The following is a 144179-nucleotide window of genomic DNA, read 5'->3' as shown; positions in this document are numbered from 1 at the left end:
GATTCAATATAGTAGAGAAGGTGGAAGGGAGATGTTGGGATACACAGATAGCGACTATGCAGGCGATGTAGATGATAGGAAAAGCACATTTGGTTATGTGTTTGTGATGAGTAGAGGAGCAGTGTCTTGGACTTCAAAGAAGCAACCCATAGTGACTCTATCTACACCTGAGGCTGATTTTGTTGCAGCGGCGTATGTTGCTTGTCAGGCTGTGTGGTTAAGAAACATTCTTGAGGAGATTGGCGTTGATCAGAAGGAGGGAACTGTGTTGTACTGTGACAACAGCTCGACAATCAAACTCTCTAAGAACCCGGTTCAACATGGAAGAAGCAAGCACATTCCCGTAAGATTTCATTTCTTGAGAGAATTGGTTAATGATAGTGTGATTAAGATTGAGTACTGTCCAACACAAGAGCAAGTATTTGATATCATGACAAAGGCGGTGAAACTGGAGACGTTGAGGATGAGCTTGGGAGTGTGCTTGAAGGAAGAGCAAACTTGAAAGAGCCATTCAAGTTTAAGGAAGGATATGTTGAATAAACGTCATCAGTTGACGTGTGCTGGAAGAAACAATTAAGTGTTATTTGAATAAGTCTAGCTGAATTATAGGCCATTGAGATTGTTGAGTTATTTTCAGAGTCAGTTTCGTTTACTCGTTGTAAGACCTTTGATCTATTTAAATGTTCTCTTTTACGATGAATAAAATACACTTTCAGATCATACTTGTTCTTGAGGTCTTTTGATCATTCTAAAGTTAACAAAACTATGATTCTTATTGCTAATCAGAACCTATACAATCTCAAGTCACCAAATTATGCCTTGAGTCATCAAATCCAGAGAACAAGCTCTCTGAATCAGATGCCTTCTTGAAGAAATGAACTCAACAAGCTTATTGATCAAGTCTAACAAAACCGATTAACAACAAAAAAGGTAAAGTTTCTACTTATACTCTTTCACTAATCTTCTGTTCTCTAACTGCTATCTCCTTTCTTCTCGCCAGCTCAACAAACCTCAGCCACATCAGCATAGCATTCAGTATCTATTAGTTTGTGTTTATGAACACGGAGGTTTACTTGGATAAGAGTGATGGGTTTGATGAGACGATGGACAGTCTTGGTGATTCAGAAGAGGATGATGAGAAGGAGGAGGAGCGTGAGGTTGAGTATGAAAGGAGGAAGAAGTCTAACAATGTGGTTATAAGCTGTTGACGGATTTAGTTAAGAGGTTTGGGAAGATATATGAGAAGATGGAGAAGAGTAAGAAAGAGCAGATGTAGGAATTAGAGAAGATGAAAGGTGATTTTCAAAGAGATTTGGAGCTACATAAGCTCATAGTGAGATCACTAGGCTACGTGAAGAGGAGGAAGAGCATCATCATGGTGATGGTGATGGTGAAAGTGAAGATGAGGAAATGGAGAATGATTGTCATGTGAATCTTAGTGATTGAATCTTTAATAACAAATGACTAGGCTTGTTTGTTTGTTTTAGATTCTAAAATCATGGTTGAGAATTCAGAACTGGTGAGTTTTGCAACTCATGTTTGATTGATGGTTGCAAGTTCTATTTGTATGGGTTAGTAGATTAGTATGAGCCAAGATAATTTTCCTAAACTTATTGCATTATTATATATTTCCTTATTAAGATAATGGAGTTTATGATGATTATTTCTGTTGAGCTTAAACCATAAATCTCTGTGTTTGTATACATTTGCAAAAGAATAGATATCTTAATTGATGCAATGTATGAGATTGCTTTATAAGCTATATAGGGTGTGAGTTCAATATCCCTAGGGTATGCATAACCACAATTAAAGAATAAATGATCGTAGATCAAGGCTACCTATTGTGCATGGGAACAAGATACATACATACATTTTGTTGCCAAATACGAATTTGCAATAGATTCAAGGATAGCTATTGATGGTCTGCTTCGAATTGAGAAAGGAATAACTCAGGCTCGTAAATTCAACTAATAAAGGAAGTTAACATAGCTTATAAAGCAATCTCATCATATTTTATTCATTCGTCCTCTATAAGCAGACTTGATTTTTGTTTCATGGATACTTTGAATAACGAGTATGTGATAATGAATTGGTCACAAATGTAGTTGAACCACATATCCTACAAAACTTTGACATAGAATCTCGTGTAAGCTCGTAACAAAATCTAGAAGATCAATATACTTACACCGCTTTTCATCGTGCTTTAGTAAAAAATTAAAAATATGTCGATACAAGCAGACCCGGCTTTGAGGGTGTGCCGAGAGTGCAAAAGCACAGGACCCAACTTTGGATTCAACATATTTATTTAGAATTTAGAGTCTTTATTTTTGAAAAACATTACAAATTAGGGTCCAATTATTTTCATGGTTAATATATATTAAAGAACACTTTAGAAAATATTTGGACCATCATTGGGCCCTAAATTTTAATGAAACGGGCCTGGATACAAGTACCTTATACATCTGGAAGAACTTTACAATAATTTATCATTTACTTCAAATTTACGAAAGTTTGAATCTGTTAAGTTTTAGAAATATTTCAAAAGAAAATTGCAATATGTTCTAAGTTATTTTTAAGTATTCACACTTTTTGTAGTATGTGCGTTATTAGTAACTCAAGTTATGGGCTTAGTGGAATTAAACATGATCAATTCCCAAAAGAAAAGAAACTTTGTTAACACAAAAAGTAGGAATGGAATTATTATTTGGCTTCAACGTTGAAAATTCGGAGGATATATTTTTTTTTTTTACGTCGAACGGCTATTCTATTACTCAAGCTTGAGGTGGTCTGGGTAACCAGACCGGAATAGAACAACCAATGAAAAATAACTCCCTATGAAAGGTTCTAACAGTCTTAGCTAAAAAATCATCAAACTGGTTGCGCACTCGTGGCACATGGGTGATTTTGAAATCCGGGAAACAAATTTGCAGCGTCCTATCTTCTCCAATTCTGTCGCGAAGCTTGGCCACTCCTGGGATTCCTTTATCATTGCAATCAGCTCCTTGCAGTCTGTTCCAAAACTCTGGCATGGCGAGTGTTGAAGCATATTCTCCATCGTCCATCACAGTGCTTCTACCACTAAATGCAATGCTGATTCACATCTAATGAAATTCCGTGTTCCCATAAGTTGTATGTTCTCCCCACTATCCATCCAGACTCATCCACTAATTCGATCAGAAGCTGTCCAAGATCCATCTAACAGGCAAATATTACCCAAGCTTAAGGCTTGGTTTTTTTTATTATTGCTGGCCTGTACTGCTGGTGGTATCATCTCATTTGCATTAAACCATGCTTGACACTCACTTTCTGCGTATCGAACTAGTTCCAAAGGGTCTCTCTCTATTCCCCTGAAAAGTTTATCATTACGAGCCTTCCATATATACCATATTATCCAGGGATAAGGATCTTTGTCTTGGTCTGGTTCTATGATATCATTCTTCCTTCAGAATAGATAGTCCATGTTTGTGTAGACGCTTGACACTGGAAATGTACCTGGACTTGTAGGAGTTGCTGATAATGACCATACTTGGAGAGCTGGAGGGCAATCAAATATTGCATGAGTTACATATTCTTCTATTTCTCCACACCTTGGACAATAATTATCGCACCTCATATTCCGGCTTACTAGATTCCTCGTTACTGCCACCTGACCCGTTATCAATTGCCATATAAGATGGCACATCTTCCTTGGCGCTTTCAACTTTCAAGCAAAGGCTTGAAGTTTAGTGATACTTGGTTCCCGTATTTCTTTTTCCTCTTCTAGCTTCAACAGATTTTGAGCAACCCAGTATCCAGATTTAACTGTGTATTGACCATTCCTCGTGTAGTTCCAGTAGAAAGTATCACAGCGATGAGTAGAGCTTATGGCCATACTACGTATGAGTGGTATGTCATTAGGATGGACATAATCCTCTAGTAGCCCTACGTCTCATTCCTTCGATTCCTGATTAACGAGGTCACTAACTCTCATATTCGGATGCATCACAGGCGCTACAGGTGTAGTTGGTCTAGCAGGTGTCGTTGGAATCCACGGATCCTCCCACACCTTAACTTCATAACCAGAATGAATCTTCTATCTGATCCCCAGAAGCAAAAGCTTCCTTGCGGCGGAAATGCTTGTCCACACATATGATTGACTACTTGGAGAGATTGCTCTTAATGGCGAGGTCATTCTATAATATCTGCCCCTCAAGACTCGAGCAACCAGTGAATCAGGGTACTGAACCAATCTCCATAATTTCTTTGCCAATAGTGCTAGATTAAACTCATGAATTAAACGGAATCCAATCCCGCCCTCTTCTTTTGGTAGACAAACCTTTTCCCATTTCGCCCAGTGTATTCCTCTTTTTGGTGGATTCGAACTCCACCAAAATTGTGCAATGGCACTAGCGAAGTTTTCACAAATCTCCAATGGGAGCAGAAACGTCGTCATAACGTATGTCGGAAGAGCGAGTAAAATGGATTTGATCATTACCTCCTTTCCCCCCCCCCCCCCCCCTTTTGAGAGCCATCTACCTGTCCATCCATTTACTCTATTCATCAGATTTTCCTTTAAAAATGCAAAGCGTTTGCATTTGGAACCACTAATATCCATTCGGAGGATATTAGATCAGAGAATCAATACTATTAAAACAGAAGACCCTTTTTTGAAGTGCCCTCCTGTTTCAACAATATTTACAAGACACTGTCACTAGAATATTTTTAAGCTATGATTTTAATTAAAATTCTGTATTTTTTGAATTCCTTTTTATTTTAACAGCAAAAATCCTTTTATTTAAAAAACAACACCTACGTTTAATTAACTATGTCTTCCTATCAAAACATAATGTATCATTACGTATCAACAGCTACGTTTAAAACAAACTTCAATTGCTACAACACACTGATTTTTATTTCTTAGACAGTCTATGTACCAAATCTTTGTATATTGATAATAATGTTCTATCGACACCGAAGTGAATTCTGCAAGTTTCCAAATAAAAACAATACATTCTGTTAATATCAGTGTATCATCGAAGACCATTTATCACTTCCAATCAATGTTTTGGTTACAAACAATTGCACCAAAAAAACATACATGTTGCATTATTCAAAATCTATAAAAATCTATCATTTTGATTTCCAGATTCGTTTTTATATATTTGTAAGCTAGCATTTTTATATGTATAGTAAGAGATACAAATGAACGCATAAACCCCAAATCCTTTTTTATATTTTAATTTATTAAAATAAGCAATGTCATGATATCAATCTTTTTTCAAATCAACCACCATAAATATCTATACCATTAAATAAAAACGTAAGCAAATAAACTAATCAAAACAATAAACTTTTACATAATAAATACACATAATTAGAATCCTAAACCCTAAACCACCGTGCAATATAGTCGACCAAATTATTGGATTTATAAAGCTTTTTAAAATAAATAACTAAAAATATAAACCACTAAATCAAAAGCTAAAAATTTGGCAAATAAACTAGATTTTCGAAAGTTCCATACATAACCATTAACCATATCCAATATAGATTATAAATACCAACCTTTTCAAATCAATAACCATAAATATCTATACCATTAAACAAAAAAGCTAAAATTTAAGCAAATAAACTAAATTTTCGGAAGTTGCTTCATGTTTTCTTACTTGCAAAAAATAAATCGTTATCTAATTATATGTGATTTCTTACTTGCAAAAAAAAACTCACACGCAAAATATTCCAATTTCAAACTTAAAATATAAAACCACCAAATCTGATTTTTTTTTAAACTCTAATAAAATATATTCTGTTTCAAAAATATTTTGTTAATCAATAACGAAGTATATGCCAAGTAATATTCTTTATTCACCAATATATACTATTATTTATGAAGTGATTTACCTCATTTGTCATGATTTCCATGATTTTAGCTAATTTTTCTTATTTGTCATATTTTAATTAGGTTTAAGCTGAGTCATTAATTTATTAATAGTTTTTAGTTGAGTTCATAATTTATTAATTTAAATAATATAACTATAAAATATGTAATTAGATATATAATTATTTTGATTTTGCTTATTTGTCATGTTTTCCATGATTTTAGTCATTTTTGCTTATTTGTCATGTTTTTTTTAGGTTTTAGCTTAGTCATTGATTTATTAATAATTTTTAGCTGAATCAATAATTTATTAATTTAAAAAAGTATCCTTAATGAATTTTATATATAATTAAAAACTAACTTTGATTTAATAATATTTAGATCTATATGTTATATTAAAATTCTTATTTTCTTATTTGTCATATTTTATTAGGTTTTAAACTTTTATATAGGTCATTGATTTATTATAATTTTTTAACTGAGTATTTATTAATTTTCACAAAACCCCGTAATGAATTTTATATATAATAAAACACACATTTTATTTTAATAATATTAAATTTATATGTTATATTAAATAATTAATTATAAATTAATATAATAAAATTGTGAAAATATATTTAAAAATTAAAAGAATTCTTATATATATTGTGTTGCTATCTGAAACAATATTTTTTTATTATAAAGTTATAAAACTAAGATATAAAATAGTTTATAATTAAATATTAGTCGAACAAAAATATTTATATAAATATATTTTCTAAACTATTTCTAATATATGAGTGTTTTAAAACTTTTAACACAATAATAAGTACATAGTTTGATGAACGTTTTTTTGACATATAAAAATAATTGGATGTTATATTTAACTATTTAAAATCATAAATAATAACTTAACTTGTGATTGAGTTCAAAACAAATTTTCTTGCTTTTACTTCAAACCAGTTTAAGTTTAATCCGTGAAACACTATAGCTTCAGTTGGTGACCACTAGAAGAATGAAAAAAACGAACAAAATAAAAAATAAAATTTCTTTTGAGGAATTGAAAAAATAATAAAAAATATGAATTTTGTTCAGTTTGTTCCTTATCAAAATCGCATAGAGAAATTTTTTCTTATAAATTCATTCCTCCACGGGGAATTTAGAAGAAAAAGTGGGATCTACCTTTCAATAATTTGACCAAAATTTCAACATATCTGATATAAATTTTGAGGAACAAGGAATTCACCATAATTTTTTGGGATAATTTGAAAAATACTCTATTAATAGTTTGTATTTTGAAAAGTACACTTTCTTTTTTACTTTTTGAAAAATACACTTTATTAAATATGAAATGACATTTTTATCCAGATTAAATATTTTATATATTAAAATAGAAGTCACAACCTTGATTCATGTGTGATTTTTTAAAAAATGGACCTAATGGACCTATTCCTAGAAAATCATGTTACATTTAATCTCTAATCTTATCATTTAAATTTTGGGCCTATTAGAAATTTTTATTGGGCTATCAATAATTGGATTTAAACAATAGATGATCCATTGGATTTATAGATAGTATAAATTTAATAGATATAATTTATAGATATTGTAATACTATACCTCCATATGTTAAATATTTGTCGATGTTAACTTTTAAAATGATTAAAAAAAAATTAAATAACAAAAATTATATTATCTAACAATGATTAATCTTTACTACCTTAAATCAATGAAAACAAATTTTAAACTATATAGTTTATTTTAAAAATTAAACAAAAACTAAATGTTTAATTATTTACTCGATAATATAAATCTATGAAGCGAAAAGTTTATTTTTTTAAAAACTTTCTAAATTTGTGAAATGTTACAATATTTTTGAATATGACAATAAAACAATATTTTACTAATCTTTATATATATAGTTACGATTTTAATAATAAAATAATAATTCGAAAATGTATATATAGAAGAAGATACAAATACATGTGAAAATTTGAAACAATCTATTCAATGAAAAAAATACACCGTAAGCTTATTATGTTTTAAAAATTGATAGACACATATATTATAATTAGAATTGAAAATAAAATGTTTATATAAAAATAAATTAAAACAAAAACCTACGCGGTTGCGCGGTTCGAGATCTAGTTTCTATAATTACAATATATATTCAAAATTATTAATAATAATGATGCTAATAATTCTCTATTTCTATAACGTTTCTCTTTCGTTCCATAATTCTATTTCAAAAGCATTGTTGCACCTTAGATCTTTGCCTCTTTTCGTTTGTCATTAGACATTAGAGTGTGTGCATTAAAAAAAAACATGATTCTTGATCCTTTGCGTGTTGAATGATATTTTACTGGTTTGTGATAATGAGTTTTGAAATTTATCAATATCAAAACAAAAGATGCTAGAAAATGTTGATCTGCAAAGGTACAATAAACTCCACTATCGACTTCTTGCAAGTCTTTTAGAGTGTTCTTATTTAGATCCCTACGTTGTTTTCTTGATCAAACAGATCTCTGCAAGTTTGGTCTCTGCTTTTTATCAGTGTATTTTATACAATGGTGAAAGAAAGAGATAGTTTGGTAACTGACGTAAATGAAAGCCATAAAAGTGATTCACATTTTTTTCCTGTAATCCATTTTAATACCTGTAGACTGTATGTAAGTGTATCCGCAAGTTATATATATTCTATTTTGTATCTTCTCTATATAGAAAGGACCATTTAATAAAGCTTCTCATATTGTTGGGAAAAAATATCATGAAGAAGACTACAGATGACATTCGCTTGTTCTCTTCTTTTTTTATCAAAAAAATAAATATGCAGATATATTTAAGAAGATATTGTGTAGATATTAAGAAAAAAAAATTTAGATCTTTTTCTTGTTTTTAAATAAATTATAATGATATAAATTGATGATAAAATAAAGTATTCAGATTGGATAATTTAGTAAATTCATAAGTACAGAAGTGCATTTTTCAAAAAACTTAAACCATGGTGTAATTTTCAAATTAAGATCTCATATAAATGTATTTTTCCAAATTTTCCCTAATTTTTTTCCTTCAACATGTTCACCAATTAAAGTTTTATAATGCTGATTTTTGAATTAATAAAGCATAAAATAATAAGTATTCGTAAGATGATTATGTCCGCATGTGCGGACAAAACACCTAGTTACCAATTATTAACAAACCTTTAAACCTCCTACAAATATCCGCGATCCTAACAAATTTACTGCCAAATAATGATATTCACTTAGTTTATTAACATAATACACCTTATTATCATTCAACCGAAATATCATCCCTCATAACTAAAATATTCTAAAGCGATTTACATTGTTATTATTGTAGAAAACTAAACTATGTTATAAATCATATTGTGAATGTCCATAACCGGTCCGGTTCATAACCGGCCCAATGCTAGAGAGAGAGAGTCGACCGTGAGGAGAGAGAGAGAGAATCAGCATCTTGTCTTTTCCTTATAGACTTATGATTTGTACTCTTTTCATTATTCTATGACGGTGTAATTCCCTATATATAAAGGGCTCCTTATGTTTATGAATAATACAGAAACATAGATTCTGTTCTCTAGTTTCACAACACGTTATCAGCACGATAGAATATAAAACCCTAAGCTAAAATCCAAATCGATAAACCCTAAAACCCTTGCCGGCTTGAACCCTGATCTTCTCGGCGAACACTCTTACCGACCGCGAACCTTCCCGATCCAAGCTTCAACCTTTTCGCGTCCTGGCCTAAGACGATCTCATCCTGCTCGCGTTCCAGAAGGCACTACAAGAAAACATGACATTACTGACTGCATGTTGCTACTAATTTTGCAGTCGCAAAATATTCCGACTGAGTAGCGACTGTTTTGTAACTATTTTGTTACTAACTCTTTTTAGTCGCAAAACAGTCGCTAATCTGCGATTTAAAAAATACGTTGCAAAACAGTCGCTAATTACCAACGGATTTGCGACTATATGATGTAGTCGGGACATTAGTCGCAAAATAGTCGTTAATTAGCGATTGTTTTGCGACTACTTACTCTATACACTAATTTTAAGAACATATTTGAGGTATAGAGCATGTAGTCGCAAAACAGTCCCTAATTAACGACTATTTTACTACTACATGTCCCGACCATATCATATAGTCGCAAATCAGTCGTTATTAAATACCTAAACTCAAATTTTAACTTCTATACCCTAAACCCCAAACTAAACCTATATAAACCCATAAAATCTAACCTTTCTATCTTATAATCTAAACTAAACTAAACTTAAACATAAATTATTGTTTTGAAAATGATATGATCATAATATAATCATTAAATATAAACATCATATGTATTATATATCTTATGTCATAAACTAGAAAACTATTAATAAAAAAACATTCAAACTATAATCTTTTTATACTTTAACTTCCAATCTTAAAATTATAACAAATTTAGTTTTTTGAAAACTTAATCTCAAACCTTAACTCTAACCCACAAATCCTTAAATCTTCAATTAAACTATATACCCTAAACCCTTACTTCAAACATAAATCATACATCCACTAAATATAAACTTCAAATCTAAACTTCCAAAACACAAATCTTAAACTTAAACTCTAAATCTATTTTTCTTTAAACTTCATTTTAAATTTTAACTTCTATACCCTAAACTATATTCCTTAGACCTTATAACATAAATACATATTCCAATTATAATATTTTAAAACTCAAACTCTAAATTTGAATTATAAAGCTATAATCTTTCAAAATCTGGTCTCAAATCATATATTTATTTTCAAAATTTAGTCTAAACCCTGAACCATAACCTTATATATATCTTTTAACATTTCATATTTACATTAAAAGAAATCTCCTCAGATAATATTAAAACAAGAACAAAATAAACTCTGCTAGTCGACAAAAATAGAACTCTGATAGCAATCCCTCTCCTCTTTTCTTATTGGTTGAAACCAAGATGGGGTGGATAGCAATTATACACCACTGATTACAAAAACTCAATGGTTCAGATTTATTCAGATTATGTTTCTATAACTCACATCTCTCCCCTGTCCCACTACGATCTTTCTGTATCTCACTATCTCTCTCGCACAATCTTCATTCTGTACAAGAATGAACAGCAAATTAATCAATACAGACTGAGAGAATAAGAAGAAGCAATCTCACTATCTCTCGCACAATTCTTCGTTCAATATGTGTTGATGAAGATGGTGAAGCGTGACGGCAGAGAAAGGTTAGAAGATAGACGGAGAGAAGAAGAATCTCAGACGACGATGTTCACACCGGAAGAGGCTCAGACGACGGCGGATCTGAGTGAAACAGCATGAAGAAGAAGGAGGAGCTTCCGGGTGGAGACGGCAGAGGAAGAAGATGTCACGAAGAAGCAGAGATGGAGAGTGAGCTTTAGTGTGGCACTGTGGCTCCTCAACTCGCGGCGTGGAATGTGGAGGAGAGGGAGCACCGGTTTGGAAGGAGGACTGGAAGATCCGGTGTATGGCTCCTCAACTCCGCCTTTGTCTTAGGAGGCAAGCCGTCGTCTCCGTCTCCGGCAAATAGATATATGTATAATATTTATATGTATTTATGTAAATAAGATTTTATATTATTTGTATTTGTATTTTATAAATAATTAATGCAATTTTTATTTATATTTAATAAATAATTATTGCAATTTTTTTTTGTTTTTGCTTTTATTTTTTACGACTAATTAGCGACTGTAATTTTACTACCAAAATCCGACTATGAACATGAGTTGCAAAGTAATCATGTATTAGTCGCAAGTTAGCCGACAATTGTTGCGACTATTTTGTGTCTAAATAGCCACTACTAACCGTAATCGTAAAGCAGTCGCAATTCAGTAGTAAAATAACGACTGATTTACGACTCTTTGAATTAGCGACACAACAATTAGTGACTACGTTGATCAGTCGCAAAACAGTCGTAATAGTGCTTTTTGCGACTGATTTACTACTGATGTTGTAGTCGGTAATTACATGTTTTCTTGTAGTGAGGACAGCTTGCATCCAACGATCCAGCTCGCGACAACATCAGCTCGCGATCCGATCAACTCAACGTCCAGCTCGCGTTCCCAATACCAGCAAGGACAGCAAGAAATCCATTCGTGTTCAGCTCGCGGTTCTTCTCTCCTCGGTGGTCCATTCAACCCTACTTGAGGTTAAAGTAATTCGAAACCTTAAAGAGAACCCAAAATCGAATTTGGTTGCTTGATATGAATTGAAACCATAAAACCCTAATGATATATTACATGTTATGAATCGAAATCTTTAATCAAACCCTAATGATCCAATGATCAAATCAAAACCATAAGGTAATAGATCCAAACCCTAATCGAGATTGATTGTTTGATCAATTAAAATCGAAACCTTAATGGTTTTGAATCTCAAAACCGTAATGAGTAAATCGAAGCTCATAATCATAAGTTTGATTCCCTAAACCCCATTGATCTAATGATCTAAATCGAAACCCTAATATATATTACCCTAGCCGCATACATGCTTATTGCATGAATGCATGAAATCGATTAAAACCCTAAAGCTAATGCATAATCGATTTTATCCAAACCATAATTAATCTTTGAAATCGAAATTGATGGTTTGAATGATTGTATGTTTGGATATAGTATGCTAACCTTGACTAATCAAAATCGTATTGCTAGTTTTGATAGATTGAAATTTGAAACCCTAATGTCTTGGAATAAAATCGAACTTGATTGAATTTGAATATGATCACAACCCTAATTTGAATATGATCACATAGAAATCCATATGCTAGGATTTCTAAATTCATAATTGAAATTGATTGTATGAATTGAATTTGAAATCGTATTGATTGTTTGATCAAAACCCTAAATACTTTAAAATAGAAATCGATTGCTAGCCTTGATAGTTTCAATTAAAATCGAATACTAGTTTGATTGCTTGATCCGTTTTGAAATTGAAACCGCGTTGCTAGTTATTCACATGTTTTCAACATTGTTTAAAACCCTAAATCGAATTTGATTGATTGAATATATTGCTTGATTGATTGAATTGAAATTACGCTTAGAAATCAAACGCTAGGATTGATCATATCTTGTAGCCGTGTGGTTTTGGTTGCATCATGCATACATATTGAATGAATATTGCTTGATTGCTTGATCACTTTGAAACCGATGACTAAGATTGCATTAAGATCATATAGAAACTGCCTATGCTAGGATTGCAATTACGAATGAACTGAATGCATAATACGAATTGATTGCATCCAGTAGTCGTGCGGCTTGTTCCTTGTCATAGCCGTGAGGCTTGTTTGTACATTGCATATCCGTTAGAACTGATTGCATCATATCAACCTGATCGAATGTACATATAGAAACTGAATGCTAAGCTTGAATATATTGATTGCATGAACACACTTTTAAAACCTAAATTATATAACATATAATTTCAAATGTCGAAAATGAACAACTTGGATTTTGCTGCCCTAAATCTCTCTGGAGATAATTACTTGCAAAGGGCACTTGATACTAAGATCATCTTCAAATCCAAGGGACTCGGTGAATGTATCACCGAGGATAATAATGCAAGTGAGAAAGATAGATACAATGCGATATTAATTATACACCATCATCTTATTGAGAGTCTCAAAGATCAGTATTTGACTATTGAGAATCTTCTAGACCTTTGGACAGAGTTGAAATCGAGATATGATCACCAGAGAATGGTGTTATTACCAAAGGCTACATATGATTGGAGGAATCTCAGAATCCAAGACTTTAAGTCCGTAGACGAATATAACTCGGCCCAGTTTAAAATAGTTTCAAAGTTGAAACTGTGTGGTGATGATATAACGGATAAGGATATGCTTGAGAAAACCTTTTCCACCTTCCACACAAGCAATGTGTTGTTACAACAACAGTACCGTGAGAAGGGCTTCTCTACATATGCTAATCTGATCTTTTGTCTTTTGCTTGCTGAACAAAACAATGAGCTGTTGATGAGGAACAGTGAATTGAGACCTACTGGAACAAACCCATTACCTGAGGCACATGCGACTGTAGAGGATAAGAAAGAGTTGAACCATGTCCAGAGTGATAGCTAACACGGCCGTGGTCGTGGAAAATGGCATGGACATGGTGGTCGAGGCCGGAACTCGTTTGGTCGAGGCCGGGGCAACTCATATGGCCGTGGCTCCTATAGAGGCCGTGGACATGGCCGAGGCCGTGGTACATCATTCAAGCCACAAAACTCGACCAAATCTGTGTGCCATAGATGTGGTATGGAAAATCATTGGGCTAAGACATGTAGGACTCCCAAACATCTCGTTGACCTCTACCAAGAGAGTTTGAAAGGGAAGAATCCTGAAGCTCATATGACTTATCAAGATGGTGAAGATTATTTCAATCATGAACGAGACGATCTTATGGATTATGAAACTTCAGATTGTTTAAAAGAATGAAGTTAAATTCGACATCTATATTTTCGTGTTCTTTTCTTTATGTTTTCTATGTTTTGATTGCTTTGAACTTATTTTATTAATGAATGAAAGTTTTTATATGAAGTCTCTAAAGTATCATTCCGGGTATAACCAATCTCATAGAGGGCTACGACCAGGCTAACATCATGTTGCCTAAGGGTACGCATCTAGAGTTATCTGATGCGTTGTATTCACCCAGCTCTAAGAGAAGCCTATTGAGCTTTAAAGACATTCGAATGAATGGCTTTCATATTGAGACTAAGGGCGAAGGAAACAAAGAGTTCCTTCAGATCATAGAGATCGGCCAAGGCTATAAGAAAGTCCTAGAGTCTATACATGCGCTCTCTATTGGCCATTTACTATGCTAAGGTCGGAATGATAGAGACCAATGCTGGTGAGTTCACGTCCCAAGTGTTTAATGATTACTGTATGTCCATGAGGGTAAGTGTGGAACACTCCGTGGCACATGTACATACACAGAACGGCTTGGCCGAATCATTCATAAAACGAATTCAGCTAATAGCTAGACCATTGCTTATGAGGTCTAAGCTTCCGGCCACAGCTTGGGGACACGCGGTCTTGCACGCGGCCGAACTGATTCGTATCAGACCGTCTAGTGAACATAAATATTCTCCATCACAATTGCTACGGGTCATGAGCCAGACATATCCCATCTTAAGAAATTTGGCTGTGCCGTCTATGTACCAATAGCTCCTCCACAGAGAACAAAGATGGGATCTCAAAGGAGGATGGGGATATATGTTGGATATGATTCTCCCACGATTATAAAATACCTTGAGCCAACTACGGGTGATTTATTTAAGGCCAGGTATGCGGATTGTCACTTTGATGAATCCGAACATCCAGCATTAGGGGGAGATAGCAATAAGCTGGTAAAAAAAGATTACATGGAATCAAACATCCTTATCTTGGCAAGATCCTCGGACTCAGGAATGTGACTTAGAAGTCCAAAAGATTATACATTTACAAAAGCTAGCTAATCAATTGCCAGATTCCTTTGCTGACCCGAAAAGAGTGACTAAGTCATATATATCAGCTGCTAATGCACCAATCAGAATTGATGTTCAAGAGGGACACAATCAAGTTGCTACAGAGTCTAGAAAACCTTTGAAACGTGGTAGACCAATATGTTCCAAAGATAAGAACCCTCGGAAAACTAAGAAAGGTACAGATAATGAAACCGAGGTTGTTGAAACCCTAGACACGACCGCGGCCGTTCCTAAATCCCAGAACTTAACCGCGGCCGATCCCAAAACCCTAATAGCGATCGCGGCCGATCATGAATGCTTAGATGCGGCCGGCCCTGATATATCTAATACTGATTCTTGGGACGCCAAGATTCAAGGTACTGAAGGTCCTGATAATAATGAGATCTCAATAAATTATGTCTTGTCTGGGATACAATGGAACAAAAAGAATGTCGACATTGATGATATATTTGCATACACGGTAGCACTTGAACTTATGGATTTAAATGAGGATCATGAACCCACGTCTATTTATGAGTGCACTCAATGATTAGATTGGATCAAATGGAAAGAAGCTATAAACGTGGAGTTAAACTCTTTAAAGAAGAGAGGTGTTTTCGGCCCTATAATCCGAACACCATATGATGTAAAACTAGTTGGATACAAATGGGTCTTTGTGAGGAAAAGAAATGAACATGGTGAAGTCGTGCGATATAAAGCACGGCTTGTTGCACAAGGATTCTCACAGAGATCAGGAATCGATTATGAGGAAACATATTCCCCTGTGGTGGATGCTACTACTTTTAGATTCCTGATAAGTCTGGCTATAAGAGAAAACTTAGACTTGCGGTTAATGGATGTAGTAACTGCATACTTATATGATACACTGGATAATGATATATACATGAAAGTCCCAAAGGGTATTGAATTGAAAAACAAAGAGAGTTCTCGAGAACAACATTGTATAAAGTTGAATAAATCTCTTTATGGACTGAAACAATCAGGTCGAATGTGGTACAATAGACTAAGTGAGTACCTAGTGAAAGAAGGCTATAAAAATGACCCGATCAGTCCATGTATCTTTATAAAGAAATTCGGCCAGGGCTTTGTGATTATAGCAATGTATGTTGATGATTTAAATATCCTAGGAACCTCTGGAGAGATTTCCCAAACAGTTTAATATCTTAAGAAAGAATTCGAGATGAAAGATCTTGAAAAAAAACAAAGTTTTGTTTGAGATTACAACTTGAGTACATAAGAGATGAAATCCTTGTGCATCAAATGACATATACAGAAAAGTACTCAAGAGATTCAACATGGCCGAGTCTCACCCATTATCTAGCCCCATGGTCGTGAGGTCCCTCGGCCTGGACACTGATCCGTTTCGTCCTAACATGGACGATAAAGATGTCCTTGATCCCGAAATGCCATATCTCAGTGCAATAGGAGCTTTGATGTATCAAGCTAGTCACACGACCAGATATATGTTTTGCCGTGAATCTCTTGTCTAGATTAAGTTTTTGTCCAACCCAAAGGCACTGGAACAGGATTAAACATGTTCTTCGTTACCTGCAAGGAACGAAAGACTTGAATTTATTTTATAATAACCAAAACAAAGAAGGTTTAGTTGATTTTGCTGATGCAGGTTATCTTTCGGATCCACAAAATGCTCGATCACAGACAGACTATGTTTTCACACATGGTGGAACGACCATATCATGGCGTTCCATGAAGCAGACGATCGCGCCACATCTTCAAACCATTCGGAGATATTGGTTGTTCATGAGGCCAGCCGCGAGTTGTTCAGAACAGGGGGAGTAATACGTGTTGTACTCTTTTTCCTTCACCATGGTTTTGTCCCACTTGGTTTTCCTGGTAAGGTTTTAATGAGGCAACATCTAAAGCGTATTACAATCCCTGTATGGTTATGCCTTCGCATCCAAGGGGAAGTGTTATAAATCATATTGTGGATGTCCATAACCGGCCCGGTTCATAACCGGCTCAATGCTAGAGAGAGAGAGAATCGGCATCTTGTCTTTTCCTTATTAGACTTATGATTTGTACTCCTTCCATTATTCTATGATGGTGTTATTCTATATATATATAAAGGGTTCCTTATGTTTATGAATAATACAGAAACATAGATTCTATTCTCTAGTTTCACAGCAAACTAAAAATAATCCGAACATTCTTTCAAAACCTATCTATTGTAAGCTATATATAACTACCGTAGTCAAACAATCATCCCTACACACAAAATTTCTTTTTGCTCTTCGAAAACGTAAAGAAACCCAAAGAATGAAGAAAGTTTCTTACCTTTCAAAACTGAAACCTAACAGAACTGATTGGTACATCCAATTGAAAGTAATCCACATCTGGGAGCAAATAAACTTGAAATTTGGTGAAACGTTTTCGTTGACAAGAAGGTAAACTGAAAAATGCATAGTCTACTCAGTTATATTGTTTCAGGTACATCTTGATTTTTTTTCTCTGTGTATAGGTATGGATTTGGTTGGACTTGGTTGGACTTAGCCTCATAACTTTCATCATCATACGTGTAGACTTTGACTGTAAAATTACGAAAAAACATTAGTTAAATTTAGATTTTACAAATATTAAATATATTATAGTTATTGTAAGCGTTGAAATTTTTATGCCATTGTATGAAAACTTATCTTTTTCTCAGGTTTGTTGTTTTGTGATATTGGTTAGAGTCACATGAATAAAGCTCTGCCTATACAAATGTCACTGCACGGCCTGCACATGAGTAAATATATTAATTTTTCAAACAAAAATGAGTAAGATCAATCAAAGATCATATACCACCATTTCAATATGAACGGAAATATATTATAACAATTTGTTTGGAAAGATGTGAGAAAAGTGGAAGACTCATCGCTCGACATGAAACAAATTCCAAAAATAGTTAAAAAAACTTTAGATATTTAATTTTAAGTGTTTAACTACACTCGATCAACCAACTATATAACAAGTAAGAGAAATATTCGAAAGTCTGTTGACCTGAAGTGATTGATGTTTCTTGATCCTTTAACTCCAGTTCTTCGTTTTGTCTTGAGGGATACTTTTTCAGATCTTCTTCAGACATATACGAGACAAACAGAACTAACCGATTAATCAGATCATTCATTGGATTCGACATGCAAACCTTATCTGAAAAAGAATGATTTTTAGATCGTAAGTAATGGTTTCGATGAGTCTATGATATATTAATCAAAGAAAAATAAGTTATTGGAGATATACCTTCAACCATCTGTGTTGATGGATCATGTTTCATCATGTTATCAAACATTTTGAGAGAGAGACGAACGTTTTTTTCTGAGGAAGCTTATTCTGGAAAGGCAAAAAGACAGGTTGTTCTTCTGTCAGTTGGTAGTGATGAACCATGGGCCTGAGTGATATTGAAAAATATCAACATAAATTATAAACCCAACTTACCCTAACATTTTATTATCCTCATTTTGAGTTTCAGTTTTTAAAACCCAGTTGTATTCTATTAGTTTTTAAACATAAAAATGGAAATTCTTTGTTTTGTATTAATCAGGCCCAAGGAGTTTTTAAACAATTTTAAAATAATTATCAGAATGGTCAATATATCTAGAATGTTTTTCCCTTATATTAATTTTAATTAAGAGAATTTTCAAATTGCAAAAGTATTGTTTTAAAATAAATAAAATCATCTTTTGTTTATTAAAATTATATGTAATAAAGTATAAATTTTGTATAATTATCAACAATTATTTTAAATTGCATTTCATTTTCTTCCAACAGAAAAATACAAGTAGCAAAATTTTAACTTAGTTAGATTTTATTATAGAAAAATTAATATTTCATTTATACATTTATCCTTAAAAATTATTAAAAATCAGTTATTTATCAAATGCAAGACATATTTTAGAAACAAATTTAAACCTCGACATAATAAATAGAGAACTTAGCGGTGCTCTTTTCTCCCATATAGATCAGACCCAGCCGGACAGAGCGTCTCTTCGGAATGACTCAGGCCCGCCTACCACTTGATCTTAGAAGATGGCCATCGTAAAAAAAAAATAGAGAACTGAATGGGTATACAAATAACCAAAACTAACCAAACCGAATTCGAGCCCAAATTCATAAATAATCAAACGATTTTTATCATTCAAACCGAACAACCATAAACCACAACCGAACCGAAATCAAACTGAAAATTCAAAAAATAAAAATGTAAACGAACCTAAATCAATACACCAAGTCTAAATATATAACTCAAAACAAACAAGCGGGTAAATAAATGTATAAACAAAAAATAATTCACAAAAATAAGCGCGGGTAAAAATCTAGTTTCATCTTAAATGACTAATATTTTCTTCATTTTGGGTATATAATCTTCTTATTTGGCCTATATATTGCCACAACATTGAAATACAAGCAAGTTTTCAATTTCGATCATTATAAATCGATTAAGCATATAGATATGATAAAAAGAGTGATCTCTCTTTTTTTCATAGAATCATTAAAAATAAACTTACTAAATTTGTCCCAAAAAAAAACATTCAAATACAAGCGGTAAATTAATGTCTAAAAAAAATTCTAAGCTGATTAATGAAATTTATTGGTCGTTAGTTAATGATGGGCTTGACGTGAGAGCAATAGAAGAAGACTCAATGCCCTAGGCCTAAACGAAAAAGGAAAGAAAGCCCATTATTTAGATTTAAGAAGTAAGAAACCAACGGCCAGGATTACTCCAACGCAAGACCCCGATCTGATTGGCTGATGCTGTAGATCGTCGCAAGATCATTGGTCCACATCATCGCAATGACATAAGTTTACATTCCTTCTTGTAGATCGCCGCAAGATCATTGGTAAAGTTTACATTTCCTAGCCTACGGGGATTAAAACCAAGCTCTGTTTTAAATAAGAAACAAGCAAAGAAAGAAGAAGAGAAAAAGAGAGAGATCTAAAGAGAAAAGCAGAGAGTATTCGATATGGCTCGCTCATTTGGAGCAAACGGCACGGTTGTGCTCGCGATCATCTTCTTCGGTGAGTATCTTCTTCTCTTTTGTTTTGTTCAAATCGATAGCCTATCTGCATTCATGTTTGATCTTAAGAGATTCATTTACTGATTATTGAGAGGTTGGAATGTTTCTCAGGAAGTTTATTTGCGTTTTCAACGGCTAAAGAAGAGGCCACGAAGTTGGGAACAGTGATAGGGATAGATCTTGGTACCACCTACTCTTGCGTTGGTGTTTACAAGAACGGTCATGTTGAAATCATTGCCAATGACCAAGGCAACCGTATTACTCCTTCCTGGGTTGCTTTCACCGACTCCGAGAGGCTCATTGGTGAGGCTGCTAAGAACCAAGCTCCTCTTAATCCTGAGAGAACCGTATTTGACGTCAAGAGATTGATCGGCAGAAAGTAAGTAAAATGCGTTCCCTTTTTTTTTGCTTTGGTTCATTGCAAGTTTTCTTCTGTTTGCTTAAATTTTTGCTTTTTTTTTTGTGGCAGATTCGAGGACAAAGAGGTTCAGAAGGACAGGAAGCTTGTGCCGTACCAGATTGTGAACAAGGATGGGAAGCCGTACATTCAAGTGAAGATCAAGGATGGTGAGACCAAGGTTTTCTCTCCTGAGGAGGTGAGCGCCATGATCTTGACTAAGATGAAGGAGACTGCTGAAGCTTACCTTGGCAAGAAAATCAAGGATGCTGTTGTCACTGTTCCTGGTTTGTTTTTTTTTTTGTTTCTCATTCCTCCTCGTTTCTTGTTAATATATAAATATATACACACTGTTTATTGATTCTTTTATTTTTATGTGCAGCTTACTTCAACGATGCCCAGAGGCAGGCTACCAAGGACGCTGGTGTTATTGCTGGTCTCAATGTTGCCAGAATCATCAACGAGCCCACTGCTGCTGCTATTGCCTATGGTCTTGACAAGAAGGGTGGTGAGAAGAACATCCTTGTCTTTGACCTTGGTGGTGGTACCTTTGATGTTAGTGTTTTGACCATTGATAACGGAGTGTTTGAGGTTCTCTCCACAAATGGTGACACTCACTTGGGAGGTGAGGACTTTGACCACAGGATCATGGACTACTTCATCAAGTTGATCAAGAAGAAGCACCAGAAGGACATCAGCAAGGACAACAAGGCTCTTGGTAAGCTCCGCAGGGAATGTGAGAGGGCCAAGAGAGCTCTTAGTAGCCAGCACCAAGTCCGTGTGGAGATTGAGTCTCTCTTTGATGGTCTTGATTTCTCGGAGCCTCTCACCAGAGCTCGTTTCGAGGAGCTTAACAACGACTTGTTCAGGAAGACAATGGGACCAGTGAAGAAGGCCATGGATGATGCTGGTCTACAGAAGAGTCAGATCGATGAGATTGTCCTTGTTGGTGGAAGCACCAGGATCCCAAAGGTTCAGCAGCTGTTGAAGGACTTCTTCGAAGGGAAAGAGCCGAACAAGGGTGTGAACCCTGACGAAGCTGTTGCTTATGGTGCGGCTGTCCAGGGTGGTATTTTGAGCGGAGAAGGCGGTGACGAGACCAAAGATATCCTTCTTCTTGACGTTGCGCCACTCACTTTGGGTATTGAGACAGTGGGAGGAGTGATGACGAAACTGATCCCGAGAAACACAGTCATTCCAACAAAGAAGTCTCAGGTTTTCACGACGTACCAAGACCAGCAGACCACCGTCTCCATTCAGGTCTTTGAAGGTGAGCGAAGTCTTACCAAGGACTGCAGGCTGCTCGGGAAGTTCGACCTCACCGGAATCCCACCGGCCCCAAGGTTTGTAATCATCTTTCTTTGTTTATGCTTTTGCTTGATCAATCATAACACACTTTGTTTTGTTTTGTTTTGGCAGAGGAACACCTCAAATCGAGGTCACGTTTGAAGTGGACGCCAACGGTATCCTGAACGTGAAAGCAGAAGACAAGGCGAGTGGTAAATCAGAGAAGATCACAATCACAAACGAGAAGGGTCGACTGAGCCAAGAAGAGATTGACCGGATGGTTAAGGAGGCAGAGGAGTTTGCAGAGGAAGACAAGAAGGTGAAGGAGAGAATCGACGCAAGGAACAGCCTGGAGACATACGTGTACAACATGAAGAACCAAGTAAGCGACAAGGACAAGCTTGCAGACAAACTTGAGGCGGATGAGAAGGAGAAGATAGAAGCAGCGACCAAAGAAGCCTTGGAGTGGCTTGACGAGAACCAAAACTCAGAGAAGGAAGAGTATGACGAGAAGTTGAAGGAAGTAGAGGCTGTGTGTAACCCAATCATCACAGCCGTGTATCAGAGGACAGGTGGTGCACCAGGTGCGGGAGGAGAATCAGCGACCGAGGAGGAGGATGAGTCTCACGATGAGCTCTAAGTTGTGCCTTTTCTTATTCTTAATTTGTTAGAGAGACCTCTTGGTGAAGATTTTGAGGGATAAAGAAGAATGTAACGCTTTTGTTTTCTTTTTTTTTTGGTTTTTTTTTTTTTTTTTTTTTTATGGATAGGAATGGGGGCGCTCTCTTTATTATGTTCATCTGAACCCTTGTCATGTACTTCTTTCTCAGAGCTTGAAAAGCCGACATTAGACACTGTTTGGTAGAAACCACCTTCAAAATAAAATAGTACTAAGACCATGTTTATTGGTAAAACCCATTTAAGAGTTCTTAGTGAATTTTCAACTCTTAAAAGTGAGATAAGAAACTTGGTTAAGAGACACTTAATTATAGTGGTTTAATGGTAGTTTCTTAACAAAGGTTTTTACCAATAAAAAATATTAAATTTATTTTTAACCATAAAATTTTAAACAAAGATTAAATTTATTTATTAAATAAAACAAAGTCAAACATAACATTTAAACATAGATTTTTTAAAAAAACATAAACATTATTTAATTAAAGATAAAATTTATTTCTTAAAAAAAAATTGTAAACAATAACATTTTAAATATATATTTTATCATCAATTGATCCTTCGAAATTGTTGTGAGAAAAAGATGAGATGAAAATTGTTTATAAAAGTTGTTTACAAGATAGAAATTGTTTTAGATTTAGAAAAATATTTCGAACATGAGAAGGAAAAACATGAGAGAGAGAAAAAAAGGGAGAATATGAGAAGAAAAAACAAAGGCTTGTGAATACACTTTCATTACAAGATATTATTTATACAAGTTTGTGAATACACGATCATACAATCATTATAAAGGTCTTTCATTTCTTGATCATGAAACATTTTCAACGTGACCACAACAATACAATATACATGTGCTAACCAATGTCTGTGATAGAAGAAAACAAGACAACAAGAAGAGAGGCTCCAGTTCGAGGAGGCAGAGAGGCTCCAGTTCGAGGATGCAAGTGTGGCACGTTACGCCTTCCAGAAGCGTTCTTTAGCTCAGCTAAGCTAGTATGAGAATACACTTCTTCAAAAGAATTAGCTTGTCCAGTGGCTCCAGGAGGCAAGGAGGCTCCCGTTCCATGAGGCAGAGAGTTCGAGGAGGCAGAGAGGCTCCAGTTCGAGGAGGAAGAGATGTTCCATTTTCAGGAGGTGAGGAAGTTCCTGCTCCAGATGTCCGACCAGCTCCTTGGAAAGAATAAGCACCACGACGAGGAGCACCCATAACCTGCAAATATTTTACCAATCTAATTAAATTTTAGATGTTTACCAAAAGAGACACCACATAAACTACTAAGAAAATATATATTTATCAACGTAGCCACAAGAAAGAGATGATAAAGTTCTGTGTTCTTCAGGTAACCAGTTTGAAAACAAGTTACAGTCTTTAAGATACTTCTAAAAAGAAATAATCCAACACGAGAAAATCAGCTTTTGAAAGCAAAAGAAAAAGACACTAATGCTTGACTTAATAATTGAAACATGGATGATAAGAATTACATGAGGACAATTGAAGTAAAAAACAAAATTCTGTAAACTACAGATGTTCTGACCAGACACAATAGCATCAAAATAATGAGAAAACAGAAAAGAGATGTGTACGCTGGAGAAGCGTGGTCAACTCTTCTTGCTGAAACTTACAATCAGTCCTCATCAGAATAGGATTGCAATGCAGATATGGCATCATCTTCAAGACAATTGTACAGCGTAATCTACATCATAAGAGAGACACACCAATGGCAATATATGCGATCCATGACTTAACCAAGATAGAGCAATCAAGTTTATTAGATAATGAAACCATAAACTCAAGCTAGTCTTAACACAGATAAAGCCATAAACTTTCACACAATCTCCAACACTAAAAAGCTTATCACAATCAGCAATGTGTATAGAAGGAACCCATCAAGCAAAGTTTCAATTTTTCGGACAAGTGAATCGACAACATCCCAAAACAGCAATCACAAACCCCAAAATCAGACAACCCCCAAAATCAGACAAAACAGCAATCACAAACCCCACCAAAACCTAAACAGACCCAGAACAATAAAATGAGAAGACTTTAACCTTATTTCTACCAGCAGTGACGAAGACATTGAAGAAACGAGAATCAAAGAAGTTGAAAACAACATCATGGACTCAAAACTCCGATCCTTGGTCGCCGACCTCATCTCCCTCCCTATGCCGACGATCGCCGCCGTAACCGGCCACGCCTCCGCCGCGGGGTTCATTTTCTCGAGCGGAAACAGAGAGAGAGATAGAGAGAGACGGAAGCAACGACACGTGCATAGTAAGAGCTGTCCCTTGGTTCTCTTAATTAAGGGACGCCTCTTGTGTTTATTTCTTTTTTTCTTTTCTTTTATATTGTAATTACCCCAAGAGTCACCAATAAACATGCTCTAAAAGCTTTCTGCAACATTCCTCTTATATCCGGCAAAAAACTGCAAAAGAAAAAAAAAGTGATTTAAAAATGCATCCCTCCGAATTAAGAAAAAAAAAGTTTACAAAAATTTTGCAGCATGATGCAAGGAGTACCGTCAAGCATATATCTTATAGGGCGGCCCGAAAAATGGTCATAGCCCAGCCCAACATCGATATAAATCAAGGCTGTGTGGAGCAGAGGCTTGAATATACGAAGCATCGCTTGCTGGAATAATGATGGTGCGGTCTTGAGGCCGAAAGGCAAGACGTTCCACTGAGGATGTCGATTAGGAAGGCATAATGCAGTTTTGTATCTTTCTTCAGGATAAACACCAAGTTGCCAAAATCCTGACTTAAGATCAAATTTGGAGAATATAGTCGCCCCTTGAAGATGTTGAAGAAGCGCTTTTTTGTTTGGCAGCGGAAATTTGATGTCCTGTAGATACTGATTCAGTGGCTTATAGTCGATGACTAGTCTGAGCTTCCTTCTTGCTTGTTCCGCACGATTATTAACGTAGAAAGCTTTGCATGCCCAGGGAGAGTTGGTTGTAGAGACTACTCCTTGTTTTACTAGCTCGTCGCATTCTTCATTCGCTTGTTGCAGCAGGGTTGGCGGCATTCCTGCATGACTCGCTTTTGTCGGGGTGGTTTGTATGTTTTCCTTGAAAGGCAAGGAAACAAAGAACTCCGAGTTTAACCATAGTGGGTTGTTGCATTTTGGAGGAATTCTGTATGAGGGTCTGCACATGATGTTTCCATCAATTCTTCTTTGATCTTTGTAAACTATTGAGAGACTAATCCTTCAATTGCGAAAAGTCGTGGAATTGTCGTGAAGGCTTTGAAGAGATTTTTCCATCTTAATCTGCGTGGTTCGATCGAGATATCGAATGTTTTCTTGAAGACATACCAAGAATCCCATCCTAGTATTAGATCTTTTCCAGGTGCGGTAGAGCCAAGTACTTCCGTAGTGATGTGACATCCGGGGAAAAGTTTGATTTTGATTGGTTTTGATTTGAGCTTTATAGTCAGCGAACCCGAGTTTGCGACACGAAATTCTTGCTGATGAGGTAGCCACATTGACGGAGAAAGAATCTTGGGATTTATAATCGTTGTATGGGCTCTGGTATCAATGAATGCAATGGCGTGAACTGGGTCTTCTTGACAAGATGGGTCGAAGATCGTCACTGGTAAATGCGGAGTCTGTATTTCGTCATGACGTGGCATTTTTATTATTTTGAAGCAACAATCATCATCTTCGTCGGGAGATGACTCAGAAGAGTTGTCGTAATCTGAGTAACCACAAATAGCGTCGTTGTCGTCACTATCATAAGATAGAACCGATTCTAAATCGTGGCCTTCGAAATCAATATCTGGTGCGATTTCAGATATTGAGTTGATCAAGTATTGCTTCTTCTTGGCTGATTTGTTTGGACAGTTTTTCGCGAAGTGTCCCTCTTTTCGGCATAGAAAGTATTTCGTCGATTTCTTGAAGCTCCGTTTCTTTCGGAAGAACCTCTTGCGTCTGAATTTGTCGGGGCACTTAGAGAATCATTTTTTGAATTTTCGACGTCTCTCTTGCGGGCTACACGAACAAGATTTCTTGGACTTTGAACACTTGATTGATAGATCCGGTCTGGAACATATCTTTGATAGCTGCTTCGATCTATCCATGAACTCCGTCCAGAATTCCTTCTGTTTGCAGAGTTTGTCCAGCGTTCTAAAAACATATTGCTGTATTTGTCCGATAGAAACTTCTTCGATTGTTTGTCCTTGATCTCTGATGTATAGCTTAGTCTGCTGACTAAGATAGTCATCGATGGAGGAGAGGTATACGTGCTTCAGGCTTGGATTGTTAAGGCCATTTAGTGCGTAGTATCTCCGTGTTTGTCTTTCAAAGTGTTTTGCAAGATCTTTCTTTCTCAACGAACATCACTTTGCTGAGAAGAATTCCTCTTGTAGCTGTTCTTTTTGGTGTGTGGGCGTACCAATGAATTCTCAATGAATTTCTCCAAGAAGCAATGGTATTGTTGTTTGATATACTTGCTGTTGTCTATACTCGCCGAGTGAATTCCACCATTCTTTAAGTGCTCCAGATAGTCTCGCAGTGAATTGCTGAATCACCATTTGTAAAGGGGATGTGATAGCTTCAGAATTCATCCATGCATGAAACTCGTCGAGACGATCATTCCATTTTTCAAATGGGATATCATCGAATGTGAACACCATAATCTTTGAAGAAAATTGCTTAGTTGGAATCTCATGTCTAGGAGGCACATAGTTCATTTCTTCATCACTGGAATATACTTCATTGATATCTGGTTCCTTTTTTGGAGTGCTTGATCCTTCTCCGATCGCGAATTGTCTTGGTAGGGATCCTTCGTTTGATTCGGTTTCGTAGTCACTGGAACTTATATCTGAGTAGTGACTGATTTTTGTGATCTGTCGAGAAGATGAGGGTTGTTGAGAAGATGAGAGTTGTTGATCCTTTTGATCAGGCGACGCTGGAAGCTTGCTGAGGTTATCGAGTAGGCTGGACATCGAAAATTCAATTATTCCAATGTATTTTCCTTTCCTTTTGCTGTCTTCAACTGATTCGTGACTAGAGGAAGATGTAAGAGTCGGTTTCTTACTGGGGTTGACTTGAAATTCAGATTCCTTTTGACGCCGGGGCTTTGAACGAGTTGTCTTGGGATGATAGTTGGTTGAAGTCGATCCATAACGAGATGTACAGACTTCATCGGAGGATAGAAAGTTTGGAAATGGAGATGTTGTCTTTTGAGCCTGATGACCAAAGAGGAAGCCGGGAGAGTAGGATCCTTGATACATTGGCATGCCTGAAGATGTGCCTCCGAGGGGATCAAAGTATGTATTAGTTTGCTGCTGATTATGAATCATACTTTCTAGGCACTTTTTGAGATCTCGTAATTGGCTTTTAAGACTAGTCATCTCTGCTTTTTTGTTGTGAAATTGAGTCGTGTTTGCCATCATATGTTTTGCCATAGTCATCATTTCTTGATGGAGACTGCTCAGTCGTCCATGTATCTCAGTGATTGAATTTTGGAGGCTGAGTAATCTGCTATTATATCCTTCTGCCAATTGATCAACTTTATGATTTATTATTGATAAAAGTTGATTTTGCGCAAGTGAATTCTCTGTTTGCCAGTTGAGGACTTTTTCCGCTTGACTTAACTGGTTGGGACCAGAAGAGTCTACAGCTTGAGAAAGAATCTTCGGGCAATGTGAGATGTTGTTCTTTAAAAAATCTTCTTGCGGTGGGAACTCGTCGGGATTGATCATCATGATCTGCTGTCTTGGTTCTTCCTTTTTGTCAGAGTATTGGACTATAAAGTTGTATTTTCCTTCGCCGAGCGGACCGACAGAAGTGTCTCCCTCGAGATATCTTTTGTAGAGCGGGTCTTTCTCTTTTCTTCGACGTATGCGAATATCTTCATCAGATTCGTAGCTTGCTTCATTACAAGCAGCACATGAACAAACATCAAAGTAGCAATGTTCGTCTTTGTCTTTGAAAGGATAGATTACAGTTCCATCTTTTTCAAAAGAACTTGGTTAGGATTTTGTTCTTTCGCTGGGCCGTAGAAGCTTCGTTCATCGATTTGTATCGCGAATTGAGTGAACAGCTGCCTTCGAAAAGACGATGATCGGGGTTCTCGAATTTGATCTCGGTTGCTCCATCATTCCGAGAGTGAAAGCTGACTTCGGATGATTGTATAGGCGACTGGGTAGCTTGATGAAGCTTCTCGTAACTCGTTATCCATGACTCTGGTAGCCGGCGCAACAGTTCTTCACAAGAAATTTGTCGAGGGATTTGTATCGAGTTTGGTGCCTGGGACGCAGATGTGACTTCGAGATATAGCGCTTCGTCTGATGAGGGTAGTACAAGATCAAGTGCGTGGTCTTGAATTCGGTAGATGATTTGGTGTTGCAAGGTAGCCGCCACACTTTTTTCTTGCATAGGTGCTCCGATTAGTTGAAGCTGAACCTTGATTGTCTTTAAGAGATTTGGGTCTTGCAATGAAACATTAAAGTTTGGAAACAGTGTTATGAATACTGTTCCTGCATTTAATGTTGTTTGAACCGTTCTAATGCACGCTTGCTGGTAAGATTTCAATCGAGAGTCGATCAAAGCTATTCGAGCAATAACTGGTAGACCTTTTCTCGCATGTAAGGTTAAACCAATTCTTACTACGCCAAAGTGAAGGTGAGTATAGCCTTGTTGCTGCCATAATCTAGGTAGGTTCTCCGGGATGTTCAGAGAAATAAATTGCTCTTCTTCTGTAGCTGGGACTTGGCAAGATGAGAACTTGCTGGACTGGACATATTCCATGACCTTACGACTTGATGAAGGTTTTATGAGATCGCGAATGCCTTTAACGGAAAAGGCGCTAGGCGTTTTTGTAGAATATTCATATGGGTTTACTAGGGAAAGGGTTGTTTCGGGAAGTTGATCGCCCGGAACATACTCGATTTCGTATAGGGAATCTATTTTTGAAGAGGAAGAACGAGTTTTACTTCTAGAGAAAGTGGAAATTGCGAACTGAGAATCAATAGATGTAGGGTTTGAGGTAGACATTATGAAAGTTTGTTTTCCAGAATTCTTAAAACAATCAGTGATAAACGAGGATTCTATCGATCATAACGCAAGTCTGGGAATTAGGCTTTAAAAAAAAAATGCATAGTATAATTATCCAGCCTTTAAAAAAAAAGGAATGCATCGCCCAAAACCTCAAGGCAAAACCATACACATTTGAACATTTTGACATATAGTAAAAATTCAAAAGCAAAATTCACATTAATGCATAATTAATTAATTATATCAAAACTAATATAGCGCATAAATGAGGGGAAAATGAGCATTTAATTCCCGAAGTATTTGAAATCGGCAGTTTTAATACTCAAGTATTGCTTGCGCATACTTATTCCCCAACTAATAGTTGACTGCGCAAAATTGAGAACAAAATAGTCAACTGTTAACTGATGAACGAAAAAATAACGGTTTCCGTCAACTTTTTAACGGTAGAATATTTTAATCATGATTTTGCGCAGTCAATGATTAGTTGGAGAACAAATATGCGCATATAATACTTGAGTATTTAATTTGCCGATTAAAAATACTTAAGGAATTAAAAACCACACTCTTTTTTTTTTAGAAAATCATAATTTGAAATATTCTCAAGTTAGATATAACCAATATACGAGAGTTTTATCTATTAGACAATTATATGTTGTACATTGGATCTCTACTTTAGATGATCATATATAATTATATGTACTTTACGCATTCATATATTGTATATCACCAATACAATGCAAATGTAATTATCTTATGTTTTTTTTTATGCTTTTATAAACTAAATAAATCTTTTTCCGGGATTAAATATCTTGTATATTATTTCAAATTATGAACCTTTCTAACTATGAATTATTTTAAAAATCATCTAAAGTGATTTAAACATGAAGTACATCAACAATACGATGTAACTGTAATTATTTTGTATTATTTTATATGTCATTGTAAAAAATCAACAATCTATTTCTAAAGGTAAATATCTCGTATAATGATTTTATTTAACTTGAAAATATTTTTACTTATGTGTTTTTTTAAAGGGATTGATGTTAGTGACTTTCAATCTTATACGAAATATAAAGAAAAAAATGAGTTTTTAATTCCTCAAGTATTTTCAATCGGAAAATTAAATATTCAAGTATTATATGCGCATATTTATTCCCCAATTAATCATTGACTGCGCAAAATCATGATTAGAATATTCTACCGTTAAAAAGTTGACGGAAACCGTTATTTTCCGTTCATCAGTTAACCGTTGACTATTTTGTTCCCAATTTTGCGCAGTCAACTATTAGTTGAGGAATAAATATGCGCAAGCAATACTTGAGTATTAAAACTGCCTATTTCAAATACTTTGGGAATTAAATGCCCATTTTCCCCATAAATGAGCTATCATTTTCTCCGGCATACTTAACAAACATAACACAATCCATTGTCAATTAAAAAAAAAACAAAAAAAGGGGTATGCAGCAACAATGACTGCGGCTCCTCGGATGGACACTATAATCATTGTAAAAAAGGGAACCAGGATTGATACTCTTAAGAATTCAGAGGATATCAAATATATTGCAAGGGAATCTCTTGCAAATAAAACAAAACATCTAATGTTAATATTCTTATCCCAAAATCCTCACTGCTGGAAGGAAGATTGCTAAGGAAAGTGTAAGCTTCAAGGAAAAATAACAAACCTCTTTTAAGATAACCGGCATCAGGCCCTTTGCTGTTGATGGAGTTAATACTTGAGCTAGCTTCAATATGAAACAAGTGTATCAGAAAAAGAAATGATCAAGAATCCTTGATATGTTCCCAAGACAACTTAAACTATTTGTAGCTCTTGGTTTTCGCTTGGTCAGGTGATTCGCCCAACCTTATTTCTGTGAAAAGAAAGAACGAATGAGTCAATAACTGGGTATAACTCAACCACCAATGAGAGAACACAAATATTGTTTCAAGTATTGTTTTTTTAACTAAAAATGAGAACCAAGAAGGAAAGATATCCTAGTATCAAAAACCTAGCTTATAACGGCTGAAAAGATGCCTCCATATCTTTAAATCCCCACCAAAGTGGTAGCAAAGAAAAGCAAGAAAGTATGAAAGTTCCATTTGAAGATGCAAGATGTCTGCCCTGAAGTAGTCGCTGACGCAGATGATATGTTGAGTGGTGAAGACTATGTGGAGTCAAGATGCTGAACTGGAGTCGTGGAGACTTGGAGAGCAATGGAGTATCTTGGAAAAAAATGCATTGAAGAACGTGGAGTTAATGATAAAATAGCTTTGAGGGTTGTCGGCATAGTCACAGACACAGAGGCTAATTTTATTGAGAGGAAAAAGCTCTTGAGTGTGGTCTTGGTCGTGCCGAAGCAGTTGATGAAGTACTTGACGGAAGAGAGACATAAGCGGTGTAGCTTAGGAATCTTTCAGTAGCGTGTGTTTGGATGTTAACACTAGATGTGTAAAAGCTGAATTAAGCGGATCTTGTGATAGATTGTTTAAAAGTGATTCTAATAAAGCATAAGTGTTTACTTGTAGTGTTTGTCTCTCGGTTTACTTTATGCAGTACTATTGTGGTGTCTCATTTGCATTAACAATTGGTATCAGAGCGGATCACCTAAGTCACTGGTGAAGATCCCGAAGGCAAGAGGAAAGAAGGGAAAACAGAGTACAGCAGGAAGCATGGTGGCTAAATTTATGCTTGATCCTGAACAATATGGGCATTGGAAAGTGAAGATGAAGGCAAGCTTACAAAGTGTTGATATGGATGTTTGGGCATCAGTGGAAGATGGCTATGAAGTTCCCAAGACAATAGATAAAGATGGTGTTGTGGTCAACAAACCATTGGCTAAATGGACAAAGCGTGAGAAGGAGATGTCAAGGTATAATGCAAAAGCTTTATGTGGTATTTTTACATCAGTCAAAAAGAAGCAAGTCGATCTGATTCAAGGATGCAAGAATGCAAAAGAGGCGTGGGATATTGTGCAATTACACTTTGAAGGAACTGAGAAGGTTAAGAGTTCAAGGATGAATTTTTTCAAATCAAAATTTGAGAACTTGAAGATGGAAGAACATGAATCTTTATCAGATTTTAGTTCTCAACTCAGTGCGTTAGCACAAGAGGCTCGTGTTCTGGGCGTGGACTACAAGGATAAGAAATTGGTGAAGAAGTTTTAAGGTGTCTGCCAGAAAGATTTACAGCTTATAAGGCATAAATGTTTGTGTCTCTTGACATAGATAAATTCAGCTTTCACGAAGTTGTGGGTATGTTAAAAGCTCATGAGATGGAGCTTGATGGCGTGGTTAATCATACTGAAGTCAACCTGACAATTTCTGAAAAGACAAGTCAAAAATCAGAGAATGAAGATGAGATGGTTAAGATGATTTGTGTGCTTCACCAAGTACTACGGGAAGTGATACAGTGGCAAGGTCATGAGAAAGTTGATGTGAGCAAACAAAGGCAAGAAGCTGGCGAGCCATGTGGTAATAAAGATGTGCAATGTTAAAAATGCAGAGGATATGGAAATTTCAAAAGGGAGTGTCCTATGGCTAAGAGAAGAAGATTCAAAGGCTTTTAGGTGGAGAGAAATTGGACACGATGAGATGCAGAAGAAAGAGAAATCCTTAATAAGGACAGATGGTAATAAATCAGAAAAAGACGAAGTGTTCAACCTAGTTGCTTTTGGTGCACACAAAGATGAAGCAAGTACATCATCTGAATCAGAATCTGAATCAAAGGAGGGAAAATATGATGAAGGACTAGATGATGGTCTCGAGGAGTGCTACAAACAAGTGTGTGGAACGTTAGTAAAGCATGGAAAGGAGAATATGGTGCTAGTAAAAGAGCATAGACGTCTTGAAGCACTTATTGAAGTTCTACATAAGGACTTGCAAGTAGAGAAAGAAGAAACAAGGCACAAGAAAAGCTCGTGTTAAACCTGGTGAAACACAAAAAGGAAAAACAGAGAGTGTATCCATGTCTGCAATGAAGCCAGTAGTTAAGATGTATGCAAGGACTACTTCATATGGAAAGAGTGCAGTGAAGACTGCAACTGCAACGAGAACTGCTTCATCGTCTGCTACAAGGAAAATTCCAGAGGTAAATAGTGTATCTAAGCGATCCTTCATACCAGTGTGTCATCATTGTGGAGTTGTTGGGCATATTAAGCCAAAGTGTTTCAGGCTATTGAGGGAAAAGCATCAGATTGAGAGAATATATGATATGAGGACTCATGGTCAAACATGTTACTCTTGTGGAGTTCAAGGACATGTTCGACGTAATTGTTTCAAGTTGGTTGATCAAAGGGGAACATAAAAAAGTGGGGCCAAAGAAGCTTGTCAGGAAGTATGTCGGGACGTGTGACAAAGAGTACGGCAAGAAGTTTTACAGCGCGTAGCTATGACAAGCCGAAGGTTGTACATTAGTGCACCAACATGAAGGTCAGACAGGAGGTTCTGAAGCATGGTTGTGCATCTGGTACAAGGTAGGAGACCGGTCGGTGCATCAACAACTGTGTCAGGCAAACAAGAAGCAACATCGGATGTGCTGTTGGTTCTTTGGGAAGGTTGGACACAAGAAGATGGAGTGTTTTGCTCGTGAGAAGAGCAGAAATATGGCCAAGAAGGTGAACAAGACGGTCATTAAACCCAAGAGGGTTGAAGAGGTGTTCTTAGCCAAGAGTGGCTTACTTGATGAGATCAAGGATGAGACATCAGAAGAAGGATGCATCTCTGGTAGGCGTGATCTTAAGGTTCATGAAGCATCAAGTCTGGAGCTAGGACACAGAGTTGTTTGTGGTACAGAGGGGAAAGAGATCAAAGTGCGTCATGAAGTGATGCGAGGTGATCATCAGGAGGGTGATAGTGAATTCACTCAAAGACAATAGCAACGAGTGCATAGTGCACTCGGTGTAGATGAGGAGAGGCTCATGGTCAAGAAGACGACACATGAAGGAAGCCAGGTCCTCAACAAAAGCTGGTCGAAGGGTAGTTCAACAGGTGCGTCAGATCATGATGCATGACTTGTCATCTATTCCGCTGCAGCAGGGGCTGTATCATGATTACGCATGATGAAGCAGATGGGTGTTTCTGTAAGTCTTGACATCTAAGCATATATTTTAGCTTAGTATGCAATCAAGCAGGGGGAGAATGGTGACGTTCCTCCAAAGAATGCATATCTCATGGGGGAGAAAAGCATGGTGAAGTGCACATATCGTGGGGGAGAAAGTACATTTGGTGTGGAACTTTCCAGGTGAGGAATGTGGTTATTGAACCAGAAACATGTTGTGCTTGATCGGCACACAAAGCTAAAAGGGGGGAGATTGAAGATGCAAGATGTCTGCCCTGAAGTAGTTGCTGACGCAGACGATATGTTGAGTGGTGAAGACCATGTGGAGTCAAGATGCTGAGCAGGAGTCGTGGATACTTGAAGAGCAATGGAGTATCTTGGAAAATAGGCATTGAAGAACGTGGAGTTAATGATAAAATAGCTCTGAGGGTCGTCGGCATAGACACATACACAGAGGCTGATTTTATTGAGAGAGAAAAGCTCTTTAGTGTGGTCTTGGTCGTGCCAAAGTAGTTGCTGAAGTACTTGACGGAAGAGAGACATAAGTCGTGTAGCTTAAGAATTTTTCGGTAGCGTGTGTTAGGGTGTTAACACTAGACGTGTAAAAGTTGAATTAAGCAGATCTTGTAATAGATTGTTTAAAAGAGTTTCTAATAGAGCATAAGTGTTTGCTTGTAGTGTTTTGTCTCTCGGTTTACTTTCTTCAGTACTATTGTGGTGTCTCCTTCGCATTAGCACCATTACCCACGTACTAATGGCTTTTGCACTGCATCAGCTATCTCACTTTCAGAGATACCAGGCTGATAAAAAGAGGACCTCAAATCTATAGACTTAGTAATAGCACTGAATCAAGCAGGCCAGTTGTTTCAACTATTACCTTTCTGCATTTTTCCACACAGCTAATGGCCATCCTCCAGTCAAAACTCCTTGTGATCAGTTCCTGCATCTAAGTATCTAACTCATAAATTTTCCCTGAGAAAAACATAACGGACGCAGATGTAAATGTACCAAGGAAAAGGATCATATCCATATATTCTTTCTTGACTCTCCATGATTGCTTCTACGACACAAACATTTTCTTGAAAACACATGCGGGTATGCATAGAGTATTTGTGTCGTTTATTTTTGTGATATCTTTTCTTTCTTGATGGTGTATTCCTTTTTGGTGTATTTTCCTTAGGCTAAAGGGGATCATCGGGCCGTATTCTATTGGCGTCTACGTTGCACCTAGGGATACATGGACATAATCCAGGACAAGAAACTGCAAAACTAAAAGTTTACAGATACAACATATATATATAATTCTATAAATTTAAATATATATATATATATATATAATTCACACTTTAAATCTCAAAATAGAAGTAGAGCAAAGAATATTTAACCACAATCATAAAATAAATAAATAGAGCAAAAAAATATGGATACAATTATAAAATAAATAAAAAACAGAGCAAAAAACATATAGCCACAATTTTGGCGGGTCTGCTGTGGTTGTAGCTTCGTATTTTTCCAGCGGGGCTTCAGTGACTTTTATTTTGGCAGGTCTGATGTGGTTGAGACTTCGTATTTTCCAGCAAAATTGTGAAGTGTCTTTTTATGACAGGACTGATGCACTACAAAAAAACACATGCTTAAAGAGGAAAGTTAACGAGAAAAAAAAATCTTCGTAAATTTACGTCGATTTTACGAGAAACTTACGTGGAAAACTAATTTCATCGTTATTTCCTCGTAAAGTAACGACAAAAGCGTTTCGTCGTAAAGTCGATGTAATTTGACGTGTCTTTTACGAGGAAATACTATTTCCTCGTAAATACGACGTAAACTTCGCGTGCTATTTACGAAGATATAATTTACGTGTATTTAGCGAAGAAATTTTGAATCCACCAACTTTGTAGGTGTTACACGTTTTTTTTTTGCCACCTAATTAATTTTCGTCGTAAATTCATAGAAAAATTACAACTACCAGATTCGAAATTTCCTATAAATATGGATGTTTGAACATCATTTTAAACACACCAACAACAAACAACGTGAAAGAAAAAAAATGGCTGGCTCCGGGACTATTTACGAGTTGCAGAAGTGGATGTATATGCATAGAGATGCTAACGGGAGAGTGACGAAAGAATACCTTGCGGGCCTGGAGACATTTATGCATCAAGAAGATTCAACACCGCTCGCCCAAGAAAGTGGTAAGATGTTATGTCCTTGTCGGAAATGCAACAATTCGAAACTGGCAAACTGTGAAAATGTTTGGAAGCATTTAATAAATAGAGGTTTCACGCCAAATTACTATATTTGGTTTCAACATGAAGAATTTTTTAATTATGATCAGAATGAAGCTAGTAGTAGTAATAGCAATTTTCAGGAAAGAGAACCGGTTGATCATCATTTGCATAATGAACATAGTTACCATCAGGAGGAGATGGTAGATTATGATAGGGTTCATGATATAGTAGCTAATGCATTCGTAGCTCATGATGAAGATGAAGAACCTAATATAGATGCAAAAAGGTTTTACGAAATGTTAAACGCGGCGAATCAACCACTTTACAGTGGTTGTAGAGAAGGTCTCTCTAAATTGTCGTTAGCTGCTAGAATGATGAATATTAAAACTGATCACAATCTACCTGAAAGTTGCATGAACGAATGGGCGGACTTGTTTAAAGAATATTTGCCGGAAGACAATGTGTCTGCTGATTCTTATTATGAGATTCAGAAACTGGTTTATAGTCTTGGGTTGCCTTCGGAGATGATAGATGTTTGCATCGACAAGTGCATGATCTATTGAGGAGATGATGAGAAGCTAGAAGAATGTCGATTCTGCAAGAAGCCACGATTCAAGCCGCAAGGACGGAGACGTAATAGGGTACCGTACCAAAGGATGTGGTACCTACCAATTACAGACAGATTGAAAAGATTGTATCAATCAGAGCAGACTGCTGGAAAGATGAGATGGCATGCCGAGCATACTCAGACGAATGGTGAGATGACTCATCCATCAGATGCAAGAGCCTGGAAACATTTCAACAAAGTACATCCGGATTTCGCTAGCAATAGCCGGAATGTGTATCTCGGACTATGCACAGATGGATTTAGTCCGTTCGGAATGTCAGGGAGACAATATTCATTGTGGCCAGTCTTTCTTACACCATACAACCTGCCACCGGAGATGTGCATGCAACGAGAGTTGCTATTCTTGACCATATTAATATCTGGTCCGAACCATCCAAAAAGGTCCCTGGATGTTTTCCTACAACCACTGATAAAAGAGTTGAAGGATTTGTGGTCAACAGGGGTGAAGACGTATGACTGTTCAACGAAGACGAATTTTACGATGCGAGCGATGCTTTTGTGGACCATAAGTGATTTTCCTGCTTATGGGATGTTGTCTGGATGGACTACACATGGGAGATTAGCTTGTCCATATTGTAATGGAACGACAGATGTGTTTCAACTGAAGAATGGTAGGAAGACAAGTTGGTTTGATTGTCACCGTCGATTTCTTCCCATTGGCCATCCTTATCGAAGAAACAAGAATTTGTTTAAGCACAAAAGGGTTGTGAGAGACACTCCTCCTCCATATCTAACTGGAGAACAAATTGAAGCGCAAATCGACTACTACGGAGCTAACGAAACAGTTCGTTGGGGTGGTAATTGGCATGTCCCTCGTAATATGCCTGATTCTTACGGTGTTCATCACAACTGGCACAAGAAGAGTATATTTTGGGAGTTGCCATATTGGAAGAATTTCTTTGAGAACATCATGAATACAATATTGAATGTCCCAGGGAAGACAAAAGACAACATAAAATCGAGGTTGGACTTGCCGGATATTTGCTCAAGAAGCGAGTTACATATTAAAAGCAATAGACAAGTTTCTGTTCTGATATTCAGATTATCTTCAGAAAAAAGTCGGTGTTGTTCAACTGGGTGGCATCAGAAGTGAAGTTCCCCGATGGGTATGTTTCGAATCTCTCTAGATATGTTGAAAAGGGTCAAAATTTCTCCGGGATGAAGAGTCATGATTGTCATGTCTTTATGCAACGACTACTGCCCTTTGCATTTCCGGAGCTACTTCCAACAAATGTACATGAAGCACTTGCAGGTACGTAGTGTATTATATCATAATAATTTTATAATGGTCTAATTTGTGAAAATAATATATGACTAACAATGTGTTTAATTTTTTTTGGAATATAAAAGGCATTGGAGCATTTTTCAGGGATCTGAGCACACACACTCTTAAAGAAGAAGTTGTGGAACAGCTTCAGGAGAACATTCTCATCGTATTGTGCAACTTAGAGAAGATATTTCCTCCCCGATTTTTTGACGTCATGGAGGATCTAGCTGTCCACCTCCCATATGAGGCATTGCTTCGTGGACCTGTAAATTACAGATTGATGTATCAGTATGAGCGAGCCATAAAATATTTGAAGGGAAAAACAAAGAACCTCGCCAAAGTTGAAGGTTCTATAATTGCTGGAAGTTTGACGGAAGAAGTTTCTCACTTCACATCGTACTACTTTGCGTCAAAAGTACGTACCCGGAGAAGAGTTCCAAGAAGATATGATGATGGTGGTGTTGCGCCAACATATGTAGTTGCTGGTGTTCCAGACATCTTTAGCCAGATTGGGCGACTCGGTGGGAAGTCTAAAGAGGTTTGGTGGTCGCGTGAACAAGACGCTCATAGTGCACACACCTATATTCTACTCAATTGCGAGGATCCATTGATGCATTATTTTGAAAGGTAACATATATGGACACTTCGAAACACATATAAGTATAATTAATTATATAATTGCGAGAGATTCATTCCTATAAAATGTGATTTTACAGCCTATTTGTTTCTCGAGTCGAAGAAACATTTCCTGGTATATCCACAAGTGACGTAGACAAAAGGAAAGATCAACACTTCATTAAGTGGTTGCGGAATCAGGTATTAACTTAAACTCTTTTTTCATACATGATCTGTATTTCATTAACATTCTCTTTATTTTTGCAAGTTGATTATAACGACGATGCAGATTATCCTAAGTGGTTACCCGAAGTAATTCAATCTCCACTTGTAAAGGTCACCACATCACAGATGTATTTCACACGAGGCTATACTTTTCACACATATGAGTATGGTAGACAGCGGGCGACCAGTAACTATGAAATATGTGTGAAAGGGGAAACAGATTTCTACGGGATCTTGGCGGAGATTATTGAAGTCGAATTTCCAGGGATACTGAAGCTGAAATGCGTCCTCTTCAAATATGAATGGTTCGACCCCGTCGTCAACAGAGGTGTTCGGTCTAACAAATTCGGTGTAGTTGATGTCAACGGTGGACGAAGGTACAACAAATTCGAGCCTTTCATTTTAGCTTCACAAGCAAGCCAAGTTAGCTTCCTTCCATACCCTCGGATGAGAGATTCAGGTATAAATTGGTTAGCAGTGATCAAAGTTACACCTCGAGGACGAATCATCAGTGGAGAAGAACCACCATTGCAAGAAGAACAGATAAATGAAGTCGAGGAACCTGAACAAGAAATTGATGACATCCTTCTCATTGATCCGTATAATCACGAGTACGAAGATCTTACCGATGATGCCACAGACGAAGCTGTTGAAGACGAGTTTAATGAAAATGATGATGTTTGTAGTGATGACGAGAATGTCGATATATCCGATTGATGTACTTGATTTTGTGTAGTGTGTTTTATGGATAAGATGTGGGAGTTTGTTTTATGAATAAGGTAATGTGGAGTTGGTTTTATGAATAAGGTAATGTGGGAGTTTGTTTTATGAATAAGCAAATGTGGGAATTGTGGTTTGGAATGGAAATAAAGATGGGGTTTGGAATATATGAAGTAGAAAATAAGGAATATGGGGTTTGAGATTTCGAATTTTATGGATTTAAACATAACACTCGTTAATTCCACGTAAGTAAAAATCGTCGTAAAGGACTCGTAAGCCAACGAGGAAATAACGACGAAATATAAAAATAAAGAACGCAGGGCTCGTTAATTCCACGTAAGCGCAAATTGTCGTAAACACCACGTACGATGTAATCGTCGTAAACACCACGTATACGAAATCATCATAAACACCACGTAAGAGGAATCGTCGTAAACACCACATAGGACGAAATCGTCGTAAATACCTCGTAGTGTAAAAACTAGAAAAAAAAAAGAAAAAGGAGAAAGATGCCAGATTCACATGTGGCAAGACTTCCAGCAATTATAATACGTAAGTCTCGCCCACATGAATTCTAACAGCAAAAAATATAACTGGGCCTTGGGGATCACTGAGAGGGTGAGGAAGAAGTTTAACGTGAAGGCGAAAGTTCGCTTGTTGGACACGGTCTCCAACTGGAAGGGTGACTGGATCGTGAAAGGGTATGAGCGTGGCAAACCCGCTGAGCTCACCACAGATGTGTGGGATGGCCTCATCTGTTATTGGTGTCTTCCTGATTCCATTAGAATCGTCTAGTCTTGCTCTAACTCCTGTAACACGGTCGATGAGCACGGAAACGGGCCGATGCTTCACACTACGGGCCAAAAACCCCACGCCGGTGTCCGTTTGGAAATAGTAATTAAATATTTTATTAAATAAATTTTTTAATATATATATTTTTATTCTAACTTTCTTAAATGTTGTTTAGGCCAAAGAGACGGGACATCTCCCGTCACTTATGGAATTTTACGAGAGGACCCACAAGAACAAGGCAGGCGTATTTGTAGATGGCAAGTCCGAACAAATCTACAACGACGTAGTTGCTCGGGTTGAAGACCGCCAGACCCAGCTGACCCAGCAGTCTACCGACGGATTACCCGTCACCTTATCAACACTTGAAGTGGATAAGATTTACGAGGAGGTAAATTTTTTATTATTCATTTAATTTAACTTTAAATTTTTACTAACAATATTTATTTTTTGTTTTTAAGGTTGTCCCAAAAAAAAGGGACGGACGTTGGGGATTGGTTCCGTCAACGATGTTCCGAGAGCGACATCGTCTTATGGTCAGCGACGGGATGATGAAGTCACTGAGCTGCGTAACGAGTTGGCCGCGACAAAATCTGCGTTCACAGCTCGTGTGGGTGGACTCGATCGCTTCTTGGACTTTATAGCGGCCACAAATCTAGAATGAGAGACCATGTTGAGGAACATGCGACGACAAAATCCCATTCCAGGCGAGGGACTATCCGACGACACACATGCCGAGGAGGATGTAGACAGGAGGAGTGATGAATTCATCCGGGCGATGCACGACTCTTAGTTCTTTTTTTTTCCGTGGTTGTATTATAAATTCAAAACTTATTTATATATAAAATATTTGCCTATTTATTTATTTTTAAAATTTTAGTTTTATTAATAAATTAAATAATTTTAAATATTTTTTAATTATATTTTTAAATTTGTTAAATAATAAAACGAAGTTCATTCGTAGCTAATCTACGACTTATTTACGTTGAACATTTATGATGAAATCACGAAAAATGTTAAACGAGTATTTTACGAGGAAATACTTTCAAGGTATTTACGTGAAAATTACGAGGAAAATATTTCAAGGTAATTACGTGAATTTTACGAGGAAATACTTTCGAGATATGTACGTGTCGTTTACGAGGAAATGCTTTCGTGGTATTTACGAGGAACGGTAGCGACATTCTTACGTCGACTGTCTACGTGGTCTTTACGACGATTTGTTTTCTTCGTTTTTGCGACGAAATATTTTCCTCGCTAATTTACGACGAATTGGCGAGGAAATATGTGTTACGACGAACGAGTAACGACAAAACGTGTTTCCTCGCTAATTCCTCGTAAAGCCTCTTTTACGACGAACTCACGAGGAAAACCGCCCTCGTAAAATTTATGTTTTCTTGTAGTGATGTGGTTGGAGCTTTCTACTCTTATAGTCGTGAAAGGGGGATTTCTGTGACCTCTCTTTCTAAGGTGAATTATTGGTTGTGCTTGTGCTTTTGTTTACTATTTTAATTTGTTGTTGAAGATTTTGTTTTTCTGTTTCTTTTTATAGTATTTCTATACCACTCACAATATAGTTTCCTTCTTGAGAATTTAGGTTATATGTACCACTGACACTATAGTTTTTTTTTAACATCTAATTTTATTACTTATATTGAATATATGTGATCAACATGTAAAAGAGCATGTAAATATTGAGGTACATAATAATAATATTAAAATTTTACTCCTTCCTCGATCCGTTTTGCCATCATCTACTTTGTTTGCATTCCTACTAATCCACTGAAATCTGACATTTTGGAATTTCCTTGCCCACCATCTAATGTCTCTGATCCAGTTATAAATTCCAAAATGTAGCTTCTTATTGTTGAGGATGTCTATTGCCTTTTGACAATCACTTTCAATTATAATCTGATCATTTCTCAAACTCCAACAATGTTGTAGTGCCATTAGGATCACTTGTAACTCGCTTTCTAAAGCATCTTGAACTCGTCTCCCTCGTGCTTGAGCTGAACCTTTATAAACTCCATTCTCATCCTTAATAATCCCTCCAACCAATCCTTTAGTCATTTGTTGATGAAATGATCCATCATTATTACATTTCTTCCATCCTCTTGGTGGTCTTGTCCATTTCACATTCTCAGGATTATTAAAGACTTCTCCTCACTTACTTACCTTGCTTGTGGACCAGCTGATGGAAGTTCCAACAAATAAGAATCCCAATGAACCTAAAAATAGGATAAAGGCCCAGAGTGGTTCGCCCTATTCAGATATTCACGACCCTAGCAGCTTAAGAAGCAATGGAACAGTGGGGTGGAAATGAGAACCAAAAATATTCTGATAAAGACGTTCTTCAGTAGTCTTGTTTGGTTGTATGGTTTCGTTGTATCACTTTGTTTCCATTCCTTTGCATCCTCGTTCGCATACCGCAACAGTGTTTCCAGTGCGTCTCTTTTTGTTGAAACACCAAAGCATTTCTACTCTTCCACAGTCTCCATAAAATCCATAAAGGTAGATCTTGATAATGATCTAGCCGTGTAGAAAACGAGTATTGTAAGCATGCCTCAATCTTTTTTCAAGAGATGTTGATGAGCTATTAATGATTAGATACACCAGAAGCTCTCCATATCCCTACAGCATAAGAACACTCAAAGAAAATGCGTTTCTCTGTTTCTCCTACAGAACAGCATCTTCGACAATAATTATTTCGAGTGATGTGTCTTCTTCTGAGATTGTTACCTGTCGCCAAACATCCATATAACAATCTCCACAAGAAGTGTTTTAACTTCGCCGGGGCTTTTGTTTTCCATATATTGTGTTTTAGCTCTGCAGATCCATGAGTTGGTAATGGAGGGACATTAGATGGTAAATGAGTACCTAACCAATATCCAGACTTCAATGTGTACAATCCATTTTCATTATAATAACACTAAAATTTTCCAAACAACGATACAAGGCAGTAATCATAATCTCAACAGTGAATAAAAAACATTACATTACTCTTTATGTTCTTCTAAATCAACATAAACAATCTTCCACATACACGCATGATGTGAATCTACTCAAAAAAAAAATTGAGCATATACCTAATTTTGGAAATATTATCTCGAGAGAGACGAATCCCCCCACCCCCACGGCGGATTTATCAGTTCCTCGACGGAAATATTATTGAAGCTTGATGGAAAGATACGACACCAAAATTTCTTGGCAGAGTATCCGTTCATCTAACCTCATGGTCCTCATCCACAGATTTCGATACATTTCGTTCAGCGGAATGTACAGAAATGTCTTCGTTGACATCCCCTTCTTTCACAATTAATCGTAAAAAAAATTTGGGGTAATTGAAGGATCCTAAGATCGGCTCACTCGACTGGATCTAGTTTGGATATGAACTCCGGATGGAGAACTGGTGGATTCAAGGGTCGCACGAAGGTTGCGGAAGGCCTCCAATATTCCCGACTTTAGTTGGTGCTTGATATGACTCACAAGTCCACCAAAAGAAGGGTCTCTAGTCGTTGCTTGATATGACTCACAAGTCCAACGATTTTGAGGAATGTTTACTTGGATATGACTCACCAAGAAACAAGACAAGTTCTAAACAAAGAAAAAGACTTTCAACTCAAAACAAAGGGGAAAAAAATCTGTTATTTCAAGTGAAAAGGATTACATACTTACACTACTTTGTAGTCAAAAGAAATAAAGAAGAATGTGTGAAATCAAGACATAGAAAATACAACATTGACTAGATCTGGTCAAAGCACGGAAAATTGAGAAGACTAGTCAAGATGTCTGTTCGGCTACTGTCTAGATTCATCCGAGCTGGCTGTGTCCAAGGCGGAAAGGATCAGCACATGGGCGGGACGATCAGCAAGGGCCGCGGGACGTTCTGCAAAGGCCGCGAGACGATCTGATCGGGCAAGTTGCGTTCTAACGTGGCCCACGTCTTCTGAGAGCTTAAGGATCCTTGCCTTAGAGAAATATCCAAAGGAGAAGTCCATGATCGGATTGAACAAGGAGGCGAGATCATCAGCACAGTCGCCGGTGCATGCGGTACGAGCCAAACGGACCAAAAGAGAGAAGCTATGGTTTGAATCGGAATTGGCTCGTCCTAAGTTGATTCTGGTTTGACCATCAGCCTTAGCTTGTGAAGTTGGACGGGAAAGGCAAGCTCCACTACGGTCAGATCGTTCATCCGACCATGGTTCCAGCCAAAGCTCCTTTCCGGACGTATGCGGGATGGTCCAGTACACTGCACAGTCAGTCTGTCCGGCACGGTGAAAAACGTGAACCTCAGTTGAAATGTTCAGAACGTCCTGAACTCCATGCTGAGCTGGTTCTATGTACTGATCAGTGGAGTGTGGCACATCATTCCCTCCCTCTTCAAAAGGATTTGTCCTCAAATCCATTGTGCATGTATCAAAAGGGAATAAATCAGATACAAAGGATTTAAAATTCATGAAAAATTCAGTGAATGAAAAGTTTGGACAGAAACTTCGTTGGAGGTTTGAAGTCGTTTTCATCATGTAATTCCAAGTCCTTTGGCGTTCATCATTGCTTGCTCTCCTTGGGAAATGATCATGCTTATCATGTTGATTCAAAACAACTAGAGAAACCACATCAAATCTGATAAAGAAATAATCAAAGGGTTTCTCTATCCTTAAGACATCAAAAACAGGATCCAAACTCTTAGGATAATCATCAAGCACGTGGACAAGCATCAAGCAAGTAAACTGATCATCAAAAATTGGTTTATCAATTTTAAAATTAGGCCAAGCTGTTAAACGGTTAGGGAAAGAAAGAGACAATGCCAAATCTGAAAAATTCTCATCAAGAATGAAATCAAATTGATTCTTTGGCCTAAGTAATTTTGGTTCATGCATTTTTCTACACCAAATCTCTTTCAAAGCACAGCTTAAGTAAAACAATTCATGAAAAGGTGTAATCAAAACGTTTTTCAACCAAGTAAAGATGTGTTTTCTTTTGGAAATTCTCGGATTCAAAACGTTTTCATGATGAGCAGAGACAATCAACCCATGATCCTTACAGTGATTTTGGTTTGTACAGGAGGTTTACTGAGGAAACACCTTTGGTTCATGGAGGATCGGTTTTGGCTCATGCCGCTTCTTTCTTGGGCCTGAATCTCCTTTAGAAGTCTGGTACTCGCGGATAGACGGGCTGGATAACCTCCGGTTTGGAAAATTCATAACTCCTTCCTCCGTTAAGCTTTTCAAGGTATTAATCTAAGCCTCGGTGAATCCTTGGTGAGTTGGATTTCCAAAGAAATTGGATTCATGACAAAAGACCTTATGAATGTTGAGATATCCATTTTGGACTGAAACCCTGTCGCTGGCATCTCCGAGGTAGCCGGTTTGGACCACAAAGCTTCTTCAAATCTCAGGCTGTTGGGCACGGTCAATACTTTCATTTCTCAGAAGCTGGACCTCTCTTTCCTGGATACTCAAAACAAACACTAAAAGACCAGGATCAAATGTGCAAGACAAATACTTGTTCAAACCAAAAATCAAGATATCTTTTCCAAGAACAAGTAGCACACATTTCAGCTTGTCAAGATGCACATCAAAGTAGACATTACAGACAGAATTTTATCAAGATATGCAACAATAGTATTCATTTTCAAGACGTGCATTTCCTGCTCAACATCTGAACACACAAACTTAAGTTCAGATTGAGAATCAACTATTAAAGACTCAAAATGTTTTTCAAAGAAAGTGTTGTAAACCACAATATCATCTAGGCTCAAATCAACACAATTATGAAGAATTGATCTCAGAAAATGCCATGTTTTATCAGTTTCAGAACACAAGAGATCAGGCTGCAAAACAGAATCACAAAAATCAAGATCACAAAAATCAGTTTCAGTTTCAAGTGATTTCTGTTTCAGCATCTTTTTAATCAAGAGATCTTCCAATGCACAAGAGGATGGAAACAAATCATCAGTGATCAGTGCATGTTTAGAAGAACTCAGATCAAAGCCATTCTATTTAAAAACAAACGAATCAAAAGATTTTCTAGCACAAAAATCAGTTTGTTTCAAATCAAGCTCAAGAGATTTTTCAAAACGATCAAAGTCTTTGCTATGCGTTAAGAACTGATCAAAACTCAAGATTATTCCAGAATTTATGCCATTGTCTTTTTGAAAACGTGGTTGATCAAGAAGTTCATCAGGTTTAAAGATTTTAAAAGAATTAATCATGCTTTCACAAAACAGATTTTGAAAGACAAAAGTCTTTCACCTTTTCAAGACCAAAACGAATCACATCAAGAAAACTGATATTAACAAACATATCAGGCTGAGAATTAAGAAAATCATATTGCTCACAGTGCTCTTGAAGTTCAAAAGACAAAGGGGCATGAGTTGTGCCGGGATCAAAGCAAAGATGGCTCTCCATAGCGATGGATGTGATGTTTGAAGGATCCTAAGATCGGCTCACTCGACTGGATCTAGTTTGGATATGAACTCCGGATGGAGAACTGGTGGATTCAAGGGTCGCACGAAGGTTGCGGAAGGCCTCCAATATTCCCGATTTCAGTTGGTACTTGATATGACTCTCACAAGTCCACCAAAAGAAGGGTCTCTAGTCGTTGCTTGATATGACTCACAAGTCCAACGATTTTGAGGAATGTTTACTTGGATATGACTCACCAAGAAACAAGACAAGTTCTAAACAAAGAACAAAGACTTTCAACTCAAAACAAAGGGGAAAACAATCTGTTATTTCAAGTGAAAGGGATTACATACTTACACTACTTTGTAGTCAAAAGAAATAAAGAAGAATGTGTGAAATCAAGACATAGAAAATACAACATTGACTAGATCTGGTCAAAGCACGGAAAATTGAGAAGACTAGTCAAGATGTCTGTTTGGCTACTGTCTAGATTCATCCGAGCTGGCTGTGTCCAAGGCGGAAAGGATCAGCACATGGGCGGGACGATCAGCAAGGGCCGCGGGACGTTCTGCAAAGGCCGCGAGACGTTCTGATCGGGCAATTTGCGTTCTAACGTGGCCCACGTCTTCTGAGAGCTTAAGGATCCTTGCCTTAGAGAAATATCCAAAGGAGAAGTCCATGATCGGATTGAACAAGGAGGCGAGATCATCAGCACAGTCGCCGGTGCATGCGGTACGAGCCAAACGGACCAAAAGAGAGAAGCTATGGTTTGAATCGGAATTGGCTCGTCCTAAGTTGATTCTGGTTTGACCATCAGCCTTAGCTTGTGAAGTTGGACGGAAAGGCAAGCTCCACTACGGTCAGATCGTTCATCCGACCATGGTTCCAGCCAAAGCTCCTTTCCGGACGTATGCGGGATGGTCCAGTACACTGCACGGTCAGTCTGTCCGGCACGGTGAAAAACATGAACCTCGGTTGAAATGTTCAGAACGTCCTGAACTCCATGCTGAGCTGGTTTTATGTACTGATCAGTGGAGTGTGGCACATCATTCCCTCCCTCTTCAAAAGGATTTGTCCTCAAATCCATTGTGCATGTATCAAAAGGGAATAAATCAGATATAAAGGATTTAAAATTCATGAAAAATTCAGTGAATGAAAAGTTTGGACAGAAACTTCGTTGGAGGTTTGAAGTCGTTTTCATCATGTAATTCCAAGTCCTTTGGCGTTCATCATTGCTTGCTCTCCTTGGGAAATGATCATGCTTATCATGTTGATTCAAAACAACTAGAGAAACCACATCAAATCTGATAAAGAAATAATCAAAGGGTTTCTCTATCCTTAAGACATCAAAAACAGGATCCAAACTCTTAGGATAATCATCAAGCACGTGGACAAGCATCAAGCAAGTAAACTGATCATCAAAAATTGGTTTATCAATTTTAAAATTAGGCCAAGCTGTTAAACGGTTAGGGAAAGAAAGAGACAATGCCAAATCTAAAAAATTCTCATCATGAACGAAATCAAATTGATTCTTTGGCCTAAGTAATTTTGGTTCATGCATTTTTCTACACCAAATCTCTTTCAAAGCACAACTAAAGTAAAACAATTCATGAAAAGGTGTAATCAAAACGTTTTTCAACCAAGTAAAGATGTGTTTTCTTTTGGAAATTCTCGGATTCAAAACGTTTTCATGATGAGCAGAGACAATCAACCCATGATCCTTACAGTGATTTTGGTTTGTACAGGAGGTTTACTGAGGAAACACCTTTGGTTCATGGAGGATCGGTTTTGGCTCATGCCGCTTCTTTCCTGGGCCTGAATCTCCTTTAGAAGTCTGGTACTCGCGGATAGACGGGCTGGATAACCTCCGGTTTGGAAAATTCATAACTCCTTCCTCCGTTAAGCTTTTCAAGTGATTAATCTAAGCCTCGGTGAATCCTTGGTGAGTTGGATTTCCAAAGAAATTGGATTCATGACAAAAGACCTTCTGAATGTTGAGATATCCGTTTTGGACTGAACCCCTGTCGCTGGCATCTCTGAGGTAGCCGGTTTGGACCACAAAGCTTCTTCAAATCTCAGGCTGTTGGGCACGGTCAATACTTTCATTTCTCAGAAGCTGGACCTCTCTTTCCTGTATACTCAAAACAAACACTAAAAGACCAGGATCAAATGTGCAAGATAAATACTTGTTCAAACCAAAAATCAAGATATCTTTTCCAAGAACAAGTAGCACACATTTCAGCTTGTCAAGATGCACATCAAAGTAGACATTACAGACAGAATTTTATCAAGATATGCAACAATAGTATTCATTTTCAAGACGTGCATTTCCTGCTCAACATCTGAACACACAAACTTAAGTTCAGATTGAGAATCAACTATTAAAGACTCAAAATGTTTTTCAAAGAAAGTGTTGTAAACCACAATATCATCTAGGCTCAAATCAACACAATTATGAAGAATTGATCTCAGAAAATGTCATGTTTTATCAGTTTCAGAACACAAGAGATCAGGCTGCAAAACAGAATCACAAAAATCAAGATCACAAAAATCAGTTTCAGTTTCAAGTGATTTCTGTTTCAGCATCTTTTTAATCAAGAGATCTTCCAATGCACAAGAGGATGGAAACAAATCATCAGTGATCAGTGCATGTTTAGAAGAACTCAGATCAAAGCCATTCTATTTAAAAACAAACGAATCAAAAGATTTTCTAGCACAAAAATCAGTTTGTTTCAAATCAAGCTCAAAAGATTTTTCAAAACGATCAAAGTCTTTGCTATGCGTTAAGAACTGATCAAAACTCAAGATTATTCCAGAATTGATGCCATTGTCTTTTTGAAAACGTGGTTGATCAAGAAGTTCATCAGGTTTAAAGATTTTAAAAGAATTAAACATGCTTTCACAAAACAGATTTTGAAAGACAAAAGTCTTTCACCTTTTCAAGACCAAAACGAATCACATCAAGAGAACTGATATTAACAAACATATCAGGCTGAGAATTAAGAAAATCAGATTGCTCACAGTGCTCTTGAAGTTCAAAAGACAAAGGGGCATGAGTTGTGCCGGGATCAAAGCAAAGATGGCTCTCCATAGCGATGGATGTGATGTTTGTTGCTCCTTCATCAAAGACTGGACCAGGTTCGTCCTCCTCATCAAAGATAGGATCTTGATCTTCATCAAAAGATATCCTAGTGTCAAGACGTGGTCCTTGATGTGGTAAATCTAGTGGCTCTTCCTCAAAAACCTGTGGAGACAAAACAAGACTACTCGGATGCTCCGTTTGCAAAATGGTTAGTTCTACAATAGCATGTTCAATATCAGTTACAAACTCAGGTTCAAGAGAAGGAAGATCACATTTATTCTCACAAGTCATCAAGCTTTCAATTGGCTCTTCATCATATTCATCAAAGGTAGGTAAAGAATCTGAAAAATCTTTCAACTCCTCAACATGGGTTTCAGATTTACCTTTGGATTTCTTGCTGATGAATAAGGATGGCTCAGCTACAGGTGCACGTGTGGATGTGCTCTTCTTTTGGTTCTTGCTGATGTCCTTGAGGACTTTCATCATTCCCTTCTCAAAGTTATCACAAAACTCTTGGACATCAAATTGAAGCAATCGCCTCTTTGGATCAGCCACATCTCTGGTCGTTTTGATATGATCTTTGCACCTTATGTCTAGCTGTTCCTGCACACTAACAAACTCATCAAAATTATTCAAAGAATATTTAAATGGATATTGAGAGACTGTTTGTCGTGGGGATTTCTCCTTGCTACTTTTCCTTTGAAGACCAGACATCAAAACCTGAAAATCTCAACACAAAAGTTAGGAAATAAAACCTCACACTCTCAAGTGTTTAATTTCACCCACTCAAGTGTTTCTCTCAGATTTAGGTGATCACACACAAGTTTCTACTCAATGTTCTAAGAGAACAAATCAAAGAATCCCAATGGACAAAATCCAAGCAAGCACAAAAGGAATTTCTTAAGAGAGAAAGATAAGAGATTTTTCTTTTTTTGATTTGGAATCCGTTTTAACCACCTCAAAGGCTGGATTTCTCCTCAACCAGCAGGCTTTCTCTTCCACCACCAATCCACAAATCAAACTTGAAACTTTACTTTTTTTTAAAAAAAATCAAAATCGTAGATCTCTCTCTTTTTTTTATAAGTGGATGGTGATGAGGGGCTCAGATTCAAGATAGATAGAAGAAGAAGTGTTTATGAAGAAATGGAAGATGAGAAGATGAATGATTTAGAAGATACCAAACGAGCGGCTCTGATACCACTTGAAGGATCCTAAGAACGGCTCACTCGACTGGATCTGGTTTGGATATGAACTCCGGATTGAGAACTGGTGGATTGAAGGGTCGCACGAAAGTTACGGAAGGCCTCCGATATTCCCGACTTCAATTGGTGCTTGATATGACTCACAAGTCCACCAAAAGAAGGGTCTCTAGTCGTTGCTTGATATGACTCACAAGTCCAACGATTTTGAGGAATGTTTACTTGGATATGACTGAGCAAGAAACAAGACAAGTTATAAACAAAGAACAAAGAGTTTCAACTCAAAAAAAAAGGGAAAACAATCTGTTATTTCAAGTGAAAGGGATTACATACTTATATTACTTTGTAGTCAATAGAAATAAAGAAGAATGTGTGAAATCAAGACATAGAAAATACAACATTGACAAGATCTGGTCAAAACACGGAAAATGGAGAAGACTAGTCAAGATGTATGTTCGGCTCCTGTCTAGATTCATCCGAGCTGGCTGTGTCCAAGGCGGAAAGGATCAGCACATGGGCGGGACAATCAGCAAGGGCCGTGGGACGTTCTGCAAAGGCCGCGGGACGTTCTGATAGGACAAGTTGCGTTCTAACGTGGCCCACGTCTTCTGAGAGCTTAAGGATCCTTGCCTTAGAGAAATATCCAAAGGAGAAGTCCATGATCGGATCGAACAAGGAGGCGAGATCATCAGCACAGTCGCCGGCGCATGCGGTACGAGCCAAACGAGCCAAAAGAGAGAAGCTATGGTCTGAATCGGAATTGGCTCGTCCTAAGTTGATTCTGGGTTGACCATCAGCCTTAGCTTGTGAAGTTGGACGGGAAAGGTAAGCTCCAGTACGGTCAGATCGGCCATCCGACCATGGTTCCAGCCAAAGCTCCTTTCCGGACGTATGCGGGACGGTCCAGTACACTGCACGGTCAGTCTGTCCGGCACGGTGAAAAACATGAACCTCAGTTGAAATGTTCAGAACGTCCTGAACTCCATGTTGAGCTGGTTCTATGTACTGATCTGTAGACTGCGGCACATCAGTAATTCCATCACCAGAACCATGAGTCACGGGCGAGTGGACTAAGGCCTTGAGTGTTTACCCCAGGAAGAGAAGAATGCATAGCGGAGAAAATATATGCTACCATTCAATCACTTGTTTTGCTATTAATTTTATAAATAAAAAAATTCAAGAGCAGTGCGGGAGAGATGACCGCACCTATTGTAGAAAATCCATTAATATGATGTGGTTAGTAAGTTATGCTATTATAAATAAATTATTGTTTAATTATTAAACTATAGAAAAGAACAAAAATACAACAACTACTTTGATCTATATAACATACATAGATTAAAAATTTAAATGTATATTATTTAGTTAATAAAATTAATTAGAATAAAAATAATTTATTTTTAAGCTATAATACATATTATAATTTATTTAGTTTTGTTAAACGACAACTGGTTGCCTTTACTTTAAATGTGATATATTACTTTGAAATTGCATAATAAAGGTTTAATAGTAAAATTTTGATATTGATTTAATTACATTTTTATTTAAAAAACAAATTCAAATTAATTTAATAAAAATAATAATTACGCTATAAAATCTCAGTAATAGCGTAATTATTATTTTAAAAATAAAATAAAATATTGGCTATAAAATCTCAATAATAGCATATTAAATTTAATAGTTCAGATAAATAAAATATTTCAAAATAATACATTTTTAAAATTATATTAATTTCACTGATTTTTATTTGTTAAATAGAAATATTATATGTATCTCGCATATACTATTCATTATACATGTCACGATTTATATTGTATTTTGAACTGTTTATTTTAAGCAAACACACACCCCGCAATCTGCATTTTTTTTTAATACAAATTGCAGTTAATATGTTGGATCAATTAGCCCATAATACCATAAGAAGACATAAATAAAGGATCTACCTTCAACACCATAAATGTAGGCCCAATAGTGATTCCAGGGCAAGCGAAAATACGGATTACCCCTTTTCTCTATTTACGATTATGGTAGATTAGGATGTATTTGAAGATTTGGTGTAGATGTTGGATCAAATAAATTGCCCAATGGCTTTTATTTAAAATGTGAATATACAATGATTTGGGCTAAATGTTATTAAGCCCAAAAAATCAAGTCATGTGGTGTATTAGAAATGTCCCACATCGGGGAAGAAGAGAAAAGAAGAGTTGTTTATATGTGTTAATGACATGAGGTTGTAAACGGCTTGGAGAGAGAGAAAGGCTCTCCACGCGCGCGCCGCCGCCGCCGTCCGGCCGGCTCGGCGTGGGCTTGGGTCTTGGGTCTTGGGTATATTTTTTTTGGACCAAATTAATCTCAACGTTTTGCCATTCAATACAAGAAAAACAACATGATTTTTTATTTAAAACGACAAGTAGTTTGTCTAGAAAATAAAAATGTCATGCAAATGCCATGTTTTATCAGTTTCAGAACACAAGAGATCAGGCTGCAAAACAGAATCACAAAAATCAAGATCACAAAAATCAGTTTCAGTTTCAAGTGATTTCTGTTTCAGCATCTTTTTAATCAAGAGATCTTCCAATGCACAAGAGGATGGAAACAAATCATCAGTGATCAGTGCATGTTTAGAAGAACTCAGATCAAAGCCATTCTATTTAAAAACAAACGAATCAAAAGATTTTCTAGCACAAAAATCAGTTTGTTTCAAATCAAGCTCAAAAGATTTTTCAAAACGATCAAAGTCTTTGCTATGCGTTAAGAACTGATCAAAACTCAAGATTATTCCAGAATTGATGCCATTGTCTTTTTGAAAACGTGGTTGATCAAGAAGTTCATCAGGTTTAAAGATTTTAAAAGAATTAAACATGCTTTCACAAAACAGATTTTGAAAGACAAAAGTCTTTCACCTTTTCAAGACCAAAACGAATCACATCAAGAGAACTGATATTAACAAACATATCAGGCTGAGAATTAAGAAAATCAGATTGCTCACAGTGCTCTTGAAGTTCAAAAGACAAAGGGGCATGAGTTGTGCCGGGATCAAAGCAAAGATGGCTCTCCATAGCGATGGATGTGATGTTTGTTGCTCCTTCATCAAAGACTGGACCAGGTTCGTCCTCCTCATCAAAGATAGGATCTTGATCTTCATCAAAAGATATCCTAGTGTCAAGACGTGGTCCTTGATGTGGTAAATCTAGTGGCTCTTCCTCAAAAACCTGTGGAGACAAAACAAGACTACTCGGATGCTCCGTTTGCAAAATGGTTAGTTCTACAATAGCATGTTCAATATCAGTTACAAACTCAGGTTCAAGAGAAGGAAGATCACATTTATTCTCACAAGTCATCAAGCTTTCAATTGGCTCTTCATCATATTCATCAAAGGTAGGTAAAGAATCTGAAAAATCTTTCAACTCCTCAACATGGGTTTCAGATTTACCTTTGGATTTCTTGCTGATGAATAAGGATGGCTCAGCTACAGGTGCACGTGTGGATGTGCTCTTCTTTTGGTTCTTGCTGATGTCCTTGAGGACTTTCATCATTCCCTTCTCAAAGTTATCACAAAACTCTTGGACATCAAATTGAAGCAATCGCCTCTTGGGATCAGCCACATCTCTGGTCGTTTTGATATGATCTTTGCACCTTATGTCTAGCTGTTCCTGCACACTAACAAACTCATCAAAATTATTCAAAGAATATTTAAATGGAGATTGAGAGACTGTTTTTCGTGGGGATTTCTCCTTGCTACTTTTCCTTTGAAGACAAAACATCAAAACCTGAAAATCTCAACACAAAAGTTAGGAAATAAAACCTCACACTCTCAAGTGTTTAATTTCACCCACTCAAGTGTTTCTCTCAGATTTAGGTGATCACACACAAGTTTCTACTCAATTTTCTAAGAGAACAAATCAAAGAATCCCAATGGACAAAATCCAAGCAAGCACAAAAGGAATTTCTTAAGAGAGAAAGATAAGAGATTTTTCTTTTTTTGATTTGGAATCCGTTTTAACCACCTCAAAGGCTGGATTTCTCCTCAACCAGCAGGCTTTCTCTTCCACCACCAATCCACAAATCAAACTTGAAACTTTACTTTTTAAAAAAAAAAATCAAAATCGTAGATCTCTCTCTTTTTTTTATAAGTGGATGGTGATGAAGGGCCCAGATTCAAGATAGATAGAAGAAGAAGTGTTTATGAAGAAATGGAAGATGAGAAGATGAATGATTTAGAAGATACCAAATGAGCGGCTCTGATACCACTTGAAGGATCCTAAGATCGGCTCACTCGACTGGATCTAGTTTGGATATGAACTCCGGATGGAGAACTGGTGGATTCAAGGGTCGCACGAAGGTTTCGGAAGGCCTCCAATATTCCCGACTTCAGTTGGTGCTTGATATGACTCACAAGTCCACCAAAAGAAGGGTCTCTAGTCGTTGCTTGATATGACTCACAAGTCCAACGATTTTGAGGAATGTTTACTTGGATATGACTCACCAAGAAACAAGACAAGTTCTAAACAAAGAACAAAGAATTTCAACTCAAAACAAAGGGGAAAACAATCTGTTATTTCAAGTGAAAGGGATTACATACTTACACTACTTTGTAGTCAAAAGAAATAAAGAAGAATGTGTGAAATCAAGACATAGAAAATACAACATTGACTAGATCTGGTCAAAGCACGGAAAATTGAGAAGACTAGTCAAGATGTCTGTTCGGCTACTGTCTAGATTCATCCGAGCTGGCTGTGTCCAAGGTGGAAAGGATCAGCACATGGGCGGGACGATCAGCAAGGGCCGCGGGACGTTCTGCAAAGGCCGCGAGACGTTCTGATCGGGCAAGTTGCGTTCTAACGTGGCCCACGTCTTCTGAGAGCTCCAGGATCCTTGCCTTAGAGAAATATCCAAAGGAGAAGTCCATGATCGGATTGAACAAGGAGGCGAGATCATCAGCACAGTCGCCGGTGCATGCGGTACGAGCCAAACGGACCAAAAGAGAGAAGCTATGGTTTGAATCGGAATTGGCTCGTCCTAAGTTGATTCTGGTTTGACCATCAGCCTTAGCTTGTGAAGTTGGACGGGAAAGGCAAGCTCCACTACGGTCAGATCGTTCATCCGACCATGGTCCCAGCCAAAGCTCCTTTCCGGACGTATGCGGGATGGTCCAGTACACTGCACGGTCAGTCTGTCCGGCATGGTGAAAAACATGAACCTCGGTTGAAATGTTCAGAACGTCCTGAACTCCATGCTGAGCTGGTTCTATGTACTGATCAGTGGAGTGTGGCACATCATTCCCTCCCTCTTCAAAAGGATTTGTCCTCAAATCCATTGTGCATGTATCAAAAGGGAATAAATCAGATACAAAGGATTTAAAATTCATGAAAAATTCAGTGAATGAAAAGTTTGGACAGAAACTTCGTTGGAGGTTTGAAGTCGTTTTCATCATGTAATTCCAAGTCCTTTGGCGTTCATCATTGCTTGCTCTCCTTGGGAAATGATCATGCTTATCATGTTCATTCAAAACAACTAGAGAAACCACATCAAATCTGATAAAGAAATAATCAAAGGGTTTCTCTATCCTTAAGACATCAAAAACAGGATCCAAACTCTTAGGATAATCATCAAGCACGTGGACAAGCATCAAGCAAGTAAACTGATCATCAAAAATTGGTTTATCAATTTTAAAATTAGGCCAAGCTGTTAAACGGTTAGGGAAAGAAAGAGACAATGCCAAATCTGAAAAATTCTCATCATGAACGAAATCAAATTGATTCTTTGGCCTAAGTAATTTTGGTTCATGCATTTTTCTACACCAAATCTCTTTCAAAGCACAGCTTAAGTAAAACAATTCATGAAAAGGTGTAATCAAAACGTTTTTCAACCAAGTAAAGATGTGTTTTCTTTTGGAAATTCTCGGATTCAAAACGTTTTCATGATGAGCAGAGACAATCAACCCATGATACTTACAGTGATTTTGGTTTGTACAGGAGGTTTACTGAGGAAACACCTTTGGTTCATGGAGGATCGGTTTTGGCTCATGCCGCTTCTTTCTTGGGCATGAATCTCCTTTAGAAGTCTGGTACTCGCGGATAGACGGGCCGGATAACCTCCGGTTTGGAAAATTCATAACTCCTTCCTCCGTTAAGCTTTTCAAGTGATTAATCTAAGCCTCGGTGAATCCTTGGTGAGTTGGATTTCCAAAGAAATTGGATTCATGACAAAAGACCTTCTGAATGTTGAGATATCCGTTTTGGACTGAACCCCTGTCGCTGGCATCTCCGAGGTAGCCGGTTTGGACCACAAAGCTTCTTCAAATCTCAGGCTGTTGGGCACGGTCAATACTTTCATTTCTCAGAAGCTGGACCTCTCTTTCCTGGATACTCAAAACAAACACTAAAAGACCAGGATCAAATGTGCAAGACAAATACTTGTTCAAACCAAAAATCAAGATATCTTTTCCAAGAACAAGTAGCACACATTTCAGCTTGTCAAGATGCACATCAAAGTAGACATTACAGACAGAATTTTATCAAGATATGCAACAATAGTATTCATTTTCAAGACGTGCATTTCCTGCTCAACATCTGAACACACAAACTTAAGTTCAGATTGAGAATCAACTATTAAAGACTCAAAATGTTTTTCAAAGAAAGTGTTGTAAACCACAATATCATCTAGGCTCAAATCAACACAATTATGAAGAATTGATCTCAGAAAATGCCATGTTTTATCAGTTTCAGAACACAAGAGATCAAGCTGCAAAACAGAATCACAAAAATCAAGATCACAAAAATCAGTTTCAATTTCAAGTGATTTCTGTTTCAGCATCTTTTTAATCAAGAGATCTTCCAATGCACAAGAGGATGGAAACAAATCATCAGTGATCAGTGCATGTTTAGAAGAACTCAGATCAAAGCCATTCTATTTAAAAACAAACGAATCAAAAGATTTTCTAGCACAAAAATCAGTTTGTTTCAAATCAAGCTCAAAAGATTTTTCAAAACGATCAAAGTCTTTGCTATGCGTTAAGAACTGATCAAAACTCAAGATTATTCCAGAATTTATGCCATTGTCTTTTTGAAAACGTGGTTGATCAAGAAGTTCATCAGGTTTAAAGATTTTAAAAGAATTAATCATGCTTTCACAAAACAGATTTTGAAAGACAAAAGTCTTTCACCTTTTCAAGACCAAAACGAATCACATCAAGAGAACTGATATTAACAAACATATCAGGCTGAGAATTAAGAAAATCAGATTGCTCACAGTGCTCTTGAAGTTCAAAAGACAAAGGGGCATGAGTTGTGCCGGGATCAAAGCAAAGATGGCTCTCCATAGCGATGGATGTGATGTTTGTTGCTCCTTCATCAAAGACTGGACCAGGTTCGTCCTCCTCATCAAAGATAGGATCTTGATCTTCATCAAAAGATATCCTAGTGTCAAGACGTGGTCCTTGATGTGGTAAACCTAGTGGCTCTTCCTCAAAAACCTGTGGAGACAAAACAAGACAACTCGGATGCTCCGGTTGCAAAATGGGTAGTTCTACAATAGCATGTTCAATATCAGTTACAAACTCAGGTTCAAGAGAAGGAAGATCACATTTATTCTCACAAGTCATCAAGCTTTCAATTGGCTCTTCATCATATTCATCAAACGTAGGTAAAGAATCTGAAAAATCTTTCAACTCCTCAACATGGGTTTCAGATTTACCTTTGGATTTCTTGCTGATGAATAAGGATGGCTCAGCTACAGGTGCACGTGTGGATGTGCTCTTCTTTTGGTTCTTGCTGATGTCCTTGAGGACTTTCATCATTCCCTTCTCAAAGTTATCACAAAACTCTTGGACATCAAATTGAAGCAATCGCCTCTTGGGATCAGCCACATCTCTGGTCGATTTGGAATTGGCTCGTCCTAAGTTGATTCTGGGTTGACCATCAGCCTTAGCTTGTGAAGTTGGACGGGAAAGGCAAGCTCCAGTACGGTCAGATCGGCCATCCGACCATGGTTCCAGCCAAAGCTCCTTTCCGGACGTATGCGGGACGGTCCAGTACACTGCACGGTCAGTCTGTCCGGCACGGTGAAAAACATGAACCTCAGTTGAAATGTTCAGAACGTCCTGAACTCCATGTTGAGCTGGTTCTATGTACTGATCTGTGGACTGCGGCACATCAGTAATACCATCACCAGAACCATGAGTCACGGGCGAGTGGACTAAGGCCTTGAGTGTTAACCCCGGGAAGAGAAGAATGCATAGCGGAGAAAATATATGCTACCATTCAATCACTTGTTTTGCTATTAATTTTATAAATAAAAAAATTCAAGAGCAGTGCGGGAGAGATGACCGCACCTATTGTAGAAAAGCCATTAATATGATGTGGTTAGTAAGTTATGCTATTATAAATAAATTATTGTTTAATTATTAAACTATAGAAAAGAACAAAAATACAACAACTACTTTGATCTATATAACATACATAGATTAAAAATTTAAATGTATATTATTTAGTTAATAAAATTAATTAGAATAAAAATACTTTATTTTTAAGCTATAATACATATTATAATTTATTTAGTTTTGTTAAACGACAACTGGTTGCCTTTACTTTAAATGTGATATATTACTTTGAAATTGCATAATAAAGGTTTAATAGTAAAATTTTGATATTGATTTAATTACATTTTTATTTAAAAAACAAATTCAAATTAATTTAATAAAAATAATAATTACGCTATAAAATCTCAGTAATAGCGTAATTATTATTTTAAAAATAAAATAAAATATTGGCTATAAAATCTCAATAATAGCATATTAAATTTAATAGTTCAGATAAATAAAATATTTCAAAATAATACATTTTTAAAATTATATTAATTTCACTGATTTTTATTTGTTAAATAGAAATATTATATGTATCTCGCATATACTATTCATTATACATGTCACGATTTATATTGTATTTTGAACTGTTTATTTTAAGCAAACACACACCCCGCAATCTGCATTTTTTTTTAATACAAATTGCAGTTAATATGTTGGATCAATTAGCCCATAATACCATAAGAAGACATAAATAAAGGATCTACCTTCAACACCATAAATGTAGGCCCAATAGTGATTCCAGGGCAAGCGAAAATACGGATTACCCCTTTTCTCTATTTACGATTATGGTAGATTAGGATGTATTTGAAGATTTGGTGTAGATGTTGGATCAAATAAATTGCCCAATGGCTTTTATTTAAAATGTGAATATACAATGACTTGGGCTAAATGTTATTAAGCCCAAAAAATCAAGTCATGTGGTGTATTAGAAATGTCCCACATCGGGGAAGAAGAGAAAAGAAGAGTTGTTTATATATGTGTTAATGACATGAGGTTGTAAACGGCTTGGAGAGAGAGAAAGGCTCTCCATGCGCGCGCCGCCGCCGCCGTCCGGCCGGCTCGGCGTGGGCTTGGGTCTTGGGTATATTTTTTTTGGACCAAATTAATCTCAACGTTTTGCCATTCAATACAAGAAAAACAACATGATTTTTTATTTAAAACGACAAGTAGTTTGTCTAGAAAATAAAAATGTCATGCAGTTTATCCTCTCAAAAATTTTAAAACGAGAAAAGAGAGAGTCTTGCGGAATGAGTTTCGCAACTCAACTTCCCTCGATCTCCGCGAGATTTTCGCCCACGTGCAGCAGCTGTTGCGGGAAGTGGGTCTTCTCCGTCTCTTTAAATATCGACTCTCCTCCTTCTTCATTTGGGAACGTTTTTTCACAACCAAAACCAGCAAATCCTATAGCGTAAGTCTAGAGAGTGTTTCGTAGAAATTTTAGTTCGTTAGGGGTTCTTCACGAGTGCCGCGTGATAACCTATCATGGTTTTATCCTGGGACTCCTATTCGTACAGATCCGTCGCACTAACGGAGCGAATATTAAGAGTTAAGGAAAGAGATTCATCTCGACTCCATGGTTTCATTTTCGTTACGGTTTTGAATCGTCTATATATTTTCCTTAACGTCGTTTATATTATATCGTTTCTTTGATCCGGTTTTCCGGCTTATACAATCTTAACTCTTAATCGCTTTATGTCTAAAGCTCGAATCGGGTTGAAAAACGATTTATAAAAACGGGTTTTGGAACCGTGTTTGCGATTTGCTTTCTAGCACTTCCGCGAAACGTTTATTCTTATTCATAACGGGGTTTGCGATTTGCTTTCGAGCACTTCCGCGAAACATTTGTTCTTATTTCATAATCGTGTTTGCGATTTGCTTTTTAGCACTTCCGCGAAACGTTTATTGTTTATTTCATTACGCTTTGCGGATTGCTTTCTAGCATTTTTCGCAAAACGTTTTTGATACAGTCTTAAAACGTTATATACATGAATCGTTTCAGTAACCGCTTTCTTAAGCGAGTTTGTGAAACATTCTAAGTCTATAAAAATGGTTTCTGCGAACGCTTCTAAGCGAGATTGCAAAACATTTTTTCTCAAGACTTATATTGATAGGATTTGGTTCAAACACCAAAAATGAAAATCGATTTTAGACTATTATTTTTTGCTTAAAAATAATATGTTCTTTGCTGATTGGAGTACTAATCCGTCTTCATGTTTTCTCTACAGAAAAATGACGAACGATAACAACACCCCCAGTGATGTCACAACAACTCCACTCAACGTTGCAGCCACTGATGCAACTGTGACAACCGTTGGAAACATCACAGCATCTACCGCTGCAGCAACAACAAGCACTATCCTCCCTGCGGGAAATGCTGCTGATGAAACCACTCGCCGTAGCCTATTCGGTGCTGGTCTTTATCAGACGGGTTCAGTTTCAGCAACTGCAAGTGGTCCGGTGTCAGTTCAAACTCCTCCGGCTGTCCCTAGTGTGTTCACTCAAGGACTGATGCCAGACAAGTTTGATGGCAAAGGCTTCAAAACGTGGCAGAAGAAGATGATGTTCTTCCTGACAACGATGAAGCTGGACAAGTTCATCCAGGATGACAAGCCTCTTATGCCTTACGGGATTGATGATGTTCACAGTCTCGCAACTGTTGACATATGGGTGCATTCCGACTTCATCTGCAAAGGTTACGTTTTGGGTCGTCTCATTGACCCATTGTACCGGGTCTACTGTGAGATCCCCACGGCGAAAGAGCTATGGAGATCACTGGACAAGAAGTACAGAGGTGAGGACACTGGCTGCCAGAAGTATGTGGTCTCAAAGTTCCACGACTTCAAAATGGTGGATTCAAAACCCATCATGGATCAGGTGGAAGCGCTTCAGCTCATTTGCCATGAAATCACTGCTGAAGGAATGTCCATTTGTGAGACATTCACAACTCTCAGCTTCATTGAAAAGCTTCCTCCAAGCTATGCGGATTTCAAGAACTACTTGAAGCACAAAAAGAAGAAGATGGGGCTCGAGGAGATCATCATGAGGCTTCAGATGGAATCCAGAAACCGAATTGCTGACAATGTCACTACTAAGGAGCACAATGTCAACATGGCTGAGCACAAAGGCAAAGGAAAGGCACACGCCCATTCTCCTGCAAAGCCTTCCAAAACTGCAGCAGCCCTGAAGGCTTCTGGGAAAAACTTCAAGAACAAAGGCATTGAAATCAATGCGAATGCGAATGTGGAGAAGTTCAGGGGGAAATGTCACTACTGCCACAAAGTAGGGCACAAGACTGTTGAGTGTCGCAAAAAGATCAAGGATGAGAAGGCTCAGGCAAATCTCACTGAGGAGGATCTCGTTGCTGTGGTGACTGAAGCCAACATGGTTGAAAGCAACAACCCCAAGGAATGGTGGTATGACACTGGTGCAACCACCCACATTTGCACCGATAGGGCGATGTTCAACACCTATCAGAAAAGCATGACTGAGGAGAAGCTCAAGATGGGAAACACTGCAGTCTCCAAGATTGAAGGACGCGGCAATGTGATTTTGAAGATGACATCTGGACATGAGGTCACTCTGACGAATGTAAAACATGTGCATGACATGAGGAAGAACCTGGTCTCGGGAACCTTGCTCAGCAAGAATGGATTCGCCACAAATTTTGAGGCGGACAAGCTCGTGATTAGGAAGAATGGGATGTATTTGGGAAGAGGGTATGTTAAGGGTGGACTTGTCAAGTTGAATGTAATGACAGTCCCTCCGAAAGTTGTAGCTTCAAAAGTTTCAATGAATAAGAAAGAGCCAGTTGCTTATTTGGTTGAGTCTTTTAATATATGGCATGAAAGATTAGGCCATGTAAACTACAAATCTATACAAAGATTAATGAATTTAAATCTAATTCCTAAATGCAAAACAAGTAAACAAAAATGTGAAGTATGCGTACATGCTAAGCTCACGAAAACGCCATCACCTCGTGTTGAAAGAACTAATAAACCTCTAGATTTAATTCACACCGATCTATGTGATTTAAAATACTTACAAACTAGAGGTGGGAAAAAGTACTTTGTGACCTTCATAGATGACTGCACAAAATATTGTTATGTATATTTATTACATAGCAAAGATGAAACCTTAGAAAAATTTAAAGAATTTAAACTCGAGGTCGAAAATCAGCTTAAAGCTACTATTAAAGTAGTAAGAAGCGACAGAGGAGGCGAGTATGATGGTCCATTCAATGCATTCTGTAAAGAACATGGAATAATCCACCAAACTACAGCTCCTTACTCACCAGAATCTAATGGAGTTGCTGAACGCAAAAATCGAACTCTAAAAGAGATGATGAATGCAATGTTGCAGGAATCTGGGTTACCCCAGAACATGTAGGGGGGGGGGGAAGCGTTGCTTACCACTAATTATATCCTCAACAAAATTCCACACAAGGTAACTGGCAAAACTCTATATGAATTATGGAAAGGTAATTTACCTTCGTATAAATACCTCAAAGTGTGGGGGTGCCTGGCAAAAGTTGCGGTACCACCACCAAAGAAGGTCTCTATTGGACCTAAAACAGTGGATTGCATCTTCATCGGATATGCACAAAACAGTAATGCTTATCGATTTCTGGTACATAAATCTGAAATATCAAACATTCATGTAAATGCAGTCATGGAATCAAGAAATGCATCTTTCTTCGAAAATATTTTTCCATATAAGGAAAAACAAGGTTCAAAACGAATTCGAGAAGAAAGAGACAATGACAAAAACTCAGAAACTGAGACAAACGTCGAGATTTCTATAAATGATATTTCAGAAAATGGAGAAAAAGATGAACCTCGAAGGAGAGAAAGAGCTCGAAAAGAAAAATCTTTTGGAGAAGATTTCCTAATGGCATTTTTAGTAGAAAATGTTACAAAAACTTTGGGAGAAGCCATGGCTTCACCAGAAGCTCCATTCTGGAACGAAGCTGTCAGGAGTGAATTTGATTCGATCATGCAAAATTATACTTATTACATAACGAATTTACCACCTGGCTGCAAAGCATTAGGGAATAAATGGATAATGACACGAAAACCTGGTGGAAAATACAAGTCTAGGCTTGTAGTTCAAGGATTCCGACAAAAGGAAGGCCTTGACTATTTTGATACATATTCTCCAGTGACGAGAATAACATCAATAAGACTGATGATAGCTATCGCAGCCTTAAGAGACTTAGAAATCCATCAAATGGATGTAAAAACTGCTTTTCTAAATGGTGATTTAGAAGAAGAAATTTACATGAAACAACCTGAAAGTTTTGTCATTCCCGGGCAAGAAGACAAAGTATGTCGACTTGTAAAATCACTTTATGGGCTTAAACAAGCTCCTAAACAATGGCACGCAAAATTTGACAATACAATGATGTCAAATGGTTTCAAAATAAATGAATGTGACAAATGCATATGCTACAAAACAACCAAAAATGCGTATGTTTTGCTATGTATATGTAGATGATATGCTCATTATTGGAAGCAGTAAAGACATTATCAATCAAACAAAAAACATTCTCAAAGGGACATTTGAGATGACAGACTTGGGATTAGCAGATGTAATTCTCGGGGTTAAAGTCACAAGAAATTCAAACGGAATTATCTTAACCCAATCTCATTATGCTCAAACAATATTAGAGAGGTTTAAAAATTACTCTAATAGTACGGCAAAAACTCCGTTAGATCCCCAAATGCAGTTGACAAAGAATTCAGGTGAAGCGGTTTCACAAAACGAGTATTCACGTGTGATCGGAAGTCTCATGTACTTGACCAATTGTACTAGACCAGATCTAGCGCATGCAGTAAACGTACTTAGTCGATATACAAGTAATCCAGGTCATACTCACTGGAAAGCTATAACGAGGGTACTCAATTACTTGCGCTACACCAAAAATTTGGGGCTTCACTATGGTAAAGAACCAGCAGTTTTAGAAGGATACAGTGATGCTAACTGGATATCAGATTCTATAAACTCAAAATCCACGAGTGGATATGTATTTACACTAGGAGGAGCAACAATATCATAGAAATCTACCAAACAAACAGTGTTAGCCAGATCAACCATGGAATCTGAGTTCATAGCCTTAGACAAAGCAGCAGAAGAAGCTGAATGGCTTAGAAATATTTTGGAAGATATTCCTATGTGGGAGAAACCAGTGCCAGCTATACGCATACATTGTGATAGTCAATCAGCTATAGCTCGGGCTCAGAATAATCTCTACAATGGTAAATCTCGTCACATCAGAAGACGACATAAAACCATTAGACAACTTATCTCAACTGGTGTAATCACAATAGACTACATCAAATCGGCTGACAACCTAGCGGATCCATTTACTAAAGGTTTGTCACGAGATGTTGTTGCTAAATCATCAAAAGGAATGGGCTTAAAGCCTATAACGAATGAGGATGCTTGATTGCAACCCTACCTATCATGACTGGAGATCCCAAGACGTAGGTTCAAAGGGAAAACAAAATCAAACATAATCTAACCAAAGCACTTGAGACAAAGTAGTCTCTTCCCAGCTCCTACGATGATAAAAGTGCTAACAAATGTGAGAAGGATAAGCATAAGTTTTTAATGATTCCATAGCTTCTAAGCGGAGTATTACTCAATACTTTTCATGGTCAATCACCTAATGAGTGTGAAATGGGGCCGTTTCTAGGAGAATGAATGCAAGGCTATATTCTCTAAGTTCACTCATGAAAACCAGGAATAGTTCAGGGCCACAATGAACACAATAGAGAACTAAGTTCTACGAGAAAATGAAGCTGTGTTATGCATGTTGTCTCGGTATACATAAAACACCGGTTGGTTCAAGACATCATGTTCACCTTCTGGTAAAGTAAACCCGACGGATATTAACTATGAGTGGTTCAAGGCTTAAAAATGCCACCAACTCAAACACAGTGGAGTTTTTCGCAAACACTCTCGATAAGTATGTCTAGTCTAGTCAGGATTAGAATAAGTATAGTTTTTAGAGTCTATCGAGACTGCATTTAGTCTGCATATGTTTAGAGTCATTTCTATTCATGTGGGGGATTGTTGGATCAGATAAATTGCCCAATGGCTTTATTTAAAATGTGAATATACAATGACTTGGGCTAAATGTTATTAAGCCCAAAAAATCAAGTCATGTGGTGTATTAGAAATGTCCCACATCGGGGAAGAAGAGAAAAGAAGAGTTGTTTATATATGTGTTAATGACATGAGGTTGTAAACGGCTTGGAGAGAGAGAAAGGCTCTCCACGCGCGCGCCGCCGCCGCCGTCCGGCCGGCTCGGCGTAGCCGTGGGCGTGGGCGTGGGCTTGGGCTTGGGCTTGGGTCTTGGGTCTTGGGTCTTGGGTCTTGGTTAAGGGCCTCTGGCCCGATAAGAATATTCTTTTTGGACCAAATTAATCTCAACGTTTTGCCATTCAATACAAGAAAAACAACATGATTTTTTATTTAAAACGACAAGTAGTTTGTCTAGAAAATAAAAATGTCATGCAGTTTATCCTCTCAAAAATTTTAAAACGAGAAAAGAGAGAGTCTTGCGGAATGAGTTTCGCAACTCAACTTCCCTCGATCTCCGCGAGATTTTCGCCCACGTGCAGCAGCTGTTGCGGGAAGTGGGTCTTCTCCGTCTCTTTAAATATCGACTCTCTTCCTTCTTCATTTGGGAACGTTTTTTCACAACCAAAACCAGCAAATCCTATAGCGTAAGTCTAGAGAGTGTTTCGTAGAAATTTTAGCTCGTTAGAGGTTTTTCACGAGTGCCGCGTGATAACCTATCATGGTTTTATCCTGGGACTCCTATTCGTACAGATCCGTCGCACTAACGGAGCGAATATTAAGAGTTAAGGAAAGAGATTCATCTCGACTCCATGGTTTCATTTTCGTTACGGTTTTGAATCGTCTATATATTTTCCTTAACGTCGTTTATATTATATCATTTCTTTGATCCGGTTTTCCGGCTTATACAGTAGATTTATCAAATATTTTTTTCAGATTTTCTTTCGTTACCGAGGAGGTAACAGTGATCGTATCCAGACAAAGCAAGATCTGAGCCGTCTAATACCTGACACAAACGGCGCTCTGGATTGCGTATCCAGCTAAAGATCTTCCGCCACTACATACAGAAAAACATAAGCAGGTGAGATAGTTCGGCTTCTTTCTCCTTTAGTCTATAAAAGACATTAACATCAACCATTTATGCAGGACCATTAACTCATACCTTTGGTCATTAAGAATCATAAAGAAGAATCCAAAAAGCGAGGTGTTTCTTACATTGGTATCTGCTCAGTTGGAAAGGTATTGTTCGAAACTTAAAGCTCTCCTCAGATTCTTGTTTTTGAACATTTAGTGGGATGAATGATATGCTACTTGCCACCAATCAACTCCTTTATCTCGGAATGTTGTTTTATATTACATATCCAACCGAAAGTCATTCGATTATTGATTAGTTGAAACCCTAAACTACTCCTGCTCGTAACTGTTTCTAAGATAATGCTAATCTGATTTTAACTAACAATTGTTGGGTTTTCGTAGATGAGCATATGTGTCAAGTTCTGGCGAGGTGAGTGGAAAAAAATGAGGAGGAGTGGCATTTCCACCCTGATGAGGAAGACATCGGAAAAAGGGTCATGATTAAAGACGATGAAACGTATGCTACTTTGGAGGCAATGGTTAGGAGACAGTACTCTTGAAACATCCGCCCCTTCCCCATTTCTAACCGGGGTTCCTGGGCGCGGGATTTAGGACACACATGTCTACTTTCCCGACATCTCCGTGTGCCCCGTTTCTGGTCCCATGAGTTCCAGGTGCGTTTCCTTTCTTACCATTGTCATTTTCACTTATAGTTCTGCAAAAAGGGAGAGGGAAAAAGAGGGGTGAGTATGAATACTCAATGAAGCGATTCTAGACCAGTCTCCCCCATGAGCTTTTGTACTGCTCAATGCGAAACGAGAACCGACTAGTCACTACATTCATTTCTTAACTAGCTATTAAGGTTTCATTTCACGAAAACAAGCAATGCAATGAACTCAGTCATCACTCAATTCACACAATTCGGTTTATTATTTAAGACTCCAGTCATCCTAGAACTCTAGGACCTACACAGCTCAAGCGGACCAACCCTCCCCTTTTCTTGCTGCATTCCTGTGGAGCCGCCTGCCCTGGTACAGTCGGCATCCGGTTCCCTTGGATGTAGTCTATACCCTTTGCAGTGTATTACGGCCCCTTCCCGCCAACACTCGGCGTGACTCAATCTTACCGGCGCCTCTATTCTTAACCTGCCGTTTTTGAACGCTACGGCCGCCGCGTTTTCCCATACTCCCCACCAGTCCCTCGGTGGTTCGTATTCCATTTCTATTCATTTCCCATACTCCCCACCAGTTCCTCGGTGGTTCGTATTTCAATCATTTAACTTTTCCTTTTTCTTTTATTTCCTTTTTCCTTAAACCCTTAGACTCTTTCTTACTTTCCTTTTTAGACGCCACCCGTTCTCGGTGTCACACTCAATCCATTTAACAATCATTCATAGATATCCTATCATTCATCTAACCAGACCGGTTAACATTTCTCTTATAATCCTACGTTCATTTCTTTCTAACCATCCTAGCTCTCAATCACAACCACAGATCTTCAACCAATCAAACAATCAAACAATCATCAACACACCGGTTTATTTAGAATCTTAAATCAGTATGAGGGTTCTAATGCAATATGGTCTATCATCCTAACCACAAACAGGATCTAATCAATCCTAGCAACCCATTCAACAATATAAAAGAGCATGGAAGAGATCTGGGTAGAACACCTCACCTCACCTTAGCCTAGATCTGGATCTGGATCTGAGTTGAGAGGCGAGGGAAACGGGATCTGAGGTCTAGGACACCGCGCGGCCACCACCACCACTCGCGGCTGTTCACGGCAAGGAGAGAGAGATGTGGCCGAGAGAGAGAGAAGGAGGCGCGGCGAGAGAGAGAGAGAGAGAGGAGAGACGCTGCGAAGAGAGAGAAGGAGGAGAGAGACGGCGCGGGGAGAGAGAGAGAGTCGACGGCTAGGGTTTCTGATCTCCGGGGATTCTCTGCAGGGCCTCGCTTCTAGATTTCTGATGAGAGAAAAAGAAGTGGAGGCTTGCTTTTATAATGTGGGGAAAGGGAGAACCCTAGGGTTTTCTAGTTGGGCTGTAGAGAACCCATTAGCCTTTTAAAAATTTAATTGAGCTGGTTTTGGGGTGTTACAATTATCCCCCTCTTATTCGGAATTCGTCCCGAATTCCAAATCTTCAGTTCGAACTTAACATCCCAAAACTAAGGTGAGTTTCCAAACACAATCACGGGAAGCACGAAAAAGGCGTCCTACTTTCTCAAGATCATTTAAAACCAACAATGAATTTAATAAATGAAATGGAGTAGGACTACAACAAATAGATAGGTCTCAAGGTATCGCCAAAATCCGCGGATATCCTTATAACAAGAAGTGAAAAGCTAAAAACCAATAGGAAATGAAGAAAAACGTGTCCTACTCCTACTAGCTGATTCAGGAATCACAACTAGCCACTTCGAACTGGAGACTTCTGCTCCCCTTCCGGCTTAGGACCAGCCACGCGGCCACTCCCTGTCGACGACGCCGGCTCCTCTTCCACTCCCTGTCGACGACGCCGGCTCCTCTTCCCACTCTGAGTCCTCCGATGGATCCTCTTCCACCTCTACGTCTTCCTCAGAGCTCGAGATGGCGACGACCCGACGAGTAAGTGTCCGTTCAGCCTTCATTGCCTGACCGGCCATCCGGTTTACCAAGGCGAATTCCCATGGTTCCAACACACCAATCAGCTTTCCCCGAATTTCTTCGCGGAGTCCTGCCTTGTACCACCGGCACCAATCCTCCGCTGTCTTGGGCTTGCATCTTTTGGCTGACTCCAGGAATTCCTCTGTGTACTCCCGGACTGAGCGCGGTCCTTGCCTGGCCTGCATCAGTGTTCCACACCGACATACTCCGGTTATGCTCCTGAGACTCTCTGCATCAATGCTCGGAATCTTCCTTGGGCGTCCACGTTTCCTTGTTGGTACACTGTCCTCCGTCTGAATCGGTCCAAAACCTTCCGTGGTCGACTCCGCCCTCTTTGGGCGCCCTCGGCCCCTCGTGGGCAGTGTCATGTCAACTCCAGGTGCAAACTGGAAAGTCCCCTGACCCTGGTACAATCGCCTGTACTCGTCTGCACGCTGAAAATGGGGCATCAAAACCCGATGCCTCACGGTCGTCTCCTGGATGGGGGCGTTCGGCTGCTCCGCGAACTCCATTTCCTCTTCATCTGGGAAGAGTGCAGGTACTATGTCACCCCAAGCGTCACAGTAGGGCTTGCGGCCGTACGCCCTTGTCCCTTTTGGTCCATAGCGCATACGTCTTTCTCCGAGCTCGTGATGCACTGGTGAAGACATCCTGCAGCGTAAAAACAAAGACCTGATCAGAACATAATAGTAGTCATGCTTAGATGGCAGTTTTCAATCATTTCCCAAAATTAGTGCTGCTTTAGCATTCCATAGAATATCATCCGCGGTGTGGTTCTTATCGTCCCCTTTTTGCCCCAAGACGATCCTTTTTACCGTCAGCCCTTTTACCCTATGAAGATCCCATATCCTTATTAGCATTTTGCATTTTTCTCCAAGTTGATCCTCCATCATCCTTTTTACCCCAAGATGATCCTCCATCATCCTTTTTACTCCAAGATGATCCTTAGCTTAGTTCTCACAATCTGAAATCGGCTTTCTCCTACTGTCTCGCCGGTAGTCCCTTGGCCGCCCTGGTTCACCTCTTCCTCATCGGCGGCCCACGCCATGGTGGTGGGACCCGCGTCCATATATATATATATATTTTTTTTGTTTTTTTATATATATGTGGAAACGAGTTTGACTGTTATATCGGAATGCCAGAAGTCCATTTCTTTGCAGAGTTTAATTACTCCGTGAAGCTGCGCACGCCTCGGCCTTGCGTCCGTCTCTCTTCCCCCGGCCGTCCCGGTCCAGTGTGGGGCGGTGGCGCCGGCGGGACGTTTCCTTCCGCTCATAGGTCCGACTTTCCATTCCCCCTTAACTTGCCGTGCTAGGCGACTAATCCCTCTGTATACTTGCCTTACAACTCCTTGTTACCCATTCCTGAATCTCTGAAACTCCACTACACTGCGGTACGAGGACTTTTTGTTGAACTGATCTTGTCCGGAGACTCTGAGCTGTTCGAATTTTCCTTTAGCGTTAGCTATGACGGTCTATCAGAACCATAAGGGAAATGGGCAATATCGGAAACGCTGATCCCTTAAGTTAGTATTAAGGGACATTAACCTGGCTCTGATACCAATTGAAACACCCGCCCCTTCCCCATTTCCAACCGGGGTTCCTGGGCGCGGGGTTTAGGACACACATGTCTACTTTCCCGACATCTCTGTGTGCCCCGTTTCTGGTCCCATGAGTTCCAAGTGCGTTTCCTTTCTTACCATTGTCATTTCCACTTATAGTTCTGCAAAAAGGGAAAGAGAAAAAGAGGGGTGAGTATGAATACTCAGTGAAGCGATTCTAGACCAGTCTCCCCCATGAGCTTTTATACTACTCAATGCGAAACGAGAACCGACTAGTCACTACACTCATTTCTTAACTAGCTATTAAGGTTTCATTTCACGAAAACAAGCAATGCAATGAACTCAGTCATCACTCAATTCACACAATTCGGTTTATTATTTAAGACTCCAGTCATCCTAGAACTCTAGGACCTACACAGCTCAAGCGGACCAACCCTCCCCTTTTCTTGCTGCATTCCTGTGGAGCCGCCTGCCCTGGTACACTCGGCATCCGGTTCCCTTGGATGTAGTCTATACCCTTTGCAGTGTATTACAGCCCTTTCCCGCCAAGACTCGGCGTGACTCAATCTTACCGGCGCCTCTATTCTTAACCTGCCGTTTTTGAACGCTACGGCCGCCGCGTTTTCCCATACTCCCCACCAGTCCCTCGGTGGTTCGTATTCCATTTCTATTCATTTCCCATACTCCCCACCAGTTCCTCGGTGGTTCGTATTTCAATCATTTAACTTTTCCTTTTTCTTTTATTTCCTTTTTCCTTAAACCCTTAGACTCTTTCTTACTTTCCTTTTTAGATGCCACCCGTTCTCGGTGTCACACTCAATCCATTTAACAATCATTCATAGATATCCTATCATTCATCTAACCAGACCGGTTAACATTTCTCTTATAATCTTACGTTCATTTCTTTCTAACCATCCTAGCTCTCAATCACAACCACAGATCTTCAACCAATCAAACAATCAAACAATCATCAACACACCGGTTTATTTAGAATCTTAAATCAGTATGAGGGTTCTAATGCAATATGGTCTATCATCCTAACCACAAACAGGATCTAATCAATCCTAGCAACCCATTCAACAATATAAAAGAGCATGGAAGAGATCTGGGTAGAACACCTCACCTTAGCCTAGATCTGGATCTGGATCTGAGTTGAGAGGCGAGGGAAACGGGATCTGAGGTCTAGGACACCGCGCGGCCACCACCACCACTTGCGGCTGTTCACGGCAAGGAGAGAGAGATGCGGCCGAGAGAGAGAGAAGGAGGTGCGGCGAAGAGAGAGAGAGAGAGAGAGAGGAGAGACGCGGCGAAGAGAGAGAAGGAGGAGAGAGACGGCGCAGGGAGAGAGAGAGAGTCGACGGCTAGGGTTTCTGATCTCTGGGGATTCTCTGCAGGGCCTCGCTTCTAGATTTCTGATGAGAGAAAAAGAAGTAGAGGCTTGCTTTTATAATGTGGGGAAAGGGAGAACCCTAGGGTTTTCTAGTTGGGCTGTAGAGAACCCATTAGCCTTTTAAAAATTTAATTGGGGTGGTTTTGGGGTGTTACAACTCTCTTCGCCCCTCAACTCCTCTAGTTGGATGTTGTCTCCACTAGGTTACAAAACCCCACCAACAACCATTAATCATACGGAAGATCTTTGTATCCTCTTAAACGTGAAAACATCTCTCTCAGATCTGGCGTTGCTTGTGATAGTTGGGCCAAGACGGGTTGCGGAGTATGAGTTTCTGTGTAGAACAAGATTCTCCATTGGATCAACAACTTACATTGTTGATGGCACCCAAACCGAAGCAAACAGAGCCGAGTACGAAAGTAAGTAACATCGCCTAATGTGTATTACGATTAAAGTTTGCAAAAATGTAATTGTTTTCCTATGAATATTGTTTAGGGCTTGTTTTTGGGGACCGAGCTAAGGAAACTGAGAGGGTTATGAACGCCCGTTTTAGTGAAGAAACGATAATGCTATTCCACCGTGTCTCTTGTGAGATGGCCTATGCAGACCAGATTGGTGGTAACCAGCCCTCCAATAACCAACCCTCCAGGGATATTATTGTTGTCGAGGATAATGATGACGTCATGTACGACGCCAATAATGTCAACCTAGAGACTGGTCAAAACAGTCACGCTGTTGGAGGTATGTCTTAAACCAACCATCTAGATTGTAGTCACTCTATTTAACATTTATAATAACCACTTGGATTAACGATATAATAACCTCTCTGCTTGTTTAATGTAGGTTTAACCCCTGAAGGTACGAACCTTCTCACTGTCCCGATCACTCAAGTCGAAGCACCTTCCATTTTCTGGGACGTGGGAATGGATTTACGTAACTATCAGAACCAGAGCAACCCGCTCACTGATCATGCTGCCATGGTGAATAACATGAGGTTTTGAGAAGGAGTTATAGCCTCGGGTATCGAGGTTGATGAACAGTTAAACATAAACGCTCCTGCTGAGGTTGAGATGGAGCTTGTTGGCGGTGTAATCTCACTAGCTGAAGGAAACGACAATGCAGGCGGCGATACTATCCAGAATCAGGGGGTTGTCAAGGAGATTGGAGAAGTTGAGGGAGGAAGCTCATCGACTGGATCTACAAATAATGTTGGGTCTGTGTTTGGAAATGAGGGTGGGGGCTCGGGTGCTCGAAACAGTCCACGACCGGTTGATCATGACATCCGAGGCGAATCTGGCGAGATTGGTGAGGCGTTTTTGGTCACATTAAACATAATTTTATATTTATTTTGGTAACATATGAAGGTTGAAGAATAACTCAAAAAGTGATGCTTATTGCAGGCCCTGGAGGTGAAGGCATGCATACAACTTCGGGAGAACAAGGATTCCAAGTTTCTAGGCCACGCGTCCTTCAAGTGAACCCTTCACATCCAAGCCCCCCATTGTTTATGTTCACACAGGGTGGTCAAGCCGGGGAGCCAAGTGGAGTGAGAGAGGTCATTAAAGACGACAAGGATACTTCCTCTGAAGCAAGCGACATTGATGGTGGGTTTTGATGACAATCAGAACTAAGGTGTTACAGTTGGGAAAAAGATGTTATATAATGTGATATATCTACGGGGTCGTACTATTTTGGTGTAAAAATGGTTTAGGGTTACTGAAGCTAGGCCGAGGGTTTGTTTTTGTGGATTTTAAAACTTTGTATTAGCCGGCTATGAATTGGTAGTGGGGTTGGTTTGGTTTTTTGTGGAACAAATAGCCGGCTAAGGAAAAGTTTGTCCTCTTGTATGTTTGTTTAGTTGGTCATGACATGAAGCGTGTAACCTAAGTTAATGTTTAATATTACCTAAATTTAGAATTATATGAATCACGGACGTAATGACCGTCGAGTTATTTAATTTTAAAATCATATTTGTAACTATGGATGAAAATGTCCTCGATTTGTAATGATACGTGTCCTTTACCATAACTATAATATGGTTTACATTTAGAAAACCTTAAATAGAGAATGTTGAAATTGTGATTATGTGGTGAAGTCAATGATTACATTAATGGTAACATAACGAACACTGACGGTTAGAGTTTGTTACTAATGTTAAACTGTGAAATAGGTAACTTATAAATCTACTAATAATAATTTGCAAATTTTTTTCCTAGGAGACAATAGTCATGTTCTTTTCCTGAACGCAGCGTCAGCCACTGCGGTTAAAAATTATCAAAAAAAAAAAAAAAAAAATCTAAATGCAGCCTCGTTATAAGCTCCCGCCGGCGACTGTCGCGACTGGTTTTTCCCGTGTTTTCATCACCGCTGATTTTATCAGCGTCTTCTAAACAAGTGTTGACGTACCGCTAGCGTCAATAATTAGTATCTTGTAACTCTCTGTTTTAACATGTTGCTGACATGTCAGTTTTAATTCCTTTATGTTTTTGTGTCGCTGACGCTGAAACTTGCGTTTAGGAAAAGAACATAAAGAACATGACTAATGGAAACTCCAATGAAGAACTTGCCGTTGGTATGCTCTTTAGGTCCAGAGAAGCATTCAGGCAACATATGGCTGTATATGCCATAAGTCGGAAGTTCCGTTTTAGGTGTGCAAAGTCAGAACCAAGGTTAATGTCGCTAGAGTGTTGCAGCCCATCGTGCCCTTGGCGAGTATATGCCGTCCGGCTGAAGGATGCGGAAGTTTTTGAAATTCGCAAGGTCGTTCCAGAACATCTATGTTCAATAGACGAACGTGGCGGATACGAAACACAAGCTACAGCGGCGGTTATTGGTGAGCTTATGAAAAACAAGTTCGGGGCGCCAGGATCAGGTCTCAAACCTCGCGAGATCCGTCACATGATGCGTGGTGACCCAAACGTCAATATATCATACTGGAAGGCATGACGTTCGAGAGACGTCGCAATGGACAACACCAAAGAGTCTGATGTCACTGCTTACGCGAAACTCCCAGATTACCTTAACAAGCTAGTGACGTCTAATCCTGGTTCACTTGTCGAACTCTTAACAGAACCACATGAAAATGGTGGCCACCGCTTCAAATATTTATTTGTAGCATTGGACGCTTCTATCAAGGGATACGAGTACATGAGGAAAGTTGTGGTAGTAGATGGCACCCACCTGAAAGGCAAGTATGGTGGCTGTTTAATAACAACATCAACCCAACATGGGAATTATCAGATATTTCCTTTGGCTTTTGCCATTGTTGATGGCTAGAATGATATGTCATGGGAATGGTTCTTCACCCAGCTTTCAAAATTTGTTACAAACCATGAGGATTTGGTGTTTGTATCTGATAGGCATCCTTCAATTTTTAAAGGGATAAGCAAGGTTAGTAACATTATCTTAAAACACTCAAAATGTAGCTTTTCACAGTTAATGATACTGGTGGTACACATTTCTTTGTCCTATTGTCTCTAACATTTCATTTTTACAAAACGTCAGGTTTATCCCTCTGCTGGTCATTGCATTTGTATTGTCCACCTGAAGAGAAACATCCGCTCAAACTTTAAGGGACGACATCTCGATTACTTGGTGGCAAAAGCCGCTAGAAGCTTCAGACTTCAAGATTTTTACGCAACGTTCAACGAGATTATGGGTATTGATCACAAATGTGCAGAGTATCTGCTCGAGATTGGGCTTGAACATTGGGCGAGAGCACAATTTCCCGGAAAACGCTATAATGTGATGACAAGCAATCTTGCAGAGTCTTGGAATGGAGTTTTGCGTGAGGCTAGAGAACTACCAGTCATACGATTGGTCGAGTTCATTCATAGTTAGCTGATGACATGGTTTGTGAATCGTCGTGACGCGGCCAATAAAAGTAAAGGTAACCTGTCCCCAAGGGTGTTAGGTATTGTAAACGAAAAACTTTGAGAAATCTGGTGGGTACGACGAAGTTTTGGAGATTGCAGAGAAGGAGTAAGAGGTCCGAGAGAAAGAAGGGGGAGGTTTCCATGTCAACCTTGCCAATATGACTTGTACGTGCTTTGAATTTCAAATGCTCGCAATGCCATGTTCTCATCCCATAGCTGCAGCGTTAAAAGGAAAGATAGCTGTTAAATCCTTGGTGGCGGAAGTGTATGGGGTTACTCAACTGCGAGCTGCATAAGGTGGGAGTATATATCCGGTGGAAGGTTACACTGGAATTGGAGAATTGGTTGCCAATGTTACTGGCGTCCATATCTTCCCCCCTTCAACCAGACGTCCTCCGGGAAGGCCAAAAAAGCAGAGATACTTTTCAAGAGGGGAGAAAGTGGTCATGTACAATACGTTTCATTCTAACATGTTCATTGTCCTTGTTTCTAACTTATTCACTAATATATTACAGCTTAAACGAGGACGTCGCAGGACAGCTTGTAGCAGGTGCAAAAAGTTGGGACACAACAAAGCAACCTGCAAGGAACCTATATAAGAAGATGAAGCTTGGTGGTAGGGGAATTTAGGGTGACAGGAAAGATGTATGTAACGCCGGTGGATCTATGGGAAAGCTATATGGAACGATGGAGGATTTAAGATGGTAGAATAATGGAGTGTATGTGTGATAACCCACCCTTCGGGATAAAATGGTCGAGATCAATTGGTCGAGAAGATTGGTCAAGGATCAACTTGGTGGTCGAACCGCAGACGAAAAAGATCGATCGGGAAATTTCAAAGAACGAGGTGGTCGAAGAATTGAACTTAAGTGAGCTATGAGTCGAATAAGCTGCTCGACCATAGTTAGAAGATGTGTTATATTGATCAGAAGGACGTTTTGGAAGCATAACATTTTTGGAAGCACGACGTTTTAGAAGCTCGGCGTTTTAGAAGCATGACGTTTCTTCACCGCAAAGTTTTCTCCAAAACTTCGTATCAGCGGAATATTAAATCAGAGACATCATAAGTTGGAAGCAGGACGGGAATTAAGCAGGACGGGAAGTAAGCACGACGGGATCGAAAGACGACGGGAAACCCCGAAATCGGGTAAAAACCCTAATTTCGGTGCTATGAAATTTTTCAAGGAAGTCGGAGGCTCGGAAAATATTTTCTGTCAAGGTCAGAAATATTTTGGAGTTTATTAAAAATATTCAGAGCATCAGAATGGGAGCAGAAAAATATTCGGGATTGATCGTGGGTCAAAAATTCACCGGAAGGATCGAAATCGCGCAAATGAACCGAGAAGCTCGAGGTGTCTCAATGCATGAGTCAAGGACCTGGTGTCAAGTGTCTAGCAAGCTGAGTGTCAACCGAAGCACGACATGTCACCGTGCATGATGCTGGAACATGCAGCATGACATGTATAAGTACGAGATGTCGCTGTATCTGCAACCGAAGCATGCTGATCGACATGTAGCAGGCCGTGTGTCGCGTCGCATGGACTCCACCCATGCAGTAAACCATCTGGACGTGGGTGTGTCACTCAGAATGTTACTGAGTCATGCAGAAAGACATGTGTGCGCCCGTGTGTCGCCACGAATGCAACCGGAAGCATGCGGGCTGACACACAGTCGCCTGTGTGGCTCGATATTACAGGTCGATGATTTCTATAAATACCTATGCCTCCCATCAGTTTCAGACATCCATTCCACACCAAAAGCAAAGTAACAACATGGGTAGAGAGAGAAAGAAAGAAAGTGAGAGATTTTAGAGTATGGTCGATTCTAAAGACCGATACTCCACCGAGAAGGTAAATTCGGCCCAATCGGCGATTCTCTACAACTGTGAGGCGGAAGCTCTGTCCAAATCAATCCATCCATGCCAGTCAGCTTCTTCTAAAGTCAAGTAGAGGTGCTGCTCATATTAGTTCAGAACAGTTGAAGTTTTGAAGCTCGATACTCCACAAGAAGCCCGAAGGAATCGTCCAAGAAGCTAGAAAAGGTTATGCTCGAGTTGAATTATGTCCAGAGCCGTATCAGGGGAGGTTATTTCCAAGTCAAGATCAGTCCATTCCAGTCCAATCAAGTCGTCTATTGGGTTTTGGCTAAGTCTTCTCCGATCAACCAGCTGGCTCTCGCCTGGAACATTGTGAGTTGGTTTGTTTGAATTCCACTTGGAATTTAGGGTAGATCGAGTCTGCATATAAATTAGAATGATCACGTTACTGGGTGATAGATTCAGTAGGATTATTTTATTTATGGAACCGGACTCAGTTTAGCAAGGGCTAAGCTGAGATGAAAGGAATTAAGACTGAGTTAATAACCTGGCTAGGATGCATCATGTTTTCTATTATTGCGTGTTGATATGGTTGAGTGCAGGTACCCGTTATCTTTAAAGATAGTTTCGTAGCAGGAGGCTAACTATCTGGGTAACGGTTTAATTAAGTAAATTGCTTGTTAGACTAGTTAAATGCTTGCTCGTTTAATTAATCTTGTTGATTGAGGTTAGACAGATCTTGGTAAGGGAGTGATTAACTGGTTGAGTTGTTAGAATTATGTTATTTGGTTATGTGTTAGAATCCTAGTGAGTCAGTAATGAGTACGTGTTTTGTCAGAGAATCCTACTTGGATTCTGGAGCCAAGTATTTTCCTTAGGAATTGAGATTAGTAGAGTGTTAGGTAACTCGCAAGTGTGTGAGATAGAGTTGAGAACCTCGTAGTGGTTCTACTTTTGGCAGGTCATTGCTTCCTCAAATTGGTACCACTAAGCCGGTCGTGGTCCGTAAAGTGGTGGGCTCGGTTTAGCTTGGTTGATCACCAAGGCCGAGTGTCACACGTGGATGTGACAGCCTCCGGCGAGTCCGATAGAGGACCGGGGCACGGCAATTCCGATTGAGGACCGTGACCGGGTGATTCCCGAGCGCCTACGCCTGTGTGGTGTAATAGTGAAGGGATTACCGGTGTCCCTTGTGTGGAGGAAGAATGATTTTGTCGGGCCCAATTAGAGTGTTGTAAAGAGTAGAGGGTTGTGAAACCCTAGAGTGAGTGGTAACACCGAAATACATTGTTAAGAGTAAAATTCGAGTCGTAGTTAATTAGTGTCTTGTTATTGTGAATGGTGTGATTAAATTAAAGATTGGTTGTTGACTTGTTTTCATGCAGATTCCCGTTACTTGAAGTTAGATTCACGGCAGGAGGCCTTGCCTAACTTAGTAACGGTCTGATTAGATAATATTTGAGGTTATTGATTTGTGATCGATTGCTTAGCCTTAGCTTTGATTGCATGCTAAGGCTAGATTGATTGTTATTTTGGGTTTTCCGGGTTAGAGTCTAGGTTGCGGGTAGAGGCCGCCAGCTCACTAAGTGACGTTAGGTTACTCATCCAACTTCATTGTCCTTTTTGCAGGTAGCCTTAGGTAAGGATGATCGGATAGCTTGGTGTTGGACGTTAGGACCGCTGGTGTAGATTTTCATGCCTTTTGTAAACGGTATTTTGATATTTGTTGTGTTGACTCGGTTTGGTATTAGGCCGGGCGCCAGTCTCGAATTATTTCAATGTATGGATATTTCTTGAATCAATAAAGAATTTGTTTTATATGCGCTTCATGAGTACTCTGATATTTGGCTAGTCCGGTCTAACACAACGTTAGGTTGTGGTACGGGTTGAAAAGCCTTAGGCCTCGATCTAACGGAAAACGCTAACTCTAGGCATGGGTTGCAAAGCCTTGTGCCATGACGCAGCGGGATGAGTTAGTTGATGAACTGGTCTACGTCGTGGGGTAAATTTTTGACTCTGACCGGATCGTCCCTAACCCGTCACGTAGCGCTTCCGGACCATGGTGTTGGGTTGGACGGTCAGTCATGTTCTTGTTTGATTGTTGGCTGGCCGGTTGACCTTTCATCTCCAACCCTTGGTGTGGGTCGTCCGTTGGTCATGTTCTTGTTTGATTGTTGGATGGTGGGTCGACCTATGTCTAGGACGGTTCGGGGGTGTTACAGAGGTAGTATCAGAGCATGGTTTCGTCCATGCTTCCGGAACTCATGATTTAATCGGTTTTCTTATATTTTATCGAGTCAAAATGAGTCACAAAAGGCATTAGGGGACCAGTCACGTCCAGCGATAGAATTTATTGGTTTAGTAGAGTCTAGAATTGTTAGGTTGCTTGGATATAATTGTTAGGTTGCTGGTTAGCTTTGCTAGGTTGTTTCAGTTAGCATTGCGAATAGGTTGCTGCTAGTATTTGTTGGGATGGTTGTTGACTAACTTTCGTGTGAAGTGTTCTTTAAGTTGCAACTAAGAAGTGTGTTCGTTGATCGGAACTTTAAGGGATGTACACCTTAAAGTGGAGAGAGTTCGAGGCCAAAAACCCAAAGCTGAAGAGAAAGAAGAGAGACTTCTCAGAGGGACTGGACCGCTGTAAGGACTGGACAGATGGAAAAAGACCAGTGGAAAGGATTCGGGATATTATGAGCAAGGATGATATCTATTTAAGCGACAAGATAGTATCATGGGCAATGAGGGTGTCATGGCAGAGCAACAATAAGAAGGTGATCCAGCGATCCTTTAACTGAAGAGATATGAAGACGAGTTTGGGGACCTTGAGGAGGACACTCAAGGAGAAGTGGTAGGACAGAGTAAAGAGATTGCGGAGACGAGTCAAGAATGAGTGAAGCATGGGAGTTCAAGAAGTTAAGAGAAGGGTTCAAGACCAAGGGGAATGTTAAGAAATGTATCAAGGTAGAAGCGAGCTCGGAATCAGGAGTCTGGATGGAGACCAAATAAATCAAACGAAGAAATCAAAGGAGAGCCAACAAAGAAGCACAAGACAACAAGACGGAGTTATCCAAGAAGTGATCACCATCACAACACATCAAGGAGGAGTATGCTGTGAAGCTGAGCATTGGTGCAACTAAGAATTCGAGGACGAATTCTATTAAGGGGGGGAGAATGTGATAACCCACCCTTCGGGATAAAATGGTCGAGATCAATTGGTCGAGAAGATTGGTCGAGGATCAACTTGGTGGTCGAACTGCAGGAGAAAAAGATCGATTGGGAAATTTCAAAGAACGAGGTGGTCGAAGAATTGAACTTGAGTGAGCTATGAGTCGAATAAGCTGCTCGACCATAGTTAGAAGATGTGTTAGATTGATCAGAAGGACTTTTTGGAAGCATAACATTTTTGGAAGCACGACGTTTTAGAAGCTCGACGTTTTAGAAGCATGACGTTTCTTCACCGCGAAGTTTTCTCCAAAACTTCGTATCAGCGGAATATAAAATAATAGACATCATAAGTTGGAAGCAGGACGGGAATTAAGCAGGAAAGGAAGTAAGCACGATGGGAAACCCCGAAATAGGGTAAAAACCCTAATTTCGGTGCTATGAAATTTTTCAAGGAAGTCGGAGGCTCGGAAAATATTTTCTGTCAAGGTCAGAAATGTTTTGGAGTTTATTAAAAATATTCAGAGCATCAGAAGTGGAGCAGAAAAATATTCGGGATTGATCGTGGGTCAAAAATTCACCGGAAGGATCGAAATCGCGCAAATGAACCGAGAAACTCGAGGTGTCTCAATGCATGAGTCAAGGACGTGGTGTCAAGTGTCTAGCAAGCTGAGTGTCAACCGAAGCACGACATGTCACCGTGCATGAAGCTAGAACATGCAGCATGACATGTATAAGCACGAGATGTAGCTGTATCTGCAACCGAAGCATGCTGATCGTAGCAGGCCGTGTGTCGTGTCGCATGGACTCCACCCATGCAGGAAACTATCTGGACGTGGGTGTGTCACTCAGAATGTTACTGAGTCATGCAGAAAGACATGTGTGCGCCCGTGTGTCGCCACGAATGCAACCGGAAGCATGCGGGCTGACACACAGTCGCCTGTGTGGCTCGATATTACAGGTCGATGATTTCTATAAATACTTATGCCTCCCCTCAGTTTCAGACATCCATTCCACACCAAAAGCAAAGTAACAACATGGGTAGAGAGAGAAAGAAAGAAAGTGAGAGATTTTAGAGTATGGTCGATTCTAAAGACCGATACTCCACCGAGAAGGTAAATTCGGCCCAATCGGCGATTCTCTACAACTGTGAGGCGGAAGCTCTGTCCAAATCAATCCATCCATGCCAGTCAGCTTCTTCTAAGGTCAAGTAGAGGTGCTGCTCTGATTAGTTCAGAACAGTTGAAGTTTTGAAGCTCGATACTCCACAAGAAGCCCGAAGGAATCGTCCAAGAAGCTAGAAAAGGTTATGCTCGAGTTGAATTCTGTCAAGAGCCGTATCAGGGGAGGTTATGTCCAAGTCAAGATCAGTCCTGTCCAAGTCAAGATCAGTCCAGTCCAGTCCAATCAAGTCTTCTATTGGGTTTTGGCTAAGTCTTCTCCGATCAACCAGCTGGCTCTCGCCTAGAACATTGTGAGTTGGTTTGTTTGAATTCCACTTGGAATTTAGGGTAGATCGAGTCTGCATATAAATTAGAATGATCACGTTACTGGGTGATAGATTCAGTAGGATTATTTTATTTATGGAACCGGACTCAGTTTAGCAAGGGCTAAGCTGAGATGAAAGGAATTAAGACTGAGTTAATAACCTGGCTAGGATGCATCATGTTTTCTATTATTGTGTGTTGATATGGTTGAGTGCAGGTACCCGTTATCTTTAAAGATAGTTTCGTAGCAGGAGGCTAACTATCTGGGTAACGGTTTAATTAAGTAAATTGCTTGTTAGACTAGTTAAATGCTTGCTCGTTTAATTAATCTTGTTGATTGAGGTTAGTCAGCTCTTGGTAAGGGAGTGATTAACTGGTTGAGTTGTTAGAATTATGTTATTTGGTTATGTGTTAGAATCCTAGTGAGTCAGTAATGAGTACGTGTTTTGTCCGAGAATCCTACTTGGATTCTGGAGCCAAGTATTTTCCTTAGGAATTGAGATTAGTAGAGTGTTAGGTAACTCGCAAGTGTGTGAGATAGAGTTGAGAACCTCGTGGTGGTTCTACTTTTGGCAGGTCATTGCTTCCTCAAATTGGTACCACTAAGCCGGTCGTGGTCCGGAAAGTGGTGGGCTCGGTTTAGCTTGGTTGATCACCAAGGCCGAGTGTCACACGTGGATGTGACAGCCCCCGGCGAGTCCGATAGAGGACCGGGGCCCGGCGATTCCGATTGAGGACCGTGACCGGGTGATTCCCGAGCGCCTACGCCTGTGTGGTGTAATAGTGAAGGGATTGCCGGTGTCCCTTGTGTGGAGGAAGAATGATTTTGTCGGGCCCAATTAGAGTGTCGTGTAGAGTAGAGGGTTGTGAAACCCTAGAGTGAGTGGTAACACCCAAATACAGTGTTAAGAGTAAAGTTTGAGTCATAGTTAATTAGTGTCTTGTTATTGTGAATGGTGTGATTAAATTAAAGATTGGTTGTTGACTTGTTTTCATGCAGATTCCCGTTACTTGAAGTTAGATTCACAGCAGGAGGCCTTGTCTAACTTAGTAACGGTCTGATTAGATAATATTTGAGGTTATTGATTTGTGATCGATTGCCTAGTCTTAGCTTTGATTGCATGCTAAGGCTAGATTGATTGTTATTTTGGGTTATCCGGGTTAGAGTCTAGGTTGCGGGTAGAGGCCGCCAGCTCACTGAGTGACTTTAGGTTACTCATCCAACTCCATTGTCCTTTTTGCAGGTAGCCTTAGGTAAGGATGATCGGATAGCTTGGTGTTGGACGTTAAGACCGCTGGTGTAGATTTTCATGCCTTTTGTAAACGGTATTTTGATATTTGTTGTGTTGACTCGGTTTGGCATTAGGCCGGGCGCCAGTCTCGAATTATTTCAATGTATGGATATTTCTTGAATCAATAAAGAATTTGTTTTATATGCGCTTCATGAGTACTCTGATATTTGGCTAGTCCGGTCTAACACAACGTTAGGTTGTGGTACGGGTTGAAAAACCTTAGGCCTCGATCTACGGAATACGCTAACTCTAGGCATGGGTTGCAAAGCCTTGTGCCATGACGCGGCGGGACGAGTTAGTGGATGAACTGGACTACGTCGTGGAGTAAATTTTTGACTCTGACCGGATCGTCCCTAACCCATCACGTAGCGCTTCCGGACCATGGTGTTGGGTTGGACGGTCAGTCATGTTCTTGTGTGATTGTTGGCTGGCCGGTTGGCCTTTCATCTCCAACCCTTGGTGTGGGTCGTCCGTCGGTCATGTTCTTGTTTGATTGTTGGCTGGTGGATCGATCTATGTCTACGACGATTCGGGGGTGTTACAGTATGCCTTATTGTGAAATATTTATGTAAACAAAATCCATCTACGAAATTGATGGAGGTGGACGTTATATTTCTTATAAGAATTCCCCTTTATGTCTACTGTGATCGAGATTTCTTCAGTTATAAACTCAACTGATGAGTCACAAATATGCAGACCATAATTGTCTTGACCCCTATATGAGAACGTATAGTCGGCTAATAATTACCCTTACACGTATAACAAAATTTCTTAGTCGGTTAACAATTAAGTTGTGTATGCTAACTTTGATGATGGCAACTTCGTCCAGTCTTATATTACGATTAAAGGCTTATATTACGATAAAAGGCTTGATGATGGTAACACATATGGTTTAACATTGGGGACAAAGTCGTTAACCCTGATTATCACTAAACCCTAAGCAAATTACCTTCGAATCAACCCAAACTCATTAATCTAAGACCCTAAACCCTAAACCCTAAACCCGAAACCCTAAACCCTCTTATGAAAATATGGAACCGGCTACCACCTATATGTAATAAATAATATGTTTATCCGCCTAAACACTAACCCCTGAGCAATGACTTTTTAATCAACCCAAACACATCAATTGTCCAGTATCATTCATTGTCCAGTATTTATACCCTAAACCCTAAACGCCCGTGTACTCTTAAATAAAGGTGTAACACATATGCTTTAACATTGCGGACAAAGTCGTTAAACATGATTATCACTAAACCCTAAGCAATTACCTTCATATCAATCCAAACTCATTACTCTGAACCCTAAACCATAAATCCTAAACCCTAAACCATAAACACTAAACCCTAACCCCTAAACCGGAAACTGTAAACCCTAAACCCTAAACGCTAAACGCTAAACCCTAAACCGTAAACTCTAAACCCAAAACTCTTAACTCTATAATCCAATTCATTTGGGATAGCTTCTATATTTACTGAAATTATAAGTCCATACTTGTTTACCATAAACGTCTTTACCCGTAAAGAAAACTGTATAGCCGGCTATATATTTGCTTATCCGTATCAAGATAGATTTTAACCTGCTAACAATCAATTTACAATTGTTCAAAATTGAACGTTTACAATATTGTTCGTTTGAAACCATAGCCATGGGCTGTAATAAATATGTTTACAGAAAACGTCTAAACCCTCTTATGAAAATATGGTACCGGCTGCTGGGTATATGTAATAAATATGTTTATCCGCCTAAACCCAAAACCCTCTTATAAAAAAAAGGTATCGGCGACCAGTTATATGTAATAAATATGTTTATCCGCCTAAACACTAAACCCTAAACAATGACTTTTTAATCAACCCAAACACATCAATTGTCCAGTATCATTCATTGTCCAATATTTATACCCTAAACCCCAAACGCCCGTGTACTCTTAAATAAAGGTGTAACACATATGCTTTAACATTGCGGACAAAGCCGTTAAACCTGATTATCACTAAACCCTAAGCAATTACCATCAAATCAACCCAAAGTCATTAATCTAAACCCCTAAACCCAAAACCGTAAACCTAAACCCTAAACCCTAACAGTAAACCTTAAACCCTATAACCCAATACATTTGGGATAGCTTCGATATATACTGAAATTATGAGTCCATACTTGTTTACCATAAACGTCTTTTCCCGTATAAAAAACTATATATCTGGCTATATATTTCCTTACCCGTATTAAGATACATCTTAACCTGCTAACAATCAATTTACGATTGTTCAAATTTGAACGTTTACAGTATTGTTCGTTTGAAACCAAAGGCATGGGCTGTAATAAATATGTTTACAGAAAACGTCTCAACACTGTAATGAAAATATGGTACCGCCTACCGGCTATATGTAATAAATATGTTTATCCGCCTAAACCCTAAACACGAAACCCTAAACCTAAAAACCCTAAACCCTAAACCGTAAATCCTAAACCCAAAATTCTTAACTCTATAACCCAATCCATTTGGGATAGTTTCTATATTTACTGAAATTACGAGTGCATAATTTGTTTGCCATAAACGTCTTTACCCGTAAATGACAACTATATAGCCGGCTATATATTTGCTTATCTGTTTTAAGATAGATCTTAACCTGCTAACAATCAATTTACGAATGTTCAAATTTGAACTTTTACAGTTTTGTTCTTTTGAAACCAAACCTGTGGGCTTATGTTTACAGAGAACGTCTAAACCCTATTATGAAAAAAAGGTACCGGCTAATGAAAACTGTATAGCCGGCTATATATTTCCTTAGCAGTATTACGATATATCTTAACCTGCTAACCGTCAATTTAAGATTGTTTAAAATTTTACTTTTATAGTAAACGGCTAAACCCTTTTACGACAATATTAAACCCGACTATTTAATTGATCCTATATTTAATTATCCGTATGCCGGTATATCTTAACCTGCAAACCATTAATTTAAGATAGTTAACCTTGTCCAAATATTCATACAAACATATCCAGCCACCATACTATCCTTACAAACCTGTCATAAAAGTCTTCGAGTACAACAATAATTCGGAGAAATAGGCGAATATTACAAAACAACACAGCAGCCAATCATGTTCTTCTCGGATTCAATCATCATCTTCCCCCGTTCAATATCATTCTGCAATCCACCCATTTCGCCTCTCAACTCGGAAATTTCTCCCTTCAAATCGCTCGCCATTTCCTTTAAATCGTAAATCTCCTCCACCATACATTCATCGGTCCAAGAAAAAATACGAGATTTGTACTGCACAAATTAGCCAACTCCCGATCTCCTTTTTTTGGAAAACGTACATACCTTCAAATTTAAAAAACGTAAATAATGTTTATTACCTCTTCAGATCCATATGGACAACAATGGAAAAGCCTTCCAGGGTTCTTAGTTGTTCCGGAGGTTTTAATGACAGCCTCTTCCCCACAGCGGCAAAATTTAGGGAAACCTCTCTCTCTTTCTCCACGACGATGCCTCCAGCTTCCTCCCCCTACAAAAATGTAGGTTACGGTAACGGAAACTCACATTAAAGATAGTTCAAAACGAATCATTTTACATACCAGACGTAGACGACGAGCTTGCCTTCACTGATTGCGACATTCCTCTTGCGCTATCTTCCTCCTCCATTACGATTGTGTAACTTAACCTCTTGCAGATCGTAGCTTTGTCAGCTAATAAGAGAGGATGCAAAGGCGACAATACCAATGGAAAAGGGGGACATTCAATTTAGGTTACATTATTAGGCTCTGGGCCCAATATTATGAATTGTAGCCCATTATATGAAACAAAGGTGATACATACGAAATACATTGACCGGCTAATCATTTTCGTAACCTAAATAGAGGAACCAATATTTTTGGTAACTGATAACATATGTATCCAAATTGACAACAACACTGCCTGAGTTCATACATCATTGAAAATGATAAAAATAGATTAGAAACTAGAAAGGAGTTCATATGATGCCGTGGTATCTCTCCACAATGGTGACAGCAAGTCGTTGAAGCTCAGACTCCACAACGTTGGGGGATATGCATTTGCAGATTTCTAAACCGCCAAATGCGTGTGCCTGAATAAGGAGAACCTCATTTACAGCCGAATACAACTGATTCTCTAATTGCGGGACCGTGTGTGGTCTATCAATCGGTAAAGCTTTCACCTCTTTCCCGCAAATTTGTTTCCCAGCTTGTCTAAGTAAATACGTAAGCATGACTGCAATAGGGGCAATCTCTTTGCACATCATTACATCACTGCGGATAGAGATGTTGCAGTCCAGAACATGGAGCTGCCAACTTGTGGCGTCAATGCACAAACAAACCCAATGTGTCTTATCCAAGTTAAAAGGGAAGTATAACCTGCAACCCGCGTCGACGCTGCTGCAACCTGCAGGAAAACTCTCCAACAAAGTTGGAGGCAACTTATAAGTCTCCATTTTTGCCGCCTTGGAGAACCTTCCATAAGTCTTGGAAACTGACATACAAACTTGGTGTCGAAGAACACAGCCTGATTTGCTGTTATCTGATCAGAGGCACTGTTATATACGGACCGTGTATGATGAATAAGCACATTAACAACCTATCAATACCCATACCTCGGATTAGGTGGAACATCATCACGTGTGGTATAGATAAAAAAAAATTTTTAAAGAAATAACTGAAGACAAACCTTCGCTGGTACTTGTCCAGACTTCTCCACCAGAACAGACAAATCCTTGCTTTCAATCCTAACTTCGTTTATGATGAAGGAACTGAGATAAAATGTCTCTACCAATAAGATTACCGAAGACATTTCACGGGTTGTAAAATACATATTAGTTGGAGAAACTTACAACGGGGTTTTCAGAATGTCTCTCAGCTTACAGAATTTTGACTCAACTTCCATGTCATCACCGGTTCGATTAGCCGCAACATGTGCTTCCCACGCTCTTGTAAGAAATTTATTGTCACATTCGTAGTCACCCACTAACGCTTTTGGAACAACCTTCTGGCGCTTGCTTTTCCTGAAAGGGTGACAAGGCGCATCGCCTTCTGCTACTGTAACACCATTATCCTTGTTTAAAGCTATGACAAGAGATTCCTCGTTTACAACATCACACCCACTGCTTTCATTATTCGGCTCTTCCTGACTCAGCCCTAGCGAAAATGTCGGTTTAGGAAACACGAGGCCTGGGTCCAGAATCTGAGGATAAGAACATATTAATAAGGTTATCAACACACAATCTGTTGTGTTAAACTGAGAAAATCATACGGGTTCTTCTTCAGCGGATGAAAAGTTGGGAGAAGGTTCAGATCCATTCACTCTAGCATTTCCGATGGTGTGCATCGTTGGGTTAACCCCAACGGTTTCAACCTGGATAACAACAACAAATTAAGTTCAAGAGTATCCATACAAAACAATGTGTTCCGGCTAATCTACTTCGTATCAAGCTAATATTGTTGTTAGCTAGCTAACTTTACAATTTCTAAAATTTACTTCGACTGGCTTCTTGAGAACCTTCTTTCTTCCCACCATTTACAGACGTGTGACAGAAATAAAATACATACATTGGAAAGTGGAAAGCATTCCTTCTCCGCGAACCTCAATGCGTTCTCTATAATTTTTGAAGCATCAAGTCCACCATGACTCGAAGCTGTGGGTTGATTGACGACATCATTTACGCCTACATGTGAATACTTGGATTGATCCTCGCCAGTCCTCCGAACCTGCGGGGATGTTAGTGGACAAAATGAAATTATAACTTTCGCGTAGGAGGATGTTAATATACTTACAGCTACAGGCGGTGGAACATGTTGCATGGCAGGAGCAGGGGAATGAATCATCGGATTAGTTATATTTTGGACAGTCTGACCGTGAAATGTCTTCAACATATCGTCTACTTTGGAAACAATAGCGGTTTGGAAACTTTTAAAGGCAGCACCAAAACTCTTCAGTTCTGTTGCCATACGGGAAACTTCTGCGGAAACACGGTTCAGCTCTTCTGATACACGACTCAGATCTCCTGAAAGACGACCTTTTACACAACTAGCTATGGAATCTGCGTCCACAACATCACTACTACTCTGGTTTGATTTCTGCTTTGTTGTTTTCCTGATCTCTGCTTCACTTCTTGTTTCTTCCCGCATTCTTACAACATCTAATTTTGAAACACCTCCCGTAAAAAAAAGAATGCTTGAATGGAAATCCATCGTCGATTAACTTTAGCAGATTTTGTACACCGACATCTTCTTCATCATCAGACCACCCAAACTGAGAATCCCCATTGACAGCCTCGTTCCCAACCGAAATAATGGAAACCACCCCGGCCTGCCGTTGAAATTGATGTCAGTCAAGATTACAATAACATATTATAGCAGATGTTATTTTCCTACTATATTACCTTTCCAGAACAGTCAGTATCACGGGCATGCCCTGGACTTATACTTCGCTTCCCTTTTCTTTCTTCTTCTGAAAGTTCGTCGTCGCCCGCAAAATCGCCTTCCGAACCTGACGAGCCGGCTTCATGAACGGCTTTGGTAAGAGCAGGTACAGCTTCGATCATTACAAGCTGTAAAGCTAGCACAAATCCCTTTAGAGCTATTGTGTTTTGGGATAGAGAAAGTTCGTTCCTCTCTTTGATACTGCTTATAAGCAATTCGAAAGAAATGCGACCCCAAGGATATGCAAGAAACGCATCCAAATCTTTAATCTTCTCCGCATGTTCGTGTGAAATCCGAGGTGTGTGAGTTGTTGGGAGAACAACAGATGCAAGGAGTGCAAGGAACGCATACTTAATCCTTGTTTCTTTTGCAGTTACACTTCTCTCTTTCAGCATCCTTACAACACAGTTGACAGATACTTCTTTCATGGTACCGAATAGCTCTCCCCAGTATGGCTTCTCGTTGATATCCCTCTTTGCCTTTTTTTTGGAACGAGCTGGATACTTGAAACAATTCAGACCTGTTACTATGGCAAATTCCCTCAGAAAATCGGATTGGTTTGCCTGCAAACAAGAACCATGCTTCATGTTTCTTCTTCACCTTCAATTGCCTCGATATAATATATCTCCCAAAACGTCCTGAGAATGTTGGTTTCTCCGCGATTTCTACAAGCTTACCGAACGGTGATCGGCGCAGAGCATCGACTTCATCTTCTTCCAGTGATCGGCGCAGAGCATCGACTTCATCTTCTTCCAGTGACCAGAGTATGTTACTTATTGCGAAGGGTTTGTGGTAAGGGGTAACTCTCACCCCCACGGGTTCCTCGCCCAAAGCAAACATCCTCTCCGGTAATGTTCGCGAAGACTCCATATCTGCTCGATTTTCCATCTCCATCGTTGGTACCGATGTCATCAATCAAAGAAGATGAGCGAAAAGCTTAAGGAGAGAGTTTCCAGATTTGAGACAAGTTTTACAGAGAAGGTCCATTTTAGAGATGATTTCAAATTTCGAAATACAAAATTGAAATTACAAAGACATATAATCTTTCAAGATTTGAGTTTTCTAACACAAGATACGAAGATATGAAAATATTTCAAATATCATGGATACGCAAATCTTTGTAAATCTTAACCTATAGATTACATAATCTTTTAGGACGCAGACGCATGGGTGATATCGATAGGGGTAGCACTGTCTTTACCATCTAATGAACAGTTGCAATTAGTTCGAATTGGTATATGCCTAAATACGCAATATGTTGAGTGCAGGGAGTGCAATTTCACTAATATGTATTGCAGTATTTAGTTTGTTTGTTCTGGATTGCTCATTTACCATTTGAAGCCTAAAGCATCATTGGCTTTGCATTTTTCGACTCTTCACGCTAGAGGCCCTAAAGGCATCATTAACCCAGGTTTTTTAGCCGGGGTTTTCAACTCATGATTTGATATTTTTTTGTTTTTTTGTATATTTTTTGGTTAAGAGATATCTGTTATATCTCTTAGTCGAAACTAAAAACTCCACTTAAGAAACTGGGTTTAGTGATGGTGTGATGACCGTGAGACACTTTTCTATTACTGTCTACCATTAGATACAAGACGAGTTCATTTAGATAAATTTATAGTAACGCCACGTCACCTACAATAACACCCAATAAAACAAGAACACGTCACCAGCCTAAGAACTGTCCAGAAACGAAAATAGAGTGATCGAACTCTCCAGAAACTCGTCTCCTTATATAAAGACCTCTCCTCCCAGCGACGCCTTCATCGTTCTCAATTTCAGAAACTTATCATTATCATCATCTCTCTGAGACATCAAGTTTTAAACAACAGCGACGATGCCGAGCAGATACCCAGGAGCCGTGACGCAAGACTGGGAGCCAGTGGTGCTCCACAAAACTAAGCCAAAGAGCCAAGACCTCCGTAATCCCAAGGCGGTTAACGCGGCTCTCAGAAGCGGCTTAGCGGTTCAGACGGTGAAGAAATTCGACGCCGGTTCGAACAAGAAGGGGAAATCGACGGCTGTGCCGGTGATCAACACGAAGAAGCTGGAGGAAGAGACGGAGCCGTCGGCGATGGATAGGGTGAAAGCGGAGGTGAGGCTAGCGATACAGAAAGCTCGGTTGGAGAAGAAGATGTCACAAGCGGATCTAGCGAAACAGATCAACGAGCGGACACAGGTGGTTCAAGAATACGAAAACGGGAAAGCTGTTCCTAACCAGGCCGTACTTGCCAAGATTGAGAAGGTTCTAGGTGTTAAACTCAGGGGTAAACATGTCAAATAATTCAAAACGATGCCGTCTCTGGTTTCGTTCTTCCTTCTTTTGGGTGCACATCTTCCTATTCTCAATCTTATGAATATAAATAATAACGCTTTTGGCTTCGTATTCAAACGACATCGTATCTGCCAAACGATTGTCAAATTTAAAAAGGAAATGGATTTGTTCTGTTTGAGTTACTTGAATTTCTTCATACATGAGTCATGACTGGTCTAAATATTTATTCTTTGCATGTATAATGTATTCCTGTAATCAACAAGATTAAAAATCCTTTTTTAAAAACAAAGTCGGTGTTTCAGGGACATCTCTGGACTTGGTCTTATAGGTCTAATGGGTTTGTGACTCAGAACTTCTTGGTTCTCATATAAATTTAGAAATGAATCAAAAAATGTGTAATGGTAGCGTGACATCTGCGAGCAAGATCATGATTAACCGGATACAGGCTTTTTAATTTATGATTTGACATTTTTTGTTTTTGTTTTTTTTTAACATTTTTCGGTTAAGAAACGATTTTTATATTTTTTATATAAAAGATGGTTATTAGTTTTTTTAGTTAAAATTTAAGAAAAATTAAGAATCGTCTCTTAGATAAAGCTAAGAACTCCAGTTAAAAGACTGAGGTTAATCATGATTTAAGTTACTCTGTTCTAAACGGGAGTCCAAACTAGATAGAACCAGTATTTGTAACATGTTTTAGATTTTTTAAGTACATTAAATACAAAGATAAGTAAGCAGAAAGAATGCTCAAACAATTTGGTAGGTAAAAGTTTAAAACTTTATTTCAAATTTGCTAACGTTTAAGAGACGAAACCATTTAGCAAACTGAAAAGATTGCAACTCGGTACTCCCTTACCTACACGTCACGATCCCTCTTTTTTTTTTTGTGCACCCGTCACGATCCCTCTCTGTATCTAAAACACACCGATCTCATGACGATCGCACTAAACGTCTAATGGTGACAGAACTAGATTCAACATATTCAGCATGAAGACTAGAAACAAGCCATTGTGATATTTTAAAAAAAAATGGGCAAGGGAGATGAGCTGAACGGCAAAGACACTCGAGATTCGTGTCTTTGCTCCTTCTCTTCCTTTGCTTAGCCTCATCAGAGTCAACTAAAATTTTGATTTTTCTGGTTTCATTAGAATACATGTTATTTTTATATGCGCATCAATATTTACTGCTTTAAAATGCAGCTTATCCTCAAGCAGGAGAAAAATTAAATGCGGCCGCAAGGACCAACCCAAACCCTCATGTAACTCTGCTGGTAGCATTGGACTGTGCGCGCCAGAGTTTCCATGTTGCACATGTCCAATCGAATAGTGAAAGACAATTTCACTTGATCAGGACGCAGTCCCTGTTTCTCCAGCTATGCCAAATCGAAAAAAAATTCTTCATTCTTGTTTAACAAACTTATACTCAGTATTTGTTACAACAGATTTGTAGACTTGTAGTTAACCAGAAGCTGTATCTAGTCTTTGTCAGGCCTCCGTTGGATAACATCCTACTCATGCCTATCGCAATTTTGAACAAATGTTTCATGTCATACAATTTGGTCATAGTTCATTGTCTTATTTCATATTTTGGGAAGCCACTTTAACAATAACTAGAACAGAACCGTGCCATGTGTGGCTTAGTTTCATTTTAAATATTTATTTTGTTCAATAAATTGTTTGAGTTCGTCTTTTCTATCTTCAAGAAGGATCATAGATTGTCATTGGAACTTGAAAGCCTAATATAAGTCTTGTATATGAAGCGTCAGTCAGACATCGATATCAGCTCTAATTCTAAATGAGTCATCATGAACTACTAATCTTAATCTTAATTTTCCATCCAAATTTAAATGTTTTGAGATCTTTTATAAATATTTTATGTAACGAAATTTAAATGATTTAGATGAACCCGTGTTTAATAGTTTTAATTTGAAATATAACACTACAAGAAAACACATGCTTAACTACGAAAATTAACGAGGAAAAATAATCCTCGTAAATTTGCGTCGAGTTTACGACGAATTTACGTGAAAAACTAAAGTCATCGTTATTTCCTCGTAACGTAACGACAAAACTGTTTCGTCGTAAAGTGGATGTAATTTTACGAGTATTTTACGAGGAAAAACTATTTCCTCGTAAATACGACGTAAACTTTGCGTGGTATTTACGAGGTAATAGTTTACGTGTATTTAGCGAGGAAATTTTTGAATCCACCAACTTTATAGGTGTTACACGTTTTTTTTGCCCACCTAATTAATTTTCGTCGTAAATTCATAGCAAAATTACAACTACCAGATTCGAATTTTCCTATAAATATGGATGTTTGAACATCATTTTAAACACACCAACAACAAAAAACGTGAAAGAAAAAAAATGGCTGGCTCCGGGACTATTTACGAGTTGCGGAAGTGGATGTATATGCATAGAGATGCTAACGGGAGAGTGACGAAAGAATACCTTGCGGGTCTGGAGACATTTATGCATCAAGCAGATTCAACACCGCTCGCCCAAGAAAGTGGTAAGATGTTCTGTCCTTGTCGGAAATGCAACAATTCGAAACTGGCAAATCGTGAAAATGTTTGGAAGCATTTAATAAATAGAGGTTTCACGGCAAATTACTATATCTGGTTTCAACATGGAGAAGGTTTTAATTATGATCAGAATGAAGCTAGTAGTAGTAATAGCAATTTTCAGGAAAAAAAACCGGTTGATCATCATTTGCATAATGAACATAGTTACCATCAGGAGGAGATGGTAGATTATGATAGGGTTCATGATATGGTAGCTGATGCATTCGTAGCTCATGATGAAGATGAAGAACCTAATATAGATGCAAAAAAGTTTTACGAAATGTTAAACGCGGCGAATCAACCACTTTACAGTGGTTGTAGAGAAGGTCTCTCTAAATTGTCGTTAGCTGCTAGAATGATGAATATTAAAACTGATCACAATCTACCTGAAAGTTGCATGAACGAATGGGCGGACTTGTTTAAAGAGTTTGCCGGAAGACAATGTGTCTGCTGATTCTTATTATGAGATTCAGAAACTGGTTTATAGTCTTGGGTTGCCTTCGGAGATGATAGATGTTTGCATCGACAACTGCATGATCTATTGGGGAGATGATGAGAAGCTAGAAGAATGTCGATTCTGCAAGAAGCCACGATTCAAGCCGCAAGGACGGGGACGTAATAGGGTACCGTACCAAAGGATGTGGTACCTACCAATTACAGATAGATTGAAAAGATTGTATCAATCAGAGCAGACTGCTGGAAAGATGAGATGGCATGCCGAGCATACTCAGACGGATGGTGAGATGACTCATCCATCAGATGCAAGAGCCTGGAAACATTTCAACAAAGTACATCCAGATTTCGCTAGCAATATCCGGAATGTGTATCTCGGATTATGCACAGATGGATTTAGTCCGTTCGGAATGTCAGGGAGACAATATTCATTGTGGCCAGTCTTTCTTACTCCATACAACCTGCCACCGGAGATGTGCATGCAACGGGAGTTACTATTCTTGACCATATTAATACCTGGTCCGAACCATCCAAAAAGGTCCCTGGATGTTTTCCTACAACCACTGATAAAAGAGTTGAAGGATTTGTGGTCAACAGGGGTGAGGACGTATGACTGTTCAACGAAGACGAATTTTACGATGCGAGCGATGCTTTTGTGGACCATAAGTGATTTTCCTGCCTATGGGATGTTGTCTGGATGGACTACACATGGGAGATTAGCTTGTCCATATTGTAATGGAACGACAGATGCGTTTCAACTGAAGAATGGTAGGAAGACAAGTTGGTTTGATTGTCACCGTCGATTTCTTCCCATTGGCCATCCTTACCGAAGAAACAAGAATTTGTTTAGGCACAAAAGGGTTGTGAGAGACACTCCTCCTCCATATCTAACTGGAGAACAAATTGAAGCGCAAATCGACTACTACGGAGCTAACGAAACAGTTCGTTGGGGTGGTAATTGGCATGTCCCTCGTAATATGCCAGATTCTTACGGTGTTCATCACAACTGGCACAAGAAGAGTATATTTTGGGAGTTGCCATATTGGAAGGATCTTCTTCTGCGCCACAACCTCGATGTGATGCATATAGAGAAGAATTTCTTTGAGAACATCATGAATACAATATTGAATGTCCCAGGGAAGACAAAAGACAACATAAAATCGAGGTTGGACTTGCCGGATATTTGCTCAAGAAGCGAGTTACATATTAAAAGCAATGGACAAGTTCCCGTTCCGATATTCAGATTATCTTCAGAAAAAAAGTCGGTGTTGTTCAACTGGGTGGCATCAGAAGTGAAGTTCCCCGATGGGTATGTTTCGAATCTCTCTAGATGTGTTGAAAAGGGTCAAAAGTTCTCCGGGATGAAGAGTCATGATTGTCATGTATTTATGCAACGACTACTGCCCTTTGCATTTGCGGAGCTACTTCCAACAAACGTACATGAAGCACTTGCAGGTACGTAGTGTATTATATCACAATAATTTACAAAATAATATATGACTAACAATGTGTTTAATTTTTTTTTAATATAAAAGGCATTGGAGCATTTTTCAGGGATCTGAGCACACGCACTCTTAAAGAAGAAGTTGTGGAACAGCTTCAGGAGAACATTCCCATCTTATTGTGCAACTTGGAGAAGATATTTCCTCCCGGATTTTTTGACGTCATGGAGCATCTAGCTGTCCACCTCCCATATGAGGCATTGCTTCGTGGACCTGTACATTACGGATGGATGTATCAGTATGAGCGAGCCATGAAATATTTGAAGGGAAAAGCAAAGAACCTCGCCAAAGTTGAAGGTTCTATAATTGCTGGAAGTTTGACGGAAGAAGTTTCTCACTTCACATCGTACTACTTTGCGTCAAAAGTACGTACACGGAGAAGAGCTCCAAGAAGATATGATGATGGTGGTGTTGCGCCAACATATGCAGTTGCTGGTGTTCCAGACATCTTTAGCCAGATTGGGCGACTCGGTGGGAAGTCTAAAGAGGTTTGGTGGTCGAGTGAACAAGACGCTCATAGTGCACACACCTATATTCTACTCAATTGCGAAGATCCATTGATTCGTTATTTTGAAAGGTAACATATATTGACACTTCGAAACACATATAAGTATAATTAATTGTATAATTGCGAGAGATTCATTCCTATAAAATGTGATTTTACAGCCTATTTGTTTCTCAAGTCGAAGAAACATTTCCTGGTATATCCACAAGTGACGTAGACAAAAGGAAAGATCAACACTTCATTAAGTGGTTGCGGAATCAGGTATTAACTAAAACTTTTTTTTCATACATTATCTGTATTTCATTAACATTCTCTTTATTTTTGCAGGTTGATTATGACGACGACGATGCAGATTATCCTAAGTGGTTACACGAAGTAATTCAATCTCCACTTGTAAAGGTCACCACATCACAGATGTATTTCACACGAGGCTATACTTTTCATACATATGACTATGGTAGACAATGGGCGACCAGTAACTATGGAATATGTGTGAAAGGGGAAACAGATTTCTACGGGATCTTGACGGAGATTATTGAAGTCGAATTTCCAGGGATACTGAAGCTGAAATGCGTCCTCTTCAAATGTGAATGGTTCGACCCCGTCGTCAACAGAGGTGTTCGGTCTAACAAATTCGGTGTAGTTGATGTCAACGGTGGACGAAGGTACAACAAATTCGAGCCTTTCATCTTAGCTTCACAAGCAGACCAAGTTAGCTTCCTTCCATACCCTCGGATGAGAGATTCAGGTATAAATTGGTTAGCAGTAATCAAAGTTACACCTCGAGGACGAATCATCAGTGGAGAAGAACCACCATTGCAAGAAGAACAGATAAATGAAGTTGAGGAACCTGAACAAGAAATTGATGATATCCTTCTCATTGATCCGCATAATCACGAGTACGAAGATCTTACCGATGATGCCACAGATGAAGCTGTTGAAGACGAGTTTAATGAAAATGATGATGTTTCTAGTGATGACGAGAATGTCGATGTATCCGATTGATGTATTTGTTTTATGAATAAGATGAGGGAGTTTGTTTTATGAATAAGATAATGTGGGGTTTGTTTTATGAATAAGGTAATGTGGGAGTTTGTTTTATGAATAAGCAAATGTGGGAATTGTGGTTTGGAATGGAAATAAAGATGGGGTTTAAAATATATGAAGTAGAAAATAAGGAATATGGGGTTTGGGGTTTCGGGTTTTGGATTCTAGGGATTTAAACATAACACTCGTTAATTCCACGTAAGCTTAAATCGTCGTAAAGTCCTCGTATTCCAACGAGTAAATAACGACGAAGGACTCGTTAATTCCACGTAGGACTAAATCGTCGTAAATACCACGTAGGATGAATTCGTCGTAAAAACCACGTAGGATGAAATCGTCGTAAATATAACGTAATACAACGAGGAAATAACGACGAAACCTAAAAATAAATATGGGGTTTGGAATATATGAAGTAGAAAATAAGGAATATGGGGTTTCGGGTTTCGGGTTTCGGGTTTCGGGTTTGGGGTTTGGGGTTTCGGGTTTTGGGGTTCCGGGTTTTGGATTTCGGGTTTCGGGTTTCGGGTTTTTGGTTTCGGGTTTGGGGTTTCGGGTTTAGGTGTTCGGGGTTTGGGGTTTCGGGTTTTGGATTTCGGGTTTCGGGTTTCGGGTTTCGGGTTTCGGGTTTTGGGTTTCGGGTTTCGGGTTCTAGGGATTTAACCATAACACTCGTTAAAAATAACGACGAAACTTAAAATTAAATATGGGGTTTGGAATATATGAAGTAGAAAATTAAAGATGGGGGTTTGGGTTTCGGGTTTCGGGTTTGGGGGTTGGGGTTTGGGGTTTCGGGTATGGGGTTTCGGGTTTCGGGTTTGGGTTTCGGGTTTCGGGTTTCGGGTTTTGGATTCTAGGGATTTAAACATAACACTCGTTAATTCCACGTAAGCACAAATCGTCGTAAAGTCCTCGTAGTATGAAATCGTCGTAACTACCACGTAAAATGATTTAAACAAAACACTCGTTAATTCCACGTAAGCAGAAATCGTCGTAAAGACCACGTAAACGGATTTATACATAAACCCGTTAATTCCACGTAAGTACAAATCGTCGTAAATATCTCGTAGTGTACAAACTTGAAAAAAAAAAGGAAAAGGAGAGAAATACCAGATTAACATGTGGCAAGACTTCCAGCAATTATAATACGTAAGTCTCGCCCACATGAATTCTAATATCTTCTCCTTTTCCTATTTTTTTCAAATATTTATAATTTGAATAGGATTTTTTTGAGGATTGTGATTTGAGATAAGGTGTGATTTGGGAGTTTGTGTGTGGTTTGAGAGTGAGAGTTGTGGGTATATTTATAGGAAAGCAAGCCTCGTTAATTCCTCGTAAGGTAAATCGTCGTTAATACCTCGTATAAAAAAACACGGGCCTTTGTGATTCCTCGCAATTTCCTCGTAAAAAAAAGACGGGCCTTTGTAACTGCTCGCTATTTCGTCGTAAACTTACGAGGAATTTGCGACGATATGTAATCTTATATATACACCCGAGCGCTCACTCTTTCTTTCCTCTCTACTTCCTCTCCATTTCGTAGCAATGGTTAGCCTCTCTGATTCCTCTCTAATTTGGTTAGTTTATGATAGATTAGGTGGTTAGTATAGGGAATTTAGATAGGTTTGCGGATTTTATGTTGTTTAGTGTTGATTATGTGGATAATGTTGGGAAATATATTGTTGATGTTAATTTTAAAATTTTCATTTTTTTTCCAGGTTCGAAAAGGAAGACTTACTGCCCATTACAGAGAGATCTTCGGTGAGCCGGGTAGTCGTTTAGACCCGGCCTCTTCTTCCGCTCCCAGTTCTTCGGGCCAGGAGACTGTCCCCGAGACTCAGTACACTCAGAGAGTCTCTGGGTCTACTTCTTCTACTGCACCATCGGCTCCTCATGTGCCTCCTCCGATGCCTCCTCCTGTGCCTCCTCCGATGGCACCTCCGATGGCCGCCGATATTCATCCTGATTTGATGGTGCCTCCGAGTGCTCCTTACTCGCAGTACACTGTAGAGGACATTCTCAGTCTGCCAGGCAGAGAAGGTTTACCAGTCATCGACCCAGACCGACCGGACGGAACTTTGTGGTATGTTGCATTAATTTTTTTTTAATTCGTTTAAATTTCTTTTATAACATTAAAAAATAATTTATATTTTAAATTTGTATTTTCCAGGTGGGGGGTTGACGGATGTCTTGCATCGGACGTAACCGACACGATCAAGGGTTACTTCTCCATGCCACATCCAAACTGGAGTAAGACGCCTCACTACGTCAGAAAGACGTGGTTCAAAATTTACGCTGTAAGTTTCTATTAATTAATTATATATACTTTAATTTTTTCATGATTTATATATATACTTTCTAAAAAACTAATTGTTAATTTATTTTTCCAACAGCAAAAATATACTTGGGCCTTGGGGGTCATTGAGAGGGTGAGGAAAAAGTTTAACGCGAAGGCGAAAGTTCGCTTGTTGGACACGGTCTCCAACTGGAAGGGTGACTGGATCGTGAAGGGGTATGAGCGTGGCAAACCCGCTGAGCTCACCACGGATGTGTGGGATGGCCTCATCCGTTATTGGCGCATTCCTGATTCCATTAGAATCGCCCAGGCTTGCTCTAACTCCCGTAACACGGTCGATGAGCACGGGAACGGGCCGATGCTTCACACTACGGGCCAAAAACCCCACGCCGGTGTCCGTTTGGAAATGGTAATTAAATATTTTATTAAATAATTTTTTTAATATATATAATAATTAATTCTAACTTTCTTAACTGTTTTTTAGGCCAAAGAGACGGGACATCTCCCTTCTCTTATGGAACTTTACGAGAGGACCCACAAGAACAAGGCGGGCGTATTTGTAGATGGCAAGTCCGAGCAAATCTACAACGACGTAGTTGCTCGGGTTGAAGACCGCCAGACTCAGCTGACCCAGCAGTCTACCGACGGATTACCCGTCACCTTATCCACACTTGACATGGATAAGATTTACGAGGAGGTAAATTTTCAAAAAAATTAATTTTTTATTATTCATTTAATTTAACTTTAAATTTTTACTTACAATATTTATTTTTTGTTTTTAAGGTTGTCCCTAAAAAAAAGGGACGGACGTTGGGTATTGGTTCCGTCAACGATGTTCCGAGAGCGACATCGTCTTATGGTCAGCGACGGGATGATGAAGTCACTGAGCTGCGTAGAGAGTCCGCTCAGCTGCGTAACGAGTTGACCGCGACAAAATCTCGTATGGGTGGAGTCGAGGGTTTCTTGGACGTTATTGCGGCCACAAATCCGGAATGGGAGTCCATGTTGAGGAACATGCGACAACAACATCCCATTCAAGGCGAGTCATCCGACGTACATAACGAGGCGGATGTTACGAGGAGGAGTGATGAATTCTACCGGGCGATGAACGACCCTTAGTTTTTTTTTTGGTTGTTGTATTATATAAATTCAAAACTTATTTATATATAAAATATTTTCATTTTGATTTATTTTTATTTTAAATTTTAATTTATTATTAAATTAAATAATTTTAATTATTTTTTAATTATATTTTTAAATTCTGTAAAAATAATAAAAACGAAGTAAATTCGTAGCTAATGTACGACCTCTTTACGTGGAAACCTTACGAGGAAATGACGAGAAACAATTAACGACTATTTTACGAGGAAACATTTGCGAGGAAATAACGAGGAAAAGTTTACGAGTATTTTACGAGGAAATCGTTTCGTGGTTGTAACATGTATTTTGCGAGGAAACTCTTTCAAGGTATTTACGTGTAGGTTACGAGGAACTCATTTCGAGGTATTTACGAGGAATTGTAGCGACGTCTTTGCGTGGAATATTGACGTGGTCTTTACGACGAATCGCCCTACTTCGTCTTTACGACGAAATATATTCCTCGCTAAGTTACGACGAATTAGCGAGGAAATATGTGTTACGACGGACGAGTAACGAGCAAACGCGCTTCCTCGCTATTTCGTCGTAAAGCCTCTTTTACGACGAAATAACGAGGAAAACCGCCCTCGTTAAGGTGATGTTTTCTTGTAGTGTAACATATGAACTCCAAAATAGAATATAATTTAATACTCCATATGTTCCTAAATCTAATATGTTTTGGTAGAAGCACACATATTAAGAAAAATATTTTTTGTCTAGAAATTATCATTAAAATTATAAATTAATGATATTCAACAATTTACAAATATAATTTTAAAATATGATTGGGTACACGGTTTTTAATAAAGTTAAAGTTACCTAGGAAAATGAAAATATCTTATATATTAGAACACTAAAATTTTGTAAAACATCCTACATTTAGGAACAGATGGAGTAGATTAGATTTTTTTTTTTTTCAATTACATTTTTATAAAAAAAATCTAACAAAATATTTTAAAATTTTATTTCCAAAAAGCAATCAATCATAATTTTAATTATCAATAAAATATAATTAAAGCATTTTATGCGATTTTAATTTTTATAAATATTTTATGTGATTTTAATTTTAATTTTTGAATCAAAACTGAATTAATTTTAATTTTTAATTATATTTTAATGATAACCAGAATTTAAATTAATTAATTACTAAAATAAATTGCAAATATAATTTTTAGAGATTTGGTTAGAATTTTATAAGGAAAGTTGTTTATTTGTATTTCAAATAAAATATTAAGATATTAAAAGATATTGTAATTAAATTATGTGTAATTTTCTATATTTTCTAAGGAATTGTCCAATTAAAATATCACACATAAAAAGAAGTCACATAACTCTAAATAAAATTGTTTCTTTGTATTTCAAATAAAATATTAAGATATTAAAAGATTATTGTAATTAAATTATGTGTAATTTCTTAAATTTTCTAAATGATGGTCCAAATAAAAAATCACACATAAAAAGAAGTCATAGGACTTTAATTTAATAGATTAGACGTTTATAAACTCTAAGAGAATATTAGAGAATCATTTCTGTTTGTTATAAACAATTAATATAATATTAGGAAAATGTTTAGTTTAGTTGTTTTATTTTATATTGTTAGCATAATGTTAGGAAATATTTTGGCTGATTTTGTTAATATTGTTAGCAAAATATTACAATTAATCATTGTTCCAATCCCTTTACTCATTAGTATATTCTAAATTTTTTAATAATATAGAATTTTCTAAATATAAATTTTAATACATATACTCTATTAATTTATACATATGCAATATTTTGTATGAAGTAATTCTTCAAAATTAGGCCAGTTTTAAAAAGAGTAATACTTCAAAGTTTTCTAATATGCATCACATATTTGCAAACCAGATAAAGAATAGATTTCAGAACCGAATCTCTTCCATTACTCACCACGAAGTCTTCTTAGAGTTGCAGTCTATCTGGAATTCATTATGTCTTGAGTTAAGCACAACGTGAGACATATTAGTCAGGCAATGCTCTGTTTTCTTTTATAAATTTGCTTTGCTTTTTTCGTATTTTCTCTGTTTACACAATTATTATTTCATGTGTTTTTGAATGGGGAGACAATGTGAAGAAATAAATGAAATATAACTATATTTGTACATGATTTTCGAGTAGAGTTTATGAATAGCTACCAACTCGTCTTAATGTTTCAACATTCGAAGATTCAAATTTAAGAATAAACGTTTGTTAAACTGGATATTAATGTGTAAAAGACTAAACCAACCTTACCTTATCTTCAATCTATCGTCTCCTTCTTCTCTACCGTAAAAATCATTCTTCTCTCTCCGTCCAGATGCATAGTCTCTCTCTCTCCGTAGAATCCACTGTCTCTCTCTCCGTCGGATCCACCGTCTCTTTCTCCGTCGGATCCACCGTCTCTCTCCGTCGGAACCACCGTCTCTCTCTCTCTCCGAGATCCCTCGTCTCTCTCTCCGTCGAGATCTGTCCTCTCTCTCTCCGTCGAGATCCGTCGTCGTCTCCGTTGAGTTCCATCGTCGTCTCTCTCACGCAGCCGGCGATAAGAGATTACGAGAATCACGATTCAAAACCTCAAAGATGTTGGCTCCTCTCCACGATTCACACTGGTATGTTTCTAATTTGTGTTTTTTTTGTTCGGTTCAAGTAATATTTTGGATTTGTTCTTTCTGTTATAAAAAAAATCAACGAAGGTTGGTTTACAACAGGTCGATCTAAGAGAAAGATTTTTGACAGTGAACATTGAGTTTTCAAAAAATTATAAACCTTTATAAATCTGGGTTCAAGTAATTTTAGGATTTTCGTTCCTCTGTTATTCAAAAAACAAATAAGGTTGATTTAGACTTGTCATTTGAATAGTTCTGGTTAGGAGAAAGATTTTCAGATAGTGAACATTGTATTTTAAAGAATTATAACCTCTTATAAATCTGGGTTTTAAGATATTGTCGATAGTACAACTCAATGCTTTACAAGGTTTTATAAAGAAGTTTGTAAACAAGAGTTGATCATATATGTCTATAAAAAACATATAAATGTGTGAATTTGAGAAGTCTTGTCTTTTATTATCATATATTCTTTATAAGATTGTTACCGAAAACATGAACATTATGCTTGGATAAGGTATCTTTAGACCATGATTAAAAGTTAACATCATCTTTTTATTTCGTCTTGCAGTTAGATAGCAATGAATTTTGCACATCTTTGAGATTGCGTCCGGAGATTTATGAAGCTGGAACAGAACTACTAGACAATCTAAAAGTGATTATCAATCGGTGTCTTGGTCAATAATGTGAAGCGTTTTATAGAAGATTATAAATGTAGTTTTATAAGGGTTTATAAGTTTATTAATTAGAAGTTTGTAGAGACTTATAAAACGTTGTTTAATCTTTGTTACTTCTTGTGGTTAATACAATGTTTGGATTTCCTGATGAATACAAACATTTGGTGACCCCAACACATCCTGATCTTGATGACATGGATTTTGACAGTGTTGTACAATTAGTTCAACAAGGATATAAAATGAAGAAAATCTAATGGGAAAAATGATTTGTGGATTTACTTTTTGCAACATATGATATAGGGCAATAACACATGAAAGAAGATAAAAATGAAGAAAAAGGAAAGCTGAAAAGCAAATAAGAGTTTATAAATCATTTATAAAAGTTTATAAAACGGTTTGTAAAGTTTATAAGCTATTTATAAAGGTTTATAAATTATTTGTAAGAGTATCTAAACCATTTATAAAGGTTAATAAAACAATTAATAAAGTCTATAAACCATTTATAATTGTTTATAAAAATGTTATGAAATTTTATAAACAATTTATAAAGGGTATGTATACAATTTATATGGTTTATAGGTTTAGGAATCAATTAGAAAGTCTCTTAAATCACTTATAAGAGTCTATAATAATTTATAACGACTTATAAAATAATTTATAAGAGTTTGTAAAATAATTTATAAGGGTTTATAAGTATATAAATAATTAATAAGAGTTTATAAATCATTTATAAAATTTTATTTAAGAAAAAATTGAATTTTAAAAACCTTTTATGAAGGCTGATAAAACAATTTATAAAGTATATAAACTATTTATAAATGTTTATTACAAAAAATATAAAAGTTTATAAATAATTCATAAGGGGTATGTATATAATTTATAAGGTTTATATAGGTATATACATGTTTATAATCAATTGGGGGGTTTTAAATCAATTATAAGAGTCTATAACCATTTAGAAAGGCTTATAAAGCAATTTATAAAGTATATAAACTATTTATAAATGTTTATTACAAAAACTATAAATGTTTATAAATAATTTATAAGGGGTATGTATATAAATTATAAGGTTTATATATGTATATACATGTTTAGAAATCAATTGGAAGTCTTTAAATCAATTATAAGACTCTATAACCATTTAGAAAGGCTTATTAAACAATCTATAAGAGTTAATAAAATAATGTCTAAGGGTTTATAAAGGTATGTAAATAATTTTTAAGGTTTATATAGGTATATACATGTTTAGAAATCAATTGGAGGTCTTTAAATTAATTATAAGAGTCTATAACCATTTAGAAAGTCTTATTAAACAATATATAAGAGTTAATAAAATAATTTTTAAGGGTTTATAAAGGTATGTAAATAATTTATAAGAGTTTATAAAACATTTATAAAAATAATTATATATAAAGGAACGAGTTAGAGATGAACATCTACATGGACATTATTTTTTGCTCCCCTTCATGTAGTCCTTTTGGTCATATGAGTGATTGCACAAAATCTGACATCATTCAACCCCAACCTAATACACTTCATATTCATCTATGTGTTTAGTTTGTCTTTTGCTTGTTTGAGAATTCATTTTAAGACATAAATGGTTTAATTTGTTCATATAAGGATTTGTAAAAAAACATTCGTCTAAATTATAAGGGTTTGTAATGGATTTTTAAGGGTTTATAAAGAGTTTTGAAGAGTTTATAAAGTGATTATAAAAAGTTTATGAAGGGTTTATAAATCAGTTTATAACACTTATAAAACTAAAATTAGTTTATAAACAGTTCATAAATCATTTTACAAGGCTTACAAGAATTTAGAAAATAGATAAGATTTATAAATTTTTTTATAACGGTTTATAAATTATTTAGCAAAATAGTTAACATTTATAATGATTTATAAACCATTTATCTTTGCCCCATTGATTTCTTGGTCTTCTTCAAATACATCAGATATGGTTCATAGTTGCTAGAATCCTTGCTTGAAGAGTTCAGTGAGATTGCTTTGAAGCAGAGCAAAATATAACTCTTATAACACATTTAACATTAAAAGCCAGTGACGAACATGTGTAAGACAAGAAGAAATATGCTTCCGCAGCTCAACAAATCTATGCTCCATCTCCACCGCTTCTTCAGATATTATACACAAAATAAGACATAAAAGACATGAATCTCATAATGTAGCAAAACATAATGTTACACTACCAAAATAATAACCTTTCACCTCATATATTACACATACTAAACCTTGTTAGTTAAACTACAACTAGTAGCTTTGCATTACCTCAAGAAATTGAGGTACTTGATATGCATATCACCACACATATTCTCCACATCATTCATAGTCTTCTTTGAGTATGAATTTAGCTGAAACACAAATGTAAATGTAAATGTAAAAATTATTCTCTGAAACACAAAACATGAAGTGAATAAGTGTTATAACATTATTTTATAAGTCCTTATAAATATAAAAGTTATAATATATACCTCAATAATATTACTACTTTGAGGAATAAGCAAGTCTTGTGTACTAGAAACTTCATCTCGGGGTTTTATCATACTTGACCCAATTAGTGGTGATCTTTGTGTTTCTATCTGCAACATAAAAGCATTGAGCTGATAAGCTTGTACGATTATTTTATAAGTCCTTGTAAATATAAACAATGTAATAAAACCTCAAGTACATGAAATGAATATTTTTTCTCATTATTTTATAAGTCCTTAAAATCTTAAATTGTAATAAATACCTCAAAGATTTTGCTATTTCCAGCAATGAGGAAGTCTTGAGTACTAGAAACTTCATCTCGTGTATGTATCATATCTGACACAATTAATGGTGATCTATGTCTTTCCATCTGCAACATAAAAACATGCATGAATCCAATAATTCGTTTAAAATACCTCAAGGGCATTATTAAAGACATCATTGTTTGTCACAATGAAAGGGAATGTGTCATATATTTTTGCAACATAAAAACATGGAACTAGTAACTGTGGCAAAGTAAATAATAAAACTTTATAAATAAAACATAACCAAAGAGTTAATCTCATAAATTGTTAGTCAAAGCTGAAGAAGTCTTCCACTATATTTATGTTTGCTCCTAAAGGATACCACTCGGAAATCATTCCTAATAAAAACTGGAAGAGCATCTTCTGTACCAAATATAGACTTTGATGGTGAAACGTAGCTAAGCTTTATACTGTTATTTATTGTAAAATCTTCTAGAACTACCCTAATCAACTCTTTGTAGGATATATCTTTAGGAATAACACTAATTGAACCTTCTCTTTCTTTATCAACAGTGAAATCCCAATGAATTATATCCCAATATATATTCAAACATCAAAACTAATAGAAATAGTATGTCTTTTCTATAATATGAAATTTATAAGGGCTTATAAATATCACATAGTATAATTTCAATTTCAATATCGACACCTTCGTCAAACATCACATAAACAGATCATGTTTGAAAATTTTCAACATGAAATTAGTTAAACAAATCATTTTCAGAAAAACAAAAGTAGAAGACAAAAATCACCTTCTTTGATGCTTCCTTCTCAAATTATCTTGACACCTTCGACAATCTTCTTCCTCTGTTCGCCGGATCGCGTCTACATCTCGCCAAGTTCTCCCAGAGATTGCGAAGTTCACCAGTGATTTCGTTTGGAGCAACTCCCAATTTGATCGCGGGACAAAGATTTGGAGAAGAAAGAAATATAAGTTAGTAGGAGTAAAAATATATTCAACACAAAAATACTTAAAGATTGAAGGATCAACAAGATATATCAAAAAACGATAAATACATAACACTATGTTCCTCATCGATAAATATTTATAAGGTTTTATAAATTTGAAATTTTTAAAACCTCATGAGAAAAGCTTCGTCTTCTTTCCCAGAAATTGATCGATTATGAGAAATCAAGCTAAAATTACAGAAAGTGACGAAAATCACCATATGTTATCCTCTCACCTTTGTTACGCGTTAGTGGTAAGAGATCGTCTTGTTCTATTCGTTTGAGGTTGAAGTCTTCGTCAAATCTCACCGGACGTCAGCGTCATCAAATCTCGCCGGAGAACTCATCAGCGTCGTCAAATCTCGCCGGAGAACTCGTCAGAATCGTTGAATCTCGCTGGATTTGATCACCGAGGAGAATTTGATAGATTGTTATTAGTGGATCTGAGATTGAAGAAATCGTGGGAGAAAGACACTAGGTTTATGTTTGATTAGTTAAGGGTACAATGGTACTTTACATATTAAAATTTTAATGGTAAAGTTGGTTAAGGTATAAATGAAATGTGGTACAAGAAAAGTGGTATTTGTGGCAATTTCCCATATATATATTGTATAACCTAATCATAGTTATTACCTAATTATAAGGGATATATTTATTTCTAATGAGTTGTGAATATGTCCAAATTTAAGTGACAACATTTTTAAGTAGATAAAAAGTAGGATTCTGTTTTAATAGATTAGAATAAGTAAAATCAGTGATTATATAATAAATTTTAAGAGAAAACTAAAACAATTGCGAATCGTAGATAAATTCCTACTATATATGTAAAAGTAGACTTTTATCTTGTTAGGTTTACACCTCATCAATAGGTTTTCTATAAATTTGACACTTTTTAGAAAACAGATAAATTATCACCAAATATTCTTTTAGGCTACATCTGTTAAAAAATATTTAGTCATCCAACTTTTCTAATTAGTATTTCCTTTTCAATTCAACCAAAATTTTAACATTAGTTTTTGTCAACATGTGATAATGAAGTAAAAATATATAATAATATGTAAATCTACATAATTTTAAAACAAATAAGTTATATTAAAAATTATAATTTTCATTAGACCTTTTTTGTAAACAAAATATAGTTTTGCATTTTTGAAGCGCAGACTAAAATCTACTTGTATTTTATAACTTTATCTGATATACCAATAAAATCAGTTATATTTTGAATTATGAATTATTTAAGCTAAAAAAATATATATATGCTTTACAAAATTAAAAATTAAATAAAACAATTTATACCATCGACCATCGAACATGTCACTTGATATATTTTTCATTTAGTAAGATATTCTGACTTTTTGTAATTAAAATTTATTCAAAGAATACTTTGAGTGTTTGACCAGTTATATGAAACGAAACCATAACCAAATAAAATAACCACATATGGATAATCTAATGGAAAATATACAAATAAAATGACCACAATTACAGTTTGTTAGTTATTTAATTCCTGTCTGAATTTTCAAATCAACTCAAGTTTGAGAACTATAATTGTTTTTTGATGTAAAAAAAAGAAATATTCTTTTTTTTTGTAACTTGGATTAAAAAAAAGAAATAATCTTCGTATGTTCGTATATGATACAAGTCAATATTAGAGTGCTATAATACAAGGATATTATTCTAAAACCCAGTGTTTTTAAAACTGGACCGACCCGATGGTTAGACCGGGTTCGACCATCAACCGGTTATGTAGCTGGATTGGTCCAATAATTGGTTCGACCATGAACCGGCCACTTAGCCGGATTATATTTCAAAGTTATTAAACCAATAAAAACCACTAAAACTATCAAAAATCTATAAATCATCCATATATAAACAAGAAACTAATTTAGTGGTTTTAACTATGCATCATATTATATAACCATATTATTGAACCAGGTTTGACCCGGTCAAACCATATTGAACCGTGACCCAAAATATTTCCGGTTCAGCTTCCGATCCGGTTTTAAAAACAATTGCTAAAAACTGTAAGCCGAAATGGATGACAGGTTCATGTAACATACAATTTGGTCAAACATTAGCTCATTCTCTTATTTTATATTTTGGGCAGCCATTTCAACAACACTTGGAATGAGCAGATGTAAAAATTATGATCAAATAATAAATTTTAAAAGACAAATAAATAAAAAAAATCGCGTGAATTGTAGATAAATTTCTAGTTTTTTTTAACGCTCGATAATTATGCTATTACAACTATGAGAAATATTACAACCGACAATCCTACCTGCTGTATGAGGATTCACGCCTGATTGCATCACCTGAACTGTCCTAAGGGATCCACGCTTGACGGTACTCCTTGCGTCATGCTGCAGATCTCTTGTAAGTTTTTTTCTCCCTTAATTCGCATAATTCCGCTTTAGAATTGAAACTCAGACCTCCTGGTGTATAAGCATTAATGAACCCTTGGTCAAACCACTAGACGAAGGGGGCTTCCACTTCTAGTTAGGTTCTATATAACTAAATTGTAGATCAAATAATAAATCTATATATGGCATAGACTTTTTCTCTTGTTAGGTTCTCTATAAATTTGATACTTCATTATAGCTTTTCAAAAATTAATAAATTATCCCAAAATGTTCATCTTCTTGTTATTTTAGGCCAAATCTATTAAAAATATTTAGCTGTTCATCTTTTCTAATTAGTATTATATTTTCAGTTCAACCAAAATTTGATATCAGTTTTTTTCAGCATGTGACAATTTAGTAAAAATACATATTTCAATGTGAAAATAATTAATTTTAAAAATAAACAATTTATATTAAAAACGATAATTTTCATAAACCCATTTTTGTAAAGAAAAATGGTTTTGCATTTTCAAAAATCATTCACATACCGATAAAATAAATTATAGTTTGACTTATGAATTATTTAATCTAAAATGTTATATACGATTTGCAATATTAAAAACAAATAAAACAACTAACACATATCATGGGACATGTCACTTGATATATTTTTCATTTAATAAGATATTCTGACTTTTTGTAATTAAAATTTATGCAAAGACAAACCCAAAAACATTTATGCAAAGACAAACCCAAAAATATTTATGCAAAGAACACTTTGAGTGTTTTTCAAGTTCATATGAAACTACAACTAAATAATAACAAAAAATAGAAAACCAAAAACCGCGCTAGTATTCGTATTAAAATTCAGTTGACAAAAAAAAAGTCGTATTAAAATCTTATATATTAAAACAGAAGTCACAACCTTGATTCATGTGTGATTTTTTAAAAAAATAGACCTAATGGACATATTCCTAGAAAGTCATGTTACATTTAATATATAATCTTATCATTTAAATTTTGGGCCAACCATTAATTTTTATCGGGCTATCAATAATTGGGTTTAAACAATAGATGATTTATTGGATTTATAGATAGTATAAATTAAATAGATATAATTTAATGTTGTAATACTATACCTCCATATGTTAAATACTTGTCGATGTTAACTTTTAAAATTATAAAAAAAAATTTAAATAACAAAAATTATATTATCTAACAATGATTAATCTTTACTACCTTAAACCAATGAAAACAAATTTTAAATTATATAGTTTATTTTAAACATTAAACAAAAACTAAATGTTTAAGTATTTACTCGATAATATAAATCTATGAAGCGAAAAATTTAATTTTTTAAAAATTTTCTAAATTTGTGAAATGTTACAATATCTTTGAATATGACAATAAAACAATATTTTACTAATCTTTATATATATATAGTTACGATTTTAACAATGAAATAATAATCCAAAAATATATATATAGAAGAAAATACAAATCCATGTGAAAGTTTGAAACAATCTATTCAATGAAAAAAATATACTGTAAACTTATTATGTTTTAAAAATTGATAGATTTATATATATTATAATATATACCAATTTAAAATTGAAAACAAAATATTTATATAAAAATAAATGAAAACAAAAACCTGCGCGGTTATGCGGATCGAGATCTAGTTCCAATTATATCACATAATTTTTAATATATTTGTTTTGTTGGACCGTGCATTTCTTATCGTCCAAGCAACCGTCTCGTATGGTAGTATATCACATCGAGCACACACAGTAATAACTCTATATGACACTAGTATTAAAAATATATCATTCAATGACAAAAATTTATTATGTTCAAATCCCAAATGTTGACGAATCGACAGTCGTGGGGATCACTCGTTAGCATCTGATTGAAAAATTATTTTGAAGCTCCGTTGTTGATTCTTTTTTCGCTACTGGATAAAAAATATATACAGTTATAACTCAATTTTTTGATAAAATAATTCGATTAATAACGCAAACAATAATAAACTTTGGTGATTAAATTAGTAAAGTGGCGATGGTTTTGTAAACAGAAGAAGAAATAAGGGAAAGCTTCGTCAATGGCGGATTCTGATCCAGCCAGCTTCTTGACTCAGGCCAATGCCATACTTAGAAAAAACTTAACCTATCAGGTTCGGCGTTCTCGCTTGCCCTAGTATCCATAATAACATATACATGCACATATATATGGGTTTATTGTTTTCTTTCGCAGAAACGGAACGTATGGAGCAACGTTCGGCTCATCATGATCCCTTTCTATCTCTGCTTGGTTTTAGTTGGTATTCAAGCTCTGTTTGATTCACAAGTCAGCAACTCACTCGATAATCAATGTGGTTGTAAATGCATTCACAAAACCGGAGACGAAACATGCCAAATGGTCTGTGGTGTAGAATACTCTACTCGTGATCAAGCGGTCTTTTGTGCCATCCCAAATCCACAACCATGGCCTCCTTTGATTCTTATTCCGCTTCCTCGGAATCGTGTTGTTGACGCCAATCTCACTAATGTCTCGTGCAAGCAAAGAAACAATTGCCCTGTAACCATACTTTTCACTGGCAATAATCAATCTCTTGGTGCAAGTATATATGCTTCTTTTTTCTCTTGGTGTTGTTCAACCATATTCTCCGCTATATTGTTTCTAATAGAACTCATATACTGTTTCATGTTTTCTCCAGCTTTGTCTAGAAATCTTTTCAGGAGGTCTTTTCCAATGAACTACTCTGACCTCTTGTTTAGTTTAGCGGATAATGTGTTGGTAAGTTCTCTATGGTCTGTATTTGATATTCTGTTTATTGTGTGAATATATATTTCTCTGTATTTTTTACTTTGAGCTGGTGTTTTCAGGCTACAACATATAAAGGAAGTCCCACCAATTATCTTGATGCAGGAATTGTCTCAGATCGTTTCATATACAACATCCAATCTCGGTGCACTCCAAACTCCAAAGTTTCATTCTCACTAGGACAATCACCTCTCAATTTTACCAAAGGTATATATAAAATTTCCATGAAAAATCACATCTGATCACATTTCCCTTGCGTGCATATATATACTTCAAGTTTGTTAAGAAGAATATATTGTAATCAGGTCATCTGAAGAACTAAGTTTTTGTTTTGTCAAAACCAGAGATGAGATGCGTCCAAGGGCTGAACCTTTGGATAAATAGCTCCAGAGAGATTAATGATGATATTTTCAAAGGTTATCTGAAAGGAAATTCTGAAGGGATGATAAATGAGATTGTTGCAGGTTTTTATAGTTATTTCTCTATCTGTAATGATTTGATTATTATGCACGTGAGATTTTCTAATTGTTTTTTTTAAATGCTTTGGTTGCCTTAGCATATGATCTCTTGGACACAAATAGGACTAACTTCAATGTGAATATTTGGTATAACGCAACGTACCAGGATGATTCAGGAAATATGCCTCCAAAGTTGCTCCGAGTTCCCCGCTTAGTTAGTTTGGTAAGAAACTAAATGATACATTCAACAACGTCCTTGTGTTCACCATTTTCTAAGACTACAAATCTGCAGATGTCAAATGCTTATCTTCAGTATTTGAAAAGCCCAAGGACAAGGATGTTGCTTGAGTTTGTCAAAGAAATGCCTAAACCAGAAACTAAACTTCGTTTAGACATTGCTTCTCTGATTGGTGCAGTTTTCTTCACATGGGTTATTCTTCTTCTGTTCCCTGTAAGCTCATTTAAGTGGACTGCTTACAACACTCTTTAAAGCAATTTGCCAATTTTCTTTCTTAAAATCTTGTCAAGCCTAAGACATGTTGTTCTTTTTTTTTTCTTTTTTTTTGTCAACGAGACGTTCTTAACTACAAGAATTTTACATGCAGGTGATCTTGACCTCATTGGTGTATGAGAAGCAGCAGCGGCTAAGAATTATAATGAAAATGCACGGTCTAGGAGATGGTCCGTATTGGATGATTACCTACGCCTATTTTCTCGCCATTTCCACGTCATACGTAATATGCCTGATGATATTTGGGTCAGCAATAGGTACTGATCCTTATCCATTATAGAACAAGTTTTCTTCTATGGAATTATAATTAAAGCAGCTATAGTTTACTTGCAGGGCTGAACTTCTTTAGGCTAAATGACTACAGCATCCATTTTGTTTTCTATTTTCTCTACATAAATCTTCAAATCTCCCTTGCCTTTCTAGCTTCCTCAGCATTTTCAAACGTTGAGACAGCATCAGGTACTACAGGTCACACTTATTTTAAAAATCTGCTCATGAACATGTTGGTGCTAAAAAGAAACACTTTCTGTTGTAGTTGTTGCATACATATACGTGTTTGGATCTGGATTATTGGGCTGGTTTCTCTTCCAGTTTCTGATTGAAGAGTTATCGTTTCCCAGTAAGTTATCAAGATCACTTGTTTTCTCTTCCGGTTTCACTCGTTTATGTGTTTATTCTCAGTATTAATTTAACCACAATGTTAATATAATCTTTTTTTTCAAGGACGCTGGATTTTTGTCATGGAGCTGTATCCTGGCTTCTCTTTATTTCGCGGGTTGTATGAGTTCGCTCAGTATGCTTTTCAGGGGAGCTTGACTAGGAGGCAAGGAATGAAGTGGAAAGATATCAGTGATAGTTCAATGGATAAAGTTTTCTACATCATTATAGTTGAATGGTTTTTCTCACTCATTGCAGCATACTATATCGATAAGATGTCTTCATCAGGAAAAGACCTTTTGTTCTTCTTGAAAAACCCTTTCAATAAATATCTTCTTCCACAAAGGCCTAGCTTGCAAAAGCAGGTCTCTGCAGTTTCCGTAGAAATGGAGAAACTAGATGTCACTCAGGAGGTATTTCGCAGAATAAGTCACAACACATTCCATGTTCTTTTGTTCTCTCTCTAAAAACTTTATTCCAATCAGAGTGAAAAAGTCCAGAAACTGATGCGTGCGCAGAGGACAAGCCATGCGATTGTATGCAACACAATGAAGAAGGTGTATCCAGGTAGGGATGGAAACCCGCCAAAAATGGCGGTCCGAGGATTATCTCTGGCTGTTCCTTCGGGAGAGTGCTTCGGTATGTTAGGGCCCAATGGTGCCGGAAAGACCTCATTCATCAACATGGTCAGTACCCAAATGGACAGAAAATATTTTGAGGTTAGCTAATAGAGTTTAGTATTGTACTTTTGTGTCCAGATGACTGGTCTTGTGAAACCAACATCAGGGTCAGCGTTTGTTCAAGGTCTGGACATATGCACAGATATGGACAGAGTCTACACCAGCATGGGTGTATGTCCACAACACGAGTAACTAAATCTTAGTAACATTTTTTATTATGTTAAAAACTATACAGAAAGATCGTATTGTTGTTATATCATTGCTTTATTTTGTGTTGTAAACCAGCTTACTCTGGGAAACACTGTCAGGAAGGGAGCATCTGTTCTTCTATGGGAGACTTAAGAGTCTCAAAGACTCTAAACTTGACCAAGTATGTTATCAATCTGTATAAGTCCAAAAAGTATCAAAGCGTAAATGACTGATCACCCATGTTAGGCTGTAGAAGAGTCTCTTAAGAGTGTAAACCTATTGCACGGAGGAGTTGCTGACAAACCTGCTGGAAAATACAGCGGAGGAATGAAAAGACGGCTAAGTGTAGCCATTTCACTTATAGGGAGTCCTAAGGTATGAATGCTGACTTTGGTGCCTTGAGTTTACAAGCTGTAACTATTAGAGCAGCTCCAACAAGGAGTTATTAGGAGGTCCTTACTAATTAAAAAAAAATGAAAAATATTAAAAACATCAAAAAGAGTGCGCAAAAGTTCTTAAACCTCATCTTTTAGAGCACCGTTAGTGGTGTGGTATCTCCACAAAGTAGCAAATTAATTTAATATTCATATTATTTTGTTGTGTAATTAAAATTAAAGAAAAAAAGACAAAAGACCGTACATCATCTGACACCTTACCATTCTTACGATCGCTCCTCCTCTTACTACTCTTTCTTTCTACTTTTTCCACATTTTAAATAATTCAACTGTTGAAAATTGTGGGAAGAGATCCAACAATGTGGATGCTCTTAGAGCATGATTAATCCGGGATTCTTAGGACGAGGTTCTTAGCGGAAGTTAAGAAACTGTTTCTTAACTTTTAAATAAAAAAGCTAAGAACCCGTTCTTAGCTTTTTTAGTTAAAAGTTAAAAAACAGTTTCTTAATTTCCGCTAAGAACCCAACTCTAAGAACCTCGGGTTAATCATGATCTCAGGAACCTATTAATAACCCCAAACAACATGTGTCATTTATTTGCTTTTTCAACTGATTTAAAAAAAACAAAAATTTAATCATTTAAGTATAATATTGATATTATTTTTGTTTTAGAACCCAAGAGGATTTTCTACTGATAATGTTGCTCTCGGAGAAATGTAACTGTAGCTATTAGAGAATAACTCAACACGACAAATACATTTCTCTAATAGTAAATGTACCAATTTTTTTATCTGGTTGTTATCTTTGCTTAAAAGGTGGTCTATATGGATGAGCCGAGCACAGGACTTGATCCTGCTTCAAGAATGAACCTATGGACAGTCATCAAACGCGCAAAAACAAACACTGCGATAATCCTCACGACTCATTCGATGGAAGAGGCAGAGTTTCTCTGTGACCGTTTGGGAATATTTGTAGACGGAAGGTTACAATGCATAGGAAACCCAAAAGAGCTAAAGGGAAGGTATGGTGGATCTTATGTGTTAACTATGACAACAGCATCAGAACATGAGAAAGATGTGGAGGTTTTGGTTCAAGATGTTTCTCCAAACGCCAAGAAGATATATAACATTGCTGGGACACAGAAATTTGAGATCCCGAAAGAAGAAGTTCGGATCTCAGAAGTGTTTCAGGCGGTGGAGAAGGCCAAGAGCACTCTCAAGGTGTTTGCTTGGGGACTTGCGGACACAACCCTTGAAGATGTCTTCATTAAGGTTGCTAGAAGTGGTCAGGCCTTTAATGTCTTCTCTTGAAATATTCTTAACATTATCGTTATTGTCTGCTCAAAGTGAACTATTGTTCTCCTCTGCTAGATTGACCACTACCAGCCTTCTTATATTCCATTTAAAATAGGTTTTAGTTTAGTAAAATAATTATAAGACATGATACTCCTTACTTTTATTTTCAAATATATACTTTTAAAGTGAAATGTAAAATTAATTCAAGTCAGAAACGTTTTTACAATAGGCGCCTCACTGTTTTGTAATATATCAACATATATAACCAACTCGGCCATATCAACTTTTTGTTGTTAGCATTTTCTCACTCCATTCAACAAAGTTGTATGTTGATATTCTTCTTGACGAAGGTTTAGGGAAAGGTGTAAAACATCCTTTTAAGTTTTAACCCAAGTGAAATCAATTCCACCTCTAAAATAACCCATTTTTTAACGATCAAATCCATCAGCTTTACTCTAAGCTGATAAGAGAATTCGAAACATTGACTTTCACAAAAGGCAGAAGTTTGTTGGAAAATACATTAAATAAAAACAAACAAACAAACAAAAAACACATGCTCCCCTGAATGTGGCTTGAACGAGTGACTGAGACAAAAGGACAAATAGTATAACAGATAAGTTGACAGCGTTTCAATCTAGTGGAGTGCTTCTTCCCAAGCTCCAAACACTTGAAAGATAAAAATAAGGAATGTAACTTTTTTTTAAGGAATGTAAATATATATTTATGAAATATAACATTCACCAGAACAAACAAAAGAGAAAGAGCAAAATGCACGTGAACGAAGGACCAGTCGACACGTTACTCTCGTGCGTATTGTGGATCAAATCCATATGCCCATATCTGATTTGTGGATCAAATCCATATGCCCATATCTGATCCTTCACCAACCAAATCTAAAATCGCTGCCTGTCACACGCGTTAGTCTGCGTCTTCGTTTTCTAGTTGAGAGTATGCTTCCGCAATTAGTCTTTCTTTGACAGTCACAGTAGGCATGTGTTCTTAATTAAAGCTTCTACTTGTTTACGAACCCTCAAATGATTTTCTCCTACCATATCTATTTATTAATATCAGAACTTTGATAAAAATTAACTGCCATAGTACTGCTGGTTGTGAGAAAAAATACGAACCTTGCAATCCGAGATGGTGTAATGATGATACTATAACTACGTACTATTTAACATGTACTATACGTGTCTCTTTTGTTTTAGATTTTATAAAATGTGTACTATTTGTACTATGTGTCTCCCCAAAGGAATAAGCAGATTGAAGAAATGACTTTTTATAAATTTAAAAATATATTGCTTCTCTCTGGGGGTGCGCTTTTGTACCTATGACGTATGAAATGATGTATAAATCGTCTAGAAAACTAATTTCCCCGTACAATATTACTTTCTTATAATAATATATGGTTTAAGAAGTAGAGAATACCAAAAGCTTATGCTCCTGAATTAAACAACGTAATGAATAAATTATCCCCCCCCCCTCAAAAGAAATACTCAAGTAGTGGAGTGTGCATCGCCAGCAAGATTTTTTTTTTTTTTTTTTTTCTTTTTTTCGCCAGCAAGATTCTACAGAACGTGTCTTGTAATTACTCGTTTCTCCGTCAGTGACGGGTGCGGTCCATGTCAGTAATCCACGCGCGTGTGTCTGAAAATATCTCCACACAATGGCTGAACCAGTAACTTGCCACCAAGTGAAAGCTATTGACCTAACAAGGATTTATGGGCACCTGCGTCGGCACCACATTAGAGCGAAAGATAACTCGCCACATAATCACATATTCATACCTCGTCCCTCGTTACACGAATAGACTATTATTACAAATAAAGTATTCTCAGCTGGCTCTTTGTTTTCGTTACGGACAGCAAATATTTGAAGTAGGGGAGGTATGTCTCCAAATAATTTTTACTAATGCTTTAAATATTATTTTATTATATTATTATTATTACTCCCTCCGTCTTTCTTTATACTCCCTCCGGATACGAATGTATGATGTTCTATCTTTTTATTTTGTATACAAATGTATGATATTTTGAGATATAATTAATGTATTTATTTTTAAAATTTAAACATAAATTAAAAAGTAAAATTATGAGTGGTGAAACTTTATTGATATAACCAAAAAGTAACAATTAAAATAGTGTATTTATTGTTTCTTAATATGTGTGTAAAACCTTAAACATCATACATTTAAATCCAGAGGGAGTATGTCGTTATACAGTCTTGCACAAATACTAAGACAATTAGTCCAATATCTATTTTACCCTTCATTAATTGACTACCTTATATCGTAAAGTACATGAATTTTAATAAATACAGGACAAATGCAGTCTTTTGTCACTGTAATTCACATTGTTTTTTGAGAACGTCAAATATATTAAAACAAAAAATTTGTTCCAAAACGTCACGCAAAACAAGACGGAGTGAGTAATAAATAGGTGGAGCGATTGTAGGTTGACAAAACGTAAATTTAATAGGACAATAACTTGTGATATCGATAATAATATTATCATCTTGTATTCTTCTTTTAAAAGAAAACTTTCTTTTTAATTTGCTACTGAAATCACAGATGTTTTACATATTTCAGTATACATATACAAACTATATCTTCGCTAGCTTTTGATATTATACTATTACTTATGTTAACAGAAACTATAGCGTATGGATTGGTTAACCCCATTTAGTGATCATATCATTATTCATTGTTCAAGTAAAAGTTGTTAGATTCGATTAAAATGGTATACAAATTAAAAGAAAAAGAAAAGTGAGAACATTATACAAATTAAAAAGGGAGCACTGTCTCTCACTGATTCGATCAGGTCATTGTCTCTTAGGTTGTGCCGAATTAAGGACCATGCGTTGATGCAATAAAACAGTTTTTTTTCAATTCAAACCATATATATTATTATAACATTCGTTTGTGTGGTTAACATTTGACCCACGTCCTCTTAGTTAAGTCCATTTTAATTTATCTAATATTTAAGTGGGACTTTTTTCAAAGATCGCAATTAGATTTCGTGGTGGTTGCCTAAACAATAAAATAGTAATGCCTTTGATGCGTGTGAGATGATTGAGACCAAGTAATTTTTAGCCATTGGTTATTTTGCTTATAATGTGGTGGGATTGGGAACTGGAGCTGGGAACTGTGGCTATTATTGCTACTGTGTGGGTAACATTTGTGGTGGGAATTGAAGCGGGAAACTGTGATTTATCAATCGGAAGTGACAGACGCATATGGTACTTAATATTGCCATCCTCCAATTCACCTCTATAAATTTCAAGCAACGTCTGATTATATGTCTCAGTTGACCACACTACTGTATGTAGTAAGCAACTATGCAGATTCTATATCCACCATAGATATAAAGTCTGTTTTTACCAGTATCAGCAATTTTGAAAGAAAAGCTTTACTTAACTCTTGCCTTTACCAGATTTTCGGTGTCATCCATGAAAATTTATTCTAGTCAAGGTTTATGCGACCTAAGCCAGCTATATGGATCTGGGGATTGAGTAAAGAAGTAGGTACTCTTTTCAATGTTACCTAAATTGGAATAATTTTGATCCCAGGAATTGCAAGCGTGCATCTGATGTCTATGAAATTAAAAGAAATGGTCATCTTGATTTATATTTGTAAAAGAAAAAAGAACAACATGATGCGGCTCTTCTTTGCGAGTGAGCTCCTGCTATTATGCCCCGTAAGTTTATGTTGCCCTGACGTTAGTACCATCTCGGTTCTTCGTTATTGTTGCCGGATGAACCAGCTTCCTATTTGATTGCAATCAGTTGGCACTCTTACCATGCTTCGTCCGTGTTAGCCTTGGCTAGAGTATCTTCTCCGGGTTTACAATCCCTATCACTATTTTTCAAAGTGGAAGAAGCTGAAGTTTTGAGTTCTACCGAATGTCGTTTGCTTCCACGTTTTTACGTTTTTTGCCGTGGAACCAATTCTTAGGTTCTACAATTTGTTAATACTTTTGTAGTTCCTCTTATTCATTTCTTGAAATGATAATTATATATTTAGCAAAAAGAAAAAGAAAAAAGAAGAAAAAAATAAAAAGAACAACAAGGAAAGTAAGGAAATCTTCATGTTAAGATTTGGAATTCTCGTAATCTTCATGTTTGTGCATCTTATGTAAATTCTGGTGATCATTTTTTCTCATGTTAATACATATCAAAATTTTGAAAAATACTAGCATGAGGGTATTTCCAAGAAAAATTTCAGAACGAAATGAAAAGATAGTATAGTAGGCGGGGGGCATTCCGATGAGGTATTCCAAGTTTTTGGATCTTCGAGTTTACACTTCTGTCCCATTCTAATATTTTACTAGTATGAGTTGGGTTCGAATAATAACATTTTGAGTTCGATTCAAATTTATATTGCATTTGAAAATATATAAAGTAATCATATATTGTCTGGATTTGGATTATATCAGTTTTCTTCGAATATATCCGAACTAAAGACAAAAATTAAAAGCAAAACATAAAAAAAATAAATTGAATAGAAATTAATCCAACACACATCGAATTGATAAAATAATAATAAATTATTAAATCAAGCATTAGGAAACGTTTGTAAAGAATATGCATTATTTCATAGATAAAGCAGACTTGGTATTTCAAAAAGCAAATTACAAAATGCTTATTTATAAGTAATGAGATATTTAAAGTATTTAAATTTTAATACTTGTGTTTATATATCATATCAAATAAATATTGAATTGGATATTCGAAATACTTATATATGTTTCAAATATTTATATTAACTATTAATTTTGAATTTTTTTTAGGTTATATGTTTGGGTTTGATTAATAACATTTTGAGTTTGAATATTGTATTGTACCATTTACCGTTCGAATATTTTTACATTTAAATCGGATAACAGATCAAGTTTTTTGGTTCAGATTCAGATTCGGTCCGGATTCGGGTTCCGGGTTTTATTCCGAGGCCTGGATAGTAGTATACCCAAACCTAACATGCATAAATGATTTCACACATGGCTGGATCAAATAACTTGTCACCTAAGAAAATATTTATATAAGAAGCGGGGAAAAGACCTGAGCTGAGGCTTTGAGGAAGCACCTGCATGGGTCCCACACTTGGCCGTGACACCGTAAAAGCAAAACACGAGCTTGCCACGTTATCACAAAAGTAAGCCACATCACACATGTCTCACTGTCAACTATACTATTTACATCCTATTTTTTTGTTTATATAAACCCACGAGCTTCCTCTTTAGTTTCTTTACCAACAGCAAACATATAAAGCGGTAAAAGAAAAAGAGAGGAGAGGAAAAAGAAATGGAGGACGACAATAATAATAACACCAACACAAACGTGATCGCACCTTTTGTTGTGAAGACATATCAGATGGTCAACGACCCTTCGACCGATTGGCTCATCACTTGGGGACCTGCACACAACAGCTTCATCGTCGTTGATCCTCTCGACTTCTCTCAACGAATCTTGCCTGCGTATTTCAAACACAATAATTTCAGCAGCTTTGTTCGTCAACTCAATACCTATGTAATTACTATACTCCGTCTCTTGATTCCATACCAACTATGCTCGGAGTTAATATTGATTTGCTATGTTTTTCATTTTCAGGGGTTTAGAAAAGTGGATCCAGACCGGTGGGAGTTTGCGAACGAGCATTTTCTCAGAGGACAGAAGCACCTGCTCAAGAACATAGCGCGTAGGAAACACGCGCGTGGGGTGATATACGGTCAGGAGATGGAGGACGGTGAGATCGTGAGGGAGATCGAACGGTTGAAAGATGAGCAGAGAGATCTTGAGTTAGAGATTCAGAGGATGAACCAAAGGATCGAGGCGACTGAGAAGCGGCCGGAGCAGATGATGGCGTTTCTGTACAAGGTCGTTGAGGATCCCGACCTCCTCCCGAGGATGATGCTCGAGAAAGAGCGGACAAAGCTAGTCTCCGACAAGAAGAAGCGTCGTGTCACGGTGAAGTCAGAGGACGAGGAAGAAAACGGAAGGGTCTTTGGGATTATTTCACCGTCACCGTCTCCGCCGGAGAATGTTTACCGGACTCAGCCGCCGGAAAATTCTGTGCGATGGGTTGTTCCGATGCAGAAGCCAGGCAACTTTGGTAGTTACAACGAGACTGGTCTGATTTCCACTTCTTCCACGTCATCATCGTTAACGTCGACGTTGTCGCTGCCGGAGAGCGTAAACGGAGACGGAGGAGGATGTGGGAGTATTCAGGGAGAAACAAGATACAGAGAAGCGGCGACGTTTGGAGGAGTGGTAGAGTCAAGTCCACAAACCCCGCCTTATCCGTTTTCTTTGTTTCGAGGTGGCTTTTAGTCTTTTAGCTTCACATGATATATGATCTTTGTTTCTTATCTATTATTTTTTGTTTTTTTTTTCTTACCTAATAATGTATAACCACCAGAAAAGGTAGATCGATTGTTGTTAGTGACAGGGAGACAGAGTCAGTAGTCATATCGTTTTATAGAAAGTCGACAGTACATATTTTCTGATTATATTCTTAAAAAGTTCAAAAATTACATATCGCGTTCGGTGGCCGGTGAGCATCTTTGCCACCGGTCGCCACCCCTTTTTTGTTTTTTTGTTCATTCCGACCTAGTTCGGATCTGTTTCTTCGGTTTGTCAGATTGTATATTCCAGTTGTGGACAATACATTCGCTAGGCGACTTTTGCGGTGTGCGTGTGTAGTTTAACCTTTCACCGTTCATCACTTCAATCCCGTTGATCTCTTTATCGGATACCCTGTTTCACCGAATAAACTTAACCTCCTTTTTAATGAGAATCAGTCTTTACCGATCTAGATTAGCCATCTTGGCTTAGGGTAAAGCGTCTCTGCTTAAAAGATGGTGAGTTAGATGGATTTATTAGGTCTTGTTGAAATGGATTCAGCAGTCGGTGTTTATAACGGTCCGGCAAAGAATCTTTGTTTTCAACCTGATCTAAGTGTCCTCTGTTTTAAAGTACGGAGAATCATGGTTCCTCCGGTTAATTGATCACGGCTAAAGTGAAAGGGAATTCGGAGTACAAGATCAAGGCGACTTAAGAAGTTACGGTGGCGTTAGGTGATGAATTGCCGTCGGTAGTCTCTCCATCGGCGACGGAGTCAATGGCGGTTGAGCAAAGGACGGTGGCATTGATACGTTTTTCACTTATGCACCAGAAACTGCCACGTAGTATACTCTCACCCACCAACATACTCGTGTAAAATATTATTAGATCTATTGTAGTTTGTGTTGGGCCTAAAGCCTGTTTTGTACTCCAACTGTAATAGCCTTTTGGGCTTTCGTTATATAAAACGAATGTCGACAAAAAAAAAATTGTTAGAAGTTCATTCATATGATGGCTTTGTTTTTTTCTAAGTATTTTCAGGTGATTCGTAAACACTTTGTAACTAGGATAAGATCCGCGCCTTGCGCGGAATTAAGTTATTATTTTTATTATATTTTGGAGAATGAAACAATAGTTTGGCTTCATTTGGATTAGGGGTGTTCAATCCAGATATCGGATTGGTTTCGGTTCGGTTCGGTTTTTTTCGGTATTTTGGTTAGTAAAATATAACTACTATTCTAAATCCATATTTACTTTGACTTTAATCTTTCACATACTTTTGAAAGATTTCAACTGGACAACTAAATTGATCAGCCAATCTTGTTGCTTTAAATCATTAGTATTTATATATATATTATTTAGTTTGAATATTTACTAAATAAAAATTCATATGCGTTATATTTTATGATCATTTGTAACTTATTATAACAAAAAAAAATCTATTGATCACAAAATTTTCAGAGTGAGAATCTTCAAATTTCTAATAATATATAGACGTTTTGAAAAATTCAAAATATAACATATAAGAAAAAATATAAATGTTTTTATTATATATTTAATGTGATTTTTTAATATCTTTTAATAATATAAAATTTAAAAAAAGAACTAAGATACCAAAATTGTTATCAAATATTTATTATTCATAATAATTAATTTTCATATATACGTTAATCATATTAGGTAATTTCGTAGCTTCTAATTAAGGAAAGTGCAAAAACAAAATTTGGTAGATTATTTATCAATTCGAATATTCGATAGTTAGTTTAATAAAAAATATAATGTAAGTTAAAATGGACCAGCTTATTTTTTTAAGAATAGTATATTTTATATAGTCATTTATTAAATGAGAATTTATAATCATACAGTTCTATGATCATTCATATCGTTTTATAACTGAATATTTAAATCATCGATAACAAAATTTTCAACGTGAAATCTTTAATAAGTTTATAATTTATAATTTTTTTTGAAAATTCATTGAAAGTTTTAATATTAAAATATTTATGTAATCTTATGGTATATAGTTTAATCTATATATATATATATGTTTTATTATTAAATGATATTTTTTACTCATATGGTTTTAAAATCATGTGTATCTTCTTATAATATTAAATAAAAGTTCATATTAATACAATTTTATGATCATTTGTAACTTATTATGACAAAAAAAAATAATCTATTGATCACAAAATTTTAAGAGTGGGGATCTTCAAATTTCTAATAATTTATAGACGTTTTGAAAAATTCAAAATATAACATATAAAAAAATATAAATGTTTTTATTATATATTTAATGTGATTTTTAATATCTTTTAATAATATAAAATTTTAAAAAAGTACTAAGATACAAAAATTGTTATCAAATATTTATTATTCATAATAAATAATTTTCACATATATGTTAATCATATTAGGTAATTTCGTAGCTTTTATTTAAGGAAAGTGCAAAATATTTTTTGGTACATTATTTATCAATTAGATAGTTAGTTTAATAAAAAGTGTAATATAAGTTAAGATGGACCAACCTATTTTTCTAAGAATAGTATATTTTATATAGTTATTTATTAAATAAGAATTTATAATCATACGGTTCTATGATCATTCATATCATTTTATACCAAAATATTTAAATCATCGATAACAAAATTTTCAATCTGAAATCTTTAATAAGTTTATAATTTATAAATGTTCTTGAAAATTCATTGAAAGTTTTAATATTAAAATATTTATGTAATCTTATGGTATATAGTGTTTAATCTATATATATATATATATTTATTTTATTATTAAATGATATTTTTTACTCACATGGTTTTAAAATCATGTGTATCTTCTTATAATAAAAATGTTAAACCATTGATCATTAATTTTTAACATAATAATTTTAATAGTTTTAGTCATTTATTGTCGTTTTTAAAAATTCAAAATATAACATATACGAAAAAATCTAAATTTTACTTTTATAGCTAATTTGATTGTTTAATTTATTTTAATAATATAAAATTAAACAAAAAATGATGGAGGAGATATAAATTGTTATCAAATCTTTATTATTAAAATCATTAATTGTCATATATATATTAATCATTTATGGTAATTCCGTAGGTTTTATTTAAGGAAAGAAAATAACATATCATATCATTATATCATATAGTTTGACCAACTTATGTATCTAACAACATATAAAAATCGAATGTGGACCTACTTATTTTTCAATTGAATGTAATTGACTACCTAATTGAGTGTCACCTATGCATTGGGGCCTATTTTAATTAATACAAAATTGAGGTTACATCTTTTCAAATGTTTCTCAATTAATATATAGGGGATAACAACAATTTTGATCTTCTTAATTGTGTTGGGTTTTGGAATTTGAGTATTAGAGCTATTTCTCTTTCTGTGATTCCAATTTTAATTTTCCTGTAATTTTAATAATTAAATATTTAAACTTTACCCAAATGGTTTTCACATCAGGGGTGCTTCTCTCATTCAAAACTGGTATCGAAACGTATTATATATGCGAAGAAATATATTGTAAAAACGATATCCCAACAAAATTATAGAACTTGTCTTTCCATGGTGGGACAGAAAACTTGTGTTTCCAGGTTAGAAGTTTCAACATAGACTTGTATCTCCTTTATATATACACATTATGAATAATTAAAAAAATTGGGGTCTATAGGTCATATATATATAGAGAGAGGATGATATTCAAACAAAGTTATTCCTTTTAAAGTAGATCTCTTTCAACATAATTTAAACTTGTAACCTCAAAATCTTAAACTAATTAACTTATAAGTTTTAACACTAAACCAATTCATCAATATTGCTTTTGCATCTTCATTTTATAAACATGATAATTGTTGGATCCAGTCCCAGCATCTGATTTGGGTCCGATCGAATTGGTTGGGATTGGAAACAGATCAGTGGGCTGAGATCGAGAGTTATATATCAAGCTCGACCTAAAGCTCGAGTTCAGAACACACCGAGACAAGGACAAACCCGAAGAATCCGTGACTACATGAAAGGACGAAGGAAACAATACCGGAACAACTAACTCAAAAAGAGTATAAAAGGGGAGGAGAACAAGAAAAAGGACATTCACATTCCATATTACGCACATTATACACATCATCGACCTCAAGCTCTCATTCTCACACACACTTCAACCTCATTTTACCTTGTTCTTCATTAGTTTAGTCTGATTCGCTTGACAACGCTTGTAAACCTTTTTGATATTAATATATAATCCATTTTCGTAAACTTGAATCTGATTTCATCGTTGTTATTCTAAGGATATTGGTTACCACAAGTTCTTTCTTCTCTTATTTTACAAACAATCACTACAAAATTTCTAATATGGGAAAGATAAACAAAAAAAACATATTTGCTAAGAACCCGATCTAATGTTTGAAGGCACAAAATGAATCTGATCTTAGAACACTTGCAACCTCAAAAAGTATTATCACTAAAAACCCAAATATGAGTTAAACCCATACCTTGGGGGGGGGGGGGGGGGGGGGGACGATTTGTAAGGCCAAATTCCTCAAACTCGTAAGTTTGAAGAATCGACATTGAGCTCGCTTTCCTCGCCAAAAACTGCTCCAAGCTTGATCTTAAAAAACTGGAACTTCGTTCTATGATTTTGGCGATACATCTAAATATGTTAGGCTTGATTTCTCGACCAGGATATGTAGGCAGCTAAAGTCCGGGAATAGCCTCAATAAATAAAAAAATCATCCTTAGCTATAATTAGTCTGCCACATGGATTCCTTATCAGCTTCTAGGACCCAAACACAGTAAGGACAAGCAACATAAAAAATTGCTTCCATATCAAACTAAGATATCCTCAAGTTTGACATCGTGGCGTGCTATCAATCGACTCACACTAACTTGACGATTCGCTGATACTACATATGTATTGTCGACACCATTGCACAAAACACTTGAAGATTTTTAGATTTTTAATTTTTAATAGTTTTTTAGAGTTGGATTGTAGGTATTTGTCTTTACACCGAAATTACAAGGACGTGAGTTTAAAAAGGGGATGTGAACTTAAAAAATACAAATCAAGATCGATGGACGTAGGATTGTAGGTGTAATTGTAGTTATATAGACTAGGTGTCCGATGGTTCGATCAAGAAAAACACACACATGTTAGAGTAGGGATGATCAAGCTTTGATTGGTAAAAAAATATTATAGAATAAATGGATGGAAAAATAAGTAAAGAAATTTTAGTTGGACCTACCATTTTCACTGCAACCTTTTTCACAATTTTTATAGAGGTAAGTTTTCAGCTGAGCAAAAAAAAAAATCATTTGATTTAAAAATATTTACCCCAGTTTATTCCATTTGTTTTTTTTGGTAAAATTTTATTCCATTTCTTTTACCTTCATTTACTATATTTTTGGTAAAAGTTTATTCCATTTCTTTTACCTTCATTTACACTATTTTGTTTACCAATCTGGTCCAATCAAAACTAACTTGAAATTACAGTAAAACCTCTATAAATTAATAATGTTGGGACTTTAGAATTTTATTAATTTACAAAGATATTAATTTACCAAAGTTTCCTTTTTTAGATTGTATCCATTTTTTAATATTTTTGTTTATAAAAAAAATAAAATATTTGACTTTTCTATTGTTTAATTATCTTATTTGGTATATATTTTTATGTTGTTATTTGGTTTTCGATATAATTTTACTAAATATTATCAAAATATAGTAAAATGTTAAGAAAAATAGATGTATTTTCATCGTGAATATAAAACCAATAATATAATGTTTAGTTTGTACTTATATAAAAATATATATAGATATATTATTAATTTATGATTTTAATGAGACTATATATTTACATGGAAGTTTTAAAAATATTATTATCTTATTATTTTATCGATTTCTATCATATTTTACACCGGTCCAAATTAAGACAGACAAAATTTATTAATTTATAAAAATTATTAATTTATCGAGTATTAACTTATAGAAGTTCTACTGTAAGTAGTCGAAACATTGCCTATGTCCTCGCCAAATTTGAGGCGACACTAATCGAGTAGTACTAATAACTTAAGAAGTCAACGGAGCACCCACTCAGGCATATAACTAACACGACGATCCACTTTTACTGTCACCAAAATGATTTATGATGAATTGTTAAATTTTCAGAAAGTGACAGTTAGCCGGCCCACGAGACTTTGGTCGGGCCAAACGTTTCGAACACTCATTGGGGTAAAGATTAACGACGACGATTGAGTTGGACCGGCATGGACCACCTGATGTCTCATACATGGACGCGTGTCGAAACCAGATAATGGTTGAAATTTTAATAGATGTGCGCGTCCTACAATAATATTGTCGACTCTAACGATACACATACACATCAAATAAATTTTGTCGATTGTTTCAATATTTTAAAGTTGTGAAGTTTCAAATTTCAATAAATTTTATTAACCTTTTTGTTGAATTAATTTTTTGCGATCTAGCTTCTTTACATGTCCATGTGTAATTAATGCTTTATTTCAGATATTAAGAGAGGTCATTATCGTAAAATAAAAAAATATTCGTAAATACAAAAACATCGAGTTAAAAATAAAATACTTTGTGTTGATGAGGTTCTGGACTTTTTCATAAAATCAGATTTATAGATAATTTTCTTCTAGAAAAAAGTCGTCAGCTATTTATCTAACTTAACAGAGAAATAGTATATCTAACATATGAACCGTCTAGTATCCAATAAAAACAAACTTATTTTCCTTCGTTTCCAAATTTATTATGTTATCAACTACCTAACATAATACTCTCTCCGTTTCATATTAAGTGTCGTTTTAGAGAATTTTTTTCGTTACAAAATAAGTGTCGTTTTCAATTTTCAATGCAAAATTTATTAATTTTATGCAAAATTTATTTTTCTATTGGTTGAAATATGGTTAGGTGTATAGGTAATAGTGTTTTTTATAGAAAATGTACAAAATTAATTGTTTCATTAATTCGTGTTTCGAAACCTAAAACGACACTTATAATAAAACAGAGGGAGTAAATTATTGTTATGTTCCTTGTGGATTAGCTATAATCCTTGGTTATAATACTACACTAGACCCTGATCCGCGCGCTAGCGCGAGTATAAATTTTCAGTTTTTAATTATTTATTTTATTAAATGATGTATTTGTAATATTCGTTCATATTATATTCATTAAGTAAATATTTGTTTTTGCATCTTAAACTATCTATTTTTTTACGAATGTGTGATATCATATAAAAAATATTTAAAAAAAAGAGTATGGAGTTAATTAGATAATTTTAAAAACAGAAATTTTTCTTTCGTGTGCGATATCATATAAATAATGATCCGCCCAGTTAACAAAAATCATGATTATTTTATGTGTATTTTTTTTTGACCATTTCCTTAAAACTATATTAAATTTTACATATTTTAATTAGAATATTTTTAATATCTTTACCTTTTTATTTGAAATGCAACTCAATATTTTTTTTAACAATTGTAACAAAATATTTAAAAAATATTTTTAGAATTTGTTTGAAAAATATGAAAATTACATTTTAAATTAAAATTATCCTAAAATATGATAAGTTTTGATGTAAACGAAAACTCAAATTATGTCAAAATAATGATATTCAATGATAATAACAATTTTAATTGATTATTTTTAAAAAATTCATTTACAAAAATATTGTTTGAAAGAAAATTCATTTATCTTTCAAATATAAAATGAAAATATTATAATTAAATAATAAAAAATATAAATAAAAACCATAAATTTAGCAAATGACAATTGGGTTATATTATGCTAAAAAAATTTTCTAACAATTTATCAAATGATAAATGAGTTATGAGCAAATAATACCATATAATTTTTAAAAACATAGTCATTCTTAAATATTTTTTGAATAAATAATTATTTTTAAATTTAATCAACTGAAAATAATATCCGTACAATTCTGTGAGTCAAATTCTAGTTTTATTGATGCATGTTATATATTAGTGATGCATGTTTTAGGTAACATTTTAATGATGCACGTTTTTAAAAATCTTCATTATTAAAATTATGCACGTAAGGATAACTCATTAGTTTTTTTGGTTGATTAAATGACATTATGTCCAAATTTATTTAAGGATATTTCATTAAGGTAACTGAAAAAGACAAACAATAAAATATGAAGTTTAAATTCATTTAAGCATATTTCATTAATGTAACTGAAAAGACAAGTAATAAATAAGACAGTTTTATTCGTTTTAGGATATTTCATTAATGTAACTGAAAAGACAAGAAAAAAAAAATAGTGAGTTTAATTAATGAAGTAACATTTTCAAATGGATATTTCTCTTTTAATAATATAGATTTAGTAATCAGAGTAGTATTTCATTCAAATCAAATACTTCAGATTCATTAATAAATGGAAATATATACCAAAACAAGAAAGGATCAAATTGGAATATTTGGAAAATGAAAAGGAACGAACCGTCTCTCGCCGATTTGGGGTGGGGGTGTCATTGTCTCTTATTTACGATCTGGCGAATTAAGGACCATGATTTGATGCTAGAGATTGTTGTTCACTTGTTCTATTGAAACCATATACACTTTAAAAATGCACCCAAGGTGTGGTTAGCGTTTGACCCACGTCCATCTACATAATCTATGTATTGCATTAAAATAATTGGTAGATTTTGCATTAGGATATAGGATTTCTTGGTGGTGGCAACAATAAAATAGTGTATTTGTCTACGATTTTGATTAGATTGAATATTTAAACAGTGTACAAGAGACTATAAGTATTTTAGAAAAACCCTCTTTTGCTTATCACCTGGCTGTTTATTACCTGGCTTGCAGTCTTCGATCTTGTTGGGAAAAATAAAGATGACGTTTTCCTCGCCTGAATCTGTGAAGAAAATATATCGAGGATAGCAAAATATATAATAAGCAATAATTAAATGAAACAAACACTTATATAGGAAAACATTTTTGTTGTAAGAATAAAAATCCTAAAAGACCGCAGTGCACTCAATAATCCGAATGTGAATACGACTATATCTTCTGTATTCAACAACCTGAACAGAACACACACTCCAATTACAAAGAGCTATGTCCAACACAAGATACTACCACAACAAGAAAGCACCACAAAAGCTTCAAAACATGCAGCCACAAAATGACATAAGCTCACTAGGATTTCGGAAATCAGAGACTAATCCTACTGTTTAATATAAGATGAACAAGTCAACAACATCTCTGTCAAGTTTCAGCTCAATAGAAAAAGATCTCACTGTTGGATTTACAAGACACCCAAGACATCACTGCTGAAAAACAGTAACGACCAGCTTCACTTAAACCTAGATAACAAAAGATTCAACCATTGAAATCCAAATCCCTTCGGCGAACCTTTAACAAACTGAATGAAGAAGCTTCCCAAAAAATATCAGTCATATCAAGATCCGTTTGACCTTCCAAACCATGTCTTGTCAAACCCAGACGAATTCTGCTACATTTTCTCATTTTCTCTCTTTGGTCTTAAAAGTCTTTTTCAGTCTCTTCTTTCTTTTCTTGTGTTATGTCTGCTAACCACACAAAATTAGGTTAAGATACTTTATATAATGTCTTAATAACCCCTCAAGGCACGATCCTAATCTTATGGATTAATATCAATGCCCTATCTCCAAGTTTTGTTATCACCAACCAAACCCATTGGGATTCCCATCAAACTCCTCCTCCGACTAGGTGGAGGAAACAACCATACCAACTATATCTCGGCATACCTCAAGCTTCCGCTTCCTTAGAAGCAATCATATCTTGTATCCAATGATACCTCCTATGAATGTGTTTCGATTGTGAATGAAATGTGAAATTATTTTCTAGACAAATGGCACTTCGACTATCATAAAGCAATACATACTCTTCCTGCTTGAACCTGATATTTTCACAAAAGTTCTTCATCCACAACAACTCTTTGCAAGATTCAGCTGCAGCAATGAACTCTGCCTCAGTGTTAGATAATGCAACATACTTTTTCAACCTTGATTTCCATGCCACAACTCCACCCGCAAACATTACTAAGTAACTTGAAGTAGATTTACTAGAATCAGCATCTTAAGACATGTTTCAATGTTCTATTTCCCTATTGGATAGAAACCTGCTGATAACCCCAATGGAGTTGTCTAAATATGGTCTTATACTGACCATGACATACATCTAACAACCCACTATAGAAGCATATGGACCCTTTGCCATATCTTCTTTTTCTGCATATGTCTTCGAACTCTGTTGACTACTCAGTCTTATGTGTGGAGCAAGAGAAGTACTCAGCACTTTAAACTTGTTTATCTAAAACTGTTTAAGTAATTTTTCAATGTATTCCTCATGACACAAGTAAATGAGCTTCTCACGTTTATCTCGAACAATTCTCATACCGAGAATCTGCTTCGTTAAACCCATACTCTTTCATAGCAAAAAACTCACTTAGCTGATTTTCCACCTCTTTAATTATGTCCATGTTCCTTCCCACAATCAACATATTTGTAACATCCCGAGTTGTAATATATGGAAAGACTTAAAATAATTGATTTGGCTACATATGTCACTAAAATTGACTTACTTTTTCCGTCACACATCCGTTTAGAAATTCAGAGTTGAGTGTGCTTGGGCTGGAGTAGTGAAAGGATGGGTTACCTATCCACAAGTGATTCGCGATACCATGTGAGAGAGGCTAAAGCACGGGAAAGGTCGGGTGGTGATTACAGGTTTAGTAAACAATGATTTCGAGCCTTTGGAAAAATTAACGGACCGACCATTGGAACAAGATGGGTGATATCACTCAAATTACCCTAAGGAGTGATTTATACTCTCTCAAATAAGAGGTCGAGTTGTAGTACTTAGGGATCGAATTCACAGGGAGCTAGGGAACCAAATAAATCTAATCATGTTTGATTAAGCTAGGTTGATTCAATGATTAAATGTAAAAAAACAGTTTTTGTAAGCAAGTTAATTGCTCGATTAATTGATTTGAGGTTTGATGGAAGGATGTTTTGCTAGACTTAGGGTTTCTATTCAGGAAATCAGGATTATAATCCTATAGATGCCTAACAAGTTGCATGCATGATATTGTAGAGCTCAACACTTATAAACGAACCACTAGGCTCTCGCTTTGTAGGTTCGTCTATTGACCAGTGTCGATCGATGATTCTATTCGAATATCGATCGATACACTATTCGAAACGTCGACCGATTATTCTATTTGAATATCGATCGACGCTATTGGTCAAGCGTTAATGCGCGGGTTGAATGTGCTCACTAAGCTCACTAGATCAGCTCTCGCCCTGCTCTAGCAAGTCTTAGCTCAATTAGAATGGTTTCAGGATGAGATGAAAGCTATCGCTTATATCTAACAATCCTAGGGCAAGTTCTAGGTAGCTAATCTAGAATCATGCATTAATGACAATCCTAAAGATGAATATCACAACTTAGCAATCTATAGTTGGGGCTAATCCCTCATAACCTATCTAAACCCTAAACCTAACAGGTGGATCTATTCAGACATGAAGTTGTCACAGAAAATCATAGATGAATAGATAAGAAATTGCAATATATATAAAAAAACCAATGGAGTTCCAGGAGGACTCTGAAAGAGTTCCTCCTTTTTCTCCTAACTAAGAACTATGAATTAAAGAAAGCTTAACCGTCAACAATGGCTTAGAAAACACATAAATAGGGTTTTAAGTCGTCCAAGGGTATTCTGGTAATTTGTGGTTGCTTATGGGCTTCAGTCGGTCATAAAATATGCTCAGCCCATATTCTGGCATCACTGTCGACCGACACAAATGCTGTTTCATCGATCGACAGTCCTTCATCTCCTCGACAGCTTCCTCTCGCGAGGCAGACTGGCCACTCTTCAGTAAAACATGCATAACTTCTGCTACAGGATGCTGATTGACCTCAAACCGGAGGAATTGAAAAGATGGGCTCAATCTAACGGTGGGAAGGTCTCCATCCATAGCTAAACATCTGACGCGTCTATGTAGTTCTGCACCTCAAAATACTCCAAAAGACACCAAAATCACCATATTCCTGCAAATTGTCCCTGAACCTATAAATACTATTATTAGACTCTATATAGTAGTAAATATATATTAAAACACTTATAGACCATGGCTAAAAGTGTGTAAAATCCATGGCCTATCAACTCCCTCAGACTTACCATTTTGCTTGTCCTCAAGCAAAACAGACGAGCAGTCTCTCTAAAAGAGGTTTGAAAACAGCAGGGACTCACATAATTTAAAACTTAGAATCATCACCTCTGCAATATTGCAATCCACATCTAAGAAGTACTAATCACAAAAGCACATTATACCATATCCTAGCTTAGCAACCATATTCACCTAGCCAACAACTTAGCAAATCCTGTCTGACATTCCCCTCTACCAACCTCATTTCTTAACATAAATAAAAGTGCAGGCTTTACCTTGGGAATATTGATCACAAGATGCAAGTATTTTCAAACAAGTATCTCGATCTGCAGGTAAAAGTTAGTTCATATCTTTTCTCTCTACTAATTTCTCTCTTTAGTCAAAGTCTGCTTCCATTGCATGATCATTGACCAAGATTGGACAGACTTCCATGTATCAAGCCTTAATGGTGGTTGCCACCAAGTCATGTTCACTTCTTTTTGACCTATATCCAAGAATTCATATGAATCAAACCTTGATGAGTGCCGCCACCAAGTCTTGTTCGAATTCTTTTTGTTGGAATCCTTATGAAGCAAGCCTTGATTGTATATATTTTTTTTATTTATATATTTTTTCCTTTTCTTTTTCTTTCTTTTAAAAAAAAATAAAAATAAATATCTCTACCTATAAATCTAGGGTGAAAATAGAGAGAGAAAAAGTGATAAATCTACACAAGGCTTTACCTTCCAGACTTGTTTGAAGAATCCGATCCCATGTATACCAAACCCCAAGACAAACAGTTGTGTCAAGTTTAGTGTTGGAGGTCAGCTTTGGTTTCTTCAAACAATCTCAGCAAGTGTGAACAGTTGACAGGTTGATCCACTTTAGTATCTTTAGCATTATCTGCAATCAGTAAGTCTAGAATGATGCTAAAGAGTGGTTAGATAACAACCCAAAATCTAATTAATAAGTTCATTATCCCCTTCTAGACTCAATAAAACTCTTTTGAAAATATTTTGATAAGACTCATGAACACACTAATATCAGTAAACATCCCCCCATACTTAAATTACACTGCCCCCAGTGTATATCTAGTCGGAGTTATGGTGAGAAATAATCATAAGTACATAATTTAACAAGTAAGAACGATAACCTGCTCGCTGATGTCAGTGTCGATCGACACAATGAAGTGACAATCGATCGTTGTTTCTAAAGTGATGTCGATTGATGTCGACATGGTCTCATCGGTCGATGGCTAGAGTAATCATTCGACACAATGAAGACACAATTGATCGTTGGATCTGAAGTGCTGTCTATCGATATCGAGCTGGTCTCATCGGTCGATGTACTGAGGCATCGTCTACTCAGATCTCATTTTTTTTTCTCTAAATAGATAACTAAAACACAATATAGTAGAACCTCCCCCAGACTTAAACAACACAGTGCCCAGTGTTATACAGTCTAAGATTGGTGGAAAGATAAATCATAAGGACAATATTAACAAGGTTTCGCAAGTATACATGCCATTGATGTGAGTATTGATCAACACAGTTAAGTGGCAATTTACACTTGTGATGGTTTGTCGAGTGACACCGGCCGGTTCTCTATCGATGCTGGTGTAGAACTCGTCGTCCTCGTATCTATTTCCTTTTAACTAACATAAATAAAACACTAAAAGTCAGTAATAAATAAATAAACAAACCAATTATCTAAAATTAATTTTTTTTTTGATGAACAGTGACTGCTACAGTAGCCCTGCTACAACATCACAGCTACAGTAACTCTCGATTGTCTGCTACAGTGTCGGTCAATGTTCTTGTTACAGTGTCGCTCGATTTTCTTGCTACAGTGTCGCTCGGCGCTGCTACAGTGCCGTCGTTACTGTTCACTTCTTTTTTTGTCCGGCATAAAAATAAAAACAAAAATCAGTAACAATCTAACATAAACTGAATGAAATTACCTAATAGTGGGTTGCCTCACACTCAGCGCTTTGTTATAGTCGTTTAGCTTGACTTTGGAGATCTATTGTCTGGATGAGAATGAGACCATGCTCCAAAATTGTGTGAAAGCCTCCTACATAGACTCTTCTCCTTTGTCTATCATATCCGCAATAAGGAGTGCTCGAAGCTTTGCAAATGGTTGTGAGAAGCATCTGCTGCGCACTCTGGATTTCATGACACCATCTGAGAAGTGAGGGATCAATGATAGCTGAGAACCTCCCTTGGTCCTTTTCCTCTTCTTCCAATTCCTCCTCTTCTTTCCCCCAGATTTGTCTGATCGCGTGGTGGTTTTTCCATAAAAAAGATTTCCACACACATCGAACTCCTTCTGCTCTGATATGCACCTAGTGTCGATCGATGGAGAAGTGGTAGTGTCGATCGATACCGGTTTGTTGGTGTCATTCGATGGTATCCGGTCGGTGTCGATCGATGCTGCTTCTGCTGGGCCCTTATCGACTTCATCTCTAAATCGCAACCCTCTCTGAGAAGCTTCTACGTGCTGATGATCAACCAACACCTCAACGTAAGAACTTAGATGCACACCTTTATCTGGTGGGATAGGAAATTCAACTTCAAACACATTGCATGGAACCACAATCTTCACAGGGTCATGTATCCTCTTCACTCTTTTGTGAAACCCAGCAACTTCTTCTGCGCATATAAGTGGTCTCAGATGTTTGGAGTCAGCATTTTGTGAAGCCTCAGACTCGTGCACTCTTTCCTCAACTTGTTCCAGCTCGACTATGTAACCGTGCGATTCGTCCAACAACGGGTGTCGATCGATGTAATCGGGTGTGTGTCGATCAATGATGGAGTGTGGGTGTATATCGATGCTATCTGCTGATTGTCGATCGATGATGTAGGGTGGGCGTTGATCGATGATGTGGGGTGATTGTCGATCGATCCCATCAGGTTGGTGTCGATCGATGCTAACTTTTGGTGAAGTTTCTAGATCTCCTCTCAAAGTATGCTGATCGTCGTCAAGCTTCTTCTTCGAATTCTGATCCATATCTTCAAGCCATTCCTCTAGTTCTAAGAAGTCTTCCATAGTGACTTCTCTACTCGAATCCAAGTCTTCAATCTTTTCTCCATCCTCCAACTCCAAGAATTCTTCTAACTCCAAGAAATCTTTCATGGTGATTTCTCTGTCTCTATCTGAGGTAGGATCATAACTTGATATATCAATGCTCTTCAGTGTCGAGTCTGCAATGTCCTGAGGAAAACTCGATCTTTCAGGGATTTCGAGTGGTATCGATCGATGACAAAAGTCTGTGTCGTTAGTTTCTGAGGTTCTGTCGATCGTTTCTGAGTTTGTACCGTCGATGAACGTTGAGGTCGTGCCGTTGGTAGATTTTGAGGTCGTACCGTCGATCGACGTTAATGTCGTGCCGTCGGTAGACGTTGAGGTCGTACCGTCGATCGACGTTGAATTCCTGCCGTCGGTAGACTTTGAGGTCATACCGTCGATCGAAGTTGAAGTCCTGCTGTCGGTAGACGTTGAGGTCGTACCACTAATATCGGCTTCTTCTACTCTGCTCAGCTCTCCAGATACATGTTGTTCATCACCCTCTACCATATATCTCCTTATAGATTTCATCTCAATCTCTAGATTTGCTACAGCATCATAGAGAAATTTGTTGAGGAAGGCATCTCTCATGTCATTCCAGGCAGTGAGAGATCTTGGTGGTAGCTTCTTGAACCATTGAGTTGCATCTTCAGCTACGGTGTATGGGAAGAGTTTGCAGAAGTGGTGGTCTTCAGGGACTTCATTGAAGATAAACAATACCAATCCCTCAAACATGTTGATGTGATGCATTGGTTGTTCGTGAGGAAAGCCATGAAAGGGATGCTGATGCATAAGCTGGATATAAATAGGTTTCAGATCAAAGTCATCCCTCTCAGCAATGAGTATCTCTACCTTCTCTGCCTTCTCGCAAGTAATGTCGATCGATGGTGTTGTGTTGCTGTCGATCGATTTTTGGTATATGCTATCGATCGCTTTTGCTTGGAGGGTGTCGATCGATGCTTCCCTCGTAGACTTACGGATCATGCGTGAATCAGCAGGCTCGTTCTTTGAAGGACCTAGAAATCCTTTATTCATTGTTGTTCCCTGTACTAAGATGTATGTACATGAAACAGAAGAAAAAAACTTTATCAGAGTTTTTAGAACAATAGTAAAACCTAGACTAAATCTAACTAAACAAGATCTAATGGCGATCAAAGCTCCCCGGCAACGGCGCCAAATTTGATATCACTTAAATTACCATAAGGAGTGATTTATACTCTCTCAAAGATGTCGAGTTGTAGTACTTAGGGATCGAATTCACAGGGAGCTAGGTAACCAAATAAATCTAATCAAGTTTGATTAAGCTAGGTTGATTCAATGATTAAATGTAAAAGACAGGTTTTGTGAGAAACTAATTGCTCGACTGATTGATTTGAGGTTTGATGGAAGGATGGTTTACTAGACTTAGGGTTTCTATTCATGAAATCAGGATTACTTTTAATCATCGACATACATCAACAAGATGATAAAATATTCGTCACAAAACACCTTCACAAATTCACAATGGTCTCCCATAACAGACTGGAATTTCATGTACCATTGTCTCGGTTCTTGTTTCAATCCATAAATGATTTTTTTCAAGAGGCAAACCAAATCATCTTTGCCCTTTTCACATAGTCTTCTAGTTGTTCCATGTAGATCTCTCTCTCCTAATCACTATGAAAAAAAGCAATCTCCACATCCATTTGCTTAACCTAACCAAGGCTTGCTGCCAATCCTAACACAAACCGAAAGAATGATATCTTCAAAACATGAGAAATTTTTTTATCATAATCAATCCCATTATTTTTGATGTATCCTTTCACACCTAATCTAGCCTTGTATCTAGGTGGAAAATGGTATCGTCATGCTTAATTATGTACACCCACGTATTAAGTATAGCCTTCGTACCCTTAGGTGGTTTTCCAACTCAATGTCTGATTCTCATCAAAAGAATTCATCTCCTCATTCATGGCGTCAAACCACATATCCTTGTGTTAATCCTACAAAGCGTCATAATAGCTTTCAGGCTCTCACCCATCAATAAGTAACACATACTCACTAGGATCATACCTTGTCGAGACCGCTCTTGGATCTTCTAACAACAATGGGTTGGTTCTAAGTAGCTGGTGTCTCACCATGATCGTCACCATGATCAACACTACCATCTTCATGTGCGGGATCATATGCACTGGATGTATCATCCTAAACCTGCCCTCACCGTGGACGGATGAAGAAGGAGTAGCCTTTGAATCGACCAAACTCTCATAAACCAGAGTTGGATTTCTAGACTTGTCAATATTTTTAATCGTTTGATCTTCCATGAACACAACATCTCTTCTCCTTACAATTTTTTTTCAACG

General features: G+C 37.0%; 8 protein-coding genes and 3 long non-coding RNA genes across 17 annotated transcripts; 6 read left to right on the top strand and 5 right to left on the bottom strand.

Annotated features, from left to right (window-relative positions):
* The first annotated feature begins 20142 nt into the window (after positions 1–20142).
* On the top strand, positions 20143–22965 carry LOC106355046 (heat shock 70 kDa protein BIP2). Its single transcript, XM_048761862.1, has 5 exons — positions 20143–20368; positions 20479–20746; positions 20837–21051; positions 21147–22107; positions 22184–22965. Exons 1-5 carry the CDS (start codon positions 20314–20316, stop codon positions 22689–22691), a joined length of 2007 nt encoding a protein of 668 aa, XP_048617819.1. The 5' UTR covers positions 20143–20313; the 3' UTR covers positions 22692–22965.
* A 476-nt stretch (positions 22966–23441) lies between these two features.
* LOC106382126 lies at positions 23442–36702 on the bottom strand. 6 transcript variants are annotated; one of them, XR_007325755.1, is made up of 3 exons: positions 24776–36702; positions 24311–24420; positions 23442–23936 (listed from the first exon to the last, which is right to left on the bottom strand). XR_007325755.1 is itself a non-coding variant. In XM_013822093.3 (3 exons), the coding sequence occupies exons 1-3, from the start codon at positions 24937–24939 to the stop codon at positions 23854–23856; spliced, it is 318 nt and encodes a 105-aa protein (XP_013677547.1). In that variant the 5' UTR covers positions 24940–25073; the 3' UTR covers positions 23442–23853. The 6 variants fall into 6 exon arrangements, 3 of the variants coding, with proteins under 3 accessions (XP_013677547.1, XP_013677545.1, XP_013677546.2); XR_007325756.1 differs by having other exon boundaries at positions 24350–24420; XM_013822093.3 differs by having other exon boundaries at positions 24350–24420; positions 24776–25073.
* A 38540-nt stretch (positions 36703–75242) lies between these two features.
* LOC111208273 lies at positions 75243–75972 on the top strand. Its single transcript, XR_002660247.2, has 2 exons — positions 75243–75357; positions 75453–75972. It is a non-coding gene; the product is annotated as an uncharacterized LOC111208273 (long non-coding RNA).
* A 1044-nt stretch (positions 75973–77016) lies between these two features.
* LOC106407784 lies at positions 77017–77892 on the top strand. The gene is made up of 3 exons (XM_013848647.1): positions 77017–77214; positions 77329–77442; positions 77557–77892. Exons 1-3 carry the CDS (start codon positions 77017–77019, stop codon positions 77890–77892), a joined length of 648 nt encoding a protein of 215 aa, XP_013704101.1.
* Positions 77893–88619: 10727 nt separating this feature from the next.
* BNAC07G07180D lies at positions 88620–89421 on the bottom strand. The gene is made up of 3 exons (XM_013850515.3): positions 89265–89421; positions 89046–89194; positions 88620–88959 (listed from the first exon to the last, which is right to left on the bottom strand). The coding sequence occupies exons 1-3, from the start codon at positions 89329–89331 to the stop codon at positions 88762–88764; spliced, it is 414 nt and encodes a 137-aa protein (XP_013705969.1). The 5' UTR covers positions 89332–89421; the 3' UTR covers positions 88620–88761.
* Positions 89422–89659: 238 nt separating this feature from the next.
* LOC106407785 lies at positions 89660–93014 on the bottom strand. Its single transcript, XM_022706609.1, has 10 exons — positions 92790–93014; positions 92081–92683; positions 91920–92007; positions 91473–91837; positions 91248–91406; positions 90952–91053; positions 90533–90882; positions 90370–90451; positions 90156–90279; positions 89660–90087 (listed from the first exon to the last, which is right to left on the bottom strand). The coding sequence occupies exons 1-10, from the start codon at positions 93012–93014 to the stop codon at positions 89660–89662; spliced, it is 2526 nt and encodes an 841-aa protein (XP_022562330.1).
* A 653-nt stretch (positions 93015–93667) lies between these two features.
* On the top strand, positions 93668–94577 carry LOC106407646 (multiprotein-bridging factor 1c-like). Its single transcript, XM_048763591.1, has one exon. The coding sequence runs from the start codon at positions 93958–93960 to the stop codon at positions 94402–94404; it is 447 nt and encodes a 148-aa protein (XP_048619548.1). The 5' UTR covers positions 93668–93957; the 3' UTR covers positions 94405–94577.
* Positions 94578–109179: 14602 nt separating this feature from the next.
* Positions 109180–111908, bottom strand: LOC125590697. Its single transcript, XR_007326703.1, has 2 exons — positions 109656–111908; positions 109180–109535 (listed from the first exon to the last, which is right to left on the bottom strand). It is a non-coding gene; the product is annotated as an uncharacterized LOC125590697 (long non-coding RNA).
* A 3262-nt stretch (positions 111909–115170) lies between these two features.
* LOC106409449 (ABC transporter A family member 3) lies at positions 115171–121771 on the top strand. 2 transcript variants are annotated; one of them, XM_013850087.3, is made up of 16 exons: positions 115171–115421; positions 115502–115868; positions 115965–116044; positions 116134–116278; positions 116416–116535; positions 116628–116752; positions 116822–116980; positions 117135–117297; positions 117374–117499; positions 117576–117659; positions 117764–118110; positions 118183–118383; positions 118456–118565; positions 118663–118747; positions 118813–118941; positions 119776–121771. In XM_013850087.3, the coding sequence occupies exons 1-16, from the start codon at positions 115350–115352 to the stop codon at positions 120268–120270; spliced, it is 2808 nt and encodes a 935-aa protein (XP_013705541.1). In that variant the 5' UTR covers positions 115171–115349; the 3' UTR covers positions 120271–121771. The 2 variants fall into 2 exon arrangements, with proteins under 2 accessions (XP_013705541.1, XP_048618008.1); XM_048762051.1 differs by having other exon boundaries at positions 115171–115868.
* Positions 121772–125267: 3496 nt separating this feature from the next.
* LOC125589722 lies at positions 125268–126052 on the bottom strand. Its single transcript, XR_007325888.1, has 2 exons — positions 125812–126052; positions 125268–125722 (listed from the first exon to the last, which is right to left on the bottom strand). It is a non-coding gene; the product is annotated as an uncharacterized LOC125589722 (long non-coding RNA).
* LOC106411124 (heat stress transcription factor C-1) lies at positions 125535–127598 on the top strand. The gene is made up of 2 exons (XM_022706980.2): positions 125535–125778; positions 125860–127598. The coding sequence occupies exons 1-2, from the start codon at positions 125554–125556 to the stop codon at positions 126577–126579; spliced, it is 945 nt and encodes a 314-aa protein (XP_022562701.2). The 5' UTR covers positions 125535–125553; the 3' UTR covers positions 126580–127598.
* The last annotated feature ends 16581 nt before the right edge of the window (positions 127599–144179 follow it).

This window comes from Brassica napus, chromosome C7 (assembly GCF_020379485.1).
Source record: "Brassica napus cultivar Da-Ae chromosome C7, Da-Ae, whole genome shotgun sequence".
In the NCBI taxonomy this organism is placed as follows: domain Eukaryota; kingdom Viridiplantae; phylum Streptophyta; class Magnoliopsida; order Brassicales; family Brassicaceae; genus Brassica; species Brassica napus.
Note: the sequence above shows the minus strand (reverse complement) of the source record. Positions and strands in the feature narration are given on the sequence as shown.

Excerpts from the sequence above, each read along its gene's own strand:
- LOC106355046 (XM_048761862.1), top strand. The coding sequence starts at position 20,314 with ATGGCTCGCTCATTTGGAGCAAACGGCACGGTTGTGCTCGCGATCATC. Across the intron at positions 20,747-20,836 it reads AAGAGATTGATCGGCAGAAA|ATTCGAGGACAAAGAGGTTC; the intron begins GTAAGTAAAATG and ends TTTTTGTGGCAG. Across the intron at positions 22,108-22,183 it reads GGAATCCCACCGGCCCCAAG|AGGAACACCTCAAATCGAGG; the intron begins GTTTGTAATCAT and ends TTGTTTTGGCAG.
- LOC106382126 (XM_013822091.3), bottom strand. The coding sequence starts at position 24,939 with ATGAACCCCGCGGCGGAGGCGTGGCCGGTTACGGCGGCGATCGTCGGC. Across the intron at positions 24,421-24,775 it reads TCACTGCTGGTAGAAATAAG|ATTACGCTGTACAATTGTCT; the intron begins GTTAAAGTCTTC and ends CTTATGATGTAG. Across the intron at positions 23,937-24,310 it reads GTTGACCACGCTTCTCCAGC|GTTATGGGTGCTCCTCGTCG; the intron begins GTACACATCTCT and ends AAATATTTGCAG.
- LOC106407784 (XM_013848647.1), top strand. The coding sequence starts at position 77,017 with ATGGACAACACCAAAGAGTCTGATGTCACTGCTTACGCGAAACTCCCA. Across the intron at positions 77,215-77,328 it reads AGTACATGAGGAAAGTTGTG|AATGATATGTCATGGGAATG; the intron begins GTAGTAGATGGC and ends GTTGATGGCTAG. Across the intron at positions 77,443-77,556 it reads TTTTTAAAGGGATAAGCAAG|GTTTATCCCTCTGCTGGTCA; the intron begins GTTAGTAACATT and ends ACAAAACGTCAG.
- LOC106411124 (XM_022706980.2), top strand. The coding sequence starts at position 125,554 with ATGGAGGACGACAATAATAATAACACCAACACAAACGTGATCGCACCT. Across the intron at positions 125,779-125,859 it reads TTCGTCAACTCAATACCTAT|GGGTTTAGAAAAGTGGATCC; the intron begins GTAATTACTATA and ends TTTCATTTTCAG.
- BNAC07G07180D (XM_013850515.3), bottom strand. The coding sequence starts at position 89,331 with ATGGAGGAGGAAGATAGCGCAAGAGGAATGTCGCAATCAGTGAAGGCA. Across the intron at positions 89,195-89,264 it reads AAGCTCGTCGTCTACGTCTG|GGGGAGGAAGCTGGAGGCAT; the intron begins GTATGTAAAATG and ends ACATTTTTGTAG. Across the intron at positions 88,960-89,045 it reads GTCCATATGGATCTGAAGAG|TACAAATCTCGTATTTTTTC; the intron begins GTAATAAACATT and ends TAATTTGTGCAG.
- LOC106407785 (XM_022706609.1), bottom strand. The coding sequence starts at position 93,014 with ATGGAGATGGAAAATCGAGCAGATATGGAGTCTTCGCGAACATTACCG. Across the intron at positions 91,054-91,247 it reads AATGCTTTCCACTTTCCAAT|GTTGAAACCGTTGGGGTTAA; the intron begins GTATGTATTTTA and ends GTTGTTATCCAG. Across the intron at positions 90,883-90,951 it reads CATCCGCTGAAGAAGAACCC|ATTCTGGACCCAGGCCTCGT; the intron begins GTATGATTTTCT and ends TCTTATCCTCAG.
- LOC106409449 (XM_013850087.3), top strand. The coding sequence starts at position 115,350 with ATGGCGGATTCTGATCCAGCCAGCTTCTTGACTCAGGCCAATGCCATA. Across the intron at positions 116,981-117,134 it reads TTATTCTTCTTCTGTTCCCT|GTGATCTTGACCTCATTGGT; the intron begins GTAAGCTCATTT and ends TTTTACATGCAG. Across the intron at positions 118,566-118,662 it reads GGTGTATGTCCACAACACGA|CTTACTCTGGGAAACACTGT; the intron begins GTAACTAAATCT and ends GTTGTAAACCAG.
- LOC106407646 (XM_048763591.1), top strand. The coding sequence starts at position 93,958 with ATGCCGAGCAGATACCCAGGAGCCGTGACGCAAGACTGGGAGCCAGTG.